This window comes from Schistocerca americana, chromosome X (genome assembly GCF_021461395.2).
Source record: "Schistocerca americana isolate TAMUIC-IGC-003095 chromosome X, iqSchAmer2.1, whole genome shotgun sequence".
In the NCBI taxonomy this organism is placed as follows: domain Eukaryota; kingdom Metazoa; phylum Arthropoda; class Insecta; order Orthoptera; family Acrididae; genus Schistocerca; species Schistocerca americana.
In genome coordinates, this window is record NC_060130.1 from 813,886,473 (window position 1) to 814,030,651 (window position 144,179).

Sequence of the window (144,179 nt, forward strand, 5' to 3'; positions counted from 1 at the left end):
AGAGGCAGGCTTACTGATGAGGTGATTGAACGTCTACAGAGATATTATGGGTATGCTATAAGGCAAAATACTAGTAATGTTAGTGACAAGCGAAAAGCAGTGTGGGCATTGTTCCTTCATACTGCCTCTTCCAATTAATACCCTCAACACAGCCTGTGCCCAAAAGATTCCTGGTGCAAATATAATGCAAAAAAGGACTATGATCACAAGCATGGTTTGTCAGCAGCTGTGATAAATGCAATAAAACCAATTTTTCATGACTTAGCACAGCCAGAATTGTTACGCAAGTGTCTACACGAAAAGACGCAGAATCTTAATGAGAGCGTAAACGATTTGATTTGGAAAGTGATTCCTAAAAGGGTGTTTGTAAGCATAAAAACACTGCACTTTGGCATTTATGATGCAATAGCAACTTACAATCAAGGGAACAGTGTGAAGTGTGAAGTTCTGAAGGCATTAGGATTTACAGCTGGGGTGAACACTGTACGAGCACTAAGAAATATTGACAGAGAAAGGATAAGAGGAGCAGAAAGAAGAGAAAGGCATATGAAGTGTGATGGAACAACAGGCCAGAAAAGAAGACAGAAGAGGAATCTTTTGGAGGATGAAGAAGAAGACCCTGATAATCCATCCTATAGTGCAGGAATGTATTGAGAAACTTTGATAGCCATTTCCCGTAAATTAGAATTTTTCGAATATAAGGAACATTTTCTCAAAATCCACTCACGTTAGAGAGATGAAATTTTTATACAGCACTCCTAGGGGTCAAACTTACATTGTAACACAGCCATTTGGCAATATGTTCAGTAGTTTAATTTCAGTTTAATTATAAAGCAATTATTTGTAAAAAAATTTGGGTCATTAATAAAAAAAATAATTGGAAGGAAATTAGAAAAGATACTCCAAACTCCCTCTGTCATAACTGCAATACTAAACCACTCTATATGTAAAAAAAATTCAAATTTTTTTATTTGATAGTTTATTCATAAATGTTCCTCAAACTTAGTGATTTTAACATGGGCAGCATAGGCACCTCCGGCTCCCCTAATGCTAGCACACACGATTGTTTCAAACGAAAACTCCGAGCACCGAGTTTCGCTATAAGGTTATTTATTAAGTCTGATTAGCTGACATGTCACTGGTCAGCAAATGACGGTCCAAGTACACTCTTTGTCACATTTTTCTTGCATTTCTACATATATCGCATTATCGTTTCCTCATCAAAAACAAAAAAAAGCTCATATAAAATTTTAATAATAACGAACATCGCAAACATTACGACGAAATTATTGTCGTCGTTCATAGCCACGTTCCATAAACTTCAAAAGTCTGATTAGCAAGAAAAGAAACATGAGCAACAGAGAACAGAGTTGCACTAACGAATTTCTCGAAGCCATTGTACCCAAACAAATAATAATGTTTTTATTTCTTGTGTTTCATTAACAATATAAAAACCACATTTTGCATGTAAGCAACGTTAAGAATTTTAAGTGGCTCCACCATTCACCCCTGTCATCACCTAATCCAAGGGTCTGACACATGGGTCACCGATTTTAATAAAGTTTTGCAAGGACATTCTATATTGAAAATAAAGAGACACGTGTTTCGGCTCTTTACTAGACACTCCCTAGTCACTGAAAAAAGCTAATGACGGAAAGTCTTCTTTTCATGCTGGAGCTTGGTTACCCGTAATTCTTTGCGTATAGGAACGCTAGCCGGGCGGTCGTGATGCTAGTACAGTAGCTCAGCGTGTTCGATAAGAGGGCTGGCTGTTCTCTGTCATAACAAAAAAATGTGTAAAATGTTCAACGATCAGCTATTACAGGTATCATATGACGTCCGCCCCGACCAACTGCAAAGAACGATAACAGAAAAGAAAAGCTGTTGAGGTGTTAGACTACCAGACTGCAGGTCCATGTTGAATTCGTGGTCCGTGCCCTCTCTTATTCGACATTTTTTCCCGTGTATCTCATAATATTTTGATAACCGGAGTACTGTTCTTTGCCTTTTATTGAAGTAAAACAGAGGGAGATGTGATTAATAATCCAATAATTCTTTTTAAGTACATACCTTTAAAGTTCTTTTCATTGCACACAAAGAACAAAAATACACCGTAAGTACACTACTGCGTAATCCCAGCTGATCGTCTAATTTTGAGCAAAATATCAATATCTCTCGCACCATACGCAACACACGGACGAAATCTCGCCACATTGCTCGTGGACAACATCTGATTCAGATTTCTATATGCACCGCCCGATGCATAGAGACAAAAAAAGGTATTCCGATCATTAGAAAATTGTCAGATGGATTATCAGACTTCCGTGTACAGAACCTACAACGTAAAAAAACGATTTCCCGTAATCAAGTTTGACCTCGATTTTTTTTCAATAACTTGGGAGTGTCTAACGGAAACCAGAAACACGTGTCTCTTTATTTTAAGGATGGAAAATTCTTGCAAAACTTCATTAAAAGCGGTGACCCACATGTCAAACCCTCCGCTTGTAAGGCGATTGCGCTCCATTCGGTAGTAGGAGGAGGACATCATATTTGATGAGAATTCCGAATGACGGAAGCGAAGGAGGTCAGTATGGAACATTCTCGCAAAACTTCATCAAAATCGGTGACCCACATGTCAGACCCTCCGCTTGTGAGGACACTACGCTCCATTCGGCAGTGGGAGGAGGACATCACATTTGACGAGAATTCCGAATGACGGTGAAGCCCGCCATTCTAGTACTGATGGAAGTGAAGGAGGTCGTGTCATGCTGGTGAGTACGGAACACGAGACTTTTCGTACACCAAACAAAGCCCTACCCGCAATACCCCCCTCCTGCCTGCCGGACACTCTCTTTCTCTCTCTCTCTCTCTCTCTCTCTCTCTCTAGACGGCCGTTGTGGCCGAGCGGTTCTAGGCGCTTCAGTCTGGAACCGCGCGACCGCTACGGTCGCAGGTTCGAATCCTGCCTCGGGCATGTATGTGTGTGATGTCCTTAGGTTAGTTAGGTTTAAGTAGTTCTAAGTTCTAGGGGCTGATGACGTCAGATGTTAAGTTCCATAGTGCTCAGAGCCATTTGAACCATTTGAATCACTCTCTCTCCCCTCTCAAATACATTTTTCAATAATTGTCGTATACTAACCTGTCTCTCTCTCTCTCTCTCTCTCTCTCTTTCTCTTTCTTTCTCTCTCGAGAAAGCAGACTTCTCAATAATAGTCCTATACTGACCTCTGACATCCTTTCCAAGAACCAGGCATTATTTTGATATTGCAAACCGCGAAACTAAAGATGTGAGATAGCTTGTAAGAAGTAAAATTGCGTGGATAAGATTCGAGTTTTCAACTTCTTCTTTGTAGCGGCATTCGTACTGTGGGAAAATAAGGAGAAAAATGAAAAACTAGAGGGTTAAATGATTGGTATACTGAACGCTTGGATTTAGAAACTGACTCTTGTTCTGCTACAAACGCTGATGTAGGCCGACAGCGTTATACTGAGAAGTGTCTCAGCTAGTACGTAGAACTCAAAACCACGGTTTCTCGTTAGCAATCAAAGAGTGCATGGCTTCCGGATGGCTTCTGTCACTTCCGCATAAAATAGGGTGCTCCTTCAGAAGTTCGAACTTCGGTAATGCTAAGGTATACAACTCTCTTCTTACAGCAGAGGGGACAGAAGTTTGCTCACCCATTCGATCCGTTTCAGACATAGCTCAGGTTCATGCTATTTTGGACAAATCTCGATAAAATCGGATTCAAAAATTATCGATGCTGTCCGGAATACATAATATGTTCAGACTATATTTGGGAACTGGTAGCGCAGTGATGCATAAAATGATATCCTAGGATCGAGCCCATCTCCTAGGAGGTTTATTTTTTAATGTGCTCTCATTTGTGCAAATAAAACGTTTGCGCTCCATATACTTGATATTCAGAAATACATAAGTTATGTGCTCAACAACCACTTTTTAAGGGAAGATAGTATCAAAAAATTTGAACTGTCCATTCAACTTGTTCATATCACCTTTTTAATGGAATATTATACGTAAAATTTTGAACTGTCTACTCAATGCGCTCATATGATGATTCACATTCGCGCACTTACTATAAGAACGGCTGGATTAAGTTGTGTCCCTAGTTAACTCCCCATTATAAATGGAAAGCCTGTTTGCGGTCAGATGTTCTGAGCAGTTCATCAGTGCCACCGAGAGAATGGAACAGAGATACTACGATTCATATTGTGAATGTGTTCCACTGATAGATCATATTTCTACGTAAAGGATTTCCTTAGATGGAGGTTTCAGGACACACAACATGACGTGTGCATTTATAAATATCAAACACGACAGTAAAGATAATGTACTAGCTCAAATGAGTAAAAACTGAAAAAAATTAGCATGTATGTGAACTCATACCTTCGATTCGGCATGCAAGAGCAGAACGCTTACTGCCGAGCCTCTACAGGCCACAGGGACAAACACATACCAAGTGTAAAAGACCTGCACCATCAATCTTTGAATGTTTTTTTTTTTTTCTCGACAGGAGCTCAGAATTGCTCCCAGTGCTTTTGCGTATTGGAATTCTCAGTCATGAGTTTTACATATGTCGAATGAGGGTCGATTCATTGAGAGGAAATTCGCATCCCTCCTTATTAAAAAAAATTCAATGACTGAGAATCTTCTCGGTGCAGCCTACGCTATGACGTGTAGTGATAGCGAAGTGCAGGCTCACCTTACTTCCGTAGCCTCAACAAAGTAATTGTAGGAACAAATACATTTGCCACTTTAAATTCATTAAAATGGAATAATTCTGCTGTACCTACCAAAGCCGATTCTACAAAACAGTTATGAATCTAAATTTTTAATATTGCCATGTTTTCAACGTACTCTGTCTCGTTATTGAAAATTCATCTATAGTCGAAAGGTACATGCGCTAACGGGAGGGTAATTTTGTGGAATATTAAGACAAAATTTTCAATATCCTATAGATTAGTCGGGTTTCAAAACACGAACACCACAACTCTAGCCACATAACTTGGACATTCAAGTAACCCGTTTCAAGCGTCATGAAACGCATCAGAAAGCTGGCAGTGAGTGGACAGTGAATGTTCCTTTTCCTTCATAATTCTAACCATTTCTGCCCAAATATTCTCAACTGGATTCATGCCTTCTCCTTTAGGTGACCATTCCAAAACAGTAATATTTTTGTGGTCGTCGAACCACCTATTCACCACACGTCACATACGAAAAGGCGATCGATCATTTTGGAACATGATCTGCTGATTGTGAAAAGTGTCGGTGACAGAAGGCAACTTGACATTCTCCAGAATGGAAATATAGTTCCGTGCATCCAGTTTGTCTTCCCGTTCCCACAGGAGCCCACATCCGTCGGCCGATATCGATGCCCATAGTGTTACTGATTCCCTACATCTTCGGCCACTGTAAATATATCTTGGATCATACCTCAACACCTTTTGGCCAGTAAACAAGTACACTTCCTGTCGAGGTCGAATAGAAAACTTTTTCGCCTGTAAAAACCACCCGCCTCCAAAATTGAAAAGTTCTACGGACATTTGAAGCAGCAAAAGCAAGACGGGACTCTCTGTGGAAAATAGATAATGTCTCTTTCTGAGCAGCGTTTCTTGCTCGCAGTCCACCTTCTCTTAGAGGACGAATGACATGTCTGCTACTAATATGGAGGTTCAAAGCTCGCTGAATTAAGTCGTGCGAAAACGAATGGATGGTTTTCACTGTAATGGTAATCTCTCGATTTTGAACTGCTGTTGTTTTGCGGTGAACACCAGTATGAGGCCGTTTGATCGGGTTACCGTCTTCTTCCTTTTTTCTGATTCACCTCGCAACCGTCGACTTGTGACGACCCATAGCCGTTGCTATGTACCTATCTGAAAATCCTTGTTCACGTAGTGATATTTGTTAGGGCGTAAAGTCAAGCTCCGGCACGCCAGTCGGGAACGAGAGAGCACAGAGGGCTGTGAAGAAGACGTCATTTAATTGCACGCTGACTGACCCCTCTCCAGGAAGACAACGCGACAGCAGCGGCCTCTATGCGAAGAGAACATAAGCGCCGTACCCGACTGGTCGCGGCCCACTTCTACAGAAGCTTCAAGACTAGCGACCTGAATAGAAGAGTCAAAGCTCATTACTTTGCTCGTACGGTCTATGTAGCTTAAACTTGGAACTGTTATACTGAAGAGATTTCTTATTTTGTCAATCGCCCTTTACTTGCGACACATCTGCTTAACACAAAGTTAAGTATTGTAGTATTTTCCAATTTGTAGTAAAGCTCATTAATCCCATTCGTTTGAATGTTGTCTAGCGATCCGAGAAAGCAGGTCTCCTAGACACCCGATAATCGACGACTTTGCAGGATTCAACACTATTGTAGCACCCTTGTCTGCTTCAGCTAAATGAGACATGTAGCGTTGACGTATGTTGCGAATACACTGCCAGCAGAAAACACACTGCGCCAGTCTAAGTCAGTTTCCCCCACTTAGCGACTGCAGACGTAACACTGATTGGTGAAGCATGTAACATGGAAATCGATGATAGTAAAGAACCGAAATGGATGACAGCAACGAGGAATCTCAATCGTGTACCCGTGTCAGTAAAAAGAGGAGCAATTTATAATCTGTAATATTGCTTACACGGGAATGGTCCCTATTGTCATCTCTTAATCCGTTGCTATTTTATTTTTAATTTACTTATAATTAACGTCACACAATACCCAGGTGCCGAAAACAGCTCCGGACACAGACTAGACATTATATGAATGGAAATTTATAAATTCTCGCACTGTTTCTTCACTTGAAACTGTCCGCAATCGTAATTTGGAATCTTGTGAGGCGGGAGGCGGTACCTCGCTTGGCAGTATAGCACAGGTGCCGCTTCGAGAGAAAAGGGAGCATATCTGCAAAGCAAAAAACGTACAGTTATCGTGATTAAATTTAGGAAGTTTCCGGTTCGTGCTGGCATCTGAAGTTTGGCATTTAGACCTGATCTGACTTTAACAGGAAGCGACAGAAAAATCAGAACAGGTTTCAACACGCCACGAAAGACCACCGATCATTCCCTAGTTAGTTTAGCTTTAATCGCAACAAATTAGTTCTCATTGAGAAGTACAGGCTACGAACGTCAGCAGCTAATGGAAACAATTTTCGCTACACAGGTAGGATATGACAGGTAAGCTCGGATTATGGAAGCACCCTGTGAAACAGTATCGTATGAAAACTTTTATAAAAAGTATTGAAAGTTCATCTACAGTGCTTTGTAGAATGCACATTGGTCGAACTGCTCCATGTGAATACATTTACCAGTCAGTTGTACGCATCAAAAATAGCATTGGTAATTACTGCGCAAACAGCTCTGTCCATGACCATGCAACAAGAGATAGACTCAACTTACATTTGCCAAGAAAAAATAAACATAAAACTCAAAACAGCATTTTTTACCAAGGAATAAAACTGTACAATAAATTACTAAAAGAAACTGCAAAAATACGCTTATTTAAAAAGGCAGCTAAAAAGTACCTGTTGTGCAATACATTTTATACTTTGAAGGATTACTTAAAAAAAGTTATACAAATAAATAATAATTATAATAATGATTATAAAACATCCAACATTCCAAGTAACACCTTTACTTTATGTGTTTTTTCGTTTCTAGAAACACTCTCCCCTCAAGCTACGCATAGCACAATATTAACACCTGTTCCTCTTTCTGAGCTCAACATCTCACTCATTATGGAGGGATGCAGACTCAGTTTTTCAGCATAGCAAATGGGAAGTTGCGGCTACAGAAAATGGCCCAGAGATCACCAGTGTGTGTGTGTGTGTGTGTGTGTGTGTGTGTGTGTGTGTGTGTGTGTAGTGAGTGAAGTGTTATAAAAAACAATGTGTGTATAGTGTGTGCAGTGACTGATAGTGAGATATGAGTGAACAGTGTGGCATTACATTATTTAATAAGTTATTTGTAAAAAAACGTATTGTACACCAGGAGTAAAAGCTGATGACTGTCTCTAATTAGAGGTCTGTTAATATATGTGTAAACGAATTAGCTTATTTTAAATTGGTCTAAACTTGTAAATAGTTTGACATGTCCTATATCCTTGTAAAAAGAGATCTACGGATGAATAAAGCTACTACTACTATGAGAGTGTGCAATTGCACATTTACCGACGTCTGCTTCTTCCTCTGCTTCAGGAGTGATTCACTTATTTTTTTCTTGTGAATCCACAATTTGAGTTATTAATACGTCATACCACTGCATTAGTCTTTTACCCGCATCTCCACATTTTATTGATATTCCTGAAGTTCTAGTTATGTATGATATACGACCGGAAGTAATACAGTCTATCTGAGGACAACACTGCGAGGTATCTTACGTTTTCTTGGCAGTTTATACAAGGTAGTTTCGCACTCAACTTTATCGTTGTTAAAATAACAAACCGAACAGAATTTGTGTGCAATTCATCTGTATTTTTCAATGGCGTAACCTGCTGTCGGTTTGCAGCCGTCCCTTAAGCCGTCGGCACACGGACCGTGCTGTCGAGTGTTAACGTTGAGCGTGCCAGGTTCAACGTGCTGCTGAACGCTCAGGAACGATGCGACTTGTGCATACGGTACGTGGGCCCCAACGTGGTATACGCGATCCCAACGCACTCCAGCGGCAGTTGAGGGATGTTTCTAGTTCGTAAATCACATTGTTTACTCAACGGGCGCGCGTAAAATTAGCTCTATTAAAACGCACATTTTCTCCATCGTGCACGAAAAGGGAAGTCCCATGTTTAATCAATAAGGACACAGGCCTATAAAAGTTCCATTACAAACAGTGTGGTACAAATTTGGAATACTTCTCCTCATAAGATAGACATTATTTCATCATTCCCACATTTTAGTAAAACCCCAAGGTCAGTCTTACTTGATCGCTGTTCCTACCCAGTAGCAGAATCTTTGCAACATGTGTATTACGAAGCGTAAAAGAAAAAGGGGCAAAATATCTTTATACAAGTAGCGCAACTTGTCCTGTGGATTAAGCCAATCGAACAAAGTCACCCCTCAAAAAAAGGTGAACTTATATTTACATAACATCAAATATTATAGTATATACTTATATTAAGCTAATAATAAAGTACCAGAATCCAATAAAAACGCGAATGTTAGGAAAGAAAATTGGAAGTGGCAAGACGAGAACCACCACCCCACAACATAATTCTATTGCGGGTAGTGACTTTAGTCCTTACACTACACCAATAACGGACTTTTAATGTTTCATCACAGTATCTTACGTCCTGCAGAAAACCTTAATCGTAGGTGTGTTACTAATTGAAATTTAATTATTAACAAATTGTACCAAGAACAATGCGTTTTGGGTGGATCTTCACTGTGTCGCTAGCTTCAAATAGCCTACTCTCATAATACGCAAGTTACAATAATTCTTTTGCCACGAATATGATGTTTCTCATTATTTTGTTGGAACGAATCACACAGTTAACAATGGGTTTTCCAGTGACTCTCAATTTGCTGGTGCTCAGAAACGGCATATATACATATAGGCTTGAAATGAATGCCAATATGGCGCCTCACAACTCTTTTCTGAAGCGAGACGGCGTGCGTGTGACGTAGGTGGCGTTGTGGCATCTCATTGGTCAACGCTCAGACGCACACCCAGAATATCTGACATGCCAGATATTGCTCTGCACGTTCGGAAAGAACCCCGAACGTGCTGTTCCACGCTATGACGTCAGAAACTCGGCACGCTCGACGCTCAACGTTCGGATGCACGGTCCGTGTGCCGACGGCTTTAGACCAGATCAGTATGCAAACACGTCAGGACAATCATACGTAAGGTACTCTAGCTTTCCTGGTCTTCAGTCTTGGAAACATGACTGTACAGCTTGATCTCGGGATCTGAGCTGTTCGCACCACCTGCAGCTGTGAGCTTCAGATCAGCACTAGTAGTGCAGCTATCCTGAGGGCTGCGAATAGCAGTCAGGACGTGCTAGCTGTCCGTGAAGTTCTGCACATGGCTGCTGCAGTAGCAGCGTGGCATTACTGCTGGCGATCATCTTTCACTCACCTCCGAGATTTTTCCTAAGTGATCCTGCTAAATTCTCGTAATATTCTTTCCATATTGATGAAGTAATCTGGTTAGCCACTACTACCGATATAATCATCGTGAGAGAACAGCAACTATATTGATATTTAAAACATGTGTTGTACATTCTTCAATCTCGGTTGCTCAATCTTCAAAAAATGTCAGCTGCGGCCGGAGAGCAAATGACAATTTCTTTAAATCTCTCTAGTAAGGTGACTGCACGCTTATATTACGACTGAATCTTTATTTAGCGTTATGAATTGTCTGCATTGACTACCACCACAGCAGTGAAAGAAGTGGAAGGCATCAGAGTCATCTCCGTGGCACGATGCTCGTCCTGTGATCTAACAGAAGATTAGTGTCTAGTTCATATCTCGTTAGACTATCGATATGTATCGCGTCAGCTTTTCTTTTTTGTTTGCAAATATCGAGATGGAAATACAGTAACAAAATGAGGACACCTTTGCTCTGAGCCAACTGAACGATCAGCCTATTTTTATTTTTACTCATCAGCCTTCTTCTCAAACGCAATAAACTTCATTCATTATTGGTTTGTTATTGTTTACATTACTACTGTTAGTCCTTAGCCGAAGGAGATTTCGTATCCCTGTTTTGTGCCGATGCACATGACCAGTGATTCTGGAAGAATGGAATGCTGGATGTTTCGCCACGCGGAATATACACAGTTAGCTCAGCGTCTTGTGTTCAGGGAAACAGGGAAAACCCAATGAGAATAAACAACAACCAATGGCGCAGTCAGAACTTTGCAACAATTTCCGTTGATTGCACACTGTAATGGCAGATAAGTTCCCGTCACAGTGTATTACTCAACAATCGAATATGTAGTATGGATTGCGCGACTGGTACAGATACCTGGGAATTTGTGACTACGACCGTGGTTTACCCTTCGTTCAGCTACTGGTTATAGTGAAATAACTGTGAATGGAAAACTGTGTTTGATAATTGTGTTGTGCTGCTATTCGAATGAGCTATAGCAGTGCATAAATTAGAGTGTCTTCTGGCTCTTATTTATACATCTATGTGAAGTATTATTTAAATTTCAGGTAATCATGTGCTTGTTTCACTTGCGACATTCGATTTCGAATGAAATGAGTAAGTCTTCTAGCCATCTTGATCCAATGATTCGGCAGCAGGTACGGTGTTCTGCTTCCCGAACACCAAGAAACAGCCGGCCGCGGTGGTCTAGTGGTTCTAGGCGCTCAGTCCGGAACCGCGCGACTGCTACGGTCGCTGGTTCGAATCCTGCCTGGTGCATGGATGTTTGTGATGTCCTTAGGTTAGTTAAGTTTAAGTAGTTCTAAGTTCTAGGGGACTGATGACCACAGATGTTAAGTCCCATAGTGCTCAGAGCCATTTGAACCATTTGAACCAAGAAAAAACACGGAAGAAAACGTCGCTGGGACGATTCGAAGGAACCATCAGTGACATAGATTTGGCATTATACGTATATATCTCAAAGTGTATGAAGATGCTGAATTGCACATTGCCCAGAGTTGCAATTTTGTTTCTGTCTTAATGAAAATATTTGTCAGTTTCTTCCCTTCTAAATCGACAAATGAACTGATTACTGCGTGGCATCGAATAATTAGTTAGCGGCGTTTCTTCTTGCTTCCATCCCCACCAACACACATAAGAATGCAATAGACAGTCGATTCAAGGTGCAAAGTATTTGGTATCTTACTGTTTCGTGACATGTGAGGCAAGATTGATGTTCAAGTACTCTTTATTTCATTGAAATAAGCTTCGTTGCAAACTGTCAACATAAGTGTTTTATTCCTTTGTATTCTGGGGCAATTATAATCGTGATGGAAAATTATGTACGAGGGTAATCCAAAAAGAGAGGTCTCCTATTTTTTTTATAAGTACAGAACTCTGTTTGTGTGGCAGTTGGTCACACTGTTATGAAGAGTGCTTCACGCACTGTGTGTAAACATGCGCACGCCGCGCTGAGGCGCTCAGTCTTGGCTTGGCAGCCATTGAGAATGGAGCTCCCGTTGGATGTTACCGCCAAGTGCGAATTGCGCGCAGTTATTGGGTTTTTGAACGCAGAGGGCACTGCGCCGATTGAAATCCATCGCTTCACCGCCTTGCAGCCGAACAGGACAACTTTCTGGACTCAATTGTCACGGGTGACGAAACCTGGGCATACCACTTTATACCTGAGACCAAGCAACTTTCTGAACAGCATGGCGGCAAGCTGGTATGGCATGGGCATAAAAAACTGCCACAGCGTCTACAAAAATGCATCGACAGAAATGGTGATTATGTCGAAAAGTAGGTAAATGTTCAAGCTGTAAACTGATGTAAACCATTGTCGAAATAAACAGGTCTATGTACTTATAAAAAAATAGGAGACCTTACTTTTGGGATTATCCTCGTACCACCGTTGGCAAGAATTTCGAATGTGTTTTCCACTACTCGGCTCTCCCTTGACAGTCTGCAGTTAAAAATTTGTTTCGGTTTCTGGTGCTGGCAATCTCTACAGGGCTGCATGATATGCAGCTCCAGGTGAAAGGCATCATCAGCAAGTATCACACATGGCAGTTTAATGTTTGTGCCATGAAGCGATTTTTGTTGTGGTACCTTCAACCACTTTTCCTCAAGTGCACTGTTGATTAGGTTGTTTGCATAGCCCCCACCATCACTCACTCTTCTACTTCACCCAATGTGGATTAAAGACAATTGGTATCCATAACAGCTAGTAAAACAATGCTGTGGAACTTTTTATGACGGAAACATGCTGATCCAGCAGTTTGTGATTGGACAAAGGCTGTGTGTTTCCCATCCATTGCACCTGAAAATAAAAGTGAGTAAATTTATATAGCAATGCATTGACTTGCAATGGGGGATATAAAAAACTGCCTAAAGCTGAATCTGATGTACTTCATTAAACGTATTTTAAATATATTTCATTACTGTCAGATTTTCTCCATAATATGTAACTTAGCTGGCCGGAGTGGCCGTGAGTTTCTAGGCGCTACAGTCTGGAGCCGAGAGACCGCTACGGTCGCAGGTTCGAATCCTGTGTCGGGCATGGATGTGTGTGATGTCCTTAGGTTAGTTAGGTTTAATTAGTTCTAAGTTCTAGGCGACTGATGACCTCAGAAGTTAAGTCGCATAGTGCTCAGAGCCATATGAGCCAATATGTAACTTAATTTTGTGGCTCACCAATGCAGTTTGGGTGTTGCCACAGTTCATCAAATTCTTTTGAAATTTTCTTCCACTCCTCTTGTGTTGCTAGTTCCTGTAACGTTTTATAGTGAATTAACATCGGAGTGGCACCTATATACAGGGTGTATCCAAACGAATCATCCGATTTGGCACATCTGGGGAAAGAAAGTTCTCAAGCATATCGAGATGTGCTTCCTGTAACAGTGTTTCCGGCAGCTGTGGCCGAGCGGTTCTAGGCGCTTCAGTCCGGAACAGCGCTGCTGCTGCGGTCGCAGGTTCGAATACTGCCTCGAGCATGGATGTGTGTGATGTCCTTAGGTTAGTTAGGTTTAAGTAGTTCTAAGTCTAGGGGACTGATGACCTCAGATGCTAAGTCCCATAGTGCTTACAGCCATTTGAACCATTTTTTTGTAACAGTGTTCTTGGCAAAGAAAAATGGAGCATACACCCTTTCCCATGTAACTGCACGAAATACATTAAATTTTGGAGGGTCTCTCTCATGCTATACATCATGTATTTGTTCCGTAGCCCATATTCTCACATTATGACGGTTCCCCTTTCTATTTAAATGGAGTGTTGCCTCGTCACTAAACACTAAGCATGGAAGAAAACTGTCACCCTTCATCTTGTCAGAACTACGCACGTTGTTGTTTGTCAAATGATTCAAATGGCTCTGAGCACTACTGCGGAGGTCATTAGTCCCCGAGAACTTAGAACTAGTTAAACCTAACTAACCTAAGGACATCACACACATCCATTCCCGAGGCAGGATTCGAACCTGCGACCGTAGCGGTCTTGCGGTTCCAGACTGCAGCGCCTTTAACCGCACGGCCACTTCGGCCGGCTGTTGTTTGTCACCTTCACGAAGAGCTTGCAGTAGCTGAATTTTGTATGGTTTCGTGTGTATACGTCGACGCAACACACGCCAGATGGACATCGGAGGCACATTAAGCTGTCGAGCTGCACAGCAAAAGGATGTCTGCGGACTCCTTGTGATGCAATGGCGGATGAATTCGACCTCTGTGTCAGGCACTTGAGGATGGCAAGGCAATTTGCCTTTACACAAACAACCTGTTTCTCGGAATTGTTCGTGCCATCATCAAATGGACTGGGTTGTAGGAGGATCCAGACCATACCAAGTACAAAAGTTACGCTGAACAGTTATTACTTACCCACAGTGCGCAAAATGTAGAACACAAACGCTTGCTGTTGTCCTGACACCATTTTTACTAGAACCAAAGTGGATGCACACAGCTGTTACCTAGTGGGAACCATGTAAAACTCTAGAGTTTGCTCTTTCCAACAGTACGTTGTTCACGTACATATCTCAAATGACATAATAGTTATGATGTTTTTAAATCAGATGATTCTGTTTGATACACCCTGTATATTACAAACTCGAAAAAATAACACAAGTGCACCTTTAAGCACTGGTCCTTTAAAACATTGTAAATTGCAGTGCATACATCCAAAACAACTTTTGAAATGGTAGGATATGCTATGCTGTGGCTAAAAGCCAGACTGTTAAAGGATTCTCCAGTCGCCAGGAAAGGTAATGTTACAACCAGCCTGCAACATAACATGTCATGTACCGGTATTTTATCACTGATCTTGGTTGGTATGATCACAAAACGTGTAAACATATGATTTAATTCTTACTTTCGAGAAGGTGAATACCCTCACTCATGACTGTGTCACACTTGCTAATTCCATCTTCTATCACAGACAGCAGCTTCTCGAAAAAAGTCACGTCCATCCTCAAGAAGTTCCGAAATTCTTACTATCTTCGGGCCTCAGTTCTTTCATTAGCAGTGAATATATTCCCCTGCCTTCAACCCTTCTTTTCAGCCAGGGTCGGACGCAGTAACGTCTAGTTTTTCGTTTTCGTCGTCGTTCTGCCCTAATCCGAAGATTTACTGCCACTGCCGGGGCAACAGCTCCCAAAAAAGTGGATCTTCCATGAGCGATATGCTGTGTAAATGTAAATTTAGATATACATGTACTTGTGTAACCAAGTGTCGTAATATAAAACTAACTGCTGAATCTGTGATTCAGAACAGTAGAACGTATGTAAGATAATAACAGTTACTTAGTAAATAACGCTAAAAACAATATCTTATTAAATAGGAACCTTGAGCACACGGGAATAATTTGAATGAATGACGGTCCAATATATCACATGGTCCCCCTTGAGTTTCGTGCGGTAGAACGAACGACCTTACAAGAGATCAGACAGTTCTATTTGCATTTCGCTCGTTATTACAGTCTACTGCGAATGCGCACGCGCACAGGTATATCCCGCGTGGATGGTGTGAACCAGTGTGCAGTTACAGATATGCACAGCTGGGGCGCACGTGCACAGGTGTACAGTTTATGCACATCGTGTAACAGGGGCTTCACACCACAGACGAAAAAAAATGGGTCAAATGGCTCTGGGCACTATGGGACTTAACTTCTGAAATCATCAGTCCCCTAGAACTTAGAACTACTTAAACCTAACTAACCTAAGGACATCACACACGTCCATGCCTGAGGCAGTATTCGAACCTGCGACCGTAGCGGTCGCGCTGTTCCAGACTGTAGCGCCTAGAACCGCTCGGCCACCTCGGCCGGCACCACAGACGAGGGGTGGGGGGTTTCTCAGAAGGACTGATTATGCTCGGGAGTCATAAATCAGGCCCATGGGGTCATAAATCATTTAATATAACAACAAGTTTGCCCCTGCGTGTATGCACGTATGCAACTCACACTAACAAATTTTGTTCGTTCTCTCTTCACCCTACCACTACCATACAGATTTTCTTTTAAAACCGAGTGTGAGAAAGAAAATTCTGTGCTGTGAACACGTGCGTCTTAATTTTCTTTCTCGCAGTCATCTTTCTCATTACACACAATTTTAAACAAAAACTGTATACATGACAATTTGTTGTTTTGTGTTCTTTGTCGGTGTCAGTTTTACAGAAAACAGGAAAGTTGTATTTATGGCTTATCAGCTTCTGATTAGCATAGTCCGAGACTTTGTAATCCTACCCTTCTCGGATTAAAATTATCTGAAATACTGTCATTGAAGCTACTCTTCTAACAGGTCCAGCAGCTGGAGAGGTCTCGATATGTGTAGTCGATGAGCGTAACGCTGCCGCCTACTATCGATAGTACAAAGATGCTCCTCGCTATTGGAGCATCGGCGGCAACACGAATGAGATGGAAGTAGCAACACACGCCCACAGAAGTTCTCCGCACCACTGCCGGCAATCTGTCTCGAAATAGACGACAAACGGACTGGACATCAGTTCTATGCCAGGCTACATTCCAGCCATCACCTAGTCCACAGCAACGACAGAATTGGAGCCAATCAGTTAGATTCTCGAAGTTAATCTGCGAGTCCTTGCATATGTTTGTGAACTTTGTCTTTGAGTAGCGCTTTGAGAAAGAGCTTCTACTGAACAGCGCTTTGAGTTGTATTATCAAGGATAATCTATATCATCCCAAGTGTTAGACTGGTTCTATCAATGTATATACATGTATCTACACTCGGACCCACATTCACAACAAAGAAGAATTCTTATAACAAAAGATAAGTATTCATTCTGGTTGGAAATGTATTTAAATTCTTACATTTTACGTGTGCAATAATCAGGTCGTTTAACACCTGTTTAGAAACTAGTTCATTAGTGAAAACCCATCATAACATTGTGAGACCTGAGTTTCTCCTGGCGTATACAACTTTCAAATAACTTCCGGGAATTCAGACAGGTAACACTTTCAGCGACCGTCGGTCGCTGAAAGTGTTGTCTGGCTGAATTCCCGGAAGTTATTTGAAAGCATCATAACATTGTATACAAATGGTCCCAACCGATTTACCCTTTCAATTTAAGCGACTTCAATTCTCATCTACACCTACATCTACATCCATACTCCGCAAGCCACCTGACGGTGTGTGGCGGAGGGTACCTTGAGTACCTCTATCGGTTCTCCCTTCTATTGCAGTCTCGTATTGTTTGTGGAAAGGAAGATTGTCGGTATGCCTCTGTGTGGGCTCTAATCTCTCTGATTTTATCCTCATGGTCTCTTCGCGAGATATACGTAGGAGGGAGCAATATACTGCTTGACTCCTCGGTGAAGGTATGTTCTTGAAACTTCAACAAAAGCCCGTACCGAGCTATTGAGCGTCTCTCTTAGAGAGTCTTCCACTGGAGTTTATCTATCATCTCCGTAACGCTTTCGCGATTACTAAATGATCCTGTAACGAAGCGCGCTGCTCTCCGTTGGATCTTCTCTATCTCTTCTATCAACCCTATCTGGTACGGACCCCACACCGGTGAGCAGTATTCAAGCAGTGGGCGAACGAGTGTTCTGTAACCTACTTCCTTTGTTTTCGGACTGCATTCAATCAAGGTTTCGTTTGCAAGAACAATAAAAAAGGCTCAGGGGCAGAGAGGGGTGAGAAGAGGAAACGGACAGAGAGAGGCAGATGAAATGGGCATAGTGAGGGGGAAGGAGGAGATGGACAAAGAAGGGAGAGAAGAAGATAAGAAGATGGAGAGAGAGGGAGGGCAGGAGGAGGTGACAGAGTGGAGGGGGGGGGGGGAAGTGGAAAAAGAGAGAGGAGAGGACAAAGAAGACAGATAGGTGGAGGACTTTAGGATCTATATACAATTACCAGAACTATTTAGCAATCGCGAAGGTGGTGAACCTACAGTGACAACTGACGCACGTGTTGTCCGTGACTCGCTGCCCACGCGGTTCGGTCCCACTCAGTTCCGAGTGGGCGAGCACTCGCCGAGTACGTCCTAACAGGCGCGTGGCTAAGCAAGCCTGACGGTCAGCTACGTCACAACGCATTACGAGGCCTGCAGAAGAGCATCGTGCCTGCGCATACTACAACTCTGCGTCCTTCGCTCGTACTCGTAATTTGCGCGTTGCTGCGCAAGCAGCTCCATTCTTAGGCGATGTACAGTCTGTCCTCTTCAGCAAGCTGTGTGAACTTTCTTCCCACTCTCGCAGACTGTAGCCGAGTGAATAGTGCGTAGATCGGGCGTGCACTAGAAGTTCTCTTGTGGGAGATGTACACTTATGCCAGACTGCTTCTCGAACCTAGATCCATCGTTTATCACGAGGAGTTGCCTTAAACGTTAGGCTGTCTGAGCACACCTAACTGCCTGTCCGGCACAATCTTAAAATTTTCACAACACGTTCATCAGTTTGTTCGTTTGGAATATCTAAACGACTTGCCCCGATAATGTTTCGTGCCATTGCATCTTCAGTGTTTCCATCTCAACCGTTCCATTCATATCAGTTGAGTGGATTTCATTCATTTTGTATACACTGATGAACGAAAACGCTGCAGCCACTGAATGTAGGCATGTGACGTGGTAAAGAAAATAGCACAGACAAATAGTGACTCATTCTGGCGACCATACAGAACAAAATTTTGGAAATCCACTGATAAAAGGGCAGATTGTTGTGGCCTGCAACAAGGTATTCGACGTCCATGCCTCAACACCAAACTTGGAGGTCGGAAATTTTTCTGCTATGTGAAGGAGGATAGGCGGCGATCTGTGACAAATCTGACGAAAGAGTAGAATGCTGGTGCAGGCACAAGTTTGAGCGCGTGTTGCTGACCGAGTGCTCCGCAGCAGACGACCCTGACTGTCCTCATGTACACCCAACGATATCGGCAGTCAAAAATGTTCAAATGTGTGTGAAATCGTATGGGACTTAACTGTTATGGTCATCAGTCCCTAAGCTTACACACTATTTAACCTAAATTATCCTAAGGACAAACACACACACCCATGCCCGAGGGAGGACTCGAACCTCCGCCGGGATCAGCAGCACAGTATCTTCAGTCGGCTCGGCATGGTCAGTACTGAACAATGGAATCGTGTCACCTTGTCACAACTATTAGAAGAGCGTGTCCGGATACGCCTCATCCTAGTGAACGGCTGCTCGAAACGGATACACGCCGGTGGGGAAGGATTATGCTATGTGGACATTCGGCTGGGGCCTGAGTAGTACTACCGTGGATGACGCGAATATTATTGTGGGCCACCTGAATTCAGTAGCGTAACTCACGCTTTCGGGGTCCCCTTGCAAATACATTTTGGGGGCCTTATTCATTAGCAAATCTTAAAGGAACAAATATGAAAACATTAGTCATTCACGCACTAAAATTCCGATTAAAAGTGAAATATATTCACTTATTGATGGACCCCTTGTAAAAACTTTGCGATATTAATTCTAAATTATTTCGACCTAAGTGTTCTTAAGCTAATACACTACTGGCCATTAAAATTGCTACACCAAGAAGAAATGCAGATAATAAACTGGTATTCATTGGACAAATATATTATATTAGAACTGACATGTGATTACATTTTCACCCAGTTTGGGTGCATAGATCCTGAGAAATCAGTACCCAGAACAACCACCTCTAGCCGTAATAACGGCCTTGATACGCCTGGGCATTGAGTCAAATGGAGCTTGGATGGCGTGTACAGCTACAGCTGCCCATGAAGCTTCAACACAATACTACAGTTCATCAAGAGTAGTGACTGGCGAATTGTGACGACCCAGTTGCTCGGCCACCATTGACCAGGTGTTTTCAATTGGTGAGAGATCTGGAGAATGTGCTGGCCCGTACAGGACCTGCAACATGCGGTCGTGCATTATCCTGTAAAATGTAGGGTTTCGCAGGGATCGAATGAAGGGTAGAGCCATGGGTCGTAACACATCTGAAATGTAACGTCCACTGTTCAAGGTGCCGTCAATGCGAAGAAGAGGTGACCGAGACGTGTAACCAATGGCACCCCATACCATCACGCCGGGTGATATGCCAGTATGGCGATGGCGAATACACGCTTCCAATGTGCGTTCACCGCGATGTCGCCAAACACGGGTGCGACCATCGTGATGGAGTAAACAGAACCTGGATTCATCCGAAAAAATGACGTTTTGCCATTCGTGCACCCAGGTTCGTCGTTGAGTACACCATTGCAGGAGCTCCTGTCTGTGATGCAGCGTCAAGGGTAACCGCAGCCATGGTCTCCGAGCTGATAGTCCATACCGTTGTAAACGTCGTCGAACTGTTCGTGCAGATGGTTGTTGTCTTGCAAACGTCCCCATCTGTTGACTCAGCGATCGAGACGTGGCTGCACGATCCGTTGCAGGCCTGGGATAAGATGCCTGTCATCTCGACTGCTAGTGATACGAGGCCGTTGGGATCCAGCACGGCGTTCCGTATTACCCTCCTGAACCCACGGATTCCATAGTCTGTTAACAGTCATTGGATCTCGACCAACGCGAGCAGCAATGTCGTGAATGCGATAATCCGCACTCGCGAAAGGCTACATTCCGACCTTTATCAAAGTCGGAAACTTGATGGTACGCATTTCTCCTCCTTACACGAGGCATCACAACAACGTTTCACCAGGCAACGCCGGTCAACTGCTGTTTGTGTATGAGAAATCGGTTGGAAACGTTCCTCATGCCAGCATGTTGTAGGTGTCGCTACGGGCGCCAACCTCGTGTGAATGCTCTGAAAAGCTAATCATTTGCATATCACAGCATATTCTTCCCGTCGGTTAAATTTCGGGTGTGTAGAACGTCATCTTCGTGGTGTAGCAAATTTAATGGCCAGTAGTGTAACTTCGTGCGACAAATTTATGGTTAAACCTGATATGTACTTTCCCCAGCTTTTCTGCTTCATTTTCTAACTTTAGAAGATGGGCAGGGTGCAACAAAGAAAAATAATCATTTACGTTCATGAGGCTGGTAAAACATTTAGTTGTTGAATTACAGTATCGGGAAAAGCACTGAAAGCTGTGACTTGAAATGACTGTAGTGTAACAACAATTCGATGACATGCAAAAAGCTCGTCAAAAAAGTCTTCTCTTTAGGGGTACATTTTCAGATCGACTTTGGATTTATGCTACTACAAAATTTTGCTAGCACTTTCGCTTCTTGTACTACAACTTCAAAATTGTTTCTTAAGGTGACTAGATTGTTTCTTGGTGTTTCAAGAAGTTGAAAGGCGTTCTCTATATCAGCATTGGGATACTTCAGTAGTTTCGAAACTTGGTTAATTTTTTCTAAAATATTACATTGAAACACGAGAGGCAGGATAAAATCGAAAGTTTCCGTATATTTCATAAAAACAGAAGCTTTTTCACTCTCTGCTTTCTTCTTACTCTTTAAAATGATACTGGATACTTTCTGCAAAAATTACATGAAATTCTTTTTCATTAACGACAGTGAACCATATCTGGAACCTCACCTAGCTGGGCACAGATACTTTGAGGTCGTTGTAACAACTCTGTCACTTGTAACAGTTTCATTTATTTGTTGCCACAGAACCACACAAAAACAGAAGTGAAACTGCGTCATATTTTCCCATAAAACTGTTTAAGTTCCACAATATTCATGAGGGAACCATTTAGTACCAGATGTAAGTAGTGTGTTGAACAATATATACTCTCAGCATTTCGGCTCCATAATTTGATTCTTGACTGCAAACCTGAATATTTGCCACTCACAGACGCAGCACCATCGTATCCTTGACCTCTGCACCTATCCAGGTCTATTTTCATCTCCTCTAGATCAATTACTATTTCTTTTTCGAAACTCTCTGCAACATGGCAACTTGCCTCACGGAATCCTAAAAACGATTCCTTTATTTGAAACTTACTTTTCTTAAATCTATGGGCAAATATCTTCCAGCACTAAGTTGATCCTTTCTTGATATATCGGTGGCTGCGACTACAATAAGCGTCAATAACGGCTGCTGATCAATTTCACTGATGATCCGCTCTAAAACACAATCCCTTAACGGTTGTATAATCTCGTTCTGAATTTGTGAGCTCGAATATTTGGTTTTACTTCTTTTCATTTAAAATATGTGGCCTCATAAGAGGATCTTATCTGCTATATGTAAGAAATTGCCATTCTATTCCCCTGTTTCTGATTCACGATGGCTGCAGAAAATACTTTGACATACAACTAACGTCCTTGTTGCACTCAGTATTCTAGAAATTACAGCTACCATTTGATTATGCTCTTCATTATAACGTATATTAATGGTTTTGCCACGTTTCCACATGCTGCAAGATATACATACGTTTAAATGTGTAGCGTAAGTTTAATGTACTTTTATTTTCTTGCTTAGACCTTGCCGATAGTTAATTTATCCATCACGCCACTCACTTTCCCCATCTCTGAGTAACCAGCACACTAGACAGAATACTGCATTTAAAGAAGGAGGAGGGTCAAAATCGTACATTTTTCTGACCTGTTTTAGTATAATCATAATAATAATCTCAGCTAATCTATCGTTCGATCTTAGCGTCTCTAGGGATAGAACCATGAGGCTTATATATACTGGTATATGAAATTTTAAGTTTAGTCTCTTCATTCAGTTTACCTCGGAATAGACTGTCAGTGCTAAAAGGTGTATTTTGCTGATTATCTTGAAGTCAAGAAGAACAATCTGTTGGTTGTGAACTGATGGTGGGTCATTTCCAAATTATGCATCACCAGAATTTACACCCGTTTCACTTTCACAGATGGTACCATGTCCTCTGAGAACTTGCGGACTGTCAGAATATGCCCCCCCCCCTCCCTCCCGCCCCTCTTGTTTTTGCAACTGTATTGGCTTGCAGCTTTGAACTTTTAAATCGTCTGACTTTAATCCAGTTTCACTTTCGCTAGTAATTTTAGTGCATATTAGTTCTGGGCGAAAGCAGATCGCTGGAAGAGTGTATCTATGTTCATGTCTTTTAAACTTCTTCATATCAGCAGGCTTTTAATTTCCTCCCTTGAGCACCACTTAAATATGCCATATTTCTAGACGTTGTGGTTTTAACTTACACTACTGGCCATTAAAATTGCTACACCACGAAGATGACGTTTTACAGACGCGAAATTTAACAGACAGGAAGAAGATGCTGTGATATGCAAATGATTAGCTTTTCAGAGCATTCACACAAGGTTGGCTCCCATGGCGACACCTACAACGTGCTGACATGAGGAAAGTTTCCAACCGATTTCTCATACACAAACAGCAGTTGACCGGCGTTGCCTGGTGAAACGTTGTTGTGATGCCTCGTGCAAGGAGAAGAAATGCGTACCATCACGTTTACGACTTTGATAAAGGTCGGATTGTAGCCTATCGCGATTGCGGTTTATCGTATTGCGACATTGCTGTTCGCGTTGGTCGAGATCCAATGACTGTTAACAGACTATGGAATACGTGGGTTCAGGAGGGTAATACGGAACGCCGTGCTGGATCGCAACGGCCTCGTATCACTAGCAGTCGAGATGACAGGCATCTTATCCGCATGGCTGTAACGGATCGTGCAGCCACGTCTCGATCTCTGAGTCAACAGATGGGGACGTTTGCAAGACAACAACCATCTGCACGAACAGTTCGACGACGTTTACAGCAGCATGGACTATCAGCTCGGAGACCACGGCTGCAGTTACCCTCGACGCCGCATCATTGACAGGAGCGCCTGCGATGGTGTACTCAACGACGAACCTAGGTGCACGAATGGCAAAACGTCATTTTTTCGGATGAATCCAGGTTCTGTTTACAACATCATGATGGTCGCATCCGTGTTTGGCGACATCGTGGTGAACGCACATTGGAAGCGTGTATTCGTCATCGCCATACTGGCGTATCACCCGGCGTGATGGTATGGGGTGCCATTGGTTACACGTCTCGGTTACCTCTTGTTCGCATTGACGGCACTTTGAACAGTGGACGTTACATTTCAGATGTGTTACGACCCGGTGCTCTACCCTTCATTCGATCCCTGTGAAACCCTACATTTCAGCAGGATAATGCACGACCGCATGTTGCAGGTCCTGTACGGGCCTTTCTGGGTACAGAAAATGTTCGACTGCTGCCCTGGCCAGCACATTCTCCAGATCTCTCACCAATTGAAAACATATCTGGTCAATGGTGGCCGAGCAACTGGCTCGTCACAATACGCCAGTCACTACTCTTGATGAACTGTGGTATTGTGTTGAAGCTTCATGGGCAGCTGTAGCTGTACACGCCATCCAAGCTCCATTTGACTCAATGCCCAGGCGTATCAATGCCGTTATTACGGCCAGAGGTGGTTGTTCTGGGTACTGATTTCTCAGGATCTATGCACCCAAATTGAGTGAAAATGTAATCACATGTCAGTTCTAATATAATATATTTGTCCAATGAGTATCCGTTTATCATCTGCATTTCTTCTTGGTGTAGCAGCTTTAATGGCCAGTAGTGTAATACAAACGTTTATGTAAATATGGAATATATGAAAAGCAATGAAAAGGAAAGGATGAGTGGGAAATCATGATGGGCAGCAGCACATGGCATTGTGGTAATGCAATGGTCAAAGTTGAAAATTTGTTCTGGATCGGGATAGAAGCTGGATTTAGCACTTATCATGAGCAGTTGCCTTAACCACTTTTTTTAAGGCAGTCAGGTTGAGGCCGGTGGAGGCAGGGTGGGCAAGGGTCGTAACCCGAAGCCTGACCACAATGCCTCCCCGTAACCCGAAACCTGACCACAATGCCTCCCCCTTCCCGTTCCTGAACCGTTATCCCCTGCTTTTTCTTTTTGTGGAGCAGGAAGGCAGGTTAAAGAAAACATCCTTATTATCATAGTGATGCAATTCTAGGGCTAAAGGAAGTAGCTAAACAAAAAAATTAAAGCACAAACAGAAGGTAAAGACCACCCTTCCCCCATGAACCATGGACCTTGCCACCAGTCGTGATTCTTGCGTGCCTCACCGATACAGACAGTCGTACAGTAGGTGCAACTGCAGTGGAAGGTTATCTGTTGAGAGGCCAGACAAACGTGTGGTTCCTGAAGAGGGGCAACAGCCTTTTCAGTAGTTGCAGGGGCAACAGTCTGGATGGCTGACTGATCGGGCCTTGTAATATAACATCAACCAAAACGACCTTGCTGTGCTAGTACTGCGAACAGCTGAAAGCAAGAGGAAACTACAGCCGTAATTTTTCCCGAGGGCATGCAGCTCTACTGTATGGTTAAATGATGATGCCATCCTCTTGGGTTAAATATTCCGGAGGTAAAATAATCCCCCATTCGGGTCTCAGAGCGAGGACTACCCAGGAGGACGTTGTTATCAGGAGGAACAAAACTGGCGTTCTACGGATCGGAATGTCACATCCCTTAATTAGGCAGGTATGTTAGAAAATTTAAAAAGTGAAATGGATAAGTCAATGTTAGATATAGTGGGAATTAGTGAAGTTCGGTGGCAGGGGGAACGGGAATTCTGGTTTAAATGAATGCAAGGTTATAAATACAAAATCAAATAGGGGTTGTTGCATGTTTAATAATTAATAAAAAATAGGAACGTGGATAAGCTACTATGAGCAGCATGGTGGACGCATTATTGTAGCCAAGATAGACACGAAGCCCACACCCACCACAACAGTACAAGTTTATGTGCCAACTAGCTCGGCAGATGAGGAGGAGATTGATGAAATGTATGGTGAGATAATAGAAATTACTCAGCTAGTTAAGAGAGACGAAACTTTAATGCTTATGGGGGACTGGAATTCGATAGTAGGAAAAGAATGAAAAGGAAAAGTAGTAGTTCAATACGGACGGGGGCAAAGGAATGAAAGAGGAAGCCGACTGGTAGAATTTTGCACAGAGCATAATTTAATCATAGCTAACACTTGGCTTAAGAATCATCAAAGACGACTGTATACATGGAAAAGACCTAGAGACACCGGAAGGTTTCAGTTTGGTTATATAATGGTAAGACAGAGATTTCGGAACCAGGTTTTAAATTGTAAGACATTTCCAGGGGCAGATGTGAACTCTGAACACAATTTGCTGTTTATGACCAAGACATTAAAACTGAAGAAACTGCAAAAATGCAGGATTTTACGGAAATGAGACCTGGATAAACTGTAAGAACCAGAAGTTATAGAGTTTCAGAGGGAGTATTAGGGAACGATTGACAAGAACAGCTGAAAGGGATACAGTAGAAAAATAATGGGTAGCTTTGAGAGATGAAATAATGAAGCCAGCAGAGGATCAAGTAGGTATAAAGATGAGGGCCAGGAGGAATCCTTGGGTAACAGAAGAGATATTGAATTCAATCGATGAAAGGAGAAAATATAAAAATGCAGTAAATGAAGCAGGCGAAAGGGAATACAAACGTCTAAAAACTAAGATCGACAGGAAGTGCGAAATGGCTAAGCAGGAATGGGTAGAGGAGAAATATAAGGATGTAGAAAGTATCTCACTATGGGTAAGATAGATGCCGCCGACAGGAAAACTAAAGAACCTTTGGAGAAAAGAGAACCAGCTGTACGAATATCAAGAGCTCAGATAGAAAACCAGTCTTAAGTAAAGAAGGGAAAGCAGAAAGGTGGAAGCAGTATACAGAGGGTCTATACAAGGGAGATGTACTTAAGGGCAGTATTATGTAAATGGAAGAAGACATAGATGAAGATGAGAAAGGAGATATGATACTGCATGAAGAATTTGACAAAGCACTGAAAGACTTCAATGGAAACAATGCCCCAGGGGAAGACAACATTCCGTTAGAGCTACAGATAGCCTTGGGAGAGCCAGCGATGTCAAAACTCTTCCATCTGGTGAGCAAGATGCATGAGACAGGCGAAATGCCTTCATCCTTCAAGAAGAATATAATAATTCCAATTTCAAAGAATGCGGGTGCTGACAGATATGAAAATTACCGAACTAGCAGTTTAATGAGTTACAGTTGCAAAAGAGTAACACGGATTCCTTGCAGAAGAAGGAAACCAGTCTTTAGGCTGAAGACCACAACAACAAACAACAACAAAGACCGCCCTTCTGGTGGAACCAACATTTGACACTACACCCATTGCTACCATCGATCGCCGGCCGCGGTGGTCTAGCGGTTCTAGGCGCTCAGTCCGGAGCCGCGCGACTGCTACGGTCGCAGGTTCGATTCCTGCCTCGGGCATGGATGTGTGTTATGTCCTTAGGTTAGTTAGGTTTAAGTAGTTCTAAGTTCTAGGGGACTGATGACCCTAGATGTTAAGTCCCATAGTGCTCAGAGCCATTTGAACCAAGCTACCATCGATCAACATGTCCATGGATCCTCCTAACCCACGATTAGGGCCAGGCACGTCTTTGAGAAGGAAGGTTTCATATGGTTCTGCCACTTGCTCCGTGTCGTTTCGCAAAATTAACATGCACATAAGGTTAACTTCTCATACCCTGCACACCCCAACTGTGGCGAAGATCTAAGAAGATACTGCCCAGATAATTAGCAAAGTATTGGCGGTAGCGCGAGCGGCGTCGTATACGAGTGAATCGTTCCAATAGGAAGTTCTAAAAATCGAAAAACTGTTAGTCTTCATCACGGTAAAGACACAATATGGTCAACCTCTTGATCAATATCACTGCATTGATCTTAGTATGTGGATAAAACGTCGTGTCTGGGATGCGAAGGAATGTCGGAATCACTGTTGTAGGGATCGTTCGCTGAATGAGGGCCAACATCAGTCTCATCAACCTCCACACGTCTACAGTAGACCCACATTCCAGACGGTGTTCGCCTGTAACAGATAGATGGCACTGGGGACATAACAGGGAATCGAGCATACGTATGGAATGGGGTCTTTGGCGGTTCATATATTTGTGGTTGCCCACCAGATACCAGGCCGTTCTGGTGTCGGAACCGAGAAAAGCGCCATTCACTGAACGCCAGACCACCAGCCGGGTAACCATGGGGCTTTCAATCATATTTCGGGACAGCCTCGCATCATATGGGAATAAACATCACGGGGCCCCTGCATCCGCTCACTCGGTAGATCAGTGTTGACATAACTGAAGTGCACAATTAAAAAAAGAAATGGCTCTGAGCACTATGAGATTAAACTTCTGAGGTCATCAGTCCCCTAGAACTTAGAACTACTTAAACCTAACTAACCTAAGGACATCACACACATACATTCGAACCCGCGACCGTAGCGGTCGCGCGGTTCCAGACTGTAGCGCCTAGAACCGCTCTGACACTCTGGCCGGCTGAAGTGCACAAAAAACTCGTTTAGAGGGGATAGTGTTGGTGAAATATGCGTCACAGCAGTGAGTGGTTCGTGAGAGGTGAAGGCCAATTCTTCAATCAGAGCTTCTGTGAAGCTGCGCTGGCGGTGCTTCCACATCTTCATCATCATGGTGACGTATAAAGCGGCTGCTTTAACTTGGTCATTGATCATTCAAAGACTGCCCTTTGTCGTAGGGAGGATGAGCGTGTCTTATGACACTATGATGATAATTCCGACCCTGGCAAACTAACCAAAGACTGCCTGTAAACTGGATGCAATCGCCTTCACCATCCAGAGGGCCGTGGCCACGTGTGGTAACCTGGACGCCAGATAGATGTTGATTTAAACCACCTACTGGACCACGCTCAAAGATCACACCAAGTTGCTACAGACATCCGTACGTATACCTTGTAGGAGACGAGTACAGGTAAGGTGTCTTGTCCATCGACTGTCATGCATAAAGATAACCCCCAAAAATTTGATCGTATCCTGGAGTGGGTATGGGGCCAAGCTCTCTTCTGGGAAGCCACTGTCAATGAACATCGCTCCAGACTTGTCCAAGTTCAAGCAGCTTGCTCTTATGGCCCAGTATTGGGCAATTCAGCCCTGTGATCTTTGGATTTCGTCTGGTGTACACACAAAAAACACCAGATTGTTCACATACGCATGGCAGACAAAGGTGTGGTCTCTCAATGTATGCCCCTGCAGCCAACATCGTAGTCCATGTAAGAGTGGCTCTATGGCAATGGTATATGTACATAACCACTCACAGGGGGGCAACGTCACCTCACAAATCAGGCTATAGTGTGTCTGCACACTATACGTTCCTTGATCATAACCCGCGAGTCTTGTCATGCAGAAGGAGCATGATGACGTGTATGAAGGACTGGAGAAGGCTAGCTGCCGCAGCAACTTCACAAGAACTCTATCGAATACATGGTCGAAGACCACTGACACTAAAGCTCTGCACACGTAATGATCTAGGAAGGTGTAGGCGATATCCTTTTGAGCCGTCAGGCACTAGCCATCTGACATATCCAGCATGGGGATCATTGTTCTTTGACATCTGCCGATAATGTGATGCATGGATGGTAGATCACCCCCGACCTGGTTTTGACAACGCGAATGCAAAAGTGTACCCTCAAAACAAGGTCGCGTAAGCATTGTGATCCTCACTTGTACTCAATGGACTTCAGCCTGACGTCCTGGTGATGGTAGTTGGGCGGATATCTCCTGCAGCAGCATAAAATAATATTGCATGGTGTCTCGACCGCAGTTCATCAAACGCTGCAATACAGGTTTTGCGCAATCGAGCCACCAATGGATCATGGAAGGAAACATCAGATGCTGCCAGTAGGAGGACAAAGTTCGTTCTACACCACTTTTGATGTCAAATTGATGAGCAAAATTAATGAAACTGTGACAGCTGATTGACTTTTGACCTTAACCTATTGTTCTCCTAAACGGTTTATGACACCATGGGCTTAATTTATGACACCCTGTGGATAATCCGTTCTTCCGAGAAAGAGCCTCCACACCTCCCCCTCCGCTCTGCCTCCCCCTCCTCACTCCCTCTTGCCCATACAAGCATACTTTCAGGCCTAAGTTACTCGAATAAACCCTCCCACTTCATCAATTCGACTGAATAAATAATTAAATCGATCAACTAACTAATCCCTCCCCCTCTGGTAAATCCCCCACCTTCCACCTCCTCTCCCCCATCTGGAAATTGACAGGAAAAGCACTCAGTCTGTGCTGGACAGGGAGTATCTGACAACAGGAAATTCAATTACATAGCAAAAGATATACTGTTTATTTACAAAATTCAATTCAGAGGGGTTAGATCTCTCTTGCTCATGATTCTCTTTCAGGTCTTGTAACAAACATTGAAAAGAACTAAATAAATAGATAGCTTTTTTTTCTGACTGCGCAATCCGGCCGGAGTGGCCGTGCGGTTCTGGGCGCTACAGTCTGGAGCCGAGCGACCGCTACGGTCGCAGGTTCGAATCCTGCCTCGGGCATGGATGTGTGTGTTGTCCTTAGGTTAGTTAGGTTTAATTAGTTCTAAGTTCTAGGCGACTGATGACCTCAGTAGTTAAGTTGCATAGTGCTCAGAGCCATTTGAGCCATTTGACTGCGCAAGGAACACCATCATGAAATCGACATCAACATAGCTCACCGCACGTAATTACACGGTTAAAAATATTTCGATCCAGTCTTTGCACCAACTGCAGGGGCAGATGTGCTGGCCGGTACATTACACACCCACACACCAGACGCTCTGCTGAGGTGCAGCACATGCCAGTGTCAACAGTACGCCCATTTGGACCTCGCGATGGCTGTCAGCTGCTGCATTGTCAACTGCCTCCAGCTCCTGCGGCGCACAGACCGCAAGTCATGCTAATAACAGAACAAAGTATCAGATGGTGGCAACTCTTTGATATTGAAACCTGATAAATTCCTGTTCATACACATGCTTCTCTCTCTCTCTCTCTCTCTCTCTCTCTCTCTCTCTCTCTCTCTCTCTCGCCCTCTCTCCCTCCCTCCCTCAAGTCGTTACTTCCTGTTTGTGTGAATCAACAAATGCAAACACAAACAGACCAAGATGTCCCCCCAGATCTCCTCCCATGCAACCCCCTCTCCTGCCCTCCACACCTTTCATACAGATCTGGCGTTGGTAGCCAGTACATCCCTTTACTCTCACACTTCCACTGTTATGGAAACCTGTAGAAGATGGAACAAGGACATTCAATAAGAAGTAGGTAGGGTCTGACATGTGCTGCACTAACCCTACATTTGTCCTGAACAGATATCCGGTAAACCCCCCGCTGTGGACGTCTTGAAAATAATCCCTTACTCTATCAGATTGACTGACTTATTAATTAAACCGATACTCTTTGTGTGCAGCCAGTTTTTTCCTTGTATCCTATTGGTGGATACTAGGACTGCTACATTTGGTGGGATTCGATCCCGCAACTGCCCACTTTCCAAACCATTCTGGATTTTTCACCCCTTGACTCCTATTGGTGGATATGAACTCGTTAAGGTAATTTGGTAGGAAGTCCATTAGGATGGAAATTTCAAATTTCAGCTCAGTTGCCTGCTATGTCCTTAAACAATCAGTGGAGGGGTTTGATTGATGTGTCTGCTCTCAGTAGCGCTCTTGGGAAAAATAAATTGATCAGTCGGGAATTTGACGTTGTGATTGGGTTTTTAAAGCACTATAGAATTCCGAGGCAATGGCCTTGCCACAGTGGATACACCGGTTCCCGTCAGATCACCGAAGTTAAGCGCTGTCGGGCGTGGCGGGCACTTGGATGGGTGGCCATCCGGACCGCCATGCACTGTTGCCATTTTTCGGGGTGCACTCAGCCTCGTGATGCCAATTGAAGAGCTCTTCGACCGAGTAGTAGCAGCTCCGGTCAAAGAAAACCATCATAACGATCGGGAGTCCAGTGTGCTGACCACACGCCCCTCCTATCCGCACCCTCAGCTGAGGATGACATGTAACCTCCCCCTCACTTATCGACCTTAATGACAGTGAAAAATTAAACCGCAGTTTTCCCTAGGCAAGACCCAGCGTAAAAATACAAATAATATTTACGAAACAAACCAATTATACATCGACATAAGTGCATAAATATATATATATCTAAACAGTAAAGCAATTACAATATATAAAGAGACAGAAATGTCATATCTTGAGGTAACAAAACAAGGAAAAAAAATAATAGTACAATAGATGGAAATAGGAGTATATGCATTTCCGGCGTTACACGTGCCCCACATTGTCTGAGGATGTTCGTGTAACGTAAACAGACTCAGAAAATGTCCCAAAAAAGAAACAGCGGAAATGCATATGCTCAAAACATCAACAAAATTTAGCATTCGTCTAATTAATCATAAATCAATTTTTAGACCATAATAATTGAGTGGGGACACTCCTAATCTTATTCCACTCTGTCATCTTGCACAAAATAAAACAGGTTGACAACATATTAAAATTCATAGAAAATATAGAAAATGGTTTAGCTATTCCAAAATCATTAAAATTCGTAACACTATGAGAAATGGAATACTATTTGCAAAATTAATCAGAGTACATGGTCATAAAAACAGGTAGATCAAAATACGCAAATTAATAATTAATTACATAGAATACACATTTTTACATAACCTTTTCATAGTTAATATCTCGTCATGAGATTCCACTTAACGCTAAACAAGAAAATAATATTCAGTAGATCGAAAAAAAAACATAAATATTGACAGCAGAATTCTTTCACATCAGCTGTCCGGGAAGAAAAACTATTCCGCCTTTCGTACTCGCAAGTACAAAGAATGCCGACAGCGGCCCAAGAGCCAACAGCGGCACAAGAGCCGACAGCGGCTCGCCTCGGCAGTATTGTTGCGCCCGCGTGTGCGGCACGCTTGATCTCACTCGCCCTTGTGACGGCGTTTCCAGAACGTCCGTTCCAATGAATTCTTTCGGAAAAACTCACTCCCGAGTAATCTCAAGGAGTCCATAAACACTATCACAGCGGATAACTCAACACTGTCCATCATCACACGCATGTACTAGCCTGAAACTTAAAACAGCGTCTAAGTACATCGGCAATGACTAGTAAATCACATATTTATGGAATCTTACAGCTAATTACAAAATCATATTTACATTGCTTAATCTACTGTGACTCAGCTGAAAACTTAAACTAGCAGCTTGGATTTTTAAATTGATTAATATTCAGTAACTCTTAAATCATTTAATCAACATAAATTACTTATTAATTACAACTTCTTTAATGACCTCTAGGTCAGGCAAAAGCCTCGCCACATGGCACATCCTTAAATCTTACACTCTATATCTACATACTGTACAAATTACCCTATCTGTGGTACTAATCAATCCTTGGTTGGTACAATTTCAGGTCTACAATGGTCCATTATAAACAAACTTAAATTTAGAGATTTCATTGTCTATCTCGCTCGAGTTCTCATGAGCTTTTACAAGTACTACGTCTCCGATTGCAAACTTAGCAAAACGCGCTTTAGCGTCATGACGACGTATGCGAGCATCAGCTTTTAGCTTCATTACTTCTCGCAAACGATCTTTTTTCACACCAATACTAATGTTAATCCGTGGAGGGAATTTGATTATCTCTTCCACTAAACTTTTACTTCTGTCATCCAACAGGATGTCCTCTGGAGAAAATCCAGTCGATTCATGTCTCAAGGTGTTCATAATTCTCTTAAATTCTGCTTCATATTTGCCCCATGCCCTATGGTTGTGATGGCAGTAGGTACGGGAAAGTCGGCCTCGTCTTTGTTCGTGTGTTACGTTTGACACACCTTCTACAATACTTTCCAATTCACTTTCTACATTATTGTCAATGCCGAGATTCTTCACATTACAGTAGTTCAGATTCATACCTACGTCAATACCATTCGGCCAGTTAACAATGTGTATAGGCTGGTATTGCCTATGCACACCGTCTCCTGCCTCGTCAAAACTAACTACTATTGTTTTATCTTGGGACGTACATGTCAACGTTTTGCTTTCGCAGTTAATCACTGCACGGTACTTTAACAGCCAATCTAACCCGATAATTACTTCCGTAGTTAAGTCTGGCACGACGACAAACTCTTGTTCAAATCGTGCCCCACATATCTCGAAGTTGACAAAAATCTGTTTTGTGACCGGTTTACTGGCCTTCCCAGTAGCACCGATAATTTTCACTCCTGTTACTGGCATAACTACGATGCCAGGTCTGTCTTTCAGTAACTCAAATATTTTCCCAGATACAGCACTCAATTCTGCACCGGTGTCAATCAACACGTTTAGTTGTAGGTCGTGCATATTAACAGACACTACTATCTGTCTACACTTGTCCTCGACTGTTTCTTTATTTTCCCAAAGTAAATCCTCGTCTATATCCAGGTCATTCCACAAAAAACCATCCGGCTTAGATCCTAAATCCGGTTTATCTGGCGGCTTTTTCAGCCTCTTTTCACATACAGTTTTAATTTCAACACGTTTGTCCTGAGGCTTAGTCTGTAGCTTCGCCTCCAATACCGAAACCTTTTCCTGTAACTCGTCAACTAGTGAGTGTCGCATTGCTATCAATTCACTAATTGTCACCTTCGTTGATTCCTCTTTAGTCAGATTGATCTCATCTGCCAATCTACCTGGAGAAATGTGCCCAGTAGTATCTGCAATTACTTCCTCTAGATCTGCGCAACCCACACTGCTACCGTCTGACCGCATAACGTCAGCTCTAACCTCATACACGCTGAAATCTATGTGCTTTTCTACCAATTGTGTCCGGCTATCACTAAAATTTTCGTAATCTTTCTCCTTAATACTCTCGCAATGTTTAAACTGGATGTTCGCGTCGGATGGGTCGGCTACTTCTACCATTACAACTTTCGGTAAAGTCTGCCGGTTAGGGCCAGAACTTTCCGTTACTACTTCAACATTCAACTCCTGCGGGACGAAACACGACGCATCTTGCTCGTGCTCCCCATTAACATCAACTATTTCTAGTAAAGTCTGCCGGTTAGGGCCAGAACTTTCTATCACTTCACAACCACTATCTTCCTGCGGGACGAGACGCGGCAAATCCTGCCCGCGCTCCCCATAGACACTTCTCCCGTACAGGCCCCTATAATCTCTTAGTTCGTCGTATAAGCGACCGAACTGCCTTAACCAGACCTCATCCCTCTCTGCATCCCCTCGCTCGATGACGGACGTTTTATCCGACATCTGATCTTCTTTCAACACTTGCGAATCATTCTTAAACTCAATCTCCAGTTCCGCTGTGGGTATTACAGCTGCCACTTTATAATCCATTTCCGGAACACTACTTAAATTGTTCTCACTGACAGTGAATGTACTTCCTACTGCCGTGTCTACAGCTGATCTACTACTTGTGGGCGCACTCCTTTCTCCTAACACTGGCACACTCTCCCGCCGTTGATTATTCCATACGGAATTTTCATAACGACGACACCTGGGTTTTCTCCTGTTATTGGGCCGCCAAAATTTCTCCACGCCCGGTCGGCCCCTCACCGGCGCGGCTAATGGTTTCCCTGTCTCGTCCCAGCAGATACGCTCCCCGGATACTGCTGAGGCGGCTGGTCACACCCTCTGGCGTTATTACTATTCTGCGCAGCCCGTATCACGCTAGTATGATACTGGTTTCCGTCATTCCGGTTATTATTTGCATTGTACCGATTGTTATTACGGCCCGAACCATTATTGTTATTGCTGCCATGGTTGCGGTATGCATTATTCCCATGGTTATCGTTGGTGTGGTTGCTGTGGTACCCATTGTTGTTACCACGGCCTCTACCACTGTCGCGATTATTGCGCCAATTGTCCTCGTCCTCCACTCTTTCCAGGAAATCATTTATTGTCCTGTAATTGCTTCCTACGTAGCGTTTTGTATCATCTGGAAGCTTTTTGTAGAGTTCCCAGACTATTTCAAATTCCGTGCGGCGATCACGCAAATATTCCAACTTGCGGATCCAGCCCTCACAAAACTCCTTCATCGAGCCACGCGAATTCGCATCGAAAGGCCTCGATACGACAAATTCGCGCCAGACACTTTGCTGTTTTTGCTCTGACCAGTATTCAGCCAGAAACAAATTTTTAAACTCGTCAAAAGTCAGGTTCGTAATGTTGAGGTTTAGGCCCCAACGCTTGGCATCACCAGCCAACACATCAATAACCGCATTAATTTTTCTCTCATTAGTCCATGATCTGGGTAAAACTCTTTCACAATTTTTAATGAAATCCGTCGGGTGTATACCGCCTTTTTTCAAGGGGTCGAACCGCTCCTCTTTCGTCAACAACTCCGAACTATGTGCACAGATTGGCACATAGCTCTGTTTTTCGTCAAGTTTCCTTTCTAATTCCGACACCCTCGTAATCACTTGGCAAGTGGTTGTCGCAAGCGTTTCCACTTCCCTCTTTTTCTCTTCGCAGGTGTTAGCCTGCTTCGTCACTTTGGTATCTACTTCGGATACTAAAGCCTTTTAAGTTTCCACCTTCTGTTGATCCTCTTTTCTCACTAATTGAATTTGTTCCGTCACCTTATTCTCGATGATCGGAGCAACTGCGTCTCCTACACTTTTCTCGATTCTGCTAATTTCGGAATCAAAACGAGTATTTATGCTCGCAATTTCCGCCTGAACGCCTATCATTTCCTGTTTAAGGTTACCGATTTCGGTATTAATCACGACAATATCGTCTTTGATTTTATCAACTTTTGTGTTAACAACTTCAACATTGTTGTTAACAACATTAATAGCTTTGTTCTGATTGTCTAGCATTCGTTCAATTTTTTCAGACTGAGCTACTTGCTTGGCAGCCTGAGCTGCTTGCTCGGCAGCCTGAGCTTCTTGCTTGGCAGCCTGATCTTTAATTTCTGCCGATTGACTCTTGATTTCGTTAATCAAAACATTCAATAATTCAGTTAAATTCCCCCCGTATTCGTCATCAAGGGATTCAGATTTGATTTTCACTTCCGATTCCGAAACATTTTCTAAAGTCTGGAATTCCATTTCTGCTCTTTGTTGCGTTTCGGCGGTCGCATCTTTCATGCTAGCCGCCTGCCCCGGAACAATGGGTACCGCTGTGCGCGTTTCCCACTGTTCGACCGATTGTTCCGTATCTAAGTCTACCAAATTTTGGTAATTGTTGCCTTCACTCATTTTAATAATTTTCAATATAAATGCAAAATCTCAACTCTAATTAGGATTCCTCACACGAATATTCTCGCTGACGTATCGACCATTTCGTAACCAGTACTTTGTTACGAGATTTGCACAATGCAAAATTCGTGTCCAGAACAACCTCAAATTTGAAGATTGTCCTGTCACCAGGTCGCCACGTGTAACCTCCCCCCTCATTTATCGACCTTAATGACAGTGAAAAATTAAACCGCGTGTACCTAATGGAAATTTGGGAAAAGCAATCGTCACCGAAGTTAATCTATCGGTAAAGAGGGAGGAAACGGTTACATCTAAATGAAAGGAAAAATGCAAATGAAACTGGTGGAAATTAATTTTGAAAAGGGGTAAAGTTAATAAAGAAAGTAAATGTGTGGCCGTTACGTTAACAATTAACTAGCGGTAATTAGATATTTGAGATTTGGGGGAAATCACGGTCGCCAGTCCTAAGGACAATTAATATAGTAACTGAAAAAGAAAGGCTATTACACATATAATTAGCACTAGAAGCGTGGCAACTGAAGGTTGACACGTGTAGTGTGAAAACTGAAAGTTTGTCAGAAGTAATAAATTTCGCTACACTCTGACTTAATTTAGCAAAAGAATTAATAAAACCGGAAAATCGAAAGTTAATTTAGTGACTGAAGTTAATAGTGAGCTTTCTTTCTGAAGCACATCGAAATCCAGTAAAATACGGTTAGTCTTGGACTACCTCAACAATCATTTCAAAAGCAACTTGACTCTACGCAATTTAGAAACAAGAGATTTAACTTTGAACTTGAATTAAATGATTCTGAACTATTAACAATAGTAAAATTTAGTACGTACCAAGCTGAGCTGCAGTCACAGGTAACTAAAATACGGTAACAAAACTCGCACTCTTAATTTGTGCTTGTGCAATTTAAATATTGTAGCCAGCTGAACTTTGAAATTAAAGCAGTGAAATCGAATGATGCTGGCGTTTGAATTTCAACGACCCTCGGGCTCATTTCGGAAAAGGAAGGGACCCTGCTTGGCAATGCAATTGGGACAATGAGCAACAAAGGTTCATGCTAAGTTGCTGTAATTTTGCGAGGCAAATGGAACAATTTGAAAAGCTGAGGTCTGCCATACAGTTCTGAAACTTTACGTGCTTTTAGTCTTCCTTGTTGGTTGATTGAAGGTTTGAAGCCGTCGATCGAGGAGGTGGCGACAGTCACTCATTGTCGGCCGTCGCTGTTGCAGAAGCTGGATGTTGGCGCGCCTTCTTCTCGACACGGTCACCAGGCGAAACGGGCTCTTGATGTGCGCCAGCTAATGCTTCCCGTCCGCGACACCATGTCAGAAACTATCATCGCGAGTCGAGCGCAATTACATGCTGCCAAACCCCGAAAGCGCGGCAACTCGCGGGAGCGTCACACAACACCTGCTCCACTCGCTACTCCCCCCAGACTCTCTGACTGTTCTGCCCGCGCTCCACGCGGCAGAGTTCACTACCAAAGATCCTACACACTTTGATTCGTCACACGACCTATCGACGTAATCGTTCGATAGCAGTTTTCCCTAGGCAAGACCCAGCGTAAAAATACAAATAATATTTACGAAACAAACCAATTATACATCGACATAAGTGCATAAATATATATATATCTAAACAGTAAAGCAATTACAATATATAAAGAGACAGAAATGTCATATCTTGAGGTAACAAAACAAGGAAAAAAAATAATAGTACAATAGATGGAAATAGGAGTATATGCATTTCCGGCGTTACAGACACGGCGGTCGGATGGGCCCGGTGGGCCTGAAAAATAGCGTATTTGCTGTAGGTGTTTCTGTGAGAGCAAATGGATCAAAATGTTTTAATGTCAGTTTAGCACCTCAATCAGTCCTGAAAGTTGTGGTGAAAAAACATAATGTATGAATGTGTACAAAGGATGTAGTCATACACTGCTTGGAGGTGTTTCCACCAAGGGGTCAAAACATGGCCCAGTCACATTAACTCATTTCACCCTGTTTCTCCATGGGATGAAGAAGGTGGTAGATATATGGCTTTGCAGCTTCCGCTGATCTGCGACTTATACCGGAAAGATTACATGGACAAAGCTGCAGGGAGGGCTTGGCAGAAACTGACAGACAGTTACAAGATGCAGAGAAACTGTCTAAACCCACGCTGTAGTTTCGCTGTACGGGGTCCTTAGCAGATAGAATCGAAAAAAGTGACTCATTTGAAGGTATGATAGTGTCACGGGCATGATTCACTAGTAGCTGTAATCATTAAGGGATATCTCTTTAGGACCCAACGCAAGTGTGTGGTTGAATGGAGAGACTTGTTTCCAAATCGCAAACAGCATTTCTGTCAGAATGCATAACGCTATAGATCCGAAAAGTCAGTATATTGATCATAGGATTTGTACATTTCTTACAATTTCAATCTAGTATTGCATATTTTGAAATTATTTCTCACACCATACCTCATCAATGGTATGTGTCATTCTCAATCAACCATCATCCTCCCTCGTCTATAACCCTGTGGATGTATTGCAATGGTATCGAGATAGAATGTGTTGCAAATAATGTTTGTTAGCGTGGGGAGTACAGTATCCAGCAACATTATGAGGGAGTTGCAAATACCCACTTAATACCATGTTCCTTAAACGAGTCTGTGATTTTATTACACGCTTACGTGCACCCTACTTTCTGTCTGTTAATACACACCCCGCAGTCACCATCGGTATTCAGTATCACAGTATTTTGTGTGGAAGAGCACTTCATTCGCTAGCAACACCTTAGCAACACATGTGTGTGCCAGTGGAACCAAGACCGCTTTTTATGCAGGAATACAGTAGCACGGTCGTTGCAGTTGTGTTTTCAGTTTACACCTCTCTTCCTGGGACACACTAGTACCACTCGCAAGAAAAACAGATGGAGCATGTCCACCGATCGCAGATTTTAGCTCAGTGTTGTTTGCTGTCACCAGCATTCAGTTATTCACGAAGTATTATACACTGAAGCACCAAAGAGACTGGTATAGGCGAGCGTATTCAAATACAGAGATATGTAAACACGCAGGAGATGGTGCTGCGGTCGGCAACGCTTATATAAGACAACAAGTGTCTGGCGCAATTGTTAGATTGGTTACTGCTGCTACAATGGCAGCTTTTCACGATTTAAGTGAGTTTCAACGTGGTGTTATAGTCGGCGTACAAGCGAAGGGACACAGCAGCTCCGAGGTAGCGATGAAGTGGGGATTTTCCCATACGACCATTTCACGAGTGAACCGAGCATATCAGGAATCCGGTAAACATTAAATCTCCGACATCGCTGTGGCTGGAAAACGATCCTACAAGAGTCTGGAACCAAGCGACCGCTACGGTAGCAGGTTCGAATCCTGCCTCGGGCATGGGTGTGTGTGTTGTCCTCAGGTTGGTTAGGTTTAAGTAGTTCTAAGTTCTGGGGGACTGATGACCTCAGAAGTTAAGTACCATAGTGCTCAGAGCCAGTTGAACTATTTTTTGATCCTGCAAGAACTGGACCAATGACGACTGAAGAGAATTGTTCAACGTGACAGAAGTGCAACACTTCCGCATATTGCTGCACATTTCAATGCTGGGCCATCAACAAGTGTCAGCGTGCGAATCATTCAACGAAACATCATCAATATGGGCTTTCAGAGCCAAAGGTCCACTCAAGCACCCTTGGTGACTGCACGACACAAAGCATTATGCCTCGCTTGGGCCCGGGCCTAACCACACCAACACTGGACTGTTGATGACTAGAAACATGTCGCCTAGTTGAACATGCCTCGTTTCAAATTGTATCGAGCAGATGGACATGTACAGGTATGGAGGCAACCTCATGAATCCATGGACCCTGCATGTCAGCAGGGTACTGTTCAAGCTGGTGGAGACTTTGTGATGGCGTGGGACATGTGTCGTTGGAGTGATACGGGACCCCTGATACGTCAAGATACGACTCTGACAGATGACACATATGTAAACATCCTGTCGGATTACCTGCATCCATTCATGTTCATTGTGCATTCCAACGGGCTTGGGCAATTCCAGCAAGACAATGCGACACCCTAAACGTCCAGAATGGCTACAGAATGGTTCCAGAAACACTCTTCTGAGTTAAAACACTTCCACTGGCCACCGAGCTCCCCAGACATGAACGCTATTGAGCATATCTGGGATGTCTTGCAACATGCCGTACACAAGAGACCTCCATCCCCTCGCGCACTTACTGATTTATGGACACCCCTGCAGGTTTCATGGCGTCAGTTCCCTCCAGCACTACGTTAGATATTAGTCGTGTTGTGGCTCTTCTGCGTGCTTGCGGCGGCCCTACACGAATTAGGCAGGTGTTCCAGTTTCTTTGGCTCTTCAGTGTGCTTAGTAGGGGTTGTGTGATGGATTCGCCGCCATCAGCAGGCTTATAAAGTAAATTTTGAGATGCAAGTTTATTGCGGTCACTGTTCTGATACTTGTGAAGAAAATGACTATGTACGGTCGTAAGGGAGGTGTGGATTTGACGTGTAAAATTGAGGTTTCAGTACATGGATTGTCATAATGTGGGAGGTAGCCAGTAGCCAAAACGAATGGGCATTTCCGGTTTAAGGCATTTGCACGCGGTGGGTACAAAGAAAAGTTCCAACCAGTTGGCTAGTCAGTTCTTCCCCACAACTGCTAGGGCAAGTCCTAGTGATGGCGCCCTCTGGATAGCCGTATGGTGAACTAATCCTCAGTATGCATTGGGCTGTCTCTGTGATCGCGTGTGTTGCATATATACTCCGTGGAAAATTGAGCAATTCTGTATCCATCACTGCGAAGAGGACGTATTGCTTACATCCAGACTGCTACCACTGTAATCGTTACCAGATGCCCTCCATGGCTGGGGCGGTGCAAGCTGGCATTCACGCTCATCCACGACTGCGGCTGCGATCACAGTTGCAGGTTTCTCCGACCTCTGACCATTGCCACTGACGGTGTATGACGGAATGGGCATGCAGCATATGGACATCAAAGTGTGCGGGATGTGCGAGTGTTTCAGCAATTTCTGCAATCTAACCATGACAACTATTACTACGGGTTTCATCATGGTTTAAGTTTGCCGCATTTTGTGCTTATCAGTACATCGCAGTGGACCCTGTCTTGCAGCGGTATTTTTTGTTGTTTCTATCCCATCATGCAGTAGCCCCTTCCTACTCCTTCCACAAGTAGTGGAGAGAAAAATCTTAGAAATACTATAGTTCTTTTAAAACCCAATCAAAACCTCAAATTCCCGATTAAATCAATTTTTTGTTTCCAATAATTGTCCTAAGAGCACACACATCAATCCAACTCCTCTGCAGATTGTTTAAGGACATAGCAGGCAACTGAGCTGAAATTTGAAATTCTCATCTACCTCCAACGTAATGTACTTCCTACCAAATGACCTTAATGAGTTCGTATCCACCAATGGGAGGCAAGGGGGAAAATCCAGAATGGTTTGGAAACCAGGGAGTTGTGGGATCTCATCCCACCAAATATAGCAGTCCTAGTATCCACCAATAGGATGCAAGGAAAAAACTGGCTGCACACAAAGGATATCGGTTTAATTAATTAGTCAACCAATCTGACAAAATCAAGGAATACTTCCAAGTCATCCACAACTAGGGGTCAGCAGGTATCCGCTACTTTGCTCAGGACAAAGGTGAGATTAGGATGGCATACAACAGACGCTATCCACTACTTCTTGAATGTCTTTGTTCCATCCGCTACAGGTTTCAATAGCACTGGAAGTATGAGAACAAAGGGATGTACTGACTATCAACTCCAGGTCTGCACATGTGTTGAGGGGGCGGGGAAGGGGGCAGAAGGGAGGAGGGCTGGGGGTACATCTTGGTCTGTGTGTGTTTGCATACTTTGGTTCACACAAACAGGAAGGAACCACTTGAGAGACAGAGAGGCAGAGGGAAGAGAGAGAGAGAGAGAGAGAGGGGCAGAATACTTGTTTCAACAAGAATTTTTCATGCGTCAAATGAAAGAGTTGCCGCCATCTGATGCTTTGATTGGGGATTAGTTCGACTTCCAGCCTGCGCGCCTCACGAGCCAATGCTGTGTGCGAGGCACCTGGCGTTGTGGCAGCTGATTGTGGTCGTGGAGCCCAAGCAGGCATAGTGCAGTCTCTTGGACACCAGCATGTGGTGCACCCCGGTGAAGCGTCTTGCTCGTGGGTGCACAATGTACCAGCCAACACATCTGCCTCTGTGGTCGGTGCAAAGACAGGATTGAAAATTTTTTAACCATGTAATTACGTGCAGTGAGTTACGTTTATGTCTATACCATGACCGTATTCCTTGTGTGATCGGAAAAAGCGACCTATTTAATTACTTCTCTTAAATGTCTTTTACAAGACCTGCACCTTCCGAAACAGTAGAGAATGGTGAGCAAGAGAGATCCAACCCCTGTGAATTGAATTTTATAAGCAAACACTGTATGCTTTGCTATGTAATTGAATTTCCTGTCGTGAGATACTCCCTCTCCAGCACAGACTGAGTTTTTTCCCAGCAATTTCCAGATGGGGGAGGGGGAATGGCTGGGAAATTTACCAGAGGGGGACGGGTTGATTAATTGATCGATTTAATTAACTAGTCAGTTAAACTGTTAGAGTGGAAGGGGGCTATTCGAATAACTCAGACCTGAAAGTGTGGTAGTATTGGCATGGAGGAAGGGGAGGAGGCGAGTGGGGGGCCTTTCTTGGAAGGATGGATTATCCATAGGGGGTCGTAAATCAGCCTCAGGAGGTGACAAACCACTTAGCAGACCTACAGGTTAGGGTCATAAATAAATGAGCTGTCACAATTTAATTAATTTTCATATCAATTTTTTATCAAAAGTGGCATATAACGAACTTTGTCTAGCTACTGCAGCTTTTCGCAGTTCCCCCAGATCTCAACTATCCTCTGCTAACACTCTGGATCCATGAGGAGCGCTACATTCTTCTTCTATGTGCTCCTCCTCCGCCACACCCTCTGTTGTGATATGGACATGGTACAGAGGTAGGCATTATGGTCTGTAAAGTCTGATGGCCATATCTCAGCATCAAGAATCACTGCTGTGTGTCCCTGGAAGACATAAACCCAGTCAAGACGACATGCTGAATGCCCAGTAATTTGCGTCTCTCCATGTCTGTGGCCATGGATACTGCACCAGGAGTCCATGAGGCGAAGAAAGTCTTGCACCAAGCGTTGCAGTTCACTACAGGTGCTAAAGTGTGACATTTGATCCTGTGGTGACGGGACACAGTTGAAGTCGCACGTCAGGGATGATACGATCACAGCATCCCTCGAATAAGGGCCTCAACCTCCTCCACATAAAATCTTGAACGGTATCTCCTCTTGGCTATACGAGAGGGTTCGTACACATTCACAATCCTGCCGCCCTGATATGTGATAACAAGTCCTTGTGCTAACAGAAGGTATATCACACCTTTCTTCACAAGAATGGGAGTACCCCTGCCATTATCCACGCATGGCGCCTTATAAACGTCATATCCATAAATACAGATGGGAGCTGGTCAAGGCGCATTTGCTGGAGGAGTGTGACGTTGAGATCTGCTGCCCGCAACAAGTCACAAAACACCTGCAGCTTGATCTCGGAACTGATGGTATTGAGGCTGATGGTGCCAGTCTGGTAGGCCTGGCATGGGGAGGTGTTGTTGTAGGTGGAAGACCTGGAGAAGGCCCCACCATCAACATTGGGTCCCCTTCTATATCCACTGGCATTTAACTGTCGTGCTATGAAGTCATTGCAACCACTTTAGCTACGGCAGCAGATGTCACATCCTCGACATCGTCGGCCCACGCAATCAGGCTCATGCTGCGATCAACCCTCAGACTTAACGGTGTCGCTGAAGGTTGCAATACTTCTGTGATAGGGCCAAATACTGAATCGATCTGCTGTCCATCATCCAGAAGCATAGCAATGTGAGAGATCTTCAAATCCGCTGCTGATCGAATCAGGTCAGGAGAATTGACAATAATACCACCCTGCTGGGGATGTTCGTCACTGTCGAGCTCTTCGTCTTCTGTTGACATCATCCTGCAGGTATCGGCTGGAGCCAGTCGATTTTTCTTCTGTCACTTTGGAGCCCATTGTGTTCGGACACGAGTGTCGGTACAAAACAATGACTGGGGTTGTTGCCATCAAGGACAAAAGCGTCGGTTCTCACCACCAAATTTGTGATGGCCAACCTTTCCTGCAAGGCTGCTCCAACTTCACATTGCAAAATCGATGCCAGGGATTGCTCTGGCAGTGCATAATGTCCATCTGTAGTGCCCTGCCGCCACATCAGAGGGTGCTCAATATCGAATGAAGGCGACACTTCTGTCGACAGTCGATAATCAGAAGGAACAGTTTGAAGGGCCCCACATATGTCAATGGGAGTATCATTAGATTGGGCGACACCTTTTCCTCCCCTGTCGGCAGTTGTGTGATGCACCATTGCATGCAGCTCGGTCTGATATGCCCCACTTACCTGCATCCCGAACAGGTCTTTGCCTGGGCATCATATACTACGATGGCATGGCATCTGCCGATGTTCAAATAGGACAAGATATATTTAGTATGGTCTATGCACACCTGGTGCACCCCGTTCAGAACTGGGTATGTGGCAAATTGTGCCCATTTTTCCGCCATATATTTCATCACAATACCATAGGGTCTCAATTCTGCGATCACTGTCTCTGCTCAAAGACGCAGACCGTCCTCTGGCCTAGACCTGCATGTTTCACAGGGCCAAAGTGTCCATCCGAGCCGGCCGGCGTGGCTAAGCGGCTCTAGGCGCTACAGTCTGGAGCCGCGCGACCGCTACGGTCGCAGGTTCGAATCCTGCCTCGGGCATGGATGTGTGTGATGTCCTTAGGTTAGTTAGGTTTAAGTAGTTCTATGTTCTATGGGACTGATGACCTCAGCAGTTAAGTCCCATAGTGCTCAGAGCCATTTGAACCATTTTGTCCATCCGAATGTCTGAATTGAATCTCGCTAGTCCTTTTGAGAATCCTTGCACAAACTGTATCGTCCCCCAGTTACACATAGACAACGCTGCTGACGATGGAGAGGTGAATCCCTACTAGTTCGTGTTAATCGATGTGAAAGACATCTCGTAAAAACTGTTCAATTCCAGTGCTTTCGGTCGCGCATACTCGGTCGTAAAACTGAACTTCAACATCGACTTTCGTTGTGAATATGTCACATTGCGTCGAAGGAAGTAAGCTGCATGGAGACGGGTGTAAATCACAACACCACCTTGCGCGTGCCACCATAGTAAGGACGTAAACAGGACGTCTGAGGTGCGGCGCGGCTGAAGTCAGACTGCCACTGAAGCCGAACGGACTCTGTCCCTGACGGACTGAAATCTGCAACTTACCACACGCTACAGTTCAGCGTCCCTCGTCCGTTACACTCTCTACTCGCAGATCCCGATTCCCATAGGAGCTCGGACGATATTTATGCATTTGCATTGAAACAAATGTCGAGGAGCTGTAGCCTTTTTTTTTTCAGAAATGTATATGTATCTCAGTGGCACTCAGGTATACAGGATGGTCCATTGATAGTCACTAGGCCAATATCTCACGAAATTAGCTTCAAACGAAAAAATAAGAAACGTGATGGGGGAAAACAGATGGCACTATGGATAGCCCACTAGATGGGCATCTTCATTTGTTACGGTTCTTGGTTGCGTCTTCTTCTTTGGCTGAACTCTTCCGGTTTCTTTAAATACATTATATATCTGACAAGAGGTCCAGACACTTTTGGATGCTGTCTGTCAGGATAACGATCAACATACATAGCACAAGCTTGTTGGGCATTTTGATCCCAATAGCCATAAATAAACACCCTATCTACCTTTTCTACGACTGTTAAACGTTCGATTTGAACAAGATTATGTCTTCCGCATAATCACTATGACTGGAAAAGCGTTTTTTGTTTTTTTCTTTATTGTTATTTTCAACACCTTGTACAAAGGTGGGCTGTCAGCAGCATAATACGCTGCTCTTCAGCCGAGAGTGATACAATATAAAACATAATGGAGGTACGGATGATACAAGACAAATGGCGGGTAAAAAACTGTAGACACTGAAAAACAATATACACGAAGCCGTTCACGCTGGACAAGAAAAAACACTAAAACCTGTTGACACGGCGCACATAACATGGACGACTGCGACGGCACAGGTGAACAGTGGTGGCGTGACGGCGAAAGAACACTAAACACAAAACGAAGGCACACACACGAGACACTGATGGCGATGATCTCTGGTGCGCGAATGTCCACTGAGCGTGTATGAGTCCGGGGACCTGCCAAGAGAGGACGAGGGGGGTGGGAGAGGGAAAGGGGAGAGCAGAGATGCCAAGGGCAGGGGAGATAGGGGGGAGGACGGAAGGGAGGAAAGGGGAGAGGAAGCCCAGGGGAAGAGGGGTGGAGGAGGAGGGATGGGGGGGAAAAGGAGAGGGTGGGGAGGGAGGGTGCCCAAAGGAAAAAACACAGGAAGTGGGAGGGGAGGATCAAAATTGATAGGAAGGGTAGATGGAGGGGAGGAGGGCATAATCAGGGAGGGGGAGCTGGCGGAAGCCACCTTGGGAGAGGGTAAGGAGGGTGAAGAGATGGAGAGTAGGTGGGACATAGGAATACAGGTGCAGCAGCGGGTGGGGGTGGGAGAGGATGGGGGAGACAAGCAGGTGAGGAGGATCGAGTTTATGGGAGGTGTAGAGTGGAAAAGCGTTTTTTTTTCTTTATTGTGATTTTAAACACCTTATACAAAGGCGGGCTGTCAGCAGCAGAGTATTACATAGAGGTGGCACAGAGAATACAGTCAAAACAGCGGGCAAAAAAATGTAGACAATAAGAAACAAAAAAACAGGGAGCCGTTCATGCTGGACGAGAAACATCACTAACACTAGTTGACACGGCGCACAGAACATGGATGATGGCGACGGCACACGTGAACGGTGGTGGCGTGATGGCGAACAAACACTAAACACAAACGAAGGCACACACACACGAGACACTGCTGGTGATGATCTCCGGCGCGCGAATGTTCACTGAGCGTGTGCGAGTCCGGGGACCTGCCAAGAGAGGAGGAGGAGGAAGGGGAATGGGAGAGGGAGAGGGGAGAGCAGAGCAGAGATGCCATGGGTGGGGGAGATAGGTGGAGGGAGGAAGGGGGAGGGGGAGCCCGGGGGAAGAAGGGAGGAGGGAGGGGATGGGGGAAAAGGAAAGAGAAGGGAAGGGAAGAGAAGGGAGGGAGAGTGCCTAAACGAAAGGACACAGGAAGGGGGGGAGGATCAAAGTTGATAGGAGGGGTAGATGGAGGGGAGGAGGACATCATCAGGGAGGGGGAGCTGACGGAAGCCACCTTGGGAGAGGGTAAGGAGGGTGGAGAGATGGAGACCGGGTGGGACGTGGGAATACAGGCGTGGCAGCGGGCGGGGGTGGGAGAGGATGGGTGAGACAAGCGGATGAGGAGGATCGAGTTTGTGGGAGGTGTACAGGATCCATATCCTTTCAAGGAAAAGGAGGAGGTGGGGGAAGGGGATGAGATCATACAGGATCCGCATGGGGGAGGGGAGACGGATGCAATAGGCAAGGCGGAGAGCATGGCGTTCAAGGATTTGTAGGGATTTATAAAAGGTAGGGGGAGCGGAGATCCAGGCCAGATGGGCGTAACAAAGGATATGGTGGATGAGGGATTTATAGGTGTGGAGGATGGTGGAGGGGTCCAGACCCCACGTACGGCCGGAAAGGAGTTTGAGGAGACGGAGTCGGGAGTGTGCCTTGGCTTGGATTGTCCGGAGATGGGGAGTCCAGGAGAGGTGATGGTCGAGGGTGACGCCAAGGTACTTAAGGGTGGAAGTGAGGGTGATAGGACAGCCATAGACGGTGAGATAGAAATGAAGGATGCGGAAGGAAGGGGTGGTTTTGCTTACAATGATCGCCTGGGTTTTGGAGGGATTGACCTTGAGCAACCACTGGTTGCACCAAGCGGTGAACCGGTCAGAATGGGATTGGAGAAGGTGTTGGGAGCGCTGCAGGGTGGGGGCAAGGGCAAGGAAGGCGGTGTCATCGGCAAACTGGAGAAGGTGGATGGGGGGTGACGGCGGCGGTTGTCTGCCGTATACAAAAGGTACAGAAGGGGGGAGAGGACGGAGCCTTGGGGCACACAGGCGGAGGGGAAAAAGGTGAAAGAGAAAGGAGCCGATCAGACGGACGTAGTTAATGGGAAGGGCGAAGGTTTGGAGCTTGAAGAGGAGACCAGAATGCCAGACGCGGTCATAAGCTCGTTCGAGGTCCAGGGAGAGGAAGATTGCGGAGCGATGGGAATTAAGCTGGTCGGAAAGGAGATGAGTGAGGTGAAGGAGAAGACCTTCAGAAGAAAAGGACGGCCGAAAGCCACACTGGGTAACGGGATGGAGGCAGTGCTGGCGGAGGTGCTGGTGGATGCAGCGGGTGAGGATAGATTCCAGGACCTTGCTAAAGGCCGAGGTAAGGCTGATGGGACGGCAGGAGGAGACGGCGGACGGCGGTTTGCCAGGTTTAAGGAACATCAGGATACGGGAGGTTTTCCACAGGTTGGGGAAGTAACCGGTGGACAGGACTACATTGTAGAGCCTGGCCAGGGTGGAGAGGAAAGAGACAGGAGCTTTACGAAGGTGACGGTAGGTGACACAATCGTGACCAGGAGCAGTGTTGCTTTTCGTGCGGAGTGTAGCAATGAGATCCTGTGTAGTGATAGGGGCATTGAGTTCCGTGTGGAAAAGCATATTATCATACCTAATTTACGTAATGAATTGCACACAGTGCTATTGGGTGCATTGCCACACTTGTGAAAATATTACAGCGCCATCCATAACAAAGCGAAGTAAATGTTCCAAATCAAACATTCGTACCTATTTACGTACTATACGAATATGTAATAAAAAATGGGTGTACCTATTTTTTAAAAAATGCAATTTCTATAAATTTGACCTATGGCAACGCCATCTGGTGGGCCATCCAGAGTGCCATTTGTTTTCCCCCGTAACGCTCGAACAGATTTGCTCTTCTTAGTTTTTTGTTTGATGCAATTTTCGTGAGATATTTGGCCCAGTCACTATCAATGGACCACCCTGTATATACATTTCCAAACTTTTAGAGCAGCCCATATAAGAAAAACCAGTGAGACGTTTTACACGAATGCAGACACAGCTTAGATGAAGAGGAAATGAACTGCATTAGCCAGACAGCTGATATTCACAATTATTGTGATTTCCTAGTGCCATCAAAATCATCAGTGTTTGTGCGTCGTGTCAACAGTTTGTAGTGTGGCTTATCGTTGAGTGTGAACAGCACCATGATTTGTATTTTATATCTACTGTTTTTTACCTGCCATCATGTCAATTATGTGTATTCCTTATGTTTTTTCTCATTGTCTACTCTAAGGCTGAAGAGCAGCATAGAATGCTGCTGCCAGCCAACCTGTTATACAGGTTTGAAAATTACAATAAAGGAAAAAAAATAATGTCCTAGTCACCTTCTATTGGTTACACCTCCCACTGCCTTGATCCCCCTCATCCCCTGGTTGCTCCTCCCCTCTGCAACCCCCATCCTCTGCCACGCCCTCACCGTTGTGTCCCCTCTACCCTCCATCTCTACACCCTACATCTCCTTTCCCAAGGTGGCTTCCGTCGACTCCCCCTCCCGGATGATGCCCTCTCTCCCTCCATTTATCCCTCCTATTAACTCTGATCCTCAACTCCCCCTCCTTTCCTCTGTCCTTTTCCCGGACTCCCTCTCCCCCCCCTTCCATCCTGTTTTTTCCCTGCTTACCCTCTCTCTGCCTCCCTTCTCTCCACCAAGTCCTTTTCCATTCCCCTCCTCTGTCTTTCTCCACTCCCTCTCGCATCTGCCCTGCCCCACCCCCTTACGAGTCCTCTCCCTCTGTCGGTCCCCCCCCCCTCTCAGTTCGTTTTTCCTCTTCCTCCCCGCATTTTTCCCCTCATCTGTCCAGGTCCCCCCCCCCCCCCCTCCATCTGCCGTTGGCTGTGTGGTGACATCTTCGTGCCAACTTTTTAGTGCAGTGTTTCCAGTGAGTGTTAAGAGTTGTGCATCTTTTCTGACGTGTTGCGAACGGAAATCATACTGTCGCTGGGTGTGATTTTTATATCTTTTGCCAACAGAAACCAGACTGTCCCTGTGTTCTTCTAATTGCCTGTCTACTATTTTACCTGTCTGCTTCCTGCGTATTTTATTAGCATCGCCAACCCTTTTGGTTTATGTTTTAACTTCGACAATTTTCCGCCATTTTACAATTTAAGTCACCATTTTTATCGCTTGCTTTTATCGTTTATTATCTTCTTCCCATGTTTTAAAAATTCTGTAAGCTGAAGAGCGGTGTACTAAGCTGCTGCCAGCTCAATAAAGGAAAAAAAAATTCTATTGGCAATTTACTTTCACTGTAACAGTGCTTCCGTCACAAACTAAAAACTTAAGCCGCTGTTAGTAGAAGAGCCTACTGTTGTGAATACAACTTGAAAGAAATACACAATGAAGAAAGTACTGGCCACTGCTCGTGCAGGAAAGGAGCGCTGTTGGGACCTACGGCTGCGCGTGGTGCTAGCGGCTACACGCTGCAGCATTCTTGTTAACATGAAATGAGAAAATATACGAAATCCTCACTGGCCCATTGCTATCGCTTGTCCTTCATGAGTTCCCACGGCTAAATTGAATACATTTTTATATGAATCGTTAATGTCAGTGTGGGGCTCCCCACACTACGGGTACGTTATCCACGCCACTGCCTACATTCCTTCACGTTGATATTTTATCTGTCGACGATGGCATCTTCCGACAAGATAACTGTGCGTGTCACAAGGATAGAGGAGCTCGTACTAAAGTCACGTTGACGTCTCAACTACCAAATTGGAGCGACGTGAACGCGATGGAAGACATTTGGAACATTTCGGCGTCCACAAGTGCCGGGATAGGCGTGACCTCGTGCCAGCCTCCCCAGCGGCTCCGCTCCCCAGTGGTGCTGTCGTTGCGTGGCTCTGGACGCTAGTCTGTGTCGTGCAGGCCTCAACACACACCCACTACAGTCCACGCTACATATTCCTCCACTACCAAACTGACGGATCCTTGAACCTATCAGCCGGTCCCTTCTATTAGTCGCGTTGTGCCACAAGTTCTTTTCCGCCTAATCTGAATCGTTCCCTCCTGTTCCTGATCTACCAGTGAAGTTTTCAACAATATTTGTAGCACCACATTTTAAAACCTTCTATCCTATTTCCTCTGAATAGTCTTTCATCCCGTCCACGTTTCTCTAGCGTACAAGGCTACACCACAGACGAACACATTCAGAGAATATTTACCAACACCAAGAAGAAATGCAGATGATAAACGGGTATTCATTGGACAAATATATTATACTAGAACAGACATGTGATTTCATTTTCACGCAATTTGGGTGCATAGATCCTGAGAAATCAGTACCCATAACAACCACAGCTGGCCGTAATAACGGCCTGGGCATTGAGTCAAACAGAGCTTGGATGGCGTGTACAGGTACAGCTGCCCATGCAGCTTCAACACGATATCACAGTTCATCAAAAGTAGTGACTGGCGTATTGTGAGGAGCCAGTTGCTTGGCCACCATTGACCAGACATGTTTTCAATTGGTGAGAGATCTGGACAATGTGCTGGCCAGGGCAGCAGTCGAACATTTTCTGTATCCAGAAAGGCCCGTACAGGACCTGCAACATGCGGTCGTGCATTATCCTGCTGAAATGTAGGGTTTCGCAGGGATCGAATGATGGGTAGAGCCACGGGTCGTAACACATCTGAAATGTAATGTCCACTGTTCAAAGTGCCGTCAATGCAAACAAGAGGTGACCGAGACGTGTAACCAATAGCACCCCGTACCATCACGCCGGGTGATACGCCAGTATGCCGATGACGAATACACACTTCCAACGTGCGTTCACCGCGATGTCGCCAAACACGGATGCGACCATCATGATGCTGTAAACAGAACCTGGATTCATCCGAAAAAATGACGTTTTGCCATTCGTGCACCCAGGTTCGTCGTTGAGTACACCATCGCAGGCGCTTCTGTCTGTGATGCAGCGTCAAGGGTAACCGCAGCCATGGTCTCCGAGCTGATAGTCCATGCTGCTGCAAACGTCGTCGAACTGTTCGTGCAGATGGTTGTTGTCTTGCAAACGTCCCCATCTGTTGACTCAGCGATCGAGACGTGGCTGCACGATCCGTTACAGCCATGCGGATAAGATGCCTGTCGTCTCGACTGCTAGTGGAACGAGGCCGTTGGGATGCAGCACGGCGTTCCGTATTACCCTCCTGAACCCACCGATTCCATATTCTGCTAACAGTCATTGGATTTCGACCAACGCGAGCAGCAATGTCGCGATACTATAAACCGCAATCGCGATGGGCCACAATCCGACCTTTATCAAAGTCAGAAACGTGATGGTACGGATTTCTCCTCCTTCCACGAGGCATCACAACAACGTTTCACCAGGCAACGCCGGTCAACTGCTGTTTGTGTATGAGAAATCGGTTGGAAACTTTCCTCATGTCAGCACGTAGGTGTCGCCATCGGCGCCAACCTTGTGTGAATGCTCTGAAAAGCTTATCATTTGCATATCACAGCATCTTCTTCCTGTCGATTAAATTTCGCGTCTGTAGCACGTCATCTTCGTGGTGCAGCAATTTTAATGGCCAGTAGTCTACGTTACGTGTTGACAAATTTCTCTTTTTCAGAAATGCTTTTCTTGCTGTTGGCAGTCTGCCTTCCACATCCATTTACTTCGGCCATTATCCGTTGTTTTATGTCTAAATGGCAAAAGTCATGTACCACTTTTTATAATCTGTTCCCTCAGCATCAGCCGCCTGAATTCGGTTCCTCTTGTTTTACTTTTGTTCACGTTTATCTTATAAACTCTTTTCAATACACTAACCATTTTGATAGTCAAATTTTACAAAGCCTTTGCTGTCTCTGAAAGAATTAAAGTGTTCTATAACGACGAGATATTATTTCTTTTCTTTCAGCTTTTGATTCCTATTCCAAATTTCTGCTTCATTTCGTTTACTGGTTGTTCTACGAACCTTCTGAATAACACGAGGGATAGGATCCAAACGTGCCTCACTGCCTTCTTAACTGCTGCCGCCCTTCTGAGTCTTATAACTGTAGTGTGGTTGCTATACAACTTGCCGAAAGTCTTTCATTCCCTGCATTTTATCCCTGGTAACATCAGAATCTCAAGAAGTACATTCTGGCCAACAACGTCAAACGCGATTTCTGAGTTTATAAATGCTGTAATTTTTGTTTTATTCATTTATAGTGCCAAGGTTAGACACGTTCTGCCATCTCTTACATCTAACACGGGGTATCTGTTAGGTCAGACAAACGTGTGGTTTTTTAGTACGGGCAGCAGCCTCTTCAGTAGTTGCAGGGGCAACAGTGTGGATAATGGACTGATCTTGCAACATCAACCAAAACGGCCTTGCCGTGCTGGTACTGCAAACGGCAGAAAGAAGGAGAAACTACAGCTGTAATTTTTCCCGACGGCATACAGCTCTACTGTATGGTTAAATGACGATGGCATCGTCTTGGGTAAAATATTCCAGAGGTAAAATAGTCTCCCATTCGGATCTCCGGGCGGGGACCACTCAATAGGATGTCGTTATCAGGGGGAAACAAAACTGGCGTTATAAGTATTGGAGTGTGGAGTGTCAGATCCCTTAATCGGGCTGGTAGCTTAAAAAAAATTTAGAAAGGGGAATGGATAGGTTAAAGTTAGATATAGTGGGAATTAGTGAGGTTCAGTGGCAGGAGGAACAGGACTTCTGGTTAGGTGAAAATAGGGTTACAAATACAAAATTAGATAGGGGTAATGCAGGAGTAGGTTTAATAATGAATAAAAAAAAGGAATGCGGATAAGCTACTACGAGTATGAACAGCACAGTGAACGCATTATTGTAGCCAAGAGAGACACGAAGCCCACACCCCCCACAGTAGTACAAATAACTCCGCATATGATGAAGCTATTGAATAACTGTATGATGAGGTAAAAGAAATTATTCAGATAGTTAAGGAAGACGAAAATGTGATAGTCATGGGGAACTGGAATTCAACAGTGGGAAAAGGAAGAGAAGGGAAAGTAACAGGTGAATATGGATTGGGGGAAAGGAATGAAAGAGGAAGCCGAGTGGTAGAATTCTGCACAGAACATAATAAAAGAGGGAACGTAGGCAAAATTGGTCAAAAATAACAAACATTTTTGCCACCATTTGTTTTGTAGCATGTTAGAAATACTGTCTTCATTTTCCACTGATTAATTCGAAGTACAAATGATAAATAAGCTGTCTTGTTTCAATCACTGCGCAGCGCCCACTTTTCTAGACGACACTCTTCTTCTGTGTGGTGTTTTATCACTTCCTGCTGCCATAAAAGCATCGGAAAAGTATAGGATGCTGTGGACCTGCTTACGTCGTGTTATCTTTGCCTTCCGCTCGCTATCTTTGGCAGCTGTTATTGTCTTTGGTGCAGAAATATAAACATTTCAGTTCCGCTGTTAGTGTGAGAATTACGACTGGGTTCAAGGTTTTTTGTATGATTTGCCGTTTAAAATGCCAAGATATAGTGGTAAAGTGTTAAAGGAAGTGATTTAAGCTCGCCATTTACGTGTGAATAAACAGTTTCTACAAGTGAGTCAACATAATTCAATGAAGAAAAGAGGATGAGCAGTTCACAGAAGAAACTTGGAACTGGTCTAGAGTTTCAGTACGCTAAAGACGAAGTGAGTAGTGGTTTTAGGATAATTGATTTAGAAATTATGTGTCCCATTATTAGAAATTCGTGCGCATGTGGTAACTGTGCCAATAAATCTTTAAGATTGTGTGACAGCAGTGACAGAGGTGGTATTGTGTGTAATATGCACTTGTTTTGTAACAGCTGTCAAACTGACATTCAGTTCTAAACGTCAGCTGGTAAGAATTGGATATATGTAGCCAACATAAGATTCTGCTACGGGATGGGATGTGTTGGCGTTGGACGGGAAGGTAGCAATTTGTTTTGTGCCATAATGAATATGCCATCTCCGTCTGCCACATATTCAACACTAGACAATCACCTTCTGAACGCCTTGGAAACAGAATGCAATAGCAATTTGTAAGCAGCAGTGAAAGAGGCAGTTTTACTTAACAAGGACATTGAGACGGAAGTAAATTACCCTTTGCCTTCTACAGATATGTGTGTTTCATGTGGTAGCACATGGATGAAAAGGGGCCACACCTCCCTACACGGTGTTTCATCAGTTATAAGTGTTGACACAGCATAAGTTTTGGAATTTCAGGTGATGTCCACAATACAAAATAATTTGCAGTAAGAATTATGATGGTTCTAGTGGTGTCATGTAGCCAGCAGGAATGAAATTAATATATCATCGGAGCAAAATGAGGCATGGAGTCAGATATGTGAAATATCTTGCTGATGGGGATTCTAGTGCTTTCAAATCTGTTGTAGAAAGCAAGCCATATAGAAATGGATGCAACATTGAAAAGCAAGAGTGTGTGGGGCACATTCAGAAGAGGATGGGCGGGAGGCTTCTGAAACTGATACGAGAACAAAAAGATGTAAAACTCAAAGACTGAAAGTCTCTGGATGGGCCACAGCGCTTGACTGACAAAGAGGTCCACAATTTGCAAATATATTATGGCAAAGCAATAAGGCAAAACACTGAAGATTTGAAGGCAATCAGAAGGCAGTGTGGGCAATACTTTTTGACAACTTGTAAACAGATGAGAAGCCAGTATATAAATTGTGTGATATATCCTGGTGCAAATATAAGCGGGCAAAAGCAGAAAACAAAACCTATTCACATAAATACGGTCTTCCTAAAGCAGTCTTAAACACCATAAAGCGAACATTCCAGTTTCTAGCTCATCCAGATTTGTTAAAGAAATGTCCCCATGGTGGAACACAAAACCCGAATGAGAGCTTCATCAGTCTCATTTGGAAGAAATGCTAAAAAATTAAGCTCATTTACTGTTGTTAAAATTGCCGCATATGATGTATGTCTGGTGTTTAATGATGGTAGCATTGGAAGAATGAGGACCCTTACTGGACTAGGATTTGTTGCAGGTAGCTTCACAGAGAAGATATTGAAGAAGATAGATACTGCGCGTGCTGCACGTTCTGATGTGCCTGTGAAGGTTGTAGCCAAAAGGGCACGTCAGAAACATTAGATAACAAGGAAACAGTTACACGAAGAGCAAGGAGACCAAATGTATGGCTATGGTCAACATTAAGGTACTAGTTTATGGTTTAAATCCTTATAAAATCTTTTATGTGCATTTCCGGAACTTTCATTTTCCAGTATATAAGGAACATTTTCCCCTGAACCATTAGAGACGCAAAAGTGAAATTTTCTGCAGACTTTGTTCATAGTATAACACAACTTCCTGTGGTACAAATTTTTTCTAAGTGTATTTCCGTCAAAATTATTTACTTTTCTGTGAAACTGGAATTGCTTTGCTTCATACACATATTTTTTTAAAATAAATTGTACGAGCTCTAAAACTGATATTAAAAAACTGTTCAACACGTTTTCTTACTAAGAATTGTCTACCACAATATGAAAGTGTAAGTAAATTAATTTTTGTGAAAATGTTCCTTGCGTGATAGCATGTGTTGCGAAAATTTCCAAAAACCTTTGATCAAATTTTTTGTGAAAAAAAATTGAAAAAATTCCAGAATGTAGCCCATAACATAATTACCTCACTTGCAAAATTTGGTTCTATTATCTTTCAAACACCAAAAACTGTTTTAGATTATGTAAAGACGTCCATTTTTCCTAAGTCCCCCCTTAATCATAGCTAACATCTGGTTTAAGAATGATGAAAGAAGGTTGTATATGTGGAAGAGACCTAGAGACACCAGAAAGTTTCAGTTTCATCATATAATGGTAAGACAGCGCATTCGGGACCAGATTTTAAATTGTAAGACATTTCCAGGGGCCAATGTAGACTCTGACCACAATTTACTGGTTATGACCTGCAGATTAAAGCTGAAGAAACAGCAAAAGGCAGGACTTTACGGAAATGGAACCTGGATAAACTAAAAGAACGAGAGGTTATAGAGAGTTTCAGAGGGAGCATTAAGGAACGATTGACATGAACAGGGGAAGGGATGCAATAGAAGAAGAATAGGTAGCTTTGAGACGTGAAATAGTGAAAGCAGCAGAGGATAAAGATGGAAAAAGGATGAGGGCTAGAAGAAATCCTTGGGTAACACACGAAGCATTGAACATAATTGATGAAAGAAGGAAATATAAAATTGCAGTAGATGGCGCAGGCCAAACGGAATAAAAACGTCTAAAAAATCAGACTGAGAAGAAGTTCAAAATGACTAAGCAGGAATGGCGAAGGACAATCGTAACGATTTAGAAGTATCTATCACTAGGGGAAAGATAGATGTCGCCTACAGGACAATCAAAGAGACCTTTGGTGAAAAGAGAACAACCTACATGAATATCAAGAGCTCAGATGGAAAACCAGTCCTACGCAAAGAAGGTAAAGCGGAAAGGTGGAAGGAGTATATAGAGGGTCTGTACAAGGGAGATTTACTTGAGGGCAATATTAAGGAAATGGAAGAGAACGTAGATGTAGATGAGATGGAAGATGTGATACTGTGTGAAGAATTTGACAGAGCACTGAAGGACCAAAATCGTAACATGGCCCCAGGAGTAGACATCAATGGGTTAGAACTACTGACAGCCTTGGGAGAGCAAGGCCTGACAAAACTCTGGTGAGCAAGATATATGAGGCAGGTGAAGTACTCTCAGACTTCAAGAAGAATGTAACAATTCTACACTACTGGCCATTAAAATTGCAACACCACATAATGACGTGCTACAGACGCGAAATTTAACCGACAGGAAGAAGATGCTGTGATATGCAAATGATTAGCTTTTCAGAGCACTCACACAAGGTTGGTACCGGTGGCGACACCTACAACGTGCTGACATGAGGAAAGTTTCCAACCGATTTCTCATACACAAACAGCAGTTGACCGGCGTTGCCTGGTGAAACGTTGTTGTGATGCCTCGTGTAAGGAGGAGAAATGCGTACCATCACGTTTCCGACTTTGATAAAGGGCGGATTGTAGCTTATCGTGATTACGGTTTATCGTATCGCGACGTTGCTGCTCGCGTTGGTCGAGATCCAATGACTGTTAGCAGAATATGGAATCGGTGGATTCAGGAGGGTAACACGGAACGCCGTGCTGGATCGCAACGGCCTCGTATCAGTAGCAGTCGAGATGACAGGCATTTTACCCGCATGGCTGTAACGGATCGTGCAGCCACGTCTCGATCCCTGAGCCAACAGATGGGGGCGTTTGCAAGACAACCATCTGCACGAACAGTTCGACGACGTTTGCAGCAGCATGGACTATCAGCTCGGAGACCATGGCTGCGGTTACCCTTGACGCTGCATCACAGACAGGAGAGCCTACGATGGTGTACTCAACAACGAACCTAGGTGTACGAATGGCAAAATGTCATTTTTTTGGATGATTCCAGGTTCTGTTTACAGCATCATGATGGTTGCATCCGTGTTTGGCGACATCGCGGTGACCGCACATTGGAAACGTGTATTCGTCATCGCCATACTAGCGTATCACCTGGCGTGATGATATGGGGTGCCATCGGTTACACGTCTCGGTGACCTCTTGTTCGCATTGACGGCACTTTGAACGGTGGACGTTACATTTAAGATGTGTTACGACCCGTGGCTCTACCCTTCATTCGATCCCTGTGAAACCCTACATTTCAGCAGGATAATGCACGACTGCATGTTGCAGGTCCTGTACGGGCCTTTCTGAGTACAGAAAATGTTCGACTGCTGCCCTGGCCAGCACATTCTCCAGATCTCTCACCAATTGAAAACGTCTGGTCAATGGTGGCCGAGCAACTGGCTCGTCACACTACGCCAGTCATTACTCTTGATGAACTGTGGTATTGTGTTGAAGCTGCATGGGCAGATGTACCTGTACGCGCCATAGAAGCTCTGTTTGACTCAATGCCCAGGCGTATCAATGCCGTTATTACGGCCAGATGTGGTTGTTCTGGGTACTGATTTCTCAGGATGAATGTGCCAAATGTCGTGAAAATGTAATCACACGTCAGTTCTAGTATAATATATTTGTCCACTGAATACCCATTTATCATCTGCATTTCTTCTTGGTGTAGCAATTTTAATAGCCCGTAGTGTAATTGCAAAGAAAGCGGATGCTGACAGGCGTGAATATTGCCGAACTATCAGTTTAATAAGTCACGGTTGCAAAACAATAACAAAAAATTCTTTGCAGAAGTATGGAAAAACTGGTTGAAGCCGACCTCGGGGAAGAGCATTTTGGATTCCGGAGAAATGTAGCAACACGTGAGACAATACTCACCCTACGACTTCTCATAGAAGACAGGTTAAGGAAAGGCAAAACTACGTTTATATCAATTGTCCTCACAGAGAAACCTTTTGACAACGTTTGCTGGAATGCTCTCTTTCAAATTCTAAAGATGGTAAGGGTGTGTTTACAGGGAGCTCAAGGATATTTACAGTTTACACTGAAACCAGATGGCAGTTACAAGAGTCGATGGGGCATGAAAGGGGAGCTGTGGTTGAGAAGGGAGGGAGACAGGGCTGTAGCATTTCCCCGAGTTCATTCAGTCTGTATATTGAGCGAGAAGTAAAGGAAAGAAGAGAAAAATTTGGAGTAAGAATTAAAGTCCAGGGACTAGAAGTAAAAACTTTGAAATGTGCCCATGACATTGTAATTGTGTTAGAGACAGCAAAGGACTTGGAGGAGCAGTTGAACGGAATGGACAGTGTCTTGAAAGGAGGATATAAGACGAACATCAACAAAAGCAAAACGAGGATAATGGAAGGCGGTGCTGAGGAAATTTGGTTAGGAAATGAGACACTTAAAGTAGTAAAGGAGTTTCGCTATTTGGGGAGCAAATTAAAGGATGATGGTCGAAGTAGAGAGGATATAAAATGTAGACTGGCAGTGGAAAGAGAAGCGTTTCTGAAGAAGAGAAACCTGTTAACATCGAGTATAGATTTAAGCGTCAGGAAGTCTTCTGAAAGTATTTGTATGGAGTGTAGCCATGCATGGAAGTGAAAAATGGACGATAAATAGTTTATACAAGAAGAGGAAAGAAGCTTTTGAAATGTAGTGGTACAGAAGAATGTTGAAAATTAGATGGATCAGCCACTTAACTAACGAGGAGGTACTGAATAGAAATGAGGAGAAAAGAAATTTGTGGCACAACCTTACTAGAAGAAGGGATCGGTCGGTAGGACATATTCTGAGATATAGAGGGATCACTAGTTTATTACTGGAGGGATGTGTGGGAGGTAAAAATCGTAGAGGGAGACCAAGAGATGAATACAATAAGCAGATTCAGAAGGATATAGGTTGCAGTAGTTACTCAGAGATGAAGAGGCTTGCACAGGATAGAGTAACATGGAAAGCTGCATCACACCATTCTTGGGACTGAAGACCACAACGACGAGAAGACACGTAGGAATAATTATCATACAAATAGAGGAAACAGTGTCGCCTATAGCAGAAGAAAGGCAGTTTATATTTGTTCGTGAAAAGTAGAGTAAGAAAGACAAATTACAGGCAAGTTGATTTAAGCTGAGGACCCAAGCATCAATGGACATTGAAGAATAGGATGAGGGGGAAGAAGAGCAACGTCACAGACGACAAGTAATGAAGAGGTTGCCTTTATTGGCCGCGAAATTAAGAGACAAAGAAGCATTACTAGGAGAAGATAAAAGCATTTGCTTTGATGTTTCACAGAAAGATACTGGTCATATTTGTTAGTTTCTAGCGAAAATGTTGTGAAGTTGGTAAACGGAATCGATTTAGCTTTTTTAAAATCTCGGAAAACGAGGTAAAAGCTGGTGCAGTGCGTGTGGAAGAGGCGGAGGGCAGCAACAGAGACTTCTTGTTTCATGAAAGATAGCAGCTAGGTAGGATACGACATACACTCAGTCGCAAAAGTATTCGGACAGTGGGAAGTTTCGCAATGAGTAGTCGAGAAACACCGTGAACCCCAAATATATTTATTAGCAATATAAATGCGTAACAACATTAATTACAAAAGAATTATTGTATTATTTCGTTTCCAAAACATAGGTAACAGAAAAATTAACAACAAAAATGAAACATCCTGCACACCCTGCTGCTACAAAAGTATTCGGACACTGTCCAATAAATGTTCATAAGTTGTACGACGAAAATGTCAATAACTTGTGGGTTCACCTTTGATTTTCAATACCTCCTCCAATCTACTAGGCATACTTTCCACGAGTTTTTTCGTGAAATCTGGGCCTATATTTGCCATTCTTGGCGCAGTTTCTCTTTCAAGGTCTCCTTCGTATAGATGCTGTCCGCGCAGAGGCTCCGTTTCAATTTATCCCACAAATGTTCGATTGGGTTAAGGTCTGGTGATTGGGGACGGGGGTGCAATACTTTCGGGCAATTGAAGAGCAACCACATTTGTACAATATGCGCGGTACGCTTGGGATCATTATCCCGATAAAAATGAAAGTTGTTCGCAATACCTAGATGTCGTGCACTCTGCTTCAAATGTCCTCGCAGTATATTCAAATACGCTTCCTTGTTCATCGTATCATCAATGAACACTAAATCACCCACACCATTGCGGGACATGCATCCCCACACCATGATGCTCCCACCTCCAAACTTTACTGTTGGTTTGAGGTTCCTGGGATTCAGCTCTTCATTGGTCTTTCGCCACACGTTTGCCTTTCCGTCGCTTTGCCATAAAGTAAATTTACATTCGTCGCAAGATATCACCCGATTCCACCAAGCCTGATCGTATTCGGCGTATTCCCTCGCAAAATTCCATACGTTTCTTCTGGTTCACTGCATTTATGAATGGCTTTCGCCGTGCCACTCGACCATGGTACTGCGATCGTCGTAGTACTCTCCGCACGGTTTCGGGGTGAACTTTCATACCAAGGTCTCCCTCCACCTCACTTGCAATTCGTGTGGCAGATATTTTCGGATTCTGTTGTACCTTTCGCACAATCACACGTTCATCTCTCTGTGAAAATGTCCGTGGCCGTCCTGTACTGCAACGGAATTCCAATCGGTCTTCTTTCTCGAACCGTTTAATAATGTCGTGAGCTGTACTTTTCTTCATGTTCACTACTGCGGCAATTTCCCTGCAGGTTTTCCCCTTCGCGTGATGATAAACGGCAAGTTGCCTTTGCTCGAACGTAGAACACTTCCCTCTGCGTCCCATCGTCGACCTGCACAGGCTCGCGATACGTGTTTACTAAACATCTCGCGGAAATGTCGGACACACTGTAGTCGCTTCACCTTCTGTGCGTCTCGGAATGAACTATTCTCTCACGTTGTCCGCCTTTGTCCGAATACTTTTGTTGCACCTTCCCATGCCGTTTTCAGGAAATATTACGTAACAGACACATGTCCAACAACAATTCTTCGTATTTGACGCGTGTTTCACGTTGCGACATCGTACCCAGAGTCCCAAATACATTACAAAGTGCAATTTCTGTGGCAAACTACAAAATTATGCGCCGTTACGTGCTGTCCGAATACTTTTGCGACTGAGTGTAAGTGAGATTTCGCGTTGCGATTACAATGTGATGACAGATACGCGATCACTGACGAGACGTACAGAGGTGCGTGCGCAGTGAGGAGTCGACCGTGTAGCTATGGGTCGCGTAATTTGTCCGCCCGCATCCATCCTAACTAGAGGCACGAAGAAACAATGATACCGTCAAATACATACTGTTGCAGATATAACACACAAAAGCATTCGTGATCAGTTGTAGCCGAGCAGAGTAACAGCTAAGAAAAGAAACTGTAACCCTACAGCGACTGCTTCTTTGTAGCCAGATTCCTAGTCTTCGTGCTGTGTTTTGGTAGAAGAGGAGGACAAAGCGGGAGCGGTATGTGGCAGAGGCAGCCGACAGGTCACGTAGCGCCGCAGCGCTGCTCGGAGCCGCCGCCAGATGGCAGCGCGGGCGGTGGCTGCGGCTCGGGCGGCCGCCGAGGCTTCAGTGTGCCGTGTGGCGGCTCTAACGGAACCTGTGGTCTCATGGACAGCCGCCTGCTGCTATTGCAAGTAAGTACCGCCGTTACCATGGCACTCGCGTGTCAACAGCTGCTCATATATCGATTCTTCACCACGCCGGACACGCTCCGCCAGTAGCTTCCGCGGACACGCTGCCACAGAGCTTCCCTGAAGAGAAAAGTCGCTGTTGTAGGAGGCACCTATACCTGTAAGGCGAGCTGCCAGAGTGCGTGCGTGTTTGTTTACGACTGGCGCCGGAGTGCTGGTGATCGAGTGTAAATGCTGTGGACTGCCCCCGAGATCCAGCAGCGTCCCCAGGTATTTGTCGCTGACTTCCCTTCCGGGTGCGCTCAGGCCGCTGCGACTTGACAGCGCTCAGTGTCAAAACTCGGTCTTCGCACCGGAGGTGTTTGAAAACTATGTACCACCGCTTCTGCGCTCGCATAAAATCTAAAACTAACGTTTCAAATACTCTTGTGACAATCTTTCTCGCCGTCAGCCTCAGCCTAAGGCTGGCTTTCCATGAAGGTGAATTTCGTTTTACTTGGTGATAGAATGCAGATGTTCCCCTGTCATTTGCTACAAGGCACATTTAGCATGATGTTTTCGTGATACGCTGCCGTATTACCTCTGACCTTTGTCGTGTTTCTTATCAAAAAAGTGAAAAAATTGTATTATTTTCAACTATTGTAGGTCTGTCGTCCTCAGTGGCGTATAATATTACGGTATTAAGACTACAGATGAAAACTCTTCCCAATTTTATTATCAAGTTCTGTCAGGCACTGACGGAAAATTCAGTGAATATTACGGAATGTTCATATTATTACTTCGGAACTGTCTTATCACAACAGAATGAAACAGTTTTTGTGCCATACTCGTTTCGCCTTTATTCTTTTCAAGGCATCTTCAGTGTTGATCTACATGCTGTGTTCTTGTTCATTTGTTATAGCCGTTCTTCTTTTGATAGTTGCCATTTGAAATTTCATGTTTTACAGTACGCATCATTAGGAACTGAACACACATTTTGCTGTAATGTTTCGGAAAGATAACGTCAAAGGGCGTGTTCAGTTCCGAATGCTGTGACGTGTAAAAAACGAAATTTCAGATAGCTAAAACTAAGAAACAAGAACACAACATGTAGATCAACATCCACAAAATCATCCACGGAACATGCATTGAAAAGAATAAAGGCGAAGCGCTTATGGCACAATAATTGTTTTATTTAGTTGTAATTAGACGGTCCCAACGTAATAATTATCGACATATCGTGCATTATTTTATTCTTTATAGTTGGTCTTACAATTTAACTCTATTATTGTCGCCAAACACCGAATATATGTCATATTTGCGACAAATCGTTATTTTATTCAAGGTACATTATGCATTTCCAGTCCTGGACGTTCATGTTTATTTACTTACATCTGTGTTTCGTCATTGCTTAAATGTAGTTTCAGTGGCCCGAAGATTACATTATATTAGAATAGTAGTATTCCGTGGATCCCAAGGAGAGTGGTATCTGGGATGTGGAAAGAAGTCCAGATATACATTTGATTTTATGTAAATGAATTAGAGCTAAATGATCTTACGTTACTGTATTACAGTGCTGTTTATAATTATAAACCAAAGTGAAACAATAAATTCGTAAGTTTCTGTAAATATAGTCTGCAGAGGAGTAGAAGAAATTTCCTCAACAGAAAATTCCTCAATTCGCACTTAAACTCCACCACATTACCTATATCACACGAAAAGAAATGTAAACAATACAGAAAGAAATGTAAACAACACATTTTTAAAAATGACCTGTTTATTACCTTGGAGGTGGAACTTCTGCTTCATTGTTCATGCTGGAGATGTATCGGAACAGTTCCATTACCAATGGCCATGATGTTCAAATCGAAGTCAAAACAAAACAGATGAATTCTTCATCTGTAATTTTGTACCAGAATCATGTCTACAGTACGAACAGTATAACAGAACGTGCAGCTCAAAAGTAACAACCATATCGTCTTAAATAAATTTTTGTTGGCTGCGGGGTGTGGTATCTACAAAACATTCGTCAGCAGTTTAGTTACAGGACGACATAACAACCACAAATACAACTATTTCTCCGCGAAAGCCACGTTCTAGTTCTAGTAATGATCAGATAATTATATTCTCGTGTAGCTAAACTGTTTACGCGGAACGGTGCCAGAGATACCTCTATACAGTCATTAATGAAAACCTGTTGTAAACAGCTGAAGAAGGGTCGTGATGGCTCAAACAACATCTTGACATCGCTGTTTGTGACAATATGATTTTTGTTTCGTATATAATCTGCCATTTGAAACCCACTGCTGGATCAAGGCCTTCCTCCAGGCTTCCCCGCACATTATTCTTTATGAATATGCACACGCTGAGCCTGTGAGCTTCATTGTAATCCATCCGCTCTCACTTAGGTCGTCATCTCTGTGTTTTATTCTGTCTTTGAATGCCTGAAATACTTCCTCGGTCCATGTACCATCCATTCGTGTTGCTAAATCTCCTGCCCGTCTGCATCTCATTTTCATCACATTTCCACTCCAGATTTTGTTGCGTCCGTAATACCCAACACCCATGTTTCCGCTGCTAGCTGTCTAACGCTCGGTTTCTGAAGCTTTAAAACTTAATGCCTCATCGCCATATATCCGTATTGTTAATACACAGACTGTAAACTTTCCATCCCAGTCAGATCGAAGCTTAACTCTGAAAACGTTATTTAGTTTAGTTTGCTTTAGGGAAAGGGTGCGTTCTGTGATTTTATTTACTTTACCAAAACATTCGAGGCTACTTTTACTATTACTCTGCTATCCGTTCTGTTATGTCTTCAGCTGTTACGAACACAAAGGGAACTGATTCTATGACTTCATTGTGAACTGTACAGATTTATTTAAGCTGTGTTTTTTTGTTATTAGTACTAAATTCTTAAAATTTCTCAGCAGGTTTGTTAATTATTTAAGTAGGTCGGATAAAAGTTTTGCGTAGTGACACGAGAATTATAATGAGTTGCAATATTATGTTGCCTATGTTATTTTATTCTTATTGCAGTTCATTTCCAGACTTGCTTTCAGACTCTATTAGTTGTTGAAGTTCATCTACGCCAGAGGCAAGCGGTGTAGAATTCCGCTGTGTTACGAAAGATATTATTTGACCACTGTATAAGCCGGATGAGGGCAAAACCTATCATCATAAACTAAAGCATTAGAACACGTTAGTAGTCACTAGTTCCGCCGTGTAAGCTTAGGTAACTACTCCGAAGCGTAGATAGGTTTCGACTAGAGAATTACTGTTTTACCACTGACATTTTCTCCGTTACATAGATGCTGATGTGTACAATGACGTATAAGGAGAAGAACAATGGCATAAGCCGAGAGACTGTAGAAAAGTCATTGTTCGTCATCAACAAAAACATGTTAATTAATTTTCGAATGATATTTCAGCGTTTAAGATTCCTGCGTAGTGCAGAATGCAAGTATGCAATTGCAGCACGTGTCGGCATTGGTCTGTGAATCTCGTGCGTGATTCTTACAGAAATGTCTGACATTATAAACTGAAATACGTCTGCGGAATAAAAGGCGATTCGTATGCGAATACCACGAGTAAAATTAAAGGGATACTTTTGTCTAAGAGGTTTTAAAATATTCTGTAGTTATCTGTGAAACACCTAGCAAATTAAGGCATTATTATCACTGCACACAGGAAATTAGTAAGTAATAGCTTCGCCCCCACGCCATTTATAAAATGAGAGCACCTGGCGGTGTCAGGAGTACGTGCAGTTCGACATTCACTTTACAGTTCTGCGTGATCTTGGCGACCATTTTAGCTGATTACTGTTGTGTATATCACACAAAGTAGCAGCAGCCAATCACCTGAAATATCTCACATTTAATTAATTACTTCTGAGATACTTTTACAGTCATAACTGTCACGTTAAAAGGTTCTATTACTTTTTCACACGTAAAACTTACGTGGCATAAAAACTAAGGTTTCTTCATCACCAAGCAAACTTTCTGCCTTTGTTGGATTAGATACCGGTGTAAATATTGCTGCTAAACGGTAGAATAAAGTAGTTTGGTTTTAGAAGTATAAAAGAATACGATTTGACATAAGAAAAACTATATAACGCCTGATAGGATTTTTATATCTTGAAGCTCGTCCCAAAAGTAAAATGAATATTTATTGCTTTCCTTTATATACAGTCCATCTTTGCAACTAGGTAGAACACTTGTGAGGTAACCATATGCGCTTCGATCCTTTACTTTCGAAGCATTCTCAGTGTTCTGAAATACTCGACTGAAGTTAATACACACAGTCTTAGACCATAGATAATCATCTATGGGCTAAGACTGTATGTATTAATTTCTGTTTTGTATTTCAGAACACTGAAATGATAATGTATGGTCTAAGCACGCAATAAATACCTGAAGTTTAATTCTGAAACTGATCTTTTTCGTGTTAACCTCGCTTTCTAGACTGTAAACAACTTCTGAACACGTTACCCGGCTTGTATATCAGCAGTATCATTTACTGCATTTTGCGATTCGGTAGTGCCCGAAACAGAATTTATGACATCTAACAAATCGGTACAAGTGTGCGACAAACGCTAATTACAATTTATAAATGGACGATAGCACTAAAAGCGAAATATAAAAGATTTGCATTGCACAATATGTATTTTCCAATCATTTGGTACAGATTGCTTCGAAAATAAAATAAACAAATAGCGTATATCTAACATTTAAGTCTTCTGGTTAGTACAGAGGAAGATGGATCTAAAACGAATCAAAATCAACGTCATTTTAGAGACTAAGGAACCAACAGACTACGACATGAATCTGCAATCATTATGAAGCTGAATAACCATTTCACTTACGACTGCTTCATAAGTAAACATGACAACATCTTGAATTTTGTAGAATTCTATGTATACCCACAACTGCACTAGATTTTCCCTATCTGTACTTGAATTATCACCGGTCGAGATTCTTATTCAACTCAGAGGAGAGCTTGCTGCTATCACGAAAATTTCTGCTTGGCTGGTTATTTATTCAATTGGCATTTACCTATTAAAGCAAGCTTTACACTCATATATGTATTTGGATAGTTATCTGTATATTTACGATTGAAGACATGTTTTACTGTGACTATTACATCCTAAAGTACTAACAGAAATTTCCAATTGCCGAATGCAGATGTCTGCATACTTAAAAAACTGTCTTCTATGATACTGGCAATTTTGTTTGGAATTTCTGGAGTGTACTGATATGTTAAGGGTAAACATGTAACAAATATGTGAACTTCAAGTGTAACTGAATTAGCAGTATTATAGTATAATTGATGACTGGGAAAAATTTGATTTGTAAAAATGTTTAAAAATTACCATATGATTGTAATCAGTCGGGTGCTAACTGTGTTACCAACATACGAATATCTTCTAAAAGTCAAAGACTGCAGAAAAGCTATATCTACAGACAGTAATTTATCCCCTTCGATCCAAGTGAGCTTAAGAATTTACTCGCAAGAGGAACTGAAAGTATTAAAGGAGACTAAACGTCCGTATACTCGATGAAAGTCAAAAACAGACGACTGGTTACCTTTTTAGTTTCCTTCACACACTGCATTTGGTTTTCCAAGTTGCACGTGGGAATTAATGACTACGGAATCTAAACTCCGTAGTGTACGTTCTTGACAGCACAGTAGTTAGTTTCCTAAAGATGTTCCAAAGCAGAAATATCCAGAATACTTTTCACAGTGACCCGTGTATATTCGTGTTTCTCGCGATATTTTTAGATTTGACAGCCACAGAGGTGAAGATGGTGGAAACGGTGAGAAAAATAGTTGGACAGCCTTGTTGGGAAACAAGAAGCAGCAGACACAGCGAGCGAGATGCGAGGTATGTGGCACACGTGACGTAACGTTTCTGGTTCGTGCTGCCAGGCAAGCAATACAGTATTGTGCCACCTGGAAAATATCGCTTACGTTTCTCTGCGGCCCTCCATTGCTTTTAGCGGCATCTACAGTTCCTGCAGACATTAATATTTATATTCATATTTGCTAGAGCCATCGCCCTATTTATTTTTTAAATTTACAGATTTTATTAATCGTTCATACCTTATGAGCAGCGCACTAGACAAAAAAAAGTCTAAGTCAGGGTACTTGACACGAATAGTCTTTAGCCTTCATAATGACCTCAATTCTGCGAGGAAGAGGGTTCACAACTTTCTTCAGGTCTGCCATACGTACGCTACATTTCATAAGTTTTGGGACAAATAGAATAGTTTTGTATATTACTTTGAGAAATAACAGATAATTAAACGTATTATTTTTGTTATTCCAACACACAGAATGATATCCACAAAGCAGTAAATTCGACATTTTACTTCATTTAATGACTCTCAAAATACAAATAATTTCATATTTATGTGAAATAACACAGATTTGCCTTCGCAAAAGTTGTGGCACAAAGTGCAGAAATAAACCAACAACTAGGAAATAATGAGGAATTAGTACGTTGTACTTCCACCGCGACGTTATAATACTTGTCAGCCGTTTAGGCGTACTTTGTACAAGCTTCTGGAAGTACGAAATACTTAGATTTGCCCATTCTTCTTGGAGACGTCTCCTGACGTCTTGTTTGGACTGTATGGGAACTTTTCGAATATTTCTTTCACACGCATCCCATAAATTCTCTATGGGGTTCATGTCCGGACTTTGTGGAGTGGGATTGACAACGTTTGGACGGTTGTACAGGAGCCACAACCGTACAATATAGGCGGTATGTATGGGTTCGTTGTCCTGATAAAATTTGAAACAGTCTCCAATTCCCATATTTTCTGCGCTCTTCTTCAAATTGTTCCTTAGAATCTGCAGGTACACATTTTTATCCATTGTTTCGTCAACCTGCTCACCCACTCCCTAGGCCGACATGTAACCCCAAACCAAAACAGGTCCCTGCCATGTTTCACTATGACTTGTATATTTTTTTCTTCCAGCTGCCGCCAGACCATTAGTCGTCCATCCGGTCCTGACATGTTAAAATTCGATTCACCCGAAAAAATTTCTTGATTCCACCGCTCCATGTTCTTGTTTGTGTGTTCCCTTGCGAATAGCAGCCCCTTCTTCCTCTTGGCAAATGTGATGTGAGGCTTCCTTCTTGCAGTCCGCACATGGTAATTTTCTGTGTACAGTACTCGTCTGATTGTGCTAGGACTGGCCTTCTTCCCAAACTCTTCCTCAGCCTCAATGGCAATCCGTGTAGCTGTAATTCGTGGATCTTTCTTGGCCTTTTGTACTATTGCCCTCTCTTCTCTCTTCACAAATACCCTTGGACGGCCTGTCTGTGACAGATTTTCATTCCTGTCTTCATATGTATATGGTCGGACGACGTTCCCTACAGTACTTTCCTTCATATTGAGAAACGTTGCTATTTCTCGGCATGTTCTTCCCTTTTCGTGGTGGAATATTACTAACCACCTCTATTCAACTGTGCTGTTTTTACCTCTGCGCATCATTGTATACAAACACAATTGCGTTTCCTTTGAACTCTCGACAGGTAATCACTGACATCGCAGGAAATAACGAATAACAGACATATGCCCACTGACACTGTTGCCAACATTCGTCCCAAAACTTTTGAAGTGCAGAGTTTCATTTCTCACAATAAGAAATGGGTCTCGTTCTGTTGTAAACAAGCAAGCATACGTGGTTGCACTTTTCATTACCCATACTTACATGTACAACTTACAGCCTTACATCTTTATTTCCGTATTAACCATCATAAATTCTTTCATATCCAGACATACTGTGCACAATGTTTGTCACAAAACTTACGAGACGCACTGTAGCTGTAGCCATTCATTGGCGATATCCCCTAGGGGCAAGAGCTACTAAATTGCTACGTTTCACCCGCTATTCCAAAATAGTTGCAGATATTTTCTATTGTATTAAGACCAGATGACAGTCGAAGTGACATAGCATGCCTGACTCTTCGTCAAACCAGTAATGTATACGCGGAGCCCTGTGAACACTTCTGTTATCTTCGAAGACGGGAGTGCCCACAGCAGTAATTCTGTTTCGACGTAACTGAGTCAAGTCTTGGAACCCGACACCCTAATATCATTTGCGTGCTGTTAACTTCGCAACGTCCAGCGGCGTTGCCGCACTGGTAACAACAGTTCCCACCAGATTACCGAAGTTAAGCGCTGTCGGACTTGGCATTTGGATGGGTCACCATCCGGTCTGCCGAGCGCTGTTGGCAAGCGGGGTGAACTCTGCACTTGTGACGCAAGTTGAGGAAATACTTGAGTGAGAAGTAGCGGCTCCGGTCACGAAAACTGTAAACGACCGGGAGAGCTGCATGCTCACCCTATGCCCCTCCCCATCCGCATCTAGTGGCGCTTGTAGGGTGAGAATGACATATAGGCAGAGGATGACACGGCGTTCGGTCAGCTCCGTCACGGTCTTCCGAGACTGAGATTAGTTTACAGTCTAGTTTCGTTTTTTAACTTCGCACTGTTCGCTCTGAAACTGGTCGAGATAGACCTGCATTCACTGACAACAGCAGTTTTTGGGGTTTGAAACCGATTGTCATTGACTGGGCGTTACACTTGCTCCCTGTCGGTTAGGATGTTTCTACAACCACTGTTCTTACACGTATACGAGTGATACACCATTCCTAGTACACGCGTTGAACAGTTCGCGTAGATCCAAGACAAATCGGAAACTTTATTCACAGTGTGGCCATAGGCATTGTGTCACATCTCCACGTTGAGCCATACAAGCAACTAGCACATGCCATTACGGCTGAAATTACCGGCTGCTACCAGTTCTACAAAGCTCCAGAGGGCTCATTGTGCTTTTGTGAGAGCCAACTAATATTTTGTACCATAATATAGTGCTTTGTGCTTGTTACTGAATTACTGTTACAGCATATCATCTACAACACAATTACGCGTTTTATCAAATCTGTTCGAAATATTTAGCACATGTTCTCGTTATCAAAATCTAATTATCCATTTTTTTGGCCATTTTGTATGGGAACTTTAATATCACAAACGTGGCCTACATTATATCTATCGTCTGTGAGATACAATCCTGAAAGAGGTATATACTGAAACTAAACTGGAAAGTATGATGAAGTGTTTGGTTTAACCATTCGCATACATGAAGGCGTATAAGCAAAAATATTGATCTACTGGTCTAAATAGATTTTTTGTTGTGATACGCGAACTTCTGCCGGGATATCGAATATTCAGATAACTTTCGGGAATACAGCCTAGTGACGTCCTCGCCAAGCGGCAGTATTTCGACAGGTGAAGACTCCGTCGTGTTTAAGGCACAAATGCGACGAGAGATGGCCGTGCGTAGCAACTCGAACTCTCGTGCGAGGGACTGCCCCAACCAGGAACCAAAGGACGACGTATGCGAAAAGACGACACACCACAAACAACTCAGGCAAAGATGACCAACGTCAGACTTTATCGATACCGTACCGTACCGGAACTGTGACAACCAACAGGGACCAGCTGGCGCTAACTCTCCCCATCTGTTGTTTCATCGGGAGAGAGCAGGATTCCAAGCAGAGCTTGGGCAGTAACCTCTATATCTATTTATAAGGTCACTTCCTAGATTAATTCCAACATCTTCATTAATAACAAAATCCCAGTAGCTGGAAGTGCTCGCCAGGATATTCCATGGAATATAAGAATGTAGAGATTCCAGCGTGCACGTGATATATTACATGGGACATAATAACATAGAGATTCTGTCATGCATCTCCAGTTACTGAGACACTGTCGTTAAGAAAGTTGCTGAGACCATATAAATAGGTACAGAGGTTTTTGCCTAAACTTCGCTTGGAAGCCTGCTCTGTCCCTAGTCAAGCAGCGGAACTACGGTGCAATGCGGCAATTTTCGCGGTAACAAGTCTTTGCCATAAGAGGAAAAGAGAAAGTACGTTACAGAAAAATACCAGGAACAATGAAGATCGAATCCCCTACCTTTGGATTTGTAATGTGGAACACAACACAGACACAAATTTGTATTCAGCGAACAGAGGGAAAAAAATAAAAATTGGCGCGAGGGAGGTTTGAACACGGGTCGCCCTTTTTGCATTACAACACCTTGACCACTTAACCACTGCGTCATGGCTATTCCCGGCTGCTCTATGTTGCACATCTCGTGCTTGGTTCACTGTTTCTATTTCGCTTTTTTCCACAGTTTATAACACTTTCTTCCTGTTTTCATACGCGATCTGTGTTCAGTTTTCGACGGGCTGTCCATTGGGCCCTCTTACCACTAAATCTGAGGGGAGTTTCCCTTGTAAGACACACCACAGGATAATACGTTGCCTCTGAGAGCGGTACTACCCATCTGAACTCAGAGTCAAGACACGCAGGAATGGCCCATTTAGCTGCTGCTGGGTGCGTAGCGATCATGCCTACAGGTTAGCTCTGTTTTATTGACAGTAACGTGAGAAGATACGCGAAGCAGCTTACGGCATCGTTCGAAGATAAAATTATACCATTGTATTTTCGCATTCTCTTTGATGTGTTGTGAACTGCGGAAAGGCAGTAAAGTCTCTTAGGGCAGATTGTGTAAAGTGTTTCATCTAAGATTTGTACACAAAATGAACTCGGAACAAGCTCAACTTATAAATCTGTGTCACATAAACGTTAATTTCTGATTATATAACCGCCAACTGCGATCATCTTTGACTAGCAAAATTTTGCGGATCAGGTTACGTTCACTTGCAGTGGTCTGTTGCCGTGGTTGCATCATACTGAGCAAACAGCCGTACCTCAAGGCGACACAATGGTCAGCAACAGTTTTTGTTAGAAATCAATTCGGCAGCGCCATATACTGGACAACGATAGGGGTGCGCTATCTACGAGTATAAAGTTGCGAACGATGTATTGTCAGAGGCATTTTAGACTACATTTTGTGCTGCGTGTATGTCTTCTTGGTCCTTTCCTTTATGTTGTAAAATATTTTTAAACTTTTTGGAGTCACCGGTTATTCCTGTGTTTCGTGCATTCAAGTCAACGGCGAATTCTTTTGGTGCCTTTCCTTTACCGGCCCGAACAGTTTCTCCTCTTTATTTCTTTTTATTTATTTTTTATTTGTTACATACATACTCAGCAAGTCACCGTATGGGGCATCGCCATAGTAGCCAATTCCCCTGCTCCCTCCATACGAGCCCAACTTTCTCTTATCTTCGTGGCCCTTACGCGAATTGTACGATGGTGGCAGCAGTCACGCTCAAATGCCGAGTCTCTAAATTTTCTCAATAGTGTTCAACTTCAGCAGCCCGACTCTGAATGCTTCTTTTAATTCGACGTGGTGGGGATCCCAAACGCTCGAGCAGACTCAAGAATGGGTCGGACTAATGTTCTATAGCGATCTCCTTTACAGATGAACCGCACTTTGCTAAAATTCTCCCAATAAACCGAAGTCGACCATTCCTCTTCCTACTTCTGTCTACGTGCTCGTTCCGTTTCATATCGCTTTGCAACGTTACGAGTCGAAATTAATACTACGAGACAGTATCAAGCAATACACAAAAGGTCAAATAAAACACTTTATCTGTGTCACTCACTTTTTATTTTTCTCCCAGGACGCGTTTCGAGAGTTCATACCCTCATCTTCAGGTGGAAAACGGAGGTATCTTGTTACATATGTACCAGCTGAATGCACCTAGTTGTTTGTTTGGTTTCATTTTGCTGCAAAAAATACGGCAGGCACTTGTTTTTCGTCATATGGCACTAAAATTACACATATGAAATGGTGACGGAGTTACTTAAAATCTGTTCCAGCGTACAGAACCCTGTAGTTCGTCATAACTGAACATTTTTGACTTCTATTTTCACATAGAAACACGAACTACTGATATAAACACACCAAAGATTGTAGCGATGTAAAGCTGTGGTACTTTGTCTCAGATATCATTCTTAGCTAGTTTACATTGTGGATCAGAGATATATAAAGCAATTATAAAATTATTTCTATATTTACAACATCTCGTTAAAAGTATTACATTGCAAAATATATGATAGCAGCATAGAATACAACAGATAAAATAGATACACATTTAGTTTATATATTTTATTTTTTGTTACTGTCATTTATTCTGCAATGTAATACTTCTAAAAACATGTAAAGAAAGAAAGAATGTATCTCTGATCCACAATGTAAACTAGCTAATAATAAACTCTGAGGCAAAGTACCATATCTTTGGTGTGTTTATATAAGTGGTTGTGTTTCTGTGTGAAAAAACAAGTGCCGGCCGCTGTGGCCGAGCGGTTCTAGGCGCTTCAGTCTGGAACCGCGTGACCGCTACGGTCACAGGTTCGAATTCTGTCTCGGGCATGGATGTGTGTGATGTCCTTAGGTTAGTTAGGTTTAAGTAGTTCTAAGTTCTAGGGGACTGATGACCTCAGATGTTACGTCCCATAGTGCTCAGAGCCATTCGAACCCTTTTGAAAAATCAAGTCAAGAATGTTCATTCATGATGAACTACACCGTTCTATGCACTGGAACAGATCGTAGCTCCTTCAGCATTTCAAGTGTGTTATCTTACTGCCATATGACGATAACAAGTGCCTGTTGCATGGTTCAAATGGCTCTGAGCACTGTGGGACATATCTTCTGAGGTCATCAGTCCCCTAGAACTTTGAACTACTTAAACCTAACTAACCTAAGGACATCACACACACCCATGCTCGGGGCAGGATTCGAACTTGCGACCGTAGCGGTCGCGCGGTTCCAAACTGTAGCGCCTAGAACCGCTCGGCCACCCCGACCGGCAGTGCCTGTTATACTTTTTGTAAGAGAATGAAACCAAAACAGACATCTAGCTTCGTCCAGCTGGTACACATGTAACAAGATATCGCTGATTTCCACCAGAAGATGAGAGTGTAAACTCTTGAAAGGCGTCGTGGGAGAAAAATAAAGAAGTGTCTGACAGATAAATTGTTTTATTTGAACTTTTATTGTGAAAACAGTCGTAGTTTCATTAAAAAACCGGTCCAACATAGACAGCATAAGATTATCAAGCAGCACACTACTAATTCTACACTCCTGGAAATTGAAATAAGAACACCGTGAATTCATTGTCCCAGGAAGGGGAAACTTTATTGACACATTCCTGGGGTCAGATACATCACATGATCAGACTGACAGAACCACAGGCACATAGACACAGGCAACAGAGCATGCACAATGTCGGCACTAGTACAGTGTATATCCACCTTTCGCAGCAATGCAGGCTGCTATTCTCCCATGGAGACGATCGTAGAGATGCTGGATGTAGTCCTGTGGAACGGCTTGCCATGCCATTTCCACCTGGCGCCTCAGTTGAACCAGCGTTCGTGCTGGACGTGCAGACCGCGTGAGACGACGCTTCATCCAGTCCCAAACATGCTCAATGGGGGACAGATCCGGAGATCTTGCTGGCCAGGGTAGTTGACTTACACCTTCTAGAGCACGTTGGGTGGCACGGGATACATGCGGACGTGCATTGTCCTGTTGGAACAGCAAGTTCCCTTGCCGGTCTAGGAATGGTAGAACGATGGGTTCGATGACGGTTTGGATGTACCGTGCACTATTCAGTGTCCCCTCGACGATCACCAGTGGTGTACGGCCAGTGTAGGAGATCGCTCCCCACACCATGATTCCGGGTGTTGGCCCTGTGTGCCTCGATCGTATGCAGTCCTGATTGTGGCGCTCACCTGCACGGCGCCAAACACGCATACGACCATCATTGGCACCAAGGCAGAAGCGACTCTCATCGCTGAAGACGACACGTCTCCATTCGTCCCTCCATTCACGCCTGTCGCGACACCACTGGAGGCGGGCTGCACGATGTTGGGGCGTGAGCGGAAGACGGCCTAACGGTGTGTGGGACCGTAGCCCAGCTTCATGGAGACGGTTGCGAATGGTCCTCGCCGATACCCCAGGAGCAACAGTGTCCCTAATTTGCTGGGAAGTGGCGGTGCGGTCCCCTACGGCACTGCGTAGGATCCTACGGTCTTGGCGTGCATCCGTGCGTCGCTGCTGTCCGGTCCCAGGTCGACGGGCACGTGCACCTTCCGCCGACCACTGGCGACAACATCGATGTACTGTGGAGACCTCACGCCCCACGTGTTGAGCAATTCGGCGGTACGTCCACCCGGCCTCCCGCATGCCCACTATACGCCCTCGCTCAAAGTCCGTCAACTGTACATACGGTTCACGTCCACGCTGTCGCGGCATGCTACCAGTGTTAAAGACTGCGATGGAGCTCCGTATGCCACGGCAAACTGGCTGACACTGACGGCGGCGGTGCACAAATGCTGCGCAGCTAGCGCCATTCGACGGCCAACACCGCGGTTCCTGGTGTGTCCGCTGTGCCGTGCGTGTGATCATTGCTTGTACAGCCCTCTCGCAGTGTCCGGAGCAAGTATGGTGGGTCTGACACACCGGTGTCAATGTGTTCTTTTTTCCATTTCCAGGAGTGTATATTCGAACATAGCGGGATTGTTTTTCCTACTTATCTCCATCAACTTAACAGTTTTAAACATCTGTGTCAAGTTCCAATTACACTTCATATTAAAATGTTGTCTAAATAATCTTACATCTTCCTACAGCCACTCGAAGACGACACCTCCACGTACACCATGATGCCATCAGCAAACACCCGCAGATTGCTGCTCACGCTGTCCGTCAGATCATTAATGCATACACCTAATACGAGTGGTCATATCACACTTCCCTTTGGCACTCCTGAAGATACCCTTGCCTCTGATAACCAGACGACGAAGAGGACTACGTACTGAGTTCTATTAGTTCTTTCAACATTTCAGCTCAGTCAGTTATATATGAGTTCTATTACTTACGTTTTTGACCCACTCACAAATCTTGGAACTTGTTCCGTAAGGTCGAGCCTTCGTTAACAGTCTGCAGTGCGGCACAGTGTCAAACGCTATCCGGAAATCTGGGAATATGGAATCTGCCTGTTGCCCTTCATCCATTGCCCGCATGATATCGTATGAGAAAAGGGCATGCTGAGTTTCGCACGCGCGATGCTTTCCAAATTCGTACCGGTTTGTGAACAGAAGCTCTCCCAAATCAGGGAATTTTATTACACTGGAGTGCCAAAGAAACTGGTACAAGCATGCGTATTCAAATACAGGGATATACACTCCTGGAAATTGAAATAAGAACACCGTGAATTCATTGTCCCAGGAAGGGGAAACTTTATTGACACATTCCTGGGGTCAGATACATCACATGATCAGACTGACAGAACCACAGGCACATAGACACAGGCAACAGAGCATGCACAATGTCGGCACTAGTACAGTGTATATCCACCTTTCGCAGCAATGCAGGCTGCTATTCTCCCATGGAGACGATCGTAGAGATGCTGGATGTAGTCCTGTGGAACGGCTTGCCATGCCATTTCCACCTGGCGCCTCAGTTGAACCAGCGTTCGTGCTGGACGTGCAGACCGCGTGAGACGACGCTTCATCCAGTCCCAAACATGCTCAATGGGGGACAGATCCGGAGATCTTGCTGGCCAGGGTAGTTGACTTACACCTTCTAGAGCACGTTGGGTGGCACGGGATACATGCGGACGTGCATTGTCCTGTTGGAACAGCAAGTTCCCTTGCCGGTCTAGGAATGGTAGAACGATGGGTTCGATGACGGTTTGGATGTACCGTGCACTATTCAGTGTCCCCTCGACGATCACCAGTGGTGTACGGCCAGTGTAGGAGATCGCTCCCCACACCATGATGCCGGGTGTTGGCCCTGTGTGTCTCGGTCGTACGCAGTCCTGATTGTGGCGCTCACCTGCACGGCGCCAAACACGCATACGACCATCATTGGCACCAAGGCAGAAGCGACTCCCATCGCTGAAGACGACACGTCTCCATTCGTCCCACCATTCACGCCTGTCGCGACACCACTGGAGGCGGGCTGCACGATGTTGGGGCGTGAGCGGAAGACGGCCTAATGGTGTGCGGGACCGTAGCCCAGCTTCATGGAGACGGTTGCGAATGGTCCTCGCCGATACCCCAGGAGCAACAGTGTCCCTAATTTGCTGGGAAGTGGCGGTGCGGTCCCGTACGGCACTGCGTAGGATCCTACGGTCTTGGCGCGCATCCGTGCGTCGCTGCAGTCCGGTCCCAGGTCGACGGGCACGTGCACCTTCCGCCGACCACTGGCGACAACATCGATGTACTGTGGAGACCTCACGCCCCACGTGTTGAGCAATTCGGCGGTACGTCCACCCGGCCTCCCGCATGCCCACTATACGCCCTCGCTCAAAGTCCGTCAACTGCTCATACGGTTCACGTCCACGCTGTCGCGGCATGCTACCAATGTTAAAGACTGCGATGGAGCTCTGTATGCCACGGCAAACTAGCTGACACTGACGGCGGCGGTGCACAAATGCTGCGCAGCTAGCGCCATTCGACGGCCAACACCGCGGTTCCTGGTGTGTCCGCTGTGCCGTGCGTGTGATCATTGCTTGTACAGCCCTCTCGCAGTGTCCGGAGCAAGTATGGTGGGTCTGACACACCGGTGTCAATGTGTTCTTTTTTCCATTTCCAGGAGTGTACAAACAGGTAGATTTTCGCGCTGCGGTCGGTAGCGCCAAAAAGTGTTTGGCGCAGTTCTGACGCTACAATAGCAGGTTATCAAGATTTAGCGAGTTCGAACGTGGTGTTATAGTCGGCGCACGAGCGATGGGACACACCATCACCGAGGTAGCGATGAAGTGGGGATTTTCCCGTACGACTATTTCACGAGTGTACTGTGAATATCAAGAATCGGGTAAAACATCAAATCTCCGACATCGCTGCAGCCGGGAAAAGATCCTGCAACAATGGAACTAACGACGACTGAAGAGAATTGTTCAACGTGGCAGAAGTGTAACACTTCAAAAAATTGCTGCAGATTTCAATGCTGGGCCATCAATAAGTATCAACGCACGAACGAGTCAACGAAACATCATCGATATGGGCTTTCGGAGCCGAAGGCCCACTCGTGAATCCTTGATGACTTGCGGTTAAAGGCGCTGCAGTCTGGAACCGGAAGACCGCAACGGTCGCAGGTTCGAATCCTGCCTCGGGCATGGATGTTTGTGATGTCCTTAGGTTAGTTAGGTTTAACTAGTTCTAATTTCTAGGGGACTAATGACCTCAGCAGTTGAGTCCCATAGTGCTCAGAGCCATTTGAACCAACCTTGATGACTGGATCACACAAAGCTTTACGCCTAGTACGGGCGTAACTGTAAACATGTTGCCTGGTCGGACGAGCCTCAGTTTGAAATTGAATCGTATGGATGGACATGTACGCGTATGGACACAACCTCGTGAATCAATGGACCCTGCATGTCGGCAGGGGACTGTTTACGCTGGTGGAGGCTCTGTAATGGTGTGGAGCGCGTGCAGTTGGAGTGATATGGGACCCCTGATACGTGTAGATACAACTTAGACAGGTGACACGTACGTAGGCTTCCTGTCTCATCACCTGCAGCCATTCATGTCCATTGTGAATTCCGTCGGATTTGGGCAATTCCATCAGAGCAATGCGACACCCCACACTTCCAGAATTGCTACAGAGTGGCTCCAGGAACGCCCTTCTGAGGTTAAACACTTCCGCTGGCCACCAAACTCCCCAGACATGAACATTATTGAGCATATCTGTGATGCCTTGCAACGTGCTGTTCAGAAGAGATCTCCACCTCTGACGGGTTTATAGACAGCCTTGAAGGATTCATGATGTCAGTCCTTCTAGCACTACTTCAGACATTAGTCGAGTCCATACCATGTCGTGTTGCGGCTCTTCTGCATCCTCGCGGGGGCCCTACACGATATTAGGCAGGTGTACCAGGCTCTTTGGTTCCTCAGTGTATATTCGATTTCAGAATATGCTCAATTATTCTGCAACAAACCGATGTTAAGGAGTCTAGTCTGTAGTTTTGCGGGTCCGTTTTTTTTATCCTTCTTATGTACACGAGTCAACTGCGCTTTTTTTTTTTGCAGTCAATTGGGACTTTGCTCTGGGCGTAAGATTCGCGATAAATGCCGCAGCGTACTCTTTGTAAAAGTGAATGGTATTCAGACCGAAGCTGGTGACTTACTTGTTTTCAGCACTTTCAGTTGGTTATCTAGGCCAAAGATGCCTACCAATACGTCCTCCGTATTCAGGTGTCTGTGCGACGGTCAGACAACGATGTGTTTGTAAAATCCTTCTGTTGAATTGGAAGCGTGCAAAGACTTTTTTATGATCATCAGGACAACACCGAACCTCGTTCATTCTATGCAAGGCTGCTCTCACACAAAATAGCGAATAAGCGAAGATTTTCCATTTTCTTAACTAAGGCGAACATTGATTTCCTTTCAGAGAAGTTAGTACAATCGGCCCTTATACCGCAGTAATGTCTCTGAGTGTAATGTAGGGAACGAATTGTACCCGCTCCTCCTGAAAGCACCACAAGAAGCCGCAAACTTAATGGCGGTTCTCTCTGAGACTCGGACGCCTTTGGCTGTTGTTGCGGATCTGTTGTGATCTCTGAGTAGCGGTGCGTACCAGATCCCGTGTGCTGAGTACGCGAAAATAGGCACAAGCTGATCGGGAGCAGCCAAGCAGTCTGCACTCGGGCAAGCGGTGAGTAAACGCCCACACCCTTTTTACATAGACACCACTAGCTAGGATGTCAGACTGAAAATCCCGGCTCACACTAATTCCGCAACTTTACCTACTCAATATTCCAACTCCGCAGCTTGCCGGAACGTGTCCTTACAACTCGCATTCGAACTCCGCAACAAGCAAAAGACCTGCTATTCTCTCTTAGATCCTCGTCGTATCATGCTAGTAAGTCATATTCGAGTAGTCTAGCAATGTTAAGCAAATGATTTCTATTATATTTTGACGTGAAAATGTCTATTCAGTAGTCGGTCGAACCTCCTCGTGTGACAAAATACCGTCAGACTTGAATTGCTAATAAGTACGAGGCTAATAATGGATAAATAATAGTTGAGCCTACAAAAGGTAGATCATGTCTGTACGTGTTTGTTTTGCTTGTGATGTAGTCGTACCAGTATAGACGCACGAACTTGATGGTTAGGTAGGGTCTATTAGCTTTGTGTAGAGTTATACACTGGTGTAGCGTGGAAACACGTGTATGTAGGATATTGATTCGGGTGTCACTGTAAAAAGTTGTCGGAAGTTTTACTAGGACCCAAACTGACACTATGAAAATGTTTTCCGGAATATAAGTGTTAATCGGTACTCAGTTGAAAATTACAGAGTAATGAAAGATGTTGTATCATGTTACTCGTAAATATGCTCGGAATTATATAAATATCGCGTGGAAAGAAATCCAAAAAGCCTAAAAAGCTCTGTGTCGAGCGGATGCGAGAGCTGCGGCAGCATCGATATAGAAATGAGATAACGGCGCAAAGCTTTTATGTAGCTGCCACAACGACCAACGGTAGTCCAAACTTATGGTTCAAATGGCTCTGAGCACTATGGGACTCAACTGCTGAGGTCATGAGTCCCCTAGAACTCAGAACTAGTTAAACCTAACTAACCTAAGGACATCACAAACATCCATGCCCGAGGCAGGATTCGAACCTGCGACCGTAGCGGTCTTGCAGTTCCAGACTGCAGCGCCTTTAACCGCACGGCCACTTCGGCCGGCAGTCCAAACTTACGATTTATCTATTCTGTAACCGTTATACGTCTCTGTGTAAGGCCTATATTAAAGGAATTGATAGTTAAATAACATATTAATACGGAACACTTGTTACGATTTTGTTCCGACGTTTACACGAAAATTTACGGCGCAAACTCGAACTGGGCACGCAAAAAATTCTTATTATAAAATTTAAGAAAATGTAAATTATTTCATTTAATACTGTATTTGATAGAAGAATGACGAAAAAGCGTTTCAAGGAAGGATAATAAGTAAATAGCAACGAGCGTAACTTGCGAGTACTTTTATTTGGAACATATTTTGAAACTAAAGATAATATTTAAGCTTTGTACGAAACACACTTCAGTCAGTGCAATCTCTCCATTTCACCATTTTACGATTTCACAGTTTTGCTCCGGATGTCTTTCTTAAGTTTCCTTGCGGTTCTCTCCAGGGAACCAAGAACTCTGTATAGGCGACTGTAGCACTACGTTTGTACTTTTCCCAAGTTACTCGCAATTCAAATGAAGAGTTTAAAGATACGTGAATGAAAACGCTAGCACGCATTTGTCATTCTCCAAAGCGTAGAAGACTAGTCGCTGAAATATACAGGGTGAGCATAAAGGAATCCCACATTGTTGAAGTCATTCCTGAGTGTGTGTTCAACACCCTATGTCTCTTCCGCCGCCGTCTCTACAGCAGTTCGCAAGAGATGCACTTTGCATGCATGGAAATACAGCCCTCGTGTAAAACGTTGACCACAGTACTCTGAGGCAATGCCCGCTTCTCTGGAAAGACGGACCGCCGATTTCCGCGGACTGCGTTGAAATGGTGTGCCGTCACTCACTCGTGCTCCATCGCTTCCTGCCTTGTCACAATACCTGCCACTCTCTTTAAAGTTTTCATACCATCCATTTAAGCTCTTCACATCTGGCGTATCTCGACCATAGGCCTTTAGAAACTGTCGCTGAACTGTAATAGGTGACCGTGTTTGATAAAACCACAAAACAAATTGCGCTGTCTCCTGCAGAGCCGTCATTTTGACAGCAGCACTCATAAATTGCGCTACCTGTAACAAAAGAGAGAAAAAACAAAACAGATGCGGAAGTGTATCCATAAAAACTTCGTGAGTTAAGCTACAATTTGCAGAAAACCACCAAGACATGTATGTGTGTATCCAAAAAAAAAAAAAAGCTCTATAACTTAAGCTACCATTTGCAGAAAACCACATTGCTATATCTAGCACAGTTAGTGAGAAATAAATTTTCGGGGAAAGACTTGCTCACCCTTTATGTAAGCACTCTTCTACCTGAAGAACAAGTTGCGGAATTCGCGGAGCGGTATTATTGGACCGTTTCTGGACCTTTTTTGTTAAAAAATGGCTCTGGGCACTATGGGACTTAACTTTTGAGGTCATCAGTCCCCTAGAACTTAGAACTACTTAAGCCTAACTAACTTAAGGACGTCACACACATCCATGCCCGAGGCAGGATTCGAACCAGCGACCATACCGGTCGCGCGGTTGCAGACTGTAGCGCCTATAACCGACCGGCCACTCCGGCCGGCGGACCTTTTTTTGTGTTACGTAGTCCGTGTTCATTCGAAAATCGTGTTATTTAACTCTAACAATTACAACATTAATTTTACCCACTTACGGGAGTAACGGAAATCCTTGAACTTTGTGCCCGAACTTTGACCGTCCTTGGAAGATAGTTTTAACTGCCTGATGTCTAAAGGTTTCAACCTGCCAGTACATCTCTTCATTTCAATAACAGTCCATAAGCTGCGACTAAACCTATCTCTGTCTTAAGAGAGTTAATCCACCAAGATTAGGAGAGACTATCCGCCAGATTTATACTATTAATCGACTTCTTCCTGTATTCATAATCTGCAATTCACTGTGAAGCCTGTAACAGAATGCACGTTTACTATAGCGTATGTTAAGGTTCTTTCTCGTCTCATCACGAACGGAGTGCGGGGAGATCGACGGCTTGCATACATCTCTTTTGCGTCTAATTTTATAATCACGATTTCTAAAAAAATGGTTCAAATAGCTCTGAGCACTATGGGACTTAACATCTGAGGTCATCAGTCCCCTGGAACTTATAACTACTTAAACCTAACTACCCTAAGGACATCACACACATCCATGCCCGAGGCAGGATTCGAACCTGCGACCGTAGCGGTCGCGCGGTTCCAGACTGAAGCGCCTAGAACCGCTCGGCGACAAGGGCCGGCCACGATCTCTTGGACTTTCAAGAGTATTCCTAGCGTCCGTCCTGAAAACGGCCCATCAAGTTTTCTAGGCTGCTTTCCATGAAATGTACTGAGTCCTTCTTCGAATGAAACTAAGTTAAGATTGCAACATTTGTTACACTCACTAACAATTCAAACAAACCTGTGACCAATCGCATCGCCCTTCCTTGTATCTGCTGTAAATCCGACGTGGTGTGGGTGCCATATATTCGGGCAGTATTCAAATATGGGTCCCACAAGTCTGTTGAACGCAGTCTCTTTGGAGACGAACTGCAGTTTGCGGTAATCGACCCAGCCATTTCCTTTACCTCTAACTGATATCTGAAGCTCAGCTCTATTTTCGCCTGTGACAGTGAAAACAAGACCACACTGCAGTGTCCGACTGCAGACTGTTGACGAAGATAGGAGCATACGGAATAGGTTTTCAGAAATGCGAATGGCTCGAAGACCTTTCAAGTAAGAAAACCCCGTACGTTGTCCTGGGTGCCAAGTGTCCCTCACTGACAAATTTATCATCATCAGTGCCTCAACGAACTGCGATAGGACTGCTTTGCCTTCTATATATTTGCAGGTAACGCTGCAGTGCACGGGAAAGTGTGGTCTTTCAGTGACTTCAGGATGACTAAAGCAGAATTTCTCTTTGGTATGATGAAATGCGACACACTGTAAAACTGTCCTCCTGTCAGCAACATACATCTCGCCAAATACATCAGGGCTTGTACCCAAGCATGTAGACAGCCGTCTTTCCGTCACTCTGTTTGCGAGTGGAACAGGAGGGGGCTGACCAGTAGTGGTAGAAAGTACGCTCCGCCGTGCAGCGTATCGTGCTTCTGGAGTACGAACGTAGATTTAGACCTACATGTACCGCTATATTACGCAAGCCACCGGCAGTGGGTGGCGTGGACTACTTCCCACGAACTTGAGCCGTTTTCTGTCCTGTTCCACTGGCGTACTGCGGGAAAAAGACATGTATGTATAAATGCATCGTAAGCGCCATAACCCGACTTATTCTCATGATTCCTATGCGAAAAATATGCTGTTGGCAGCAGAAGTGCAGAGCAGACTGCCTACATAATGATTCTCTAAATTTGCCCTACAGTGTTTCTCGGTGACGAAGTTCACCAAACGTCTCTCCGTCTTCTACACTTATGTTATAACAGGATATTTCTGTTTGTTATAGGCATTTATTCACAGTTTGAGAATTGCCATTTATTATAGGAAGTGGAAGGACTGTCCAGTACTTAGTGCGTTCTCTTACTATCGTCCAACTACGATTCTTTCCTGCACCCAAGAGAATCGTCAGCAGACCGTAGTGCTGTCACTCTATCAGTTACACACATGGTGTTTCAAAAACTTCCATCCAATTTTACAATGTTTTAAATTCTACACGGCTAAAGATAGAAACTCAGGCTAGACTACTTCTACATCTACATGGTTACTCTGCAATTCACACTTAAGTGCGTGGCAAAGGCTTCATCGAACCATTTTCATACTACTTCCCTACCATTCCACTCTCAAATGGAGCGTGGGAGAAAGGAACACACAAATCTTTCTGGTCGAGTTCCGATTTCTCTTATTTTATTATGATGATCATTTCTACCTACGTAGGTGGGTCTCAACAAAATATTTTCGCATTCGGAAGAGAAAGTTGGTGATTGAAATTTCGTAAATAGATCTCGCCGCAAAGGAAACCGCTTTTGTTTCAGTGACTGCCACTCCAACTCGCGTATCATATCAGTGACACTTTTTCGATGTCCTCCGTCAATCCTACCCAGCAAGGATCCCATACCGGGCAGCAATATTCCAGCAGAGGACGGACAGGTGTAATGTAGGCTGTGTCTTTAGTGGGTTTGTCGCATCTTCAAAGTGTTCTGCCAACAAAGCGCAGTCTTTGTTTCACCTTCCCCACAATATTATCTATGTGGTCTTTCCAATTTAAGTTGCTCGTAATTGTAATTCCTTGGTATTTAGTCGAATTGACAGCCCTTAGATTCGTGCAATTTATCGTATACCCAAAATTTATCGGATTTCTTTTAGTACCCATGTGGATGACCTCGCACTTTTCTTTGTTTAGTGCCAATTGCCACTTTTCGCACCATACAGAAATTCTCTCTAGATCATTTTGTAATTGGAATTGATCGTCTGAGGATTTTACTAGACGGTAAATTATAGCGTCATCTGCAAACAATCTAAGGAGGCTGCTCAGATTATCACCTAGATCATTTATATAAATCAGTAACAGCAGAGGGCCTATGACACTACCTTTCGGAATGCCATCTACTCGATGATTTATCGTCTACATTACGAACTGTGACCTCTCTGAGAGGAAATCACGAATTCAGTCACACAACTGAGACGATACTCCATACGCACGCAATTTGATTAAAAAGTTTGTATTTTCTAAAAGCCGTCCGATTTTACAAGGGTACATCTTTCACATGCATGCATATCCAACATCAGGATACCTCTCAAAATTATGTTTAGGATCAGTGTTTTGATTTGCCTTTCACTAATACTGAATGTGCCTTCCACTGGGAGCTAATGGTGCATGCGAGATCCTTACGTCCTTTAAGTCGAGGCAGCTCGTTTTTAACAAATGCTGTCGCAAGCAGGTGCCGGAGCGTCCAGCCGGGACGTTCTGGAAATTGTGTAATGAACGAGGGAGCTAGCTGCACCCACCAACTAACGCATAAACTGGCGCCAAGGTAAAGTTAAAATTTACCTTAAGTTTCTATTTTGATTCATCTATAAGATTCGGAATTGCGAAAGCTGATGACTCTTTTCCCATATACTCTGCGCACTGATAACTCGATTATTTCTGACACGAAGATGTTATTGCATGTTCTCACATAATTTCGATAGAAATGGGGCAAATGATTTATAGAAATTGTAACAAGTAAGTAATTATCTTCATCTAAACGATTTAATGCACCAAGGAAATCTAAAAAAGAAAAAAGGCACGTGGAGACCGGAGCACCGCTCCTCCACAGTCCTTCAGTAGCTTATGGAACACATAGGTCCCACTTAACTAACGCGCAGTTTTGTGGCTTGAACGTTTATATCCCATATCTGTCTAGTGCTACCATCAAGCAAGAATCTTTCGGAACTTGGGGAAAAATACTAAGGACCATGGGGTAGAAATGCTGTGCAGAAAGCTTTGAGAAACTGAATGAGGCGGCATGTGTTTACAACTGGCACAGCGAAATCAAATCGAATCACCATCTTCTCCTTTCCAAGAATATCTAAAATAATTGTGTTTTCTTATACATTGTGAACATTGTTTCGAAACGTTACCACACTCCTCAGTACGTCTGCTGGTTTGTGAATAACACGTATTTAGTGGGTAAAGTACTCTACCAACAAAAATTTAACTTCGAAAAGCCTAGGTTCGCATGAAAACATGGTCGTCTTTAGATTCGTCAAATTTTCAAAATCGGTAGAGTTAAAAGACTTTTGAGTAGTGAATGTGTATTATTGATCATAAAGGAAGACAATTTATTTTTCGAGTATATATGCAATAATTTTTAACTACGAAAGAGTCACGAAATGGTTCAAATGGCTCTGAGCACTATGGGACTCAACTGCTGTGGTCATAAGTCCCCTAGAACTTAGAACTACTTAAACCTAACTAACCTAAGAACAGCACACAACACCCAGCCATCACGAGGTAGAGAAAATCCCTGACCCCGCCGGGAATCGAACCCGGGCGTGGGAAGCGAGAACGCTACCGCACGACCACGAGATGCGGGCAAAGAGTCACGAGTTTAGAGTTCTAGTCATTTGACCGCATCGTTCAATCGCGACGCATTGTGACGAATTAGTTGCACCACTATACCTTTATTAAATCTGACGTTTGTCCCGTGTCCGTATTGAAACCTTTGCCTGGGTAAACAGCGGATTTGCACACGTGCAGTGTTGGGCAGGGAGGTGACGTAACAGCGCGAGGTGGTTGCTTAATTGCTGATGCGCGCGCAGGAAGGAGTCGGCAGTGCTCTGTCAGCACCGACGCGGGATTCTTAACCTCCTTTCGACAGTTCGCCGTCTCGCGCAGCTGACTTGGGCGTAGCGCAGCCGTACGTCGAATCCAGTTCGCTCCACTCGGAAGGCTCCGACCGTCACACTCACTACCTCCGATAATCATTTATTTCTCTTACTGCAACAATACCGCTGGCACGCGGAACAGAGAACCGGGATGGGGAGGAGAGAGGTTGAAATCGCTGGCCGCCCATCACTGTTTCAGTTTTTCGTTGTTCCTCTGTAGTCTGACTTAAATTTGTTGGCATCTGAAGTTTCGAGTCCGAAGTTGCGACGTTGTCGTAACAACCACTGTCTGGCAAATCGCTTCGTTCTTTGCGGCGAAGAAAAGTCGCGTTAAAACCCCGTCTCCTGCTATCGCCTAAAAATCTGAAATTCACGCATGATATTGATCTACATCTACATCTACATGGATACTCTGCAAATCAAATTTAAGTGCCTGGCAGAGGGTTCATCGAACCACCTTCACAATTCTCTATTATTTCAATCTCGTATAGCGCGCGGAAAGAATGAACACCTATATCTTTCCGTACGAGCTCTGATTTCCCTTATTTTATCGTGGTGACCGTTCCTCCCTATGTAAGTCGGTGACAACGGAATATTTTCGCATTCGGAGGAAGAAGTTGGTGATTGGAGTTTCGTGAGAAGATTCCGACGCAACGAAAATCGCCTTTCTTTTAATGATGTCCTGCCCAAATCCTGTATCATTTCTGTGACACACTGTCCCATATTTCACGATAATACAAAACGTGCTACCTTTCTTTGAACTTTGTCGATGTACTCCCTCACTCCTATCTGGTAAGGATCCCACACCGCGCAGCAGTATTCTAAAAGAGGACGGAAAGCGTAGTGTAGGCATTCTCCTTAGTACGTCTGTTACATTTTCTAAGTGCCCTGCCAGAAAAACGCAGTCTTCGATTAGCCTTCCCCACAACGTTTTCTATGTGTTCCTTACAATTTAAGTTGTTCGTAATTGTAATACCTAGGTATTTAGTTGAATTTACGGCCTTTAGATTAGACTGATTTATCGTGTAACCGAAGTTTAACGAGTTCCTTTTAGCAATCATGTGGATGACCTCACACTTTTCGTTGTTTAGGGTCAACTGCCACTTTTCGCACCATTCAGATATCTTTCTATATCGTTTTGCAGTTTGTTTTGATCTCCTGATGACTTTATTAGTCGATAAACGCCAACCGGAGACGGCTGCTCAGGTTGTCTTACAGCCGGCCGAAGTGGCCGAGCGATTCTAGACGCTACAGTCTGAAACCGCTACGGTCGCAGGTTCGAATCCTGCCTCTGGCATGGATATGTCTGATGTCCTTAGGTTAGTTATGTTTAAGTAGTTCTAAGCTCTAGGGGACTGGTGACCTCATAAGTTAAGTCCCATAGTGCTCAGAGCCATTTGAACCATTTGAATTGTCTCGCAAATCGTTTATATAGATAAGGAACAGCAAAGGGCCTATAACACTACCTCGGGGAACGCCAGAAATCACTTCTGTTGTACTCGATGACTTTCCGTCAATTACTATGAACTGTGACCTCTCTGACAGGAAATCACAAATCCAGTCACATTACTGAGACGATATTCCATAAGCACGCTATTTCACTACTAGCCGCTTGTGTGTTACAGTGTAAAAAGCTTTCCGGAAATCCAGAAATACGGAATCGATCTTAAATCCCTTGTCAATAACACTCAACATTTCCTGTGAATGAAGAGCTAGTTGTGTTTCACAGGAACGATGTTTTCTAAACCCATGTTGACTGTGTGTCAATAGACCGTTCTCTTGGAGGAAATTCAATATGTTCGAACACAATATATGTTCCAAAACCCTGCTGTATATCGACGTTAACGATATGGGCCTGTAATTTAGTGGATTAGTCCTACTACCTTTCTTGAATATTTGTGTGACCTGTGCAACTTTCCAGTATTTAGGTACGGTTCTTTCATCGAGCGAACGGTTGAATATGATTGTAAAGTATGGAGCTAATGCATCAGCATACTCCGAAAGGAACCTAACTGGTATATAGTCTGGACCAGATGACTTGCTTTTATTAAGTGATTTAAGCTGCTTCACTACTCCGAGGATATTTACTTCTATCTTACTCCTTTTGGCAGCTGTTCTCGATTCGAATCCTGGAATATTTACTTCGTCTTGTTTTGTGAAGGCATTTCGGAAGGCTGTGTTTAGTAACTCTGCTTTGGCAGCACTGACTTCGATAGTACCTCCATTGCTATCGCGCAGAGAAGGCATTCATTGTTTCTTGCCGCTATAACATACTTCACATACGACCAGAACTCTTTGTATTTTCTGTCAGGTTTCGAGACAAAGTTTAATTGTGGAAACTGTTATAAGCATCTCGCATTGCGATAAATTTCGAGCTTCTGTAAAAAATCGCCAATCTTGTGGATTTTGCGTCTGTTTAAATTTGGCATGTTTGTTTCTTTGTTTCTGCAACAGTGTTCTAACACGTTTTGTGTACCAAGGAGGATCAGCTTCGTCGCTTGTTAATTTATTTGGTATAAATCTCTCAATTGCTGCCGATACTATTTCTTTGTATTTAAGCCACATCTGGTCTACACTTATGTTATTAATTTGGAATGAGTGTTGATTGTCTCTCAGGAAGGCGTCAAGTGAATTTCTATCTGCTTTTTTGAATAGATATATTTTTCGCTTATTTTTCGAGGATTTGGGGATTACAATACTCAATCTCGCTATAGTACGAATCTCACTATAGTACGAATAAATAAGTGCAAAGATGACGACAGCAGTGTTTGTGTGTGGTAACACTGGAACCCGGGAATGCGCCATTTATCACTCTAGGAGCAGAAATCGTGAAATTTAACGCTACAGATGGGTTGCACGAGCAATGTCGACGTTCGAAATGCTGCGATCGAGAGGGGCGTGTGAAGCATTGCGGCATCTCACAGATATTCACTCATAAAAGGAACTGCAAGCACCCATCACTACAAGGCGTGCAACGTGATATTCCGAGGACGACGACGTGCGAATGCTTGCAACTGTAGGGACGCGATGCAGCCAGTGCTGACGATCACTGTGCGGTTCTTGTACAAATGGTCATAAGACCTAAGGCAAAATGTGCTCTTTGTGGGCCGTTACAGGAATCGGCCCATGATGGCCGTGGAGCCCGAGGAATACCAGAAAACAAATGGTAAAACTGTTTCTAATCTCATCTAAACATATAATAAAGCGAAGACTTCTGCCGGATTTTTCTGGCTGAATGTGAAGGCTAACTTGAAGCACTGTAGTAGGGATTTTGATACGGTTTTCACTAGCTGACAGACTGCTTCACGAGAAATACTTGCGTACATATTTTACAATAATAGTAATCTTTAGTGTGTAATATATCGTGAACGAACAGCGTGTAATGTATCGTTATCTGATCTATATTTAACTGGCGTCGGCAGTGACATCTCGTGGCTACGGTGGCAGCTACAGAGGAGGCGGTGTGTACAGCCGCCGTACTCCAGAATCTACACTGTCTCCGGACAGCCACCTTCAGCTTCATCACAACTTCAGCTCCGCTGGACGTACCTTCAGTGAGGTGTCTGAAAGTTTCTCAACGAATAGCAGCCCATTCAAAGAAGTAGTGGGGTCTGCAGCGAAGTCAACGTTCCAACTTATCCGAGAGGTACACTGGGTACGGGTCGGGGCTCTAGACAGGCAACTCCATTTCAAGAATGTAACGTCCGCACAACACTGCCTCACCGATGCTGCTTTTTGATACGGCGCATTGTCATACTGATATAGTCAATCGTTGTTTCCGAACTCTTCCCCTATTGTACGCAGTGCACAATACGTAAAATCTGTTCATATCTTTCCACATTTAGCTTTTTATTAAACACGATAAGGGAACCGCACACTACCCAACGGAAACACCGCCGTACCGTTAACACCACTTCCTCCATACTTCATTGTAGGTATGTAAAGTTCTCCAGGCATCCACCAAACCCAAATCCTTCCTTCGGATCGCCACGAGGCATAGCGTGATTCGTAACTCCAAATAATTCGTTTTTAATCATCCACTGTACAGTGGCGTCGGTATTTACAATACCTCGAGCGTCGCTTATCGTCCTCTAAAGAAATGTGTGAGTTACGTGGAGCTGCTGGACCACTGTACTCTAAGTTCATTCGATCTTGTACAGCCACGCTATACAGTGCCCGACGGTCCCTGTCAGTCTGCCCGGTGTCGATTCAGCCGTGACAATTCCTTCACGCTTCCGCTTCACAATCACGACACCGACGTTCAACTTGACACCTTTAGAATGGTTGAAATGTTCCTGTCCGAGCTGCTACTAAAGTGACAACCGACAGCTAGTCCATACTCGAAGTCGCTGAGCTCTCCTGTTACTCCTGCTTCTCTACTGACGACACAATACTCCCCACCTCCTTCTACACCTGTGGGTGCACCGCTGGTGACATCTAGTGGTCAGTTCGTCACTACATAGTTGTGTCATCTGTACATATAGTAAAGTACAAACCCCACCCGCGCTTTTCTGTCTGTATGTGAAGGCAAGTGTCAGGAAGTACCGTGGGATTTTGATACAGTTTTCACTGATAGACGAGCTGATTCATCAGGAAGATTTACACTGTCCTGTCACATTAATGTGACGACTGTCGGAAGGCCGACAGCAGGGACCGCAGACAGACGTGCGGGAAGAGATTCACTGAGTTTCTGGAAGGTACCGAGAGGGCTGTGGAGCCGTGCGGTGACTAGCTGCGCTATGTTTCTAGGCTCAGGACCCGTGAAGCGAACAGCCCGAGCGAAGTGACCCCACAGATTCTCGATTACGTGCAAATTTGGGGAGTCTGGTGGCCAGGGGAGTACGGTAATCTCTTCCCGGTACTCTTCGAACCACCCACGTACACTGCGAGCAGTTTGACACGTTGCATTGTCCTGCTGGTAGATGCCTCCGTGCCGAGGAAAAACAGATTGTTCCCAAAGTATAGATCCGTACTCGTGTCGATCCAGTGTGTCTCCAGAATGACGAGATCGACTGGAGACTGCCACGAAAACGTTCCCCAGAACACAACGCTCCCTCCTTCGGCCCGGACCCTTCCGACGATTGTTGCAGGGGTGTTTGCTCTCAGACATTTGGCGGCGTTCGCGCAAACAGCTATCTGTGGCTGGATGGATGGCTCTGAGCACTATGGGACTTAACATCTATGGTCATCAGTCCCCTAGAATGTAGAACTACTTAAACCTAACTAACCTAAGGACAGCACACAACACCCAGCCATCACGAGGCAGAGAAAATGCCTGACCCCGCCGGGAATCGAACCCGGGAACCCGGGCGTGGGAAGCGAGAACGCTACCGCACGACCACGAGATGCGGGCCAGCTATCTGTCCGACGGAGCATGAAACGTGATTCGTGTGAAAAGGCCACCTGTCGTCCCGCAGTGGACGTCCTGTTGCGGTATTGGCGAAAAGATTGCAGCCTCTTTCGCTGATAAACAGCAGTCAGCACGGGTGCGTTAACCAGAAGCCTGCGGCGCAAACTAGTACGGAGGAACGTTCGCCGAACGGTGGTCCAGACGACGCTGTCGGTAGCCCTTCGGTTCCCTTGGCGGTCAGTTGCTCGACAGTTGCACGTCTATTCGCCAGTACACATCTCCAGAGTCGTCGTTCAGTCCTGACATCTATAGCCCTCGGTGCAGCACACTTTCCACGGTGCCAGTTTTGGATAGCGCCATTTTGCCGTGCACGGTATACTTTAACCACAATAAAATTTTCACTCTTCTGCGCTGATACGAAACTTCATGGCAGATTAAAACACTAAACTTCCACCCGTGGCCCGAAAGCCAGTGGTGATACCCTTTTGCACGTCAGATAAATTGCTCCGTTTCCGCACTACGACAACAACTGTACCGTGTCCCCATATACCCTCCACTGCTAGTGCTGTCACAGCTGCCTGTGAGAGGTCGACGTCGACGTCGAATGTAGGTTTCGTGTGACTGGACCGTGTATTACCACTACGCCAGTCAAGTCGTGCGGCCGTAGATACTAAGTGCTACCTGTGCGAAGCTGAGGCATGTCGCTGGCAAACATACAAGGGGGATGTTTCCAGAATGAGATTTTCATTCTGCAGCGGAGTGTGCGCTGATATGAAACTTCCTGGCAGATTAAAACTGTCTGCCGGACCGAGACTCGAACTCGGACCCTTTGCCTTTCGCGGGCAAGTGCTCTACCATGGGTAGCTCAGTTGGTAGAGCACTTGCCCGCGAAAGGCAAAGGTCCCGAGTTCGAGTCTCGGTCCGGCACACAGTTCTAATCTGCCAGGAAGTTTCATACGAGGGGGAGTTGGAAAATATGTTTACCCTGTCGACTGTGGTCAGAGATGTGTGTGAAAGGAAAAAAAAGAGAATGAGATATTAAAGATAAGATATATATTTATTTTTCTACATAATTTCCAAGTACATTGAAGCATTTGTCATACCGCTTTATAAAAATATGTGTGAAATCTTATGAGACTTAACTGCTGAGGTCATCCGTCCCTAAGCTTACACACTACTTAACCTAAATTATCCTAACGACAAACACACACACCTATGCCCGAGGGAGGACTCGAACCTCCGCCAGGATCAGCCGCACAGTCCATGACTGCAGCGCCTTGGACCGCTCGGCTAATCCCGCGCGGCATACCGCTTTATAAGCTTCAAAAACCCTTCCAGGAAAAAATCAGGGCGTTGCATACGGAAGAATCATTGAACGGCTTGTTTGACGTCAGCACTGCTGCCAAAGCGCCTTCCGCCGAGAGTATTCTTCAAAGCAGGACACAGATGGAAGTCACGTGGTGTGAGATCGGGACTGTAAGGCGGATGATGTAGGCGCTCGCAACCAAGAGTTACAATATGGTTTTGCGTTTCCGTCACCGCCTGTGGTCTCGCATTGTCATCCAATAGCAGAACGTCAGATCTGAGAAGGCCAGGCCGCTTTTTCCGAATCACCTCGACAGAGTGGCACAGCACCGCGCAGCATTGATGGTTGCATCCTCCGGAAAGTCCAGCAGCAAACCTCCTTAGGCGTCCCAGAAAACGGTGAGTAGCACTTTACCTGCAGACGGAGTGCTTTTGAACTTCTTTCGGACAGGTGATGACGGATGTTTCCACTCCATGGATGCGGCATTCGATTCGGGTGTGTAATCGTGAACCCACGTTTCATCCCACGTCACAATCCGAAACAGAAGGTCATTTCCATCTGCTCGATCGCGGCCGACCTCTACCCAATGGTGTATCGGTGTCTTGCACGTGCGCCTTCACCTGCCATGTCGTATTTCGCCCATATTACACAACTCTGCCCACAGTCGACGGGGTTAACTTATTTTCCAACTCCCCGTCGTACATAACCGAGAATAGACAATCTACTATATGTTAAGTTAGTTATAATATGCAAACACACTAACATTTTACCATAAGAAACGCAATTTTCGACGGCCGGGGTGGCCGAGCGGTTCTAGGCGCAATAGTCTGGAACCGCGCGACCGCTACGGTCGCAGGTTCAAATCCTGCCTCGGGCATGGATGTGTGTGATGTCCTTAGGTTAGTTAGGTTTAAGTAGGTCTAAGTTCTAGGGGACTGATAACCTTAGGAGTTAAGTCCCATAGTGCTCAGAGCCATTTGAACCATTTTTGAACGCAATTTTCGTTTAGAAGCACGTTAACATAACAGATTAGTATCTTTATTTTGCTGAGCAGAATAAATGTGCAATCATTAAGTAATTTGTACTAATAGATGTGGCATGAACTGCTGTATTACCTAGACAGCAAATCATAATTCGGTGCTAGCAAACAAATAAGTAAAGTATCTTTAAACATGCTAAAACATCTTCTTAATATTAATTAATTCCGGAGTTACGATCCATTTTGAAACGGGAAAAATTTTTCCCTTCGGGAAGCAGCTTCAAACTTGGTACATCGCGTCTCAAAAGCAATTGAACTCACTGAAACACTTTTATTTTCCGTTCATACCCAAAATGGTAGCTACTTCAGAATGGACTTCGAATCCCTTCAGTCAATCTCGGGATGGTTCCTCGGATAAGGTCGCCCACCCTCCCCCCGCCCCCGCCCATCTTACTCCAGCACGAGGAAAGAGCAAGACACTAGGCTCGCAGTTTGTGTCCCGCCATCTCGTGGTTCCCCTCAATCGCTCAAGCCACATGCCCCATCCTTCCCTACCGAACTTGTGCTCTATCTCGAATAACTTGGTCATAGACGGGACGGTCAGCCCTAAAGTTAATTCTTTCTACCGAATAAAGGTAGTTTACAGGATGAAACTTCCACTATGCGCTGTTGTGTAATTTCCTGCGCCGGACCACAACAGAGGTATTGGCGGAAGCCGTGCCTGGAAACTCTGTCATCACAAGAACCGCCACAAATATGATAAAAATCGACCACGTTTCGCAGCGAGATTGAAAATAATTCCCTGACACTAAAGAAAATGCATTTGCGTGGCCTATTTGACGCTTGACATTTTTTCTCGCCATACTCGAAGGCACTGATATACAGGAATTCGAGTACGTTTCAATGCAACATTGTAGTCTTAAATCACAGCTGGAATCTAGACACAACCCGTCAGTGCACAGTTATCTGCGTGTGATTCTCCAGACAGGATAAGAACGGAAAAAGGTGAGTACGCATTAGATTCAGTAAATAAAGAGTTACAAAGAAAATAGACTTAAAATACGAAGTGTTTTGAGACTACAATTTGCGAGTGCAACGGATACAAAGCATTATTTGGCATCGCACATTTTATTTTCTATCAGTTTCTTCAGAGTAAGGAAAGAGAACCTTACGTTTTGTATCTCACGACTAATTTTATTACGAATACAGTTTATTTAAAAACAGATGGACAGTTTACTTCCATATACAAAAAACTGACTAAACCATTCACGTTATTAACATACACTATCTGATCAGAAGTATCCGGACACCTGGCTGAAAAGACTTACAACTTCGTGGCGCCCTCCATCGGTAATGTTGGAATTCAGTATGGCGTTGATCCACCCTTAGCCTTGATGACAGCTTCCACTCTGGCAGGCATGTGTTCAATCAGGTGCTGGAAAGTTTCTTGGGGAATGGCAGCCCATTCTTCCCGGAGTGCTGCACTGAGGAGAGATATTCATGTCGGTCGGTGAGTTCTAGTACGAAGTCGGCGTTCCAAAACATCCCAAAGGTGTTCTATAGGATTCAGGTCAGGACTCTGAGCAGGCCAGTCTACTACAGGGATGTTACTGTCGTGTAAGCACTCCGCCACAGGCCGTGCATTATGATCAGGTGCTCGATCGTGTCGAAAGGTGCAATCGCCAGCCGGTATCTGTGGCCGAGCGGTTCTAGGCGCTTCACTCCGGAACCGCGCTGCTGTTACGGTCGCATGTTCGAATCCTGCTTCGGGCATGGATGTGTGTTATGTCCTTAGGTTTGTTAGGTTTAAGTAGTTCTAAGTCTAGGGGACTGATGACCTCAGATGTTAAGTCCCATAGTGCTTAGAGCCATTTGAACCATTTTTGCAATCGCCATACCCGAATTGCTCTTAAACAGCGGGAAGCAAGAAGGTGCTTAAAACATCAATGTAGGCCTGCGCTGTGATAGTGCCATGCAAGACAAGGGGTGCAAGCCCCCTCCATGAAAAATACGACCACACCATAACACCACCGCCTGTGAATTTTTCTGTTGGCACTACATACGCTGGCAGATGAAGTTCACCGGGCATTCGCCATACTCACACCCTGCCATCGGATCGCCACATAGTGTACCGTGATTCATCACTCAACACACCGTTTTTCCACTGTTCAATCGTCCAACGCTTACGCTTCTTACACAAAGCGAGGCGTCGTTTGGCATTTGCCGTCGTGGTGTGTGGCTTATGAGCAGCCGCTCGACCATGAAATCAGAGTTTTCTCACCTCCCGCCTAACTGTCATAGTACTTGCAGTGGATCATGATGCAGTTTGGAATTCCTGTATGATGGTCTGGATAGATGTCTGTCGATTACACATTACGACACTCTTAAACTGTCGGCGGTCTCTGTCAGTCAACAGACGAGGTCGGCCTGAACGCTTTTGTGCTGTACGTGTCTCTTCACGTTTCCACTTCACTTTCACATCGGAAACAGTGGACATAGGGATGTTTAAGAGTGTGTAAATCTCGCGTACAGACGTATGACACAAGTGACACCCAATCACCTGACCACAGTCGAAGTAGTGAGTTCCGCGGAGCGCCCCATTCCGCTCTCTCACGATGTCTAATGACTACTGAGGTCGCTGATACCTGGCAGAAGGTGGCAGCAGAATGCACCTAATGCGAAAAACGAATGTTTTTGGGGGTGTCCGGATACTTTTGATCACATAGTGTAAATATCACATGTTAACTTTCTTGTAGTTAACGTGAAATTCTTCTTTTAGGAAAAAAATTAAATACTGTAGGAATTGTTGTAATTCTGCTTTTTGACTTCTCTAATTTACATCTAAAAGCTGTTCAAACAATGTATTATAATAGCATGAAGAAAAATGTTCTACAAGACGACCTGAAAAAAATTTATATTGTTTTAAAGAAAATATTATCTTCTTGTGGACACAAAACGTACATTTTCCTAGTAATAATAATAATAATAATAATAATAATTATTATTATTATTATTATTATTATTATTATTATTATTATTCTTTCTTTGTTTTCTCAGACGTTATGTCTGGTCAAAAATGGAAAGTGACGCGGACGTTGATCAAGCGTGACTTCCTTTTAACTGTACGGTATATGTTATATTGCATTTAGGAACTTTCGGGTAATTGAACATGTATCAGTAATTACGGATTTCTGTAGTTGTATATATAAGTTTGGATGTAGCTGTATTGCATTGATGTACTGATGGATATTGTGTGATATGACTCCTGTAGTTGATAATATAATTGGTATAATGTCAACTTTATTCTGATGCCACATGTCCCTGACTTCCTCAGCCAGTTGGATGTATTTTTCAATTTTTTCTCCTGTTTTCTTTTGTATATTTGTTGTATTGGGTATGAATATCTCGATTAGTTGTGTTAATTTCTTCTTTTTATTGGTGAGTATGATGTCAGGTTTGTTATGTGGTGTTGTTTTATCTGTTATAATGGTTCTGTTCCAGTATAATTTGTATTCATCATTCTCCAGTACATTTTGTGGTGCATACTTGTATGTGGGAACGTGTTGTTTTATAAGTTTATGTTGTAAGGCAAGCTGTTGATGTATTATTTTTGCTACATTGTCATGGCTTCTGGGGTATTCTGTATTTGCTAGTATTGTACATCCGCTTGTGATGTGATGTACTGTTTCTATTTGTTGTTTTCAAAGTCTGCATTTATCTGTTGTGGTATTGGGATCTTTAATAATATGCTTGCTGTAATATCTGGTGTTTCTTGTTTGATCATGTATTGCAATCATGAATCCTTCCGTCTCACTGTATATATTGCCTTTTCTTAGCCATGTGTTGGATGCGTCTTGATCGATGTGTGGCTGTGTTAGATGATACGGGTGCTTGCCATGTAGTGTTTTCTTTTTCCAATTTACTTTCTTCGTATCTGTTGATGTTATGTGATCTAAAGGGTTGTAGAAGTGGTTATGAAATTGCAGGGGTGTAGCCGATGTATTTATATGAGTGATTGCTTTGTGTATTTTTCTAGTTTCTGCTCGTTCTATAAAGAATTTTCTTAAATTGTCTACCTGTCCATAATGTAGGTTTTTTATGTCGATAAATCCCCTTCCTCCTTCCTTTCTGCTTAATGTGAATCTTTCTGTTGCTGAATGTATGTGATGTATTCTATATTTGTGGCATTGTGATCGTGTAAGTGTATTGAGTGCTTCTAGGTCTGTGTTACTCCATTTCACTACTCCAAATGAGTAGGTCAATATTGGTATAGCATAGGTATTTATAGCTTTTGTCTTCTTTCTTGCTGTCAATTCTGTTTTCAGTATTTTTGTTAGTCTTTGTCTATATTTTTCTTTTAGTTCTTCTTTAATATTTGTATTATCTATTCCTATTTTTTGTCTGTATCCTAGATATTTATAGGCATCTGTTTTTTCCATCGCTTCTATGCAGTTGCTGTGGTAATCCAATATGTAAACTTCTTGTTTAGTGTGTTTTCCCTTGACAATGCTATTTTTCTTACATTTGTCTGTTCCAAAAGCCATATTTATATCATTGCTGACTACTTCTGTTATCTTTAGTAATTGGTTGAGTTGTTGCTGCCAGTAGTTTTAGATCATCCATGTATAGCAAATGTGTGATTTTGTGTGGGTATGTTCCAGTAATATTGTATCCATAATTTGTATTATTTAGCATGTTGGATAGTGGGTTCAGAGCAAGGCAGAACCAGAAAGGACTTAATGAGTCTCCTTGGTATATTCCACGCTTAATCTGTATTGGCTGTGATGTGATATTATTTGAATTTGTTTGGATATTAAGTGTGGTTTTCCAATTTTTCATTATTATGTTTAGGAACTGTATCAATTTAGGATCTACTCTGTATATTTCCAATATAAGTAGTAACCATGAGTGGGGTACACTATCAAAAGCTTTTTGGTAATCAATGTATTATTATTATTATTATTATTATTGCCTTGCTTAGTGTAATTTCAAGGATATATTGACAATGGTTAAGCTAATAATCAGCATTTGTTAATCGTAATTAATTGTATTTACTCGAAAAGCATGTTCCGGGTCAGTCCCGGTCGGTGCACATTTTCAATCTGCTGGAAGTTTTCCTCAACCACAATGTTGACAAATTAAGCCGTAACTCTTTTTCGTTTCTTTACATTGAAAAATCCCTTAATTCTATTGCCATTAAATTAATGAGCGAGTTATTTAGGTAGCTGTATTTTCCATCTGTCTGCCCGACCATCCCGACTTGGGTTTTCCGTAGTTTCGTAAAGTCGAATAAGCAAATGTGGCGATGGTTGGTCTCAAAAGTACGTGACTTATTTCCTTCACTATCCTTGCACTATTCTAGGGTCTGCTTCGTCTCTAATTATGTCATCGTAGATGGGACGGTAAGCTCTAATTTCCCTTCCTTTCCTTCTCTATTCATCCATACATTAACTTGTAATTATATTACGCATGGCTAGTTAATACAACTATGAAATATAATTAAGGGCTAACAAACTCGTACACGCAGTTTTATAATTGCGGACAGGTCCATTTCCAAAACAATTTAAACGTTCTCGACAACAGTACATTCCAGTCTTCAAGCTTTCCCATTTATCTGTCTGAAAAACTGGAGAATTTTTCCTTCTTAAAGATGTTGTTGAGACCAGGAAGACGGAGGGAGATTACTATTATGTACAACTTATTTCGGGCGTGTTATTTTCCAGTGATATGAGTTCTGCTGTGAAAGTATACGGGGTGTATCAAAAACGATGGCGCAGACTTACACGGCTGAAAGTATACGATAATAGAAGCACAAATGTCCCAGTAAATACGGGTCCGCAAACGAGCCGCTTGCGAGATAATCACGATTGTATGGTTCCAAGCCGCCACTGACGTCATTGTAAACATCGACCTAGTTAGTACACATTAATTTGAAATTTAGACTTTACTATTGGGTTGTACATTGCAATTAGTTCACATTTCACGTATGGGGTACGTGTTAAAGGAGCTGTTCGAAGTGTTTTCCTTGCATCTGGATGGAATACTGTGCTCGTCTCTGCAATGAATTTCGAATCCTTTCAAAAACCCCTGGATCATTCCGGAATTCTTGACAAGCATGTACAACTCTCTGCTCCAGTTCTTCAGCCGTATTAATGGGTGTGCTGTTCACTTTGCTTTTGAGATGACCTCGGGCACAAAAATCCAAAGGATTTAGATCAGGTGATCCTGGAGGCCGAGGTACAGGTCCGTCTCGACCTATCCATCTTTGGCCGTACCTGCGCGTTCGAAGCCGTCTCACAACAGCAGCAAAATGTGCCGGAGCTCCATCATGCACGTACCACGTAGTCTGACGTTGCTGAAGCGGAACATCCTCAAGCAATCCTGGAAGATGACGCTGCAGAACGGTAAGGTACCTCCGTCCATTAAGTTGTGGTGGAAGAACGTGTGGCCCAATGAATTGATCGCCTAATACCCCTAACAACACATTCAGTGAGAAACGTTGCTGTTGTGGTGACTCATGAACAGCATGTGGGTTTATTTCACACCACACATGTGTATGATAGTTACACACCATCGCGTGTGAATACTGTTTCGTCTGTAAACAAAGTGTTACATGTGAAACGAGGGTTGACTACAGGTTGCTGTTGCATCCACTGACAAAACATCACTCTAGGAACAAAGTCCGCATCATTGAGGCATTGAACTCGTTGGAGGTGGTAAGGGTACAGTAAATTACAATGTAAATTTCTCCACACACTACTGTGGCTTAGTACAGGCACTTGTGTGGCAATTCTTCTCGTCGAGGTTCATGGAGAGCGCTGTACTGCTTCCAACACCATATCCTCAACCTCAGGCGCAATGCGAGCAGACCTACCTCCTGCTCTGCCATGTGAAAAACCGCCGTGTTCTCTCAGGCGCTGATGGACCCTTGTAAATGTACGACTTTCGCGATGTCTTCGATCAGGACATGTTTCTAGGTGCAAGCGTGGAGCCTCCCGTGCATTGCCATTAGCCCTACCGTACATGAAATGCATATCCGCATACTCTTCATTACCGTACGGTTCCATTGTAACTGCTACACAGCACTCCTCGGACGAGACTGAAACCCTTTGAGACTGTATACTGTATCCGTCCTGTACGTTCTGCGTGTATGGTGTGATTCCAACTCCACCTCTCGGCGATGTTCCGTTGTGTAAACAGCGAACATAGGACGGTCTCAAGTGCGCAAGGGGGAAACCGGACGATGTTACAAACAATGCCGTCAGTGGCTGCGTGGAACCCTACAGCTGTGATTATCTCGCAAGCGGCTCGTTTGCGGACCCGTGTTTACTGGGACATTTGTCCTTCTATTATCACCTGCACTCAGCCGTGTAAGTTTGCGCCATCCTTTTTGATACACCATGTATAATAGAGTGAGAGAGGCATTCTGTTGGTACTTTGTTACTATTTCATCTACCTCTACTTCGTGTTATCTAACTAATCCACTACTGACAAACATGTTGTTTGAGATGTAATGCCATAACCGCCATTTTAAACCTGTCTCAGTTATCTCTTTAACCTCCTCGAGCAATTTATTATACAGTTGATTGTATTAGGACAGCAACCAGTCACAAATTTGCTTTCAGTTCCTTTATTCAAACGGTACTGTTACCGGTTTCGAATCGTTATGATTCATCTTCAGGCGGTTTACATGCTTTTCTTTCAACATGTGGTGCGTTTCTTTTTTACACATTAATTGTCCCAAAATATAAATAACACATAATTATAAGCACACCACACACAGATGGTTGCGTTAGAGATTTTCACTGACTTACTTGAAATGTCGGTTTGGACTGTTTATTTTCATAACATTCGTCCAACAGATGTGAATACATTCCCACCGCATTCTTATCGTTGCACACGTAAATTTTTCTCACTGAACACTTTAAGATTTGTCACTGAAAAGTTTTCTACCACGCACCACATACGAAGTGCTTACAAACATACGAGTATCAAAGATGCTACGATATATCGTAACATTTGAAGATGTCCGATGTTTGGAAAAAGATCATATATTCACTTATGCAACTGAAACGCCTTTTACACTAGTACAGAGAGATATTCATTTTCTGAGTTTTTGAGCGGATACTGTTACATTAATTATAAAGTTGTTCCATTTTTTTCAGTACTGTATAGGTAAAACAGTACATTATTTAATTACATTTAGCATTTAGCATCATGAGAGTTATAGTAACATATAAATTTGCTACTTGATCTGCAGATAGGCTAGGCATAGAAATATTATTTGCTTTGGAGGGTGGAAAAAAAGTTTTGGAAATTTTTCAGGAAAGGGGTGTTAGCTAACTCGGTTTGTTCATTAAGGATGTAGTCTGGGGTGCTGTTTTTGTGTGCGAGTATTTCTATTTCTTCTAATATATTCATAGTGACTTCTTTTTCTGCTAGATGTAAGATTTTTAAGTTGTTGTCAATGTTTCTCACTGAATGGTTTTCTTCACCAATATGGGCTGAAAATACAGATTTGTTCAAGTTGCCAAGCCTTAAAGCATCAATGTGTTCTTTGTATCTAATTTCAAAACTTCTGCCTGTCTGTCCAATGTAGAATTTTGGGCATGTATCGCATTTGAGTTTGTATATTCCTGATTTATGGTAGGGACTCCTGGAGGTATTTACATCATGGATTACTTTTTGTTGTTGTTTATTATTTGTGGAAAAGCTGATTTTGATATTTTTCTTTTTAAATAAGTTTGCCACTGTATTTGGTATGATAGTGGGCCTATGTATTGGAGATTAGCATATTTAGGTTTGGCTTCTGTGGCACACTGGTTTGGCTTGAAGTGATTTCTGTGAAATGGATCTATGGTTTTTGTCTGCATTTTGTTGTGGATTTTTTCTATTATTATGGGTTTATATCCATTATTATGAGCAACTGTTTTAATTATATTGATTTCATTTTGTTAGTCTGTGTCACTCATTGCTACTTTTTTAATTCGGTGCAGCATCGCTCTGAAATATGCCATTTTTTATTGGCGGGGTGACAAGATGAGTTGTCAATACTGACATCTGTGGTGGTAGGTTTTCTGTAAATACTAAATTGATGTTTCTTGTTACCATTGCATATCTTCAGGTCAAGAAAGTTAATGCTTTTCTTAGTTTCATTTTCAACTGTGAATTTAATATTTTTGTGCATTTTGCTTAGATCTGCTAACGTATCTATTTCATTGTTTGTACCGTCAAAAAGCAAGATCGTATCATTAACATATCTTCTGTAGTAGATTATTTTGTTTGAGATGTGCTGGTTGGCTGTGAAGAATTTTTGTTCTATATGATTGATGTAAATATCTGCCAATATCCCAGCTAAGCAATTTCCCATTGCCAAACCATCATGTTGTTGGTACAATTTGTTGTTGAAGCTAAAGTAATTATGCTCTAGAATAAGTGAAAGTATTTCTATGAGTTCACAGCTCTCTGCAATACTAATTTTCTTATATTCAAGCAGATTGTTTCTTATAGTGTTAATAGTCTCTTTGACAGGGATGTTCGTGTATAGGTTGATTATGTCTAGTGATGCTAATTTAGCTGTTGGTGGGATGTGGATGTCTTTGATTAAGCTTACGAGTTCATGTGTGTTTTGTATGGTGTAGTTATTATTATTATACAGCGTTGTTGGTAGGTATAAAATCCTGTTTCGCGTTTTTCTTTTTTGTTTGTGGTAAGTGAGAGTTTAGTCTTTCGGAATGAAAGTCAATAAACAACGAAACTGTCTTTGTCATCATCACCTGTGTGAGGAAGGCAGTAGAATTCCTGACAGCAGACTGAACGTCAGTACCTTCCGTTAACCTCAAAAGCTATCAGTGCGTCTCGTGACGTGACGGTAGATCGTGATCCGTAAACCGGACCTTCAGTTGACTTCAGCGCATTCCTTCATCCGCGATGGCATTTGTGGAATAGATGCCAGTAAAATTTATCAGTTCGTCACCCGCCGTACCACTCTGAACGTCCTGTAGTGAGGACACGCGCAGGTGAATCAGAGCCATATCGTATCCGCCGCGCAAGACCGGTTTCGGCACGCCGACCTTCCGGAATGTTTTCCGCTCGCTCGTCGCCGCGTCCTTGGCTGCTTGAAGCGGCCATACTCCGGGAAGTACGAGACGCGATCCGTACACTCACCGAACTAATCTGTTTAGAGAACAAAGTGCACAATTACTGAATTTACATGGTGGACTGTACCTCGTACTACAGCTGCTCATTCCCTTTCGCGTTCCATTAGCAAATTAAATCTAGCTCCTTGAGAAAATGAATTAATTACCTTACCGCTATGCCACTTCCTTTCTCCTGGTGAATGCACATTGAAAACTGCTAAGAGAAGCAACAGGAGACATGCTTGTCAATTCACACTGAAGCGCCACAGAAACTGGTATAGGCACGCGTATTTAAATACAGAGATACGCAAACAGTCAGTATATGGCGATACGGTCGGTAACCCCTACATAAGACAAGCGTCTGACGCAGAAGTTAGATCGGTTACTGCTGCTAAACTGGCAGGATATCAAGATTCAAGTGAGTGTGAATGTGGTGCTATAGTCGGCGCACGAGCGATAGGACAAATCATCTCCGAAGTAACGATGAAGTGGAAATTTTCCCGTACGGCCATCTCACGAGTGTGCCGTGAATATCGGGAATACGATAAAACAACAAATCTCCGGGATCACTGCGGCCGGGAAAAGATCCTGCAAGGACAGGACCAACGACGACTGAAGGAATCGTTCAACGTGACAGAAGTGCAACCCTTCCGTAAATTGCTGCAGATTCCAAAGCTGGGCCATCAGCAAGTGTCAGCGTGCGAACCATTCAACGAAAAATCATCGATAGGGGCTTTCGGAGCCGAAGGACCCCTCGTGTACCCTTGACGACTGCACGACACGAAGATTTACGCCACGCCTGGGGCCGTCAACACCGACATTGGACTGTTGATGACTGGAAACATGTTGCCTGGTCGGACGAGTCTCGTTTCAAATTTTATCTAGCACATGGACATCTCCGGGTATGGAGACAACCTCATGAATCCATGGACCCTGCATGTCGGCAGGGGACTGTTCAAGCTGGTGAAGGCTCTGTAATGGTGTGGGGCGCGTGCAGTTGGAGTGATATGTGACCCCTGATACGTGTATATACAACTCTGACGAGTGACACGTACGTAAGCATCCTATCTGATCACCTGCATCCATTCATGTCCATAGCGGATTCCGAAGGATTTGGGCGATTCCAGTAGGACAATGCGACACCCCACACGTCCAGAACTGCTACAGAATGGCTCTAGGAATACTCTTCTGAATTAAAGCACTTCCGCTGGCCACCATACTTCCAAGATATGAACATTATTGAGCATATCTCGGATGCCTTGCAACATGCTGTTCAGTAGAGATCTGCACCCCCTTCGTACTCTTACTGATTTATGGACACCCCTGCTGGATTCATGGTGTCGATTCCCTCCAGCACTACTTCAGACATTAGTCGAGTCCATGCCACGTCGTGTTGCGGCATTTGTGCTTGCTCGCGGGGGCCCTACCCGATATTAGTCAGATGTACCAGCTTCTTCGGCTCCTCAGTGCAAAACAATGAACAATGTCCATCTTCCTGCGCGCATTATTGTCTTCAGCCATAACCATCCGTGTTGGTCATATTCCGGAAGCCACCGTGGGATTGATGGTGGAAGGCAGCTCGTACTGTTCCACTCGCAAACAGAGCGAGGTGAAAACGACTGTCTGTATTCCTCCTAATTTATGCTTATCTTCGTAGTCCTTACACTAAATGTACGTTTGCGGCAGTATAATAGCTCTGCAGTCTGTTTTGTACGCTAGTTCTCTAAACTTTCTCAATAGTGTTTCGCGAGAAGAACATCTCATTTCGTCCAGGAACTCTGATTTGCGTTCACAAATCATTTCCGTAATACTACCGGTAACAACTTTAACATGACGCGTCAGAATAACTTCGACGTCTTACTGTAATGAGACCTGGGAAACCGAACACTGGAGCAGTACCCGCATAGATATTTAATCGGCGTGACTGAAACAGGATATCGCTAATGCTACATTCGAAGATTACAGAATTGCTTTTGTTACTCATCCGCATTAAGTAACTTTTTGTACATTCAGAGCCCGCTGTCATTCGGCACACCGAATAAAAATTCTTTGCAAGTCAGTCTGTATCCTCCTACGGCCTTCGACGAAGATACTTTCCCGCGCCACTGCAGCGTCATAAGCGAACAGTTGCAAACTGCAAATTGCCGCTCACGCTACCCGTCATATAGTGTCTGTATATAAAGAAAAAGAGTGATTTTATCATACTTCCCTGTCACGCTCTTGATGATAACTTTGTTATAAACACTCGCCGCCCCGGGCAACGTACTGGCTTCTATTTCTGTAGGCCTCTTTTGTCATTTGTCCAGTTTCCCTTTGTTCGTCATGTTGGTCTCTTCTTATGTCTTGGAATCTAGCAAAGAACATCCTTGGACAGTTTAGCACCCATTACTCTTGTTAAATGTCGCGTCCGGCATTTGTGTTACAATTCTCTCCTGTCTACTCCTGGAGTCGTTTGTTTCTTTCGCTGCCTCTCCGTTCCTTGCTGAGACCTATGTTGAGGCGTAGATTCAGGTGGTTTTATTGTGGTGGGGGTGGTGGCGGTTGGGGGGGGGCGTTTCTGGGGGTATCTGCGCCCTACTTCTCGTAACTGAATTTTAGCCAACTTGCTTACCTCGCGTCTCGTATACGTTGCCGCAGTCGATTTCTTCTCCGTCGGCCGCGAGCTCTGACGCCTGTAAAAAGAAGTTGTTAATAATGTGTCAAGTGATTAGGTTTAAATGCTAAGTATAAAAAGAATCTTAAAATGTTACTCAGTTATCTTAGCAGTTTGGCGGCTGCCCTCTCAGGGCTCTCTTGTGATTGGTCCATCTTTTCCATCAATAAGCACTGACAATAATTAAAATTTGTATTTATCATTTCCTGATTAACTGAGTGATACTGATGTTGTTATTAAAAAGTTCTCAGTGCAGTTAACATCATCAGCACAGTTGGGGCCGTATATTACTATTTAAACAGTAAATATAAATAGTAAAAGATTTGCTTCTCTCTCTGCTCCAGTACGATACGACTCTTGCTCGGCCGGCCGTTCTCACGCTATGTGACGATCACATAGGTGCGTCGTATCCGTAACAAAACCTTCATATACAGGGTTCCCGGGTTCGATTCCCGGCGGGGTCAGGGATTTTCTCTGCCTCGTGATGACTGGGTGTTGTGTGATGTCCTTAGGTTAGTTAGGTTTAAGTAGTTCTAAGTTCTAGGGACTGATGACCATAGATGTTAAGTCTCATAGTGCTCAGAGCCATTTGAACCAAAACCTTCATATACCGTGGTTTAAAACATACCAACAGAGTGTTGTAAACGTGAGCAGGGATGTGGCGTAAACGCCACATCACTACATTTTTATATTGAGTAATTTATGACATTGTCAAAAGTGTGGGATTTTTTTGCTATTTAAGTTCTTAAAGCAATTTTATGGCACAGGAAGCTATCAAATTTTCGGATCAATTCTTTTAAAATTATATATTTTCCTGAACTGAAATTTCTTTAAAAAAATGGTTCAAATGGCTCTAAGCACTATGGGACTTAACATCTGAGGTCATCAGTCCCCTAGAACTTAGAACTACTTAAACCTAACTAACCTAAGGACATCACACACTTCCATGCCCGAGGCAGGATTCGAACCTGCGACCGTAGCGGTCACGCGGTTCCAGACTGAAGCGGCAAGAACCGCTCGGCCATACCGGCCGGCAATGTCTTTCAAGTTGCGCCAAACCAATGTACTGAGCACTAATATTACCAAATTATTATTATGTTAAAACATTTCATATTTTTGTTATTATTATTATTATTAAAATTCTAGGTGCCAGTGTTATGATGAAAGCAAGCAATGGTGACAGCAAACTACAACTCTGCCCTCACCCCATTTCCCCCCCCCCTCCTCCCCTCTCCACCTGCGTAAGTAGTAACTCAGAATAGACAGTGCGCTTTGAGTATCAACTTTCCTTTTCATATACAACGGATGTTTAGTTTGGAAACACCTATTTACTGTACCTATATCACCTCAGGCCAATTTTACTGTGATGTTAGTTTCATTTCCTCTTCATCCGGCCAATGTCTTCGACTCCCTAAAATGCACATCCCATCAAAAGGCTCTAGGACTATATGGTTAATTTCTATGATTTATTTTTCGATCTGTTGTTTATACATTATTTCAGTCTAATTACAATTTATTTCCAGTCCTCCGTTCGAACTTATCTATTACGTTCTACTTACTATATGTTAAATGCAAAGAGGGTATAAAGTTTTATCTGAACAACAGTAATGAATGAAATTTCAGGAGTGCAGCCGTTTGTAGTTGGAGGAGATTAGGGTTTAACGTCCGTCGACGTAACCTTTCATCAGGTAAAGAAAACGAAGGAATTGGACCTAATCCTTTTCAGATGAATGAGCCAGAAATTAACCTTAATTTTTTTCTCCATCAACCGCGGAAGAAATATACTCTGGATGGCCGGACGTGGATTTGAAATGCGCTCGTCTAGAATATGGGTCCATTGTGTGCACCTGTGTGTCACATCGCATGGCATTTTGTTGTTGAATTATTCCACCTATACTTTCGCTTCCAACGTTGCAGCCAAAATGCAAGAAAGCTACTGCGATCGGCTGAAGGCACCAAAATTTTTAGATTACTGAGTACTCGGAGAAAACCTAAAAGTTCACTTCTTTGCATGTAAATTAAGATAAATGATCCTTCCAGGCGGAAAGCAGGCCGTGCCATTAACAGTTTTTGTAACACGCGTTGATTGTTCACTCAGTACTTCCTCAAATAAAATAAAACATAAAAGCCAGATGCGCTGAAATAAAGGTTCCGGTGCAGCAAAACTGATTATTACCTTGTTCTTCCTTAATGAGTTTTGGGTATTCCCTGCAAGACTAAGGACTATTGCACACCGAAACAGCAGAGTATACCTCCCAACCAGGAAAATATCAGATAAGATAAACTTCTATCGCGCGGTAATTCTCGCCTAGACAGAGCGCAATTCGCTCCCCGTCAAACTGGGCATTACAGATTGTTTTTCCTAGTTTATTTGACCTTTGGTCATTTTCTTGTTCTATTTCCCTAATTAAGGTTCTCTGAAAGAGTCGACGACGCTTGCAAACCACAGGGGCGAATGAAAAGGAGTCATAGAAAACAGCTATCACTAACTTAGGAAGCAATCACAAGCTGCTGAAAACGTTCGTTTATGTTGTCTCAGAGATGATGGTTCAAATGGCTCTGAGCACTATGGGACTTAACATCTGAGGTCATCAGTCCCCTAGACTTAGAACTACTTAAACCTAACTAACCTAAGGACATCACACACATCCATTCCCGAGGCAGGATTCGAACCTGCGACCGTAGCGGTCGCACAGTTCCAGACTGAAGCGCCTAGAACCGCTCGGCCACTCAGAGATGATGGCCAACGTAAAAAAATATTAAGTGTCATAAATCAAATCTGACAGATGTACAAGTTACGGTTAGAGGTTCTTGTCTAAATTTGATGTGAGTGCTTAAACTTGGGAAAGAGGTTTTGAGTTATGGTTCCACGCTTGTGCACGATAATGGTTCTAGTAGAATTCCACAGAAAAACAATTATACTCAGTAATCATTAACATGACTCTCGGCTTCCCGTCGTCCCGTTTATTGAAGCTAAAGCTTTAGTTGTATCCAGCGTTAGGCAATCATTAATATGCAGCTTTCATCTGTGAATGTGCGTTCACGTAATGGAGACTCAATAATATCTCTAAAACATCATGCGGTGCATTATTAAACAGCATGGACACCGTCTCAGAGCTTCAGTTATCCGACCTTACCTCCCTAATTACAGAGCTGTTTTTCTACCTCTATTGTCAGGGGCAACAGCTTCTCTAGAAGTATTACAAAACCTTGTTTGTCAGAAGACAAGAGAACGTGGAACTGTATTCAAAAAGATGATGCGGATTTTGCTATGAATGAAAAATTCCATATGCAAAAGTGCAGTTTACAAGCGCTGTAAGTGACTGCCTAACAGAAAGGGCGACGAATGTGGTTTGCTGAAATGATATGTACGTTTGTCAATGTGCACCAGGAAGCGGGGGTATATTTAAGGGAAACGTTATACGGCGTTGGAGTTGCAGCTGCGTGACTCAGTCTTGTGGAAGTTTGTCACCAGCTACAGTTCCGTAGGTCTTGTAACGTCATCCGCTGGAAGGAAGTAGGCAACGGATGGCCACAGAAGGAAAACAGTCCGAACTCATTGTCTCTCTTCCGTACTCGAACCGTCGTCGTGTACGTCTGCAGCAGATCAATGAGTCAATGGACAACAAAATCATGAAACATGGATGTAACATCTCGTTGCTTTGAACCTTCTAAACTCCTTCTTACGTTGAATTACTATTTAAAAATTAGTGTACAAATCTCTCAAATATATGCTGTAATTTCGTTTGCGGTTCACCTTCTCACACCTTGAGAAGGAATAACCGGAAATATCAGATTATCTATCTCTTCAAATCGACATTATAATAAATGAACTTTGGTTCACCTTATCTCATACTGACTGTCCATTAGTAGTCATTCTCTCCTGGAACAGCAACCCGGATAATCCTTGTTTGCAAAAAGTATTTCAGGAATCTGATTAATTTCATACACATTATTAAATAAAACGTTACAGGCCGGTGATTTCTATCGTACACATTTTTATTCATTACGTCACATTATTACTGTAATTCCGAAGTATATGCGAACTACTTGTAACATACAACTTTAATAGCAAAATCTTTACTACATGGAGCTTATATTAAAGTTATTTCAAAAGTTTCAAAGGCAATATTTTACCATACAAAAATGACTGTCATTTATTTTACCTATTTTTTGTGATTGTGTTTTATAACCCTTCAGTTATTAACAATGTTAGTTGCAACTGTATTATAACAAAGAAAATTTCCAGATGAAGGAAATACACTGCTGGCCATTAAAATTGCTGCACCAAGAAGAAATGCAGATGATAAACAGGTATTCATTGGACAAATATATTATACTAGAACTGACATGTGATTACATTTTCACGCAATTTGGGTGCATAGATACTGAGAAATCAGTACCCAGGGCAACCACGTCCGGCTGTAATAACGGCCTTGATACGCCTGGGCATTGAGTCAAACAGAGCTTGAATGGCGTGTAAGGTACAGCTGCCCATGCAGCTTCAACACGATACCACAGTTCATCAGGAGTAGTGACTGGCGTATTGTGACGAGCCAGTTGCTCGGCCACCATTGACCAGACATTTTCAATTGGTGAGAGATCTGGAGAATGTGCTGGCAGGGCAGCAGTCGAACATTTTCTGTACCCACAAAGGCCCGTACAGGACCTGCCACATGCGGTCGTGCATTATCCTGCTGAAATGTTGGGTTTCGCAGGGATCGAATGAAGGGTAGAGCCATGGGTCGTAACACATCTGAAATGTAACGTCCACTGTTCAAGGTGCCGTCAATGCGAAGAAGAGGTGACCGAGACGTGTAACCAATGGCACCCCATACCATCACGCCGGGTGATATGCCAGTATGGCGATGGCGAATACACGCTTCCAATGTGCGTTCACCGCGATGTCGCCAAACGCGGGTGCGACCATCGTGATGGAGTAAACAGAACCTGGATTCATCCGAAAAAATGACGTTTTGCCATTCGTGCACCCAGGTTCGTCGTTGAGTACACCATTGCAGGAGCTCCTGTCTGTGATGCAGCGTCAAGGGTAACCGCAGCCATGGTCTCCGAGCTGATAGTCCGTGCTGCTGCAAACGTCGTCGAACTGTTCGTGTAGATGGTTGTTGTCTTGCAAACGTCCCCATCCGTTGACTCAGGGATCGAGACGTGGCTGCACGATCTGTTACAGCCATGCGGATAAGATGCCTGTCAACTCGACTGCTAGTGATACAAGGCCGTTGGGATCCAGCACGGCGTTCCGTATTACCCTTCTGAACCCATCGATTCCATATTCTGCTAACAGTCCTTGGATCTCGACCAACGCGAGCAGCAATGTCGCGATACGATAAACCGCAATCGCGATAGGCTACAATCCGACCTTTATCAAAGTCGGAAACGTGGTGGTACGCATTTCTCTTCCTTACACGATGCATCACAACAACGTTTCACCAGGCAACGCCTGTCAACTGCTGTTTGTGTATGAGAAATCGGTTGGAAACTTTCCTTATGTCAGCACGTTGTAGGTATCGCCACCGGCGCCAACCTTGTCTGAATGCTTTGAAAAGCTAATCATTTGCATATCACAGCATCTTCTTCCTGTCCGTTAAATTTCGCTACTGTAGCACGTCATCTTCATGGTGTAGCAATTTTAATGGCCAGTAGTGTACATAAAGAAATGGCTAAGTATGCGAAATATTCTTGAATTATCATTGTACGCAGGAAAAATTGCAGAAGCCTTTCATATTGATACTTACGTCGTCGTTTCTGTTGCTGCTGTGGCATTCAGTACAAAGACTTGTCTGATGGTACTCTCCAAGCTACTCTAGCCTGTGCAAGTAATCTATCTTCTTCATCTCGAAATTACTACTGCAACCTACATTCATTTCAACCTGCTCACTTTACTCGTCTCTTTGTAATTTTAACCCCACACTTTTCTCCAATACTAAATTGACTATTCGTTGATGTCTCTGAATGTGCCCTATCATCCGATCCTTTCATTTAGTCAAGTTATGCCACAGATTTGATTTTCCCGCAATTCTATTCAGTACCTTCTTATTAGTTACGCGATCTACTCATCTAATCTTCCGCAGTCTTCTGTATCACAACATTTCAGAGGCCTCTATCCTCTTATTGTCTATACGGTTTATCGTCCATGTTTCGCTTCCATACACGGCTACACTTTAGATAGACATCTTCAGAAAAGACTTCCTAACATTTAAATCTATACTGAATGTTGACAAATTTATCTTCTTCAGAAACGTTGTTACAGTCATTCGCAATATACATTTTATATCCTGTCTACTTCGGTTAAAATCAGTTATTTTGCTGCCCCAATAGCAAAACGCATCTACTACTTTTAGTGTCTCATTTCCTAATCCAATTCCCTCAGCATCACTTGATTTAATTCGACTACATCCCATTGCCCTTGTTTTCCTTTTGTTACTGTTCATCTGATATTCTCCTTCCAAGATACCGTCTATTCCATTAAATCTTTTGCTTACATTGTCTTCGGCAAATGACAAAGTTTTTATTTCTTCTCCCTGAACTTTAATGCCCTTTCGAAATTTCTCCTTGCTTTCCTTCTCAGCGTACTCTGTGTACAAATTGAGTAACATCGGTAACTGCGGTCTGGTTTACCGTACAAGTTGTAAAAAATCTTCCGCTCCCTGTGTTACCCTTGTATTTTAAGGAGTGTATTTCAGTCAACGTTGTTAAAACGTTTCTCCAAATCTACAAATCCTATGAAGGTAGATTAGCCTTTAACCTATCTTCTAAGATAAGTCGTAGGGTCAGTATTTCCTCGTCAATTGCAACATTGCTCCGGAACCCAAATCGATCTTCCCTGAAGTCGGCTTGTATCAGTGTTGCCACTCTGTAAATAGTTTGTGCCAGTATTTGCAAAATATGGTTCAAATGGCTCCGAGCACTATGGGACTTAACATCTGAGGTCATCTGTCCCCTAGAACTTAGAACTACTTAAACCTAAGGACAACACACACATCCATGCCCGAGGCAGGATTAGAACCTGCGACCGTAGCGGTCGCGCGGTTCCAGACTGAAGCGCCTAGAACCGCTCGGCTACACCGGCCGGCCGCCAGTATTTTGCAACCAGGACTTCTTAAACCGATAGTTCGATAATAATCACGCCTGCCAGCACTTGCTTTCTTTGGGATTGAAATTATTACGTTCTTCTTGGAGTCTGACGACATTTCCTCAGTTTCATATCTCTTGCACACCAGATGGAATAGTTCAGTCATGGCCGACTTTACCAGGGATACCAGCAGTTCTGAGGGAATTTTATCTATTCCAGGGTCCTTTTTCCGGCCTAGGTCTGTCAGTGGACTGTCATATACTGAGGTGACAAAAGTCATGGCATACCCCCTAATACCGTGTCGGACCTCCTTTTGCCCAGCGCACACGTCACATGGACTCAAAAAGTCGTTGGAAGTCCCCTGCAGAAATATTCGTCCACACTGCCTCTATAGCTGTCCATAATTGCGAAAGTGTTAACAGTGCACGATTTCGTGCACGAACTGACCCGTCCATTATGTTCCATAAATGTTCCATGGGATTCCTGTCGGGTAATATGCGTGGCCAAATCATTCGCTCTAATTATGCAGAAAGTTCTACAACCCTGTCACGAACAGTTGTGGCCCAGTGACACGACATCTTTGTTTGGGAACATGGAATACATGAATGGCTGAAAATCGTCTCCACGTAGCCGAACATAACTATTTCCAGTCAATGATCCATTCAGTTGACCAGAAGACCCCGTCCATTCCATGTAATCACAGGCCACACCATTATGGAGCCACCACCAGCTTGCACAGTGGCTTGTTAACAACCTGGGTCCATGGCTTCGTGGGGGCTGCACCACTCTCGAACCCTTCCATCAGCTCTTACCAACTGAAATCGGATCTCACCAGGCCACGGTGTTCCCGCCGTCTATGGTCCAAGTGATATGGTCACGAGCCCAGGAGAGGCACTACAGGCGGTGTCGTGCTGTCAGCAAAGGCACTGTTTCGCCGCACTGTTCTAACGGATCGTTCGTCGCATGTCCCACATTGATTTCGGCACTTATTTCATGCAGTGTTGCAGTGTCGCTTGTTTGTTAGCGCTGACAACTCTATGCAAGAGCCGCTGCTCTCGGTCGTTAAGTGAAGTGCATCGGCCATTGTGTTGTCCGTGATGAGACGTAATACCTGAAATGTGGTGTTCTAGGCACAATCTTCACACTGTGTGTCTGAGAATGTTGAATACCCTCACGATTTCCGAATTGGACTGCGCCATGCGTCTGGCTCCAACTACTATTCCGTGTTGTTAATTTCCGTCATGCGACCATAATCACGTCTGAAACCTTTTCACATGTGTCATCTGAGTACACATGACAGCTCCGCCAACGCACTGCCCTTTTATACCTTGTGCACACGATACTACTGCCATCTGTATATGTGCATATCGCTATCCCCTGACTTTTGTCACCTCATTACATGTGTATTTGATATGAATGATTCGATAATAATAAGTAACAGAACACAAACACAATTCCTAGTATGAGAAATAGTTTACTGAAATAGTAAATCGTGTTGTTGACTAAACGAAACTGAGCGTGAGGCATTGTGGTAAAAAAAATGTAAATGTAGTATAGCATTGTTGACCGAGATACATCACTGGCTAGGTTCAGCCGCCCGTGGGAAAGGGTGTACGTTGGCCCCTTCCCTTGTGGATGTGTGAGAATCTGGTCGTATGCGTATTTGTAGAGCGTAGATGAGTGTCATGGATGCGTTTATAGTGTAGTGTCTTGTTTGTGTTGTATGATGATGATGATGATGATGATGATGATGATTATGATGATGATGAGAGAAGGAAGATGGTGGAACCCGGTGCCGGTCCATACGTTGCTCCTCTTGAATAACACCAAGAGCGAAACGTCCCAATCCGATGGACGGATCACCAGCAACTGTGTAGCGTTCCCTCAACTCGTGAGACATTGCGGAGAGGTTTGGTATTTAATACAGGACATCGGCGCAAAGAGTGGTGATCAGGAACTAGACGCCAGCACCTTTCCTCCCTTTACCAGCCAAATACGGGGAGTGAAAATTTCATTCACCACTAGCACTTGAAGCGGCTTATCCCCCGAGTCAATTTAGATGGCTCTGGCTCTGAGCACTATGGGACTCAACTGCTGAGGTCATTAGTCCCCTAGAACTTAGAACTAGTTAAACCTAACTAACCTAAGGACATCACAAACATCCATGCCCGAGGCAGGATTCGAACCTGCGGCCGTAGCGGTCTCGCGGTTCCAGGCTGCAGCGTCTTTAACCGCACGGCCACTTCGGCCGGCTCAATTTAGATACCGATGCGGGTAGCGTGAGGCATTGACTCGTTTTATTTCAATCTCCACTTGACGTATCGATGAGCTGTCCTCAAACCAAAGGTGGGCTTCAATAAGCACGGTCTTATTGGAGGTGGTATGCCCGTGCCTCCGTGCGACGTTTGATCTGATTTAGCGAGCCAGCGGCAGAGGGACCTACCGTTCAGCGTGAACTCTGAACCCCGCTGTAACTTGGCGCCGGCCAGTGTGGCCGAGCGGTTCTAGGCGCTTCAGTCTGGAACCGCGCGACCGCTACGGCCGCAGGTTCGAATCCTGCCTCGGGCATGGATGTGTGTAATGTCCTTAGGCTAGTTAGGTTTAAGTAGTTCTAAGTTCTAGGGGACTGATGACCTCAGACGTTGAGTCCCATAGTGCTCAGAGCCATTTGAACCATTTTGAACTCAGAGCCATTTGAACCATTTTGTAACTTAACATTTTCCACGTTAAGAAATCATTACCGGAAGTGAAAGTAGGGAATGACTGCCAGAGTCCTAGGAATGAATGAGGATTGAACCCCGGACCTCTGGATTTGCAGGGTGAGCTACACTTGTCCTGCTGGAATTGTCCAAGTCCGTCGGAATGGACAATGGACATGAATGGATGCAGGTGATCAGACAGGATACTTACGTACGTGTCACCTGTCAGTCGTATCTAGCCGAATCATGGGTCCCATATCACTGCAACTGCACACGCCCCACACTATTTCAGAGCCTCCACCAGCTTGAACAGTCCCCTGCCGATATGCAGGGTCCATGGATTCATGACGTTTTCTCCATACCCGTAGACGTCCATCTGCTAGATAAAATTTTAAACGAGACTCGTCCGACCAGGCAAAAAGTTTCCAGTCATCAACAGTCCAATGTCGGTGTTGACGGCCCCAGGCGTGGCGTAAATCTTCGTGTCCCGAAGTCATCATGGGTACACGAGGGAGCCTTCGGCTCCGAAAGCCCCTATCGATGATTTTTCGTTGAATGGTTCGCACGCTGACACTTATTGATGGCTTAGCCTTGGAATCTGCAGCAATTTGCGTTAGGGTTGCACTTCTGTCACGTTGAACGATTCCTTCAGTCGTCGTTGGTCCCGTTCTTGCAGGACCTTTTTCCGGCCGCAGCGGTGCCGGAGATCTGATGCTTTATCGTGTTCCCGATATTCACGGCACACTCGTGAGATGGCCGTACGGGAAAATTCCCACTTCATCGTTACCTCTGAGATGTTGTGTCCCATCGCTCGTGCGACGACTAATAACATCGCATTCAAATTCACTCAAATATTGATAACCTGCCACAGTAGCATCAGTAACCAATCTAAGAACTGCGCCATATACTTGTTGTCTTATGCAGGGTGTTACAAAAAGGTACTGCCAAATTTTCAGGAAACATTCCTCACACACAAATAAAGAAAAGATGTTATGTGGACATGTGCCCGGAAACGCTTAATTTCCATGTTAGAGCTCATTTTAGTTTGTTCTTCCACCTACGCTCAATGGAGCACGTTATCATGATTTCATACGGGATACTCTACCTGTGCTGCTGCAGCATGTGGCTTTACAAGTGCGACACAACATGTGGTTCATGCACGATGGAGCTCCTGCAGATTTCAGTCGAAGTGTTCGTACGCTTCTCAACAACAGATTCGGTGACTGATGGATTGGTAGAGGCGGACCAATTCCATGGCCTCCACGCTCTCCTGACCTCAACCCTCTTGACTTTCGTTTATGGGGGCATTTGAAAGCTCTTGTCTACGCAACCCCGGTACCAAATGTAGAGACTCTTCGTGCTCTTATTGTGGACGGCTGTGATACAATACGCCATTCTCCAAGGCTGCATCAGTGCATCAGGAATTCCATGCGACAGAAGATGGATGCATGTATCCTCGCTAACGGAGGACATTTTGAACATTTCCTGTAACAAAGTGTTTGAAGTCACGCTGGTACGTTCTGTTGCTGTGTGTTTCCATTCCATGATTAATGTGATTTGAAGAGAAGTAATAAAATGAGCTCTAACATGGAAAGTAAGCGTTTCCGGACACATGCCCACATAACATATTTTCTTTCTTTGTGGGTGAGGAATGTTTCCTGAAAGTTTGGCCGTACCTTTTTGCAACGTCCTGTATAGGCTGTACCGACCGCAGCGGCATACTCTGCCTGTTTATGTGTCTCTGTATTTGAATACGCATGCTTCTACCAGTTACTTTGTCGCTTGAGTGTATTTTGTTGATCCTATCTCGTAAAAGTCCTAACGGAAGAAAACACTCAACGATCGGTTGAATGACAGGCCTGCATGCCACCGCTGTCGTTGGTGAGCCACATTCTGTTAAGATTCTTTCCGTGGATCTAAACATTGCGTTTGTCTTTGTTACAACTTCTTTTACATTTTCGTTCGACATCCATCTGGAATCATATTACTAGATACTTAACTGTAGTGAGTGTTTCTAGTGTCTGACTCATCAGTGTGTAATAAAACAGTTACGTGCTTTTCCTCCTGTTTGTGTCCAATATGGCTTACGTTTAGGGTCAGCAATTAGTAGCAGGAGGAAGCGTTGTTCCTGTGCAGGTCTTCTTACTTTTCGCTGTAACTATCTCACTCTGCGACTTCTCTGTATTCGCGGAAAACCTTGTTGAGCTTATCCATCAGCGCTGCCTTGGAGAGCGGCCAGTGATACTGTCATTTTACCTAGAAAAAGTGCAATATACAGATTCCGACATTCTACAGGCTATTTCAAAAAGATTCAACCGACGTCACAAGACTGTGCCTTCTGTATGAATAAAGACAAAAACTTCGGGTGAATTTTAATTTATTCGTAGTTTTAATTTTAAAGAGCCATCGGATTTTACAAGAGTGTATCTTTTACGTGCATGCACATACGACGTTTGGCGAACGTTTTTACAATTACGTTTAGGATCAAAGTTTTCATTTGCCAGTCGCAAATAGTCAGTCAGTATTCCGACCGGACGCATGGCGAACATCCTGACCTTACTCAGACTCGTCACATAGCGTAGCGAAATGTTTGTAGTTACTGCATCCTTGTTATTGCTATGCGACTTTGCAGTTCACCAAAGTTGTTGGGAGGGAGGCACTACTCCCACAAACAAAAGATTACATAGAGTGAGCCGGCCGTTGTGACCGAGCGGTTCTAGGCGCTTCAGTCCTGAACCACGCTGCTGCAACGGTCGCAAGTTCGAATCCTGCCTCGGGCATGGATGTGTGTGATGTCCTTAGGTTAGTTAGGTTTAAGTAGTTCTAAGTTCTAGGGGACTGATGACCTCAGATGTTAAGTCCCTTAGTGCTCAGGGCCATTTTGAACATGGAGTGACACTAGGCGGCCTCGGAGGCCAATGGTGCTATGAGAGATCTGCACTTCACTTAACGACCGATCTGTCGTGCAGGCAGCTCATTGCTAAGACAGCCAGCCGTTGGTGCGGTTGCGTTTCGTCTTGATGAAATTTGAATTTTTCTCCATGTTCTCGCAATTGCGTTATGAACGAGTAAATTACCAATGATACCTTACAGGGAGCTTGCAACTGGTGCCAACGTAACTTTTATTCTCTAGACCTTTGTTGAAATTTATTCCGTGGTCCTATGACGAATCATGTACAACATAGTCTTGCGAAATCGGACTAAACTTTTTGAAACAGCCTGTACACATCTGCTATGTTGTATCAGTGTATGATACACCATTACGTGAAAGAATCGTGTCGTAGCGTATTACGAGAAGATAAGAACATAACAGGCGTAACTGAATACTTATATCATGTTTTATAACTACGTCGAATTTGTTATTCAAAATAGCGCCAAAGGAGAGTGCCGATTATTGGATAGCTCCCTCAAATTCTGTTACTATCAGAGTGTTAGTGCACGCGGGCCTGCGTGTGCGTGTGACAGAGAAAGAGGAAGAAGTTGTAAGTTCCACACACCCACCGTGCGTACTGGTCGATTTAATGCTGGGAGGAAAAGAATGGCTCCTTAATTCTAGTTTCGCTGGAAGCGTGCGATGAATATGCAGTTGAACTTACGTCACCTCGCCGCTGAGTGCTGTTAGAGCAGGACGCAGTTTCTAGATAGCAGAGAGAGGTGGGGAGACTCTTATGGCGTGACGCTCCTGATTCCGTGCCGTGACGCTATATCGCCACCACCGCCGGCCAACGCCCCCGCGGCACGAAAGCCTCGTCCCCGATCCGTAGTGCTACACACTGTTCGTTCTAAGTGCGCTGCCAAGCGCCTGGGTCGAAGGGGTCGCCCAGGAAGAGAAGTTAAAACGTTGAGTTTTACTACGAGAGACGGCACTGGACTTGGAACAACAGCTGAACGGCACGGATAGTACCTCGAAAAGCGGTTTTAATTTTAACATCGACAAATGTAAAACGTGAAGTCGTCGAACAAAATCTAGCGATAATGAGGAAGTTGGATTAATAAATGAGACACTGACATTAGTAAATGAATATTATTTCGGCAGCGAAATAACTGATGATGGCCGCAGTAGAGATGATTTAAAATGCTGACTGGCAACAGCAGGCAAAAATTTCTGAAAAATATAAATTTGTTAACATCGTTCACCCGCTTAGCTGAGTGGTCATCGCGGCTGACTACCGTGCAGCGGGCCCGGTTTCGATACCCGGCCGTGTCGGAATGAAGACCACAACACCACCAACAAGCGACGAATGCGTCGACCACTGTGCGGCTTCGAAGAGGTGACTTCTTTTCGTCAGCAGTTTTCTGACTGTTTGATGCGGCCCGCCACTTTCAGTGACAGGTCACATTTACCATGGATACACATTTGACGAGTTTAACGTAGTGGTGTCTATTACATTCTGCAGTCCCGTGCTGCTTATCATTGCCGTTTCTTACGCCTATAGCGTTAGTTTCCCACCCTCGTGTGACAAATTCATTTGCAGAACGAGGATGACTCTGTGAATCGAAAGTCTAGTGGAAGTCTTGTGGTGTCACAGCTTCTGGGTTTGATGCAACATCCAAGTAGTGACTAGAATCGAATGCAGGACCCAGGTTTTTTGAACTTTTAGTCAACGACGCTAGCCTTAGATAACGGAGACCCAGTACTATAGCGAAATGAAACGAATTACTTACACGTTCTTGAAGTACGCCGTCGGACAGTTGTCCGATCATGAAAAAATACGTATATCTTCGATAAAATTGTATTAGTTACGCTGTCCTGCTAAAGTCGCTCTGTAACTGTGTCGAATGTCAAGGCTCCTGTCAAATTTGCTCAAAAGCGGTGAATATTCGCGCGATCTGTGCGACACTCTGGTATCAACTAGCGTGGCGTAACCGATATAATAAAAAACTCCATTAGGTTTTCGATTGCCACTGTTAGGAGCGAAAGATTCATTCTGGTTAGAGAGCTTTTGCTATTCTTGACTCGTAAAAAATATGAAGGGGAAAATATTCAAGCTATATCATGGTATTTACTGGTGATAATTATTGGAAAATGTTATCCACTGAATGATATCCATATAATGCTCAACGCATATAATGTGATTGATGCTGACTTACGGAAATCGAGACAATGTTACTTGTTCACTGCATGTCTATCGGCCAGTGAAACTTCTTTGTTTCACTGTTAGTGGCAATGTAGACAATGAATTCTGTATCATAAGCCGTGAATTAAGTCATTTTACTACTGGCCTTATTCCTTAGTCATACAAACCTCGAAGAATTGAAGCGAAACACAGTGTGTCGATTTGTATGTGCATAAAAATAACAAAAATATCCAAAGGTGCACTAACAACGGGCTAGCTACCCCAAAACACTGATGTGTAAAATTTGATTATCATTTTATTAATTGGAAAATACTTTCATCGTTATTTTTCATGTATCATACACATTTTTCATATAGTCTGTTCAAGTTGGGCATCCTTTACACATGTTTTTACCAAAATTAGTATCGAATGCAGCCAAATACGAAATGATTCCAATAAGTTTGTTGGATACCGCAAATGGATTTGGCTGATCTTTCACTAATCACATTTCGTGGAAGAGTACTGAGTGACTACATCGAACTAACTTATTATAAAATTATGACAAAATTAAGAGAAAGGGTAGGACAAAGTTTTCTCGGAAGCTCATTGAGACAGCAGAACGTAAAAACCTGATTATATAGTTTAGCATTCAGTCATACCCACGATCGAATGCCAGTCCAAAAACTACGATATATTTCTCCGGGTAGCTTCCGCATATGTATATATAACTACAGCACTTCGTTAACTGACCGTTATATATTCTCAGGAAATTTGAGTCAAACACTAACAACTGTTACTGCTAGATTTCAGCGATATCTGCTCGTTAGCTTATCAAGCACATATGAAAGGTCCTTTGTACCCAGTTTCAGGCTGAGGGACTAAATGAAAACCGTACAGATACTCAGAAAGCAATTTATAGCTGACTGTTCAGACTAAAGGAGGGTGCATGGAAAACGAAGAACATATAGAGGTACTGAGTTGACAAACTCTTTCCACTGCAAGAAAGTGGAGATGGATGTTACGAGCAAGAGAAATACAAAACGTACCAACGTTGTCTTGAAAGAAAATGATAAAAGAAAGAGCAATAATTCGAGAGTAAATCAAAATAAATCGCAAGTTAGTTGATATTGTTGACTGAAACAGGACTGTTAGATGAAGAATGGTGGAGACACATGACATTGTTAGTGCAGAAAGCAGCAGTTCACTTAAAGTTTTGGTGTCGCAGCTCACACCAGCAGCGCCGTGCCAACCAGATAGGGCTTGCGATGTTCAGATGCCAGTTCGACCATCGGTGAATTAGGTTTTTCGTAGTTTCTGGAAATCTTTTGAAGCGCACAATGGTTCAAACGGCTCTGAGCACTATGGGACTTAACATCTGAGGTCATCAGTCCCCTAGATCTTAGAACTACTTAAACCTAACTAAACTAAGGACATCACACACATCCATGCCCGAGGCAGGATTCGAACCTGCGACCGTAGCGGTCGCGCTGTTCCAGACTGAAGCGCCTAGAACCGCTCGGTCACACCGGCCGCCATTTATGTACTTATTTTACCAGACAGAATGATATCCTTCATGCCCACTCGCACAAGTAACCAGACTCAGCGATTCTCTTTACAGTTAACGTCGCAATATTTATAGTATACGATGTCACGCAATAATAAATAATAATATAGTTAATAATAATAATAATAATAATAATAATAATGTCGAACCGTTTTGATGTAAATAGAGTGATTGTTGGTAGTTTTTTTAGTGATGGTGCATGTCCACTACAGTTTCGAATTTTGACACGAAGAATACGATTTTACATAACTAAATATTAGCTCACACGCAAACGTGGATTCCCTTCTCATCGTAAAACTAATTGTGTCCTAACGTCAAGAAAAACCGTCGCAATTTGCGTTTTCCAAAGTTTAACTACATTACTTCAGCTGAATGTTGAGTGTAGCTTCTCCGGGCAGAACTCACGCTGCTAGGATCGCAACAAGAGGTGTAGCATGGCCTAACGTGTAACAGCGATGCTCACAGAACTAAAATGCGAATCTGTGCAAGAAAGGCCTCGCGAAAATCTCTTGCATAAATTTAGAGAAGCTGTCTCCTAGGAAACATGTCGCTAAATTGCAGTCAGTCATTTTTCCGTTACGCTGCAATACGAATGGAATAGGATGGAAAACCACTGACATTCTCCCCCACGAACTATGAAGTACACATGTAGGAGAAGGGAAAGCTAGTATACACTTCAAAAAAAGTTTTGCATCGCCTCGGTTCCGAGAGTTGCGGAACATGTACAGAAAATTGGAATAGAGGTCAACATAACCATCATTTCCGCCCTTTTTATTGCTCATGTAAACTACACATTACATGGTGTACCATCATACAGCGAGACCTTCAGGGGTGGTGGTCCACATTGCTGTACACAGCGGTATGGTATCTCTCATACCCAGAACACGTCCTCTTGCATTGATGCATGCCTGTATTCGTCGTGGCATACTATCCACAAGTTCATCTAGGCACTGTTGGCCCAGATTGTCCCATTCCTCAACGGCGATTCAGAGTGGTTGATGGGTCACGTTGTCCATAAACAGCCCTTTTCAATGTATCCCAGGCATGTTCGATAGGGTTCATGTCTGGAGAACATGCTGGCCACTCTAGTCGAGCGATGTTGTTATCCTGAAGGAAGTCATTCACAAAATGTGCACGATGGTGGCGCGAATTGTCGTCCATGAAGACGAATACCTCGCCAATATGCTGCCTATATGGTTGCACTATCGATCGGAGGATGGCAATCACTTATAGTACAGCCGTTACGGCGCCTTCCATGACCACCAGCGGCGTACGTCGGCCCCACATAATTCCACCCCAAAACAGCAGGGAACCTCCACCTTGCTGCACTTGCTGGAAAGTGTGTCTATGGTGTTCAGCCTGACCGGGTTACCTCTAAACACGTCTCCGACGATTGTCTGGTTGACGGCATATGCGACACTCATCGGTGGAGAGATCGTGATGCCAATCCTGAGCGGTCCTTTCGGCATGTTGTTGGGCCCATCTGTACCGTGCTGCATGGTGTCGTGGTTGCAAAGATGGACCTCGCCATGGATGTCGGGAGTGAAGTTTCGCATCATGCAGCCTATTGAGCACAGTTTGGGTCGTAACACGACGTCCTGTGGCTGCACGAAAAGCATTATTCAACATGGTGGCGATGCTGTCAGATCTCCTCCGAGCCACAATCCGCAGGCAGCGGTCATCCACTGCAGTAGTAGCCCTTGGGTGGCCTTAGAGAGGCATGTCATCGACAGTTCCGGTCTGTCTGTATCTCCTCCATGTCCGAACAATATCGCTTTGGTTCACTCCGAGACGCCTGGACACTTCCCTTGTTGAGAGCCCTTCCTGGCACAAAGTAACAATGCGGACGCGATCGAACCACGGTATTGGCCGTCGAGACATGATTGAACTACAGACGAGTCGTGTACCTCCTTCGTGGTGGAATCGCTGGACCTGATCACCTGTCGGAGCCCCTCCATTCAAAAGGCGTTGCTGAAGCATCGCAGACAATCGGCGAAGACGTGTTTGGAGGCAACACGTTCAAGCTGAACATCCTAGACACACTTTCCAGTGAGTGGAGCAATGTGGAGGTTCCCTGCTGTTTTGGGGTTGCGTTATGCGGGGCCGACGTACACCTCTGGTGGTCATGGAAGACGCAGTAACGACTGTACGATACGGGAATGCCATCCTCCGACCGATAGTGCAACCATATCGGCAGCATATTGGCGAGACATTCGTCTTCATGGACGACAATTCACGCCCCCATCGTGCACGTCTTGGGAATAACTTCCTTCAGGATAACGACATCGCTCGACTAGAGTGGCCAGCATGTTCTCCAGACATGAACCCTATCGAACATGCTTAGGATAGATTGAAAAGGGCTGTTTATGAACGACGTGACCCACCAACCCCTCTGAGAAATCTACGCCGAATCGCCGTTGCGGAGTGGGACAGTCTGTACCAACAGTGTCTTGACGAACTTGTGGATAGTATGCCACGACGAATACAGGCATGCATCAATACAAGACGACGTGCTACTGGGTATGAGAGATACCGCTGTGTACAGCAATCTGGACCACCAACTCTGAAGGTCTCGCCTATGGTGGTACAAAATGTAATGTGTGGTTTTCATGAGCAATAAAAATGACGGAAATGATTTTTATGTTGATCTCTGTTCCAGTTTTCCGTACAGGTTTCGGAACCGAGGTGATGCAAAACTTTTTTGATGTGTGTATATAAAATCTCCGACGGACCGGTTGAGCAGCAATCTGCGGCTGTTTGTTGACGATGCTATGGTGTACGTGAAGGTGATATCGTTGCTGAGTAACTGTAAGAGAACACAAGTTGACTTGAAGTTTGTAGTTGGTATGATGAATGACAGCCAGCTCCAAACGTAGAGAAAATGTAAGTTAATGCAGATGAGTAGGAAAAACATTCCCTCAATGTTCGAATACAGCATTAGTAGTGTGCACATCGATTAAATACGTAGCCGTAATGTTGCAAAGCAATATGAAATGGGACGAGCACGTAAGGACGGTGGGAGGAAGGGGAATAGCCTACTTCGGTTTACTGGGATTATTTTAGGAATGTTTGGTTCATATGTAAAGGAGACCATATATAGAACACTAGTGCGACCCAATCTTGAGTACTGCTCTAGTGTACAGTATCCCCATCATGTCAGATTAAAGGAAGTATGGAGAATCTAGATTTGTTTCTGATATGTTCAACCAACAGCCGAGTGTTACGTGATGCTTAGCGAACTCCAATGAGAATCCCTAGAGGGAGGGCGACGCTCTTTTCGAGGAATGCTGTTGTGAAAATTTAGAGAACAGCCATTTGAAGCCGACTGCAGAACTTTTCTGCTGCCGCCAACGTACATTTCGCCTAAGGTCTATGGAGATAAGATAAATTAGGACTCGTACGGATGTATGTAGACAATCGTTTTTTCCTCGTTGTCTATGCGATTGGAACAGGAATGTGGTAGTGGTAAGAGGTACCCCTTAGTGGCGAAGGGTACCAGACGGTGGCTTGTGGAGTATATGCACAGATGTAGATGGTTCGTTTGGAAAGGTTACAAGCGATTTCGTTCCGTTTCTTTGCCGGTCCACATAACATTATCGTCGATCGGACGTGAAACACTAACCTTCCGTCCTAGTGTAACGGCTACCAGCAAACCAGCAAGTAGGATTGGTTACTTCATCTTACCCCTAGATTCTTCTCGAGGTCTGCACTCTTGTTAGTTAGCTTGTGTGCTGGATACGGTACCCATACTCTTTAACCTGTATTACGGTTTTTTGCCGTTTCATTCACGTATGGAGCGAGGAATGTATGCTCAAATGCCTCTGTGCGTCTTCTACTTCCTCTAATCTTGTCTGCACAGTCCCTACTGGAGTTATACTTGAGGCGTCCTCTCACGGCACGTGAAAACGTTAGTGTACGATGAGCTGGTGACGTTACAGCGTGGAATTACACGTTCCGCAACAGTGCAAAGCGTGGAAGGAAGAATCTGTCATGTGAGATTTTTACATCGTGGGAGCTTTGTCAGTCAAGTACAGCATCGGCTTTACGTCACAAGCACAAAATGGGAGACGCCACATCGTACTAAGGCATATCGAGTCGAACTCTGTATTTCATTATCTTTATATCATAGTGTACGTGGTACGACGGTACTGGGCACTAAACATTGGAGTTTGAATAGTTTGGCTCGAGCCCCCACGTGTTACACGAAAATGTATATATTTGTTACACTCAGCTTAATTGAGTGGCCCAGAGATGTGGCTGGTCTCAATGTTTGGCTGCGTTTTTCGTCATAGGGTGCCAGCTCACACCTATCGCAAACTCAATTTTTTAAGCTGAAATAAAATATAAAAAAACAATACAGGCAGGTATTGCGGTGAAATTTAAAATATTGAGTCACTCACGCTGACTTATAATTCGAACAAGTAGTTTTTTTTTTTCACGTCTCTTGTAGTGGCCATTTTCGCAGCGGCTGTATATAAATTGCAGTTGTTTCAAAGAAAATGCCTTTTGCATGCTGCACTTCGAAATTTTTATTTTTATTTATGTACCCAGACGCGTTTCGCCTTTTTTACAAGGCATCTTCAGTGAGTGTCAGGTAACTTCTAATTCACTGCATCTAAGCAAAACTGTCTACCTGGTTGCCAGATGAGGAGAAGCAGTTTTGCTTAGATGCAGTGAATTAGAAGTTACCTGACACTCACTGAAGATGCCTTGTAAAAAAGGCGAAACGCGTCTGGGTACATAAATAAAAATAAAAATTTCGATGTGCAGCGTGCAAAAGGCATTTTCTTTGAATCAACTGCTGTTTATTTTTCTTCAATATATTCACTAAACACTTAAAATGCAGTCTGAGGGGCTCTTACATAAGGACGGCCGTTAATAACTGATGGTACAACACTTCACTATAAACTTCATAAGTAGCGATCACGGCACTCTACAGTGTGTTCACAATTCACAAAATACACTCTTGTCTGCTGTCCTAAACTACTATATTACGCTCCACTTGGTAGCTTTAGAACTTGGCTACCAACCCACTACTACCCCCAGATGGGCGGCAGGTCCGTCTCTTACTGTAGCTCAAACCCCACTCCGCTGTCATCGAAGATGGCCGCCCTAGGCACCCTCGAAACGACTGCCTAACTCAAAACAATGTTTGACAAAAACAATTACGAATATACTAAAACTAAACAAAAAAACGCATATGATACATTGAGAAATATGGGAAACTTCCGGGCAATAACAATTTCAAGTCCAATTTTTTGTATCTGCCATCGTTTTTTCAAAAATAATGTTCTTGTGGCGTGATTTTGCTTTTCCCAGATTTTTGATACTATTCATAAATTTTAAAAAATCCAGATTTAATTACTCATCTACCTCTTTAAACCTTAGAATGCTGCCGCTAGTTTCGTCTCTTTAAATTTATTTATTATCAAAAACACAGTTTTCACAGTCGAATCCCATATTACGACCTCTCATTCAAAAATGGTACACACTATGCTAAATCGGCTATGATTGTTCGATGCAGCTCTACTAGCCGCATTCGTAGACACTTTGTTTATATTAATCGGCCAAAGCACTAGCGATATATTAGCTTTTGAACTTCCATAAATTTACAATTTTTAAGACGACAATAACTTTTAAACTACTATATATTTTTGTGGAGCGTCTAGATAATTTAGCTTTACATATTTTTCTCTCCATGAGTGCCAACTCGCACCTCCGTGTCACTCTTAGTTTCGTTTCCATCATTTTTTCTCTGTCATATAAATTTCTCCAAGCGCGCAAACACGGCTATACGCGCCCTTGCCTAGCGTCCGCTCGGTTATTTCCAAGGTCGCGTAACGCTTGCCGCTCGCCACGGCCCCGTACCAACCGCCAGCCACGTGCTCTGCGGCGGGAAACTGTCGCTCTAATCTCACCCCAGAGCTTGTATGCTCACAGTGGTATGAATATAAGCTACTCGAATGCAACAGCACATCAAGAGTCTTTCGAAAATGCGTCGTTTTAGGAACAGTTTGTTACAACAACATGACAGGAAACTATATGTCGTAAGTTAAAGGATTCCCATATTTGATGCTTTTACAGTTACAATTTGAGTGCTATGAAAGTATACCGATTCAATGCCACGGCAGAAAGGTGATCTACCAAATGCGCGTCGTTTTTGCTCTAATTTTTCATAGCTAGATATCAAATAGTGAAATTTGTAGTTACAGCCATTACACATTCTGAGCCATATAACTGAGATGCAGATGTCATGTTGAAGCTATAGCATAGCTGATAATGTCGTAAACTACTAACAAGGGGACCGTGCCTACTCGTCATCACCGATCTGATCCAAATTTATGATATCTGCAGGGCTAGACCAGAAATGAAAGTGACAAGTGGGAGTTCCAGAGGGTCAAGCGTGGGGTCGAACTTCTCTATGGGTTTTTTATTGCTTTATTGTCAGTTTTTACGATACATCGCAAATAAACCAAATTAATCCTCAGTATATTGTATTTATTAACATTTTCATAAACATCATGAAAAGGAAAGGCAAAGAAAAATTTTGGATTGGAGATTTCCAGAAGGAGTTTGTCAGGCGTATAAGAGATCTTAGTATATAAAGTTAGATACTTTTATTATAATACAGTTGATGATTTGCAGGTGCTGGGATGATATTCATTGTAAAAATAGGGGAAGCAGTGATTTTATCGGCATCTTACACACTTTACAAGCACTGCATTTTAACATTTATATGGTTGTTTTGCTCTATACGAAAACAATCTCGTTTCATATTTGTAAAACGTTCTCTCTCATCGCCATGTGTGGTAGCAAACGACGCACAACGAATCATTTCCCCAAATGCTGGAGAGGATGGCTGGTAATGTACAGTGGAATGGATTTTACTGCAGCCTTCTAGGGAGGTGATTTCTTTGTTTCCCACGATGAGATAAGAGCAGTTCTAAAGTTTTGCAAACTGACATTAGACTATATTCAAATTAAAACCGAAAATGTGATGGAGATTCAGTTGAGTTAGCGAACAGCTTCTACTAGAATGTATCTCAGATCGTTGGGCATCATATTTAGTGTTGTTCTACCAGCAGTTCGCCGTTCAAGCTATCGACGACTCCAGAATCTTCTTTGCGATTTTCTTTGCTCTTCTTCGACGAACGCTAACAGATTTAACGCAACTACTTTACACGTGTCGCCGGCCGGAGTGGCCGAGCGGTTCTAGGCGCTTCAGTCTGGAACCGCGCGACCGCTACGGTCGCAGGTTCTAATCCTGCCTCGGGCATGGATGTGTGTGATGTCTTTAGGTTAGTTAGATTTCAGTAGTTCTAAGTTATAGGGGACTGATGACCTCAGATGTTAAGACCCATAGTGCTCAAAGCCATTTGAACCATTTCAACTTTACACGTGTCCATTTTGATAAACAAATTGTGTGATTTTGCGCGCCAAATGCAGCCAATAACAGCCGCTGGAGAGCGCTGCAGTCGCAAATCACGACGAGCAGCACATTGTGCCCCGTGAGATGCAGCAGGTCGTTTCAGAGCGTCAGACAACCGAAACGAATAGTACGTGTGGCGTGCTGCGCCATGAGAAACGCGCCCCGTATGAATATGGCTATAAAGTCATGGGTTCCTGTTTAGGTCAGATTAAAGGAAGACATCGAAGCAATTGACAGGTGGGCTGCTAGAATTGTTACCGGTAGCTTCGAACAACACGTGTTACGGGAATCCTTCGGGAACTCAAATGGGTATCCTTGGAGGGAAGGCGACGTTCTTTTCGAGAAACATTATTGAGAAAATTTGAAGCTGACCGCCGAACGATTCTACTGCCAACAACATACATTGCACTTAAGGACCGTGAAGATAAGATACGAGAAATCAGGGCTGAGACGGAGGCACACAGACAGTCATTTTTCCCTCGCTCTGTTTGGCAGTGGAACAGCCTACTGTAGGTTGCGGAGTATCTATGCAAATGCAGAAGTTAAGGGGGCTGAAGTATATTCCTCGATTCTTAAGACTCTGTAAGTAGGCTTTCGTGGGATAATTGTCTTATCTTCAGTCGTCTGCCATTTTAGGTTTTTCGGTATTCCCGTGATGCTCTGCCGTATTAGAGTTATTTAGTATGGGTCGTACAAATCTGAGCACTATCCAAAGATAAGGAAGCAATGTTCTCTGTAGAATGACTGCATTTTGCCAGTGTCCTACCTATGTACCTGCTTTACGTACGACTAAGCGTATGTGAAGATTCCGTTTCATGTAACCACAAATTGCTACACTCAGGTAATTGTATACTCTGTTGAGTTAGGGTTAATGCCGAAGATGAGAATGGACTGGCTCGGTCTACCAACACTCAACAGTTTACGGGAACTCTTCTGTCGCTGAGGCCTTTCTCATCTCAGTCCTCGACAAACATGGCAGAGCGCTCTGTTTCTTATCGAGTCGCTACGGTGACGATGCTTACAAGGGAAAGTCCCCATTAGCAGCCTCCGCAGATTTAGTGGTAACAGGGCCCAGTGGACAGCCTGTCAAAAACGGAACTTAGATCAAGCATGAAAACAAGAAGAACGTGTACTGGATTGTGAAAAAAAAAAATAGAAACAGCGAACGGTGCAAGGTGAACAAGTGCAACATTGCGGAAGGACAAAGTGGGACGGCGTCGTGGTGAAGCGGTGTTTGACTGAGCCGTGTTCAAAGCTCCTTCGTGCGTTTTATTATTTTTTTATTTTTTTCGCTGTTTGCTGTATTCAAATTTGTCTGTCGTGGTGTAACGTCCGTTTGCATCAACGAGGAGCAAGGAAGGGACCTATAATGAAATCTGATTCTGCACAAATACTCTATTAGCAGCAGAAAGGAAGTGGCTTTCGAATGGGAACCGCAAACCTTTGATTTCAAGGCGACAAGTCAGCCGAATCCTTCACCGGAAAACACGTCTGGTGTATCATACACGGCATTGGTGACAATACGTCTCATACGATAGGACCTAATTTGTACGCCTGGTGAGTGAGATATGCCTCCTTGCCCGATATAGGTGTTCGTATGAATGTGATCGCTCCCAGGGAAACGACGAAAACATAATAGTTTGTCACATAAGCTGCAACAAATAAAGGCGACAGTTTCAGAATCACACAGTTTCTTCGTGCTCTGTCAAAACATATGTTTTTAATGTTTTTGAAGTTGCGCTCCATTTTGGAAGTTTTGACTCTTGAATTCTTTTGTTGTAAAATAGTTCACATCCGTTTATCTGTTTTCATTTCTGCGAGACGTCTGTGTGGTATCTCGCCTGCTCTCACTATTCATCACAATGACTTCCGACGGTAATGTATTCTTACGACATGACTTACACTGTATAAACAACATATAGTATGACACCGGCCAAGACTACAGAAAGAGAACAAACATTTCAATGACCGGACGGAAGGTTCATAAAGTTGTGAAAAAATAAATAAATGACACGAGGGGGTTTTGAACCGAGCTCGCCGGCCGCTGCGGCCGAGTGGTTCTAGGCGCTTCAGTCCGGAACCACGCTTCTGCTACGGTCGCAGGTTCGAATCCTGCCTCGGGCATGGATGTGTGTGACGTCCTTAGGTTAGTTAGGTTTAAGTAGTTCTAAGTCTAGGGTACTGATAACCTCAGATGTTAAGTGCCACAGTGCTTAGAGCCATTTGAACCCAGCTTGTTCACTTCACAGTCCAACAATGTGACCACTTAACCGCGACGCTATGACTTTTACACTCTACTCAATGTTGCACTTCTTGAGTTTGGACCGTTCACTGTTTCTGTTTTGCTTTTTTTTTCATAGTTCAGTACACCATCTTGTTTTCAGGCTCGATCTGTGTTCAGTTTTTCACAGGCTATCTACTGGGCCATCTTACCACTAAATCTGAGGGGTGTGTGATTGGGAGGTTCCCTTGTTAGAACGAATAACTATCGAAGGAACCTTTCTCTTTCATATATACACATATATCCATTCGCGCGCGCGCATCCCCTCGGCTCCTTCGCTCCTGGCCTGCGTAGACAATAAGATGTGTAGGAAGCGCTCTTCTCTGGGCAGATATTAAAAATTATTTGTGGCATGTGCAAAGAGGAGCCAGCTATGAGAGGAGCTCGTTAGCGACGGTGGGCGTGGCCGCCTTGGCTCTGCCCTTGAGGAATGCACACTCGTTTCAGCCCACGGACCGGCCTGCCTTTACTACAGAACGCACATTGATTTCAGTTTCGTAAGACTTCCTGCCCTCGTTAGCCACGTCATTCGGCTACTCGTTCCTTTTCCACCAGGCTTCACATACTCTCGTCTGTCGTACGCATTCAGTTTCAGGCCTTATATATTCCTTCCGGTTCCGGCGGAGGTTAGAGTCCTCCCTCGGGCATGGATGTGTGTGTTTGCCCTCAGGATAATTTAGGTTAAGTAGTGTGTAAGCTTAGGGACTGATGACCTTAGCAGTTAAGTCCCATAAGATTTCACACACATTTGAACATTTTTTTTTATTCCTTCCGGCGCCAAGCTGACCTCCACAATGTGCTTCAGAACATATTGCTTCGAAGTAAACTTGCAGCACAGAAATTTCTCTATACATTTGTGATACTTGTTCCGCACAAATAAATGACAGTAGCCACAATTTTAAGGCTATATTTCTAGTACAAAGTCTTTAAAAGTAGCCTATCCCTTATTACTCCTGTCGATATTTAGTACCATAGATGTTTACGCAATATTTGTAGAGGTCTCAAACTGGCTTAAAAAAGGTAAGCCGGACAGGCCGAGAATCTAACGGATATTAGAATTTCTACTGAAATGCCGCTAAATCGCTAGAGCGCGGATGGCTGGCAACGAAACTGAGATACGTCTGATAAAGATTGCTTACTAGTCCGCGAAACCTTGGGCAGTAGCGCGGGGAAAGATATAAGATGCGCTAACGCTCATCCAGCCTACATCTGCATGTGTACTCAGCGAGTTACAGAGTATGGAGAGGATGGGACGGTGCGGACTGTTCCAGTATCACCCTCCAATCCCTCCCCTTCCCCCGTCTCACCCTCCAGCGCCTTCCTGTTACATTCGCGGACGGTACAAGCGAAGAGAGGCGGTGCCTTTACGTATAAACTCGAACTTCTCTAACTTCAACGTCACGATCATTAAGCGTTAGACAGGGGGTTCAGAAACTGCCGTTACAAACTTCTAGAACTTGTAGAGGGGAGTGAGTAAATAATATTTTGAGTATGTCCGTACCGTTTCTTTCTACGACTGCTTCTTTCAGATGTATAATGCGTCCACGTCTGCTGAGGGAAAGAAAAAAATGGTTCAAATGGCTCTGAGCACTATGCGACTTAACACCTGAGGTCATCAGTCGCCTAGAACGTAGAACTAATTAAACCTAACTAACCTAAGGACTTCACACATATCCATGCCCGAGGCAGGATTCGAACCTGCGACCGTAGCGGTCGCTCGGTTCCAGACTATAGCGCCTAGAACCGCACGGCCACTCCGGCCGGCGAGGGAAAGAAGAAATTCTCAGTGTTACTTGTCCTGGTACGCGAAAGGATGGACAGGATGACGTGGACTACGTGAGACGTTCACCTGATTTCACTTAACGTCTGCCTTGCTGCTGGAAGGTCGTGTGATTGGGCCATACCTCCTTCCAATCCAGCTAACTGGTCCTGCATACTTATCTTCCTACAAAAAATATTGGACCCGTTCCTGGAAGCTGTTCCAGTGAATGTCCGGCAGTAAATGTGGTTTCAGCATGATGGTGGACCACCTCTCTTCTCATATGCGGTTCGGAGACATCTCAACGGACGATATAGTGAAAGATGGATAGGCCGAGATGGTCCAAACCGGTGTCCGCCCCGATTGCCGCATTTAACTCCTACGGACTACAATTAAATCAATACCATTAGCTGCTGACGGGCGTTGATATATATCAACGGGGACAGTTGAATACGTGTGCCCCGACCAGGACTCGAACCCGGGATCTCCTGCGTACATAGCAGACGCTCTATCCATCTGAGCCGCCGAGGACACAGAGGATAGTGCAACTGCAGGGATTTATCGCTGGCACGCTCCCCGTGAGACCCACATTCTCAACAGTATAACCCACACACTACATTCGTAGTGCCCCTGCCATTATACCCATTACTCGGGGCAGACATTCACCGAATCCCATAAGAGTTCAAGCAAATCGTGTGCATCCGCACTGAAGGAGGTCATCAGCCGGTTAGCCTTAAACGATATGAAGATGGCATCTGTTCTTTCGGACATGTCCGAAAAAAACAGATGCCACCTTCATATACTTCTTGTACGGTCGTATGCTAAGCTTAGTTTACGAGACTCCTGTAGAGACAGAGGAAGATCTGGTGGCAAGAGTTCTGGTCGCTATAATAGAAATGGAAGACACCAACGGAGAGTATGTACCAGAATATGCTTCGTAGATACAATGTCTGTAACAACGTTGTTGGTCGCCACATGGAGCCGCTGTTGTAATGAATCAGTAGTGTTTTGTACGTAAAGTAAGCTGGATTCTTTTTTGTTCTTACTAATGTAAACACGTAATGTTGAAGTCTGAGTACATACAAATATGCTTAAGTGATAAATGGTTGTTTCTTTATGTTTTCTTTCGAATTGTTACCTATTAATTGTACGACGTCGCGCCTAATTCAATTCCTCAAGCAGGAGTGTATGAGTTAAACATCTGAATTGAAACCGCCGTAGAACGGAAACGGTACGTTTCGAGACGTGGGTCCCTATTCTAAATATTACGTACTCACTGCCCTCTATACGACCTAGAAGTTTGTAACGGGAATTTCAGAACACCCTGTATATTGTGAAGTAATACGTTGGTCGACTCATTGTGGAATGTTGGAATGTTGCGAGTAAAGCTGTCGTTGTCCGTGATACGCAACGCTTTTCTTGTAACGTCTGTGCGCCTATCTCTCTGACCAGTGACGCATCTTACAGCTAGTGGGATGACTCATCTATCAACGTGCCGCGGCCCTTATCTCCAGCACCGAGAAGAGGAACACGTAAATGTGGTGTGAAAGCACCCTGATTACAGTGTGCGGTCACAGCTAGTGGTCGACTTACAACGGAAGTAGTGCCTACCTCAGCTCGAACAGCTGAAAACAAGTAAAAAATACTTTATAATACGGTGGTTTGTCAGTTTCACCACCCATCAGTACCTTTTGTCTGTAAAACTCTGCATTTGTGTACAATCGATGTTGGGAAGGTAGACAAATCGACGGACTACACAAGCATAAGTGTCTGAGGGCAAAGTATCGCGTCAGGAACAACAGATTCACAAGAGTCTGGCAAAAAGCTAAATATTTACTTGAAATGGCATATATTAACACATGCAGTACTTGTTGTGGCTGGTTTGAAGCAGCTGGCCACGCTAGTCTATGCTGCGCAAGGCTCATCTGTGCGTAACGACTGCAGTCTACATCATCTTGTACCTGTGCTCCGTAGTCAAGCCGTGTTCTCGGTCTACAGTTCTTCACATAACCAGATTGACGATTCATTGATGCGGCAAGATATATTCTATCAATCGATCCTTTTTTTTTAGTCAAGTTGTACCATAAATATTTTTCCATACTCGATGCGGTACCTTTGGATTAGTTATCCGATGTACTCATCTAATCTTCAATATTCTTCTGTAGTACATTTCTTTTCTGCCACGTTGTTATACATTTTTGCCTTATTTTTCATCGAAGTGAAAGTGAGAAATTTCGATGAATTGATTGTAACACAGCGAAACGGAACTGCTTGCACACTTTACGAGAGCAGCATGTGGGCACGGTACATCATTCATACAATGAAGGCTTCCACGACCGGATGTTTCAGCTGCCGAGAATTCTTCGGGGTTGTATGGCGGTGGTCCATGGAACTCTTTTATCCCTGACGTTTCGTCCGAAGCTACGTTGGACATCTTCGGATGTGCTCCTGGTTGTGCTCAGCCTTGCCGACTGCAAGACTCAAAAAAATGGTTCAAATGGCCAAGACTCATGAAAATGGTTCAAATGGCTCTGAGCATTACGGGACGTAACGTTTGAGGTCATCAGTCCCCTAGAACTTAGAACTACTTAAATCTAACTAACCTGAGGAAATCACACACATCCATGCCCGATGCAAAATTCGAACCTGCGACCGTAGCGGGCGCGGTTCGGGACTGAAGCGCCTAGAACCGCTCGGCCACCCCGGCCGGCTGCAAGACTCAGCACAACCAGGAGCACTTCCGAAGATGTCCAACGTAGCTTTGGACGAAACATCAGGGAAAGAAGAGTTCCATGGACCACGGCCATACAATCCGGAAGAATTCTCGGCAACGGTACAGCATTTCCTGCGCATTCGCCCTACGGTAGTCCACTATCAAAAGCCTCAGTGATCACAGTATCCAGAGCTTTGCCACGCGCTGTTTCATTCTGTTCAGTTTAATCACTTGGTGGAAATTTGAAATTGAAACTTGGATGACGTATAAGTGAAGAACATCCGACAACACAGCATCTTGTATTTTGGGAAGTACTGCGTGTGTCTTTCAAAGCAAATTATTGGCTGTGGTGAATATGCTGTTGTTTCAACAGCGCTTGCGCACCTGCAGTCTCTCGGTTAGATGAACAGTATATTCTACACAAAATCTAGCTTTTGTCGCAATTCTGATCCACAAAACAAATAATTAAACTAAACATCATCCGCTAACACCCTCGTGGCGTCTCTATGTTCTCCACCAGAGTATAGCCATTATAAACAATAATGGCTCTGTAACACCGTCTTTGTTGTACGACGATTTCTCTGGCTAAGAAGGATGTGCTGAATTTTATTTACCGCAAGTCCTCACTCCAGGCCGGCCGAAGTGGCCCAGCGGTTCTGGGCGCTACAGTCTGGAACCGCGCGACAGCTACGGTCGCAGGTTCGAATCCTGCCTCGGGCATGGGTGTGTGTGTTGTCCTTAGGTTAGTTAGGTTTAAGTAGTTCTAAGTTCTAGGGGACTGATGACCTCAGATGTTAAGTCCCATAGTGCTCAGAACCTCGCTCCAGTCGCAATGCCAGTCCGCAGGCTCGTAGGCATCAGTGGGGAACTGTGTGGAATCTGGGAAAACTGCATCAATGCAGACGCCGCGTAACCACAGCCTTCCTCGATTTCGTGTACGTTCAGAACGACCATGGGAATTATTGAGCGAAACTTCAGTAATACTTGAATATGCGAGTGAGATACGCGAGACGGGTTTATCGGCACCTCACAGGGATTGAAAGGTGCTCCATTTGGCTGGCTGGTCGAATCGTGAAATATACAGATTTCTGGGGCATTCGCATGTGGCACGTGCCCGATGTTGGACAGCACGGGAACGTGGAGTTCCGGTCGACCCCATCTGACTACCACAACTGTCTGTCAGTCGCCGTGTTCTGCACCGAGCATACCTTAACTTCTTCATACCTGCTCCTGCCATCCGAGAACAAGTCACGGACTCCGAAATGGTTCAAATGGCTCTGAGCACGATGGGATTTAACATCTTAGGTCATCAGTCCCCTAGAACTTAGAACTACTTAAACCTAGCTAACCTAAGGGCATCACACACATCCATGCCCGAGGCAGGATTCGAACCTGCGACCGTAGCGGTCACGCGGTTCCAGACTGTAGCGCCTTGAACCGCTTGGCCACCCCGGCCGGCCCCAGACTCCGTTCAGCATTCTGTGTCGTCCAGGCTAGCAACAACCGGACTGAGGAATTTCTGTCCCGTGCTAAGACTGCCGTAAACACAACACGACAGCTACGTGACCGGAAAGTATGCACTGCCGATGAATGGCATCGCATTGTATCGAGAGATAATAATAAGTATATTGCAGCCAGATAGCCATACAGATTCAAAGTACAATGATGATAATAAACGAAATTAGGAATTTTACATATTTTGACTTGTGTAGTCACTTATTGACCGTGTCCTTTTGGTACAGAGTTATATGTGGTAACGTTTGCATATTTGATGACACAGTTTACACTCGCACATTGCGTCTGTTTCACAATATGGCGTGTTGTTGCAAATAAGGTGGTGGAAACCATGGACTGCCATTATGGTGATCACGTGTCCTATTTAGAAGTTTTCCTATGTCCATTTTCGGTCAGTCATGGTGCCTGTGCTGTAAAACTCTGGAGGTACGTCTTTCCTTTTTTCCTTCAATGTTTTAAATAGACCTTCCAAATCGCAGCTGTTGGGTAGCATAAGGTTTGTCCCTACGTCTTCAGTGAGGAAGGGTTCCCTCGCCCCAGGTGTACAAGTCTGGCTCGTGTTGTTTTTGACACGACTATTGCTTTCTTTATATAGGTCGTCTTCACTCTTTCTAGTATCGTTAGGTTTTACACTGTATTATGTGGTCCGACAATTTCCAAGCCGTACGTCAGTATTGAGAAGATTTTGGCTCTGAATAGTGTCATTGGTGTCTCTAGGCTAAGGGATCTGATGTACTGTATCTTAAGGATTTCCATTATTGCTTGCATTGCTTTCTCTGTTATGATTTATGAAACATTTTGCAGCTATGAAACTTCCTGGCAGATTAAAACTGTGTGCCGGACCGAGACTCGAACTCGGGACCTTTGCCTTTCGCGGGCAAGTGCTCTACCAACTGAGCTACCCAAGCACGACTCACGCCCCGTCCTCACAGCTGTACTTGCGCCAGTACCTCGTCTCAGCAAGGTTCGCAGGAGAGCTTCTGTGAAGTTTGGAAAGTAGGAGACGAGGTACTGGAGGAAGTAAAGCTGTGAGGATTGGGCGTTAGTCGTGCTTGGGTAGCTCATATGGTAGGGCATTTGCCGAGTTCGAGTCTCGGTCCGGCACACAGTTTTAATCTGCCAGAAGTTTCATATCAGCACACACTCCGCTGCAGAGTGAAAATATCATTGGGGAAGCATGTTGCAGTTGTTTGTATTGTGACCTCCAGGTACTTCAACTCTGGTATCACCTTCAATTTCTCCTCCCGTATGGAGATCTCAGCTGAAGCAGGTGCTCTTCTTCCATTTCTGAGTACCATCATTTCTGTTTTCGACACATTCATTTCGAAGCCGTGTTCGACACACCAATCTTCCATACCGTTTATCGCTTCTGGTACTGTGTGTATTGAACCGGGG

General features: G+C 43.9%; 1 pseudogene; it reads left to right on the plus strand.

Annotated features, from left to right (window-relative positions):
- Positions 1 to 31,595: 31,595 nt before the first annotated feature.
- Positions 31,596 to 31,713, plus strand: LOC124557418 (annotated as a pseudogene).
- The last annotated feature ends 112,466 nt before the right edge of the window (positions 31,714 to 144,179 follow it).